This window comes from Pristis pectinata, chromosome 4, assembly GCF_009764475.1.
Source record: "Pristis pectinata isolate sPriPec2 chromosome 4, sPriPec2.1.pri, whole genome shotgun sequence".
NCBI classification, from domain to species: Eukaryota; Metazoa; Chordata; class Chondrichthyes; order Rhinopristiformes; family Pristidae; genus Pristis; species Pristis pectinata.
In genome coordinates this window covers 89,403,332-89,547,510 of record NC_067408.1, presented here as the reverse complement: position 1 = coordinate 89,547,510, position 144,179 = coordinate 89,403,332, and the positions used below count along the sequence as shown (strand labels likewise).

At 39.6% G+C, this 144,179-nt stretch overlaps 4 protein-coding genes across 8 annotated transcripts in view; 1 reads left to right on the top strand and 3 right to left on the bottom strand.

The window, feature by feature from the left end:
• The window catches only part of dcaf6 (ddb1 and cul4 associated factor 6), a 119,788-nt gene extending 84,117 nt beyond the window's left edge, over positions 1 to 35,671 (top strand). For 2 of the 4 annotated variants that reach the window (XM_052013316.1, XM_052013314.1), the window contains 6 exons: positions 17,949 to 17,987; positions 23,537 to 23,675; positions 23,771 to 23,927; positions 31,942 to 32,030; positions 33,410 to 33,515; positions 35,237 to 35,671. In XM_052013316.1, the coding sequence (XP_051869276.1) occupies positions 17,949 to 17,987; positions 23,537 to 23,675; positions 23,771 to 23,927; positions 31,942 to 32,030; positions 33,410 to 33,515; positions 35,237 to 35,295 (589 nt within the window). In that variant the 3' untranslated portion in view covers positions 35,296 to 35,671. Of the gene's footprint in view, positions 1 to 17,948; positions 17,988 to 23,536; positions 23,676 to 23,770; positions 23,928 to 29,490; positions 29,606 to 31,941; positions 32,031 to 33,409; positions 33,516 to 35,236 lie in introns of those variants that run through there. The other 2 variants (XR_007956136.1, XM_052013315.1) reach the window with 2 other exon arrangements.
• Positions 35,672 to 37,706: 2,035 nt separating this feature from the next.
• gpr161a (G protein-coupled receptor 161a) lies at positions 37,707 to 55,768 on the bottom strand. Its single transcript, XM_052013317.1, is given in 7 exon segments — positions 37,707 to 38,284; positions 40,853 to 40,972; positions 41,925 to 42,029; positions 47,120 to 47,618; positions 47,620 to 47,845; positions 53,221 to 53,620; positions 55,659 to 55,768. Coding segments are annotated over 6 exon segments (1,590 nt in total). The 5' UTR covers positions 53,580 to 53,620; positions 55,659 to 55,768; the 3' UTR covers positions 37,707 to 38,003.
• A 4,259-nt stretch (positions 55,769 to 60,027) lies between these two features.
• LOC127569335 (thiamine transporter 1-like) lies at positions 60,028 to 83,050 on the bottom strand. Of its 2 annotated transcripts, none has more exons than XM_052013879.1 (6): positions 82,609 to 83,050; positions 78,430 to 79,047; positions 77,213 to 77,441; positions 72,615 to 72,807; positions 72,373 to 72,514; positions 60,028 to 60,620 (listed from the first exon to the last, which is right to left on the bottom strand). In XM_052013879.1, the coding sequence occupies exons 1-6, from the start codon at positions 82,942 to 82,944 to the stop codon at positions 60,546 to 60,548; spliced, it is 1,593 nt and encodes a 530-aa protein (XP_051869839.1). In that variant the 5' UTR covers positions 82,945 to 83,050; the 3' UTR covers positions 60,028 to 60,545. The 2 variants fall into 2 exon arrangements, with proteins under 2 accessions (XP_051869839.1, XP_051869838.1); XM_052013878.1 differs by lacking the exon at positions 60,028 to 60,620 and adding an exon at positions 67,483 to 70,985.
• Positions 83,051 to 87,303: 4,253 nt separating this feature from the next.
• On the bottom strand, positions 87,304 to 143,264 carry f5 (coagulation factor V). The gene is made up of 25 exons (XM_052013885.1): positions 142,935 to 143,264; positions 142,607 to 142,701; positions 142,330 to 142,452; positions 131,112 to 131,321; positions 129,783 to 129,941; positions 127,745 to 127,966; positions 126,066 to 126,225; positions 123,541 to 123,727; positions 121,188 to 121,290; positions 120,104 to 120,306; positions 116,952 to 117,099; positions 115,053 to 115,265; positions 112,087 to 114,064; positions 110,435 to 110,600; positions 108,610 to 108,846; positions 108,272 to 108,500; positions 107,327 to 107,509; positions 105,846 to 105,962; positions 104,416 to 104,487; positions 100,451 to 100,545; positions 98,851 to 99,006; positions 96,638 to 96,782; positions 94,246 to 94,394; positions 89,540 to 89,722; positions 87,304 to 88,746 (listed from the first exon to the last, which is right to left on the bottom strand). Exons 1-25 carry the CDS (start codon positions 143,204 to 143,206, stop codon positions 88,600 to 88,602), a joined length of 5,952 nt encoding a protein of 1,983 aa, XP_051869845.1. The 5' UTR covers positions 143,207 to 143,264; the 3' UTR covers positions 87,304 to 88,599.
• Between the last annotated feature and the right edge of the window lie 915 nt (positions 143,265 to 144,179).

The window sequence follows — 144,179 nt, the reverse complement described above, 5'->3', positions numbered from 1 at the left end:
GCTGATTTTTTTTTTGTTAGCATTTTTCTCTTCTCTGACCTCATGTCCCACTGTGTTTTACTTTTGCACACACTGTCCTTTCCCATCACGTTCTAGTTATCACTATCCATTTTGCTATCCTGCCCTATTAATTTGTGTACATGTGGCTAAGGTTGTAATCCAGAGATTTTAACCTTTGTCCACGCTTCCTATTTTCTCTCAATTTAACAAATTCACTCAACTTTCTTGAATGCAAAGTAAATAGCTCCCACTTTTCCTGCATTGATGTCCATCTGCTACAATGCCCACTTGCTTATTCTATCATTAGGGAATGAGACTGCTTTTTTGTATTTTGCTTTTTGTACTACTAGTGAAGAACAAAGTGCATTAACTAAGCAGACAGTTCAGCCTCTGCAATTAGCTGGGATGGTGACATAATTGGTTTTGGGAGAGGAGAGTCAAACTGGCTTTCGGATTCATATACAATGAGTTCTCAACGCATGGCCATAGATGAAATGAGGCTCCTAAAACTCATGGTCATAGATTACACAACAGGACATCTTTATGAAATGTATAAAAGTTAGCAATACATATATGATTCTTTAATAAGCTATAATTTAAAATATTTTATATTCTAAAGATAGCTAACATAACAATAATACCATATATATTTGTGTGCTGCAGGAACTGATGCAAATAAACCACTCCAATGGGCAAAATAGAACTGTCTACTCCTATAAACTAAGTAAACCATAGTTTTACACTACCAGTCTTGCACTGGTGGTGTAAAACTATAAATACATTCTAACAATACTATGTATTGTGGTGTAAACTGTTAACAGCCAAACTTCCAAGAACAAGATTAGAAACCATTTCTACATATTGTCCATATGTTGTGGATTCAGAGTCTATACATTATTATATTTGAATAGTACTAATATTTTAATTGTATGTTATCTTAAGTGAATATTGCTCATTTGAATAGCAGCAGTCCTATCTGAAGTATTTTTAATCTTAACAAAATAGTGATCCTTTTTAATTATCAAATAGGTTATTACTAAACGCACATAATTTTGTAGTACAATGTAGTCATTTTGATATTTATTTCTTGGTCCGTAAGCTACGTTTGTTGAATTAAGTGTATGATATAATTACCTTTTAAATTGAGCTTAATTTAAATATAAATGAATCTCATGAATAGGAATAAACATCTAGTTATACTGTAGTTGATCTTAATTTGAGCAGATTGACTTGGCAAGAAAAATTATTTCTTTATACCTGTAATTGTTCTTGATTTGAGTGTCACAAAGGCTTAGTGTCCTGCACTTTGACTGCTTGGAAGTAAGTTCAAATTCATATCCAATGAAGCTAGGATAATAGTCATCTCTGCAGGCAGTAGGTTGTATGGAAAGAGATTCAGTGGTTGGGAGGGGTGGGAGTTCAGCTATATTACTAGTGGAGGTGGGGTCATATTGGTAGAATGTAGTTGTGCATAATTTGTAAAGATGATGGATATGGAAAGAGGGAAACATGACTCTATTTACTAAGGTCATACAGTTCTGAGAGAACTTGATGTTCTTTCAGGAGCTGTTTCACCTTTTTAATAATTGACCACAGAACAATGATTCAGAGGAGTATGTTGTTTCAATCTCCACCACCACCCACAGCACACAGGAACATCCTAATCAGCCTATGTGAAAAATGAGGGAATTGTCTCGTGAAGAAACTTTGTATGTATTTCAAGGTAAGTTGCATGATCCTCCCATTTCCATGACTAGTATGTATTCTCCTTCCCGTTGTGCAATCTTTCTGATGGCCTAAACCAACTTTTTTTTCAGGTAGGTAATTAGTAAGTTCAGAATGGTCATGTTTATAGGCAACTAGTTTTTTTTTTCCCCAGGGCTTGCTCACTTATTATGTTGGAAAAAGAATGTTATATGTGGCTACTAATTTTACTGAATGGTTTTTTAGATCTTAAAGGCATGATGGTTGCTATCACTCCCCTTCAATGCAACATGATCTTCAACAACATTCTATTCAGCTTCTACAAAGTAGGTTCAATTTTGGAATTGTTCTTCAAGAAAGCAAATGGCTTGAATCCTTATTGCACCATAATTATAACATCCAATTCTATGGCACAGTAATGAATAATTTTATTACATTACTAGATTCAGAGCACTGTATATGATGTCCTTTGTAATCTTATCGAACTCTCCAGGGACTTGCTCCATTTTCAATGTATAAGCAGTTTCTGTACTAGCTGATGGTTGTACACAAACTATTAGCATTGATAATGATACCCTGCTATTGTATTAAGTAGTTCACTATCCTTGTGCTATGCAGTACAGCTACCTGCACTTGGGTGAAAAGTGAGTAAAGACAGGAAGGGCAATTATTTAGTTGGTACATAGAATGGGCCATTCTCAGGTTACGACAGGGTTCTGCTCCCGAGAACTGTTTATAATCCAAGCTATTCGTAAGTCAGAAATGAACAAAAACAGTGTGTGGGAGAGGATCACAGAAACAGCTGTGACAGGAGAGCGAGCAGGTGAGGGAAGAGTGGCCGCTAGCTGGCCTCACTGTCTAAGTGAGTGAGCAAGTGAGTCTACTCAGCGTTACCAGCTCTGCTTTGCTCAACCCAGCCCCCAACTGCTGCGTTCTAACCCAGCAGAAGATGCCTGCAGCCTCACAGCGGCTGACAAATCCATCCCCATTCATCCTGCTGGACTCTGAAAAGCTCCTCCGTATGTACAGGGTGTCCCTAAGTCGGGCGTTTGTAACATGGGGAGTACTTAATTGCACTGATTTCTCTTTATTCCACTGTTGTCTATAGTTCCACGATTTGTTTCTACACTTTTACTCCCTGGAGAGTTAACTGGGGGTTTACGGTTTTGATCTGGCGCAACTGAAATTTCACACATCTAATCAAGACAAGTTAGCTAACAGTTTTAAAAATAAGAAACAACATCCAAAAAGATAACAACTTGCAAATGGTCCTGAGATGTAAAAGCAAGTACTTATGTCAGCATTGTAATTTAAGTGACATTCTTTAATTGGAAGAAAATAAAATCAGAGTTCAAAAACCCAAGGTGAATGTCCAATAGTTAAAAAAAAAACTGAAAACAATGCTGCACTTTTATATTTGTTAATTTTTCAGCATGTGGGCTTTGCTGACATGACTAGCATTCATTTCCCTATATCTAATTGCCTTCAAGAAGGTGACAATGAGCCACCTTCCTGAACAGCCGCTGTCCTGGTGAAGGTACTCACGTGATGCTGTTGGGTAGGGAGTTCCAAGATTTAGAACCAGTGACTGACAATAAAATAATGGCAATATATTTCCAAGTCAGAATGCATGACTTGGAGGGAAACCCAAATTGGTAGTGTTCCCAATATGCCTGATGCCTTAGTGGGTCATAGAGAATAGAAACAGGCCCTTTGGCCCATTTGAGTCCACACCAATCATCAAGCATCCATTTTAACAATAATCTGACCCCAACCTATTTTATTCCCCCCACATTCCCATGAAGTACCCCACCCCACTTCCAAATTTTACCACTCATCCCCACATTAGGAGGTTAATTGAGCACCCCTAATCTAAACACTTTTTGGATGTGGGAGGAAATTAGAGCATCTAGAGGAAATGCATGTGGTAACAGGGAGAACATGTAAACTCCACACACAGTACCAGTGGTCAGGATTGAACCTGGGTTGCTGGATTTGCAAGGCAGTAGTTCTACTTGCAACTATGCTGCCCTTGTCCTTCTTGGTGGTAGAGGTTTGATAGATGTTGTTGGAGTAGCTTAGTTGAGTAACTGAATTCCATTTTGTAGATGGTGCACACTGCAGGCACTATGCACCAGTGGTGGAGGAAATGATTGTTTAGGCTGGTGGACTGGGTATGAATCAAGCAAGCTGCTTTGCACTGGATTGTGTCAAGCTTTGTTTATTTGTGAAGTGTATTCCATCATACACTTGACTGATGACTTCCATATGGCGGAAGGACTTTGGAGTGTCAGGAATTTAGTCACCCACTTATAGGATAACCTGACACTGACCTCCTGTTATAACCAATAGTATTTATGTAGCTATTCCAGTTGAGCTTCTGATCCGTGGTAATGCCCAGAATGTTGATTGTGGGGGACTCACAATCACCATTGATTGTTAAAGGTAGTTGGTTAGACTCTCTTGATGGAAATGATCATTGTCTGACACTTTACAGGCACATTCAGTGTTTTGTACATGACTAATTAAATTCAGCTTAGATAAATAATTCCACGCGGTGCCCAAGTCAAAAAATCATTGCTTTTAGGGACATAAAAAATCTTTTTAACTGGATTCAATTGCCTTGAGCCCATGAAACATCTATAAGAACATGAAATTCAGAGCTAGAAACAAAACTCCAATTCTCTCCATTCAGACGTCATCTCTGTTTTTTGACTTGATATCTACTGTCAAGTCAATAATTGGTTTGGCTGGTGTTTTTCTTCCCAAGGTGCACATTCATATTTGTTAATTTCCCATGCTGGATACTTTCAAGATTGGAGTCTACCAGGAGTAAGCAAGATAAAATTGCAGATTGGTCGATTACCTTGTGCAAATTATAATTATTGTGCCTGAGAATGAGGGTGAGGAACCCTGTCTCAAATCTTCTCATTGTGCCCTTCAGATTAGCTTCTGATGCTGCTAACAGAATGTACAATTTCAGGTCAACATTTACATCTCTTCATCAGCTGACCACCAATCAAACTCTTTTTATTTTAAGTGTGGGATTATTTGGTATTCAGGGTACCAACAGCTGTGAATGACATTTCTACAAAGAACTAAAAAGTAGAAATTTCAAATGTATATTTGTAGGTCCTGTATTTTTGGCAGGAAAGATTCATTATTTGCCTATTCCTCTCAATGGAAGGATCTTTCAAAATACTTGAGCAGGGTGGATATAAGTTACACTTCTAGAGAAGACATGGTTCTTAGATCCTGATTTTAGATTGATTTTCCAAAAGCCTAAACCAGTTGAATGTTGTACCCTGCAATTTAAGAGGATCCTGCTTCATTGGTTGAGCTTAATCAGACATCTTGAACCTGCAGTGAAATCATATAATGCTATCTGCAGTAAGGTTGCATTGTGGTGGTGTGAAAACAAATGCTGTGGCTTATGACAGATTACATTTGTTCTAAAATATTTTCAAAATGTCCTAAGTATAAGGTTGACTCCTCAGTTTATAAATTGAAAATGCTTGTGCTTACCACATTGAATGTTTTTTCTTAAAGGTAATGAAGATTTAGAATCTCAGACAATTCAGTTAGAGGTTTCTTTCCATTTTAAACCTGCTTCAGCATATGCTTCATATACCTGTTTGTTTTGTCATGAACCAGCAACAAGAGAAACACACTGAGCATGATTCAGTGTTAAAAACTATTTTATTAATCACTACTTATGATAATACATAAAATAGAAGTAAAAATGTTAGTATGTTAGAATTCAAAAATGTTAAACCTTGAACGTTAACCCCAAAACTAAACTCTTCGTGTGTGTGTGTGACAAAGTCTCAAACTCCAAGTTCAGGAATGGTTCTTAAAGTTCAGTTCTGCAAGCCATAAGGTGAAACATGAGCAAGGGCTTCTTCAACGACCATCGTTGTCTGAAGATAAGACGTAGACATAGAGAAACATAGAGAGAGTAAATACGAAATCCAAATGGTCCACGATGGAACCCAAACGACACTCCAGTTTACTCGGTAGTGACTTCCTCACCCCCGAAAAGCATCCGAATCGTGGTTGTCCACACACAAATACCTGTTTCCTTCTACAGGTCAGCAACAAAGTGAACTCCACCGGATTACTTCCAACTTCCATACATGGATGCCAGTGGCAGACACAGTTATAGTTTCTCATCCATCAATAGAGAAAACTAGCAGGCTGGTGTCTCTCTCCCTTCTCTCTCTCTTCTCTCTTCTTCTTCTGCTTCTTTAACAACGTCATTACGTCCTTTATCTTCTATTGACGTAAACACGCCACACACACACACACACACACACACACACACACACACACACACACACACACACACACACACACACACTCTCTCTCTCTCTATCTAAAAGGGACATTCACTGAGTCCGTAACACCTCCCACCTAAAAAGAATTTTTCCCAAGAAAAATTTAACCGCACATACAGTTAGTAATGTTAATAATTATCATTTTACACAACTACAGACTATCAGATTAGTACAGATACATGTTTCCCATTTAACATCGGAAAGACAATCAGCAATCACATTATCTTTGCCTTTAATGTGAGTTATCATGAGATCAAACTCCTGCAAAATTAAACTCCAGTTTAACAGCCTTCTGTTCTTGTTTTTGACTCGGCTCAGAAACACCAATGGGTTATGATCTGTATACACCGTCAATGGTTTCTGAGCGGTGCAAACATATACATTGAAATGTTGTAAGGCTAAAACAAGCAACAGTAATTCTTTCTCTATAGTGGAATAATTCTTTTGATGCTCATCAAATTTCTTTGAAAAGTAAGCTACAGGATGGTCAATATCATCAAGGTCACCCTTCTGCAACAACACAGCTCCTGCAGCTTCATCACTGGCATCTACTGCTAGTGAAAATGGCTTTTCAAAGTCAGGTGTTTTGAGCACAGGATGGTAGCATAAAATGGCTTTCAGCTTCTCAAATGCTTCTTGACAAGAATCTGTCCAAACAAACTTTACTCCCTTCTTCAGAAGATTAGTTATGGGAAGAGCAATATCAGCAAAATTTTTACAAAATTTTCGATAATATCCAACCATTCCCAAAAATCTTCTAACATTCCTCGTACCTGTGGGAATAGGGAACTCAGATATTGATTGAACTTTTGCCTGAACAGGAGCTTGCTTGCCTTGACCTACAACATAACCAAGATATGTCACAGTGGCATGGCCAAATTCACTTTTAGCCAAGTTAACTGTAAGGTTAGCTTCGGAAAGTCTTTCAAACAACCTTTCTAACGCAGAGATGTGATCTTCCCAAGTATCATTCCCAGTCACTAAGTCATCAGTGTAGGCATCTGTATGTTTTAACCCATGAATCACTGAATTAATCATTCTTTGAAATGTTGCCGGAGCATTTTTCATTCCAAATGGTAAAACATTGTATTCATACAATCCAGAAGGGGTTACAAAGGCAGAAATCTCCCTTCCTCTATCTGTTAATGGAACACACCAGTACCCTTTTAATCGGTCAATCTTTGTAAGAAATTTTGCCTTTCCCACTCTGTGCAATCATCCACCCTAGGAATAGGGTAAGCATCTGACTTTGTTACAGCATTCACTTTCCTGTAATCTGTGCAAAATCTAACAGTTCCATCAGGTTTAGGTACAATAACACAGGGCGAACTCCAATTTGAAGTAGAATGTTTAATAATATCATTTTCCAACATGTATTTTATTTCCTGATCAACAAGTTTACTTTTTTCCACATTCATTCGATATGGGTGTTGTTTGATTGGTTTTGCATCCCCAACATCAACATCATGGGTAATTATCGATGTTCTGTTTGGAACATCTGGGAACAGATTTTTAAATTTTAAAATTAATTCTCTCATCTGTTGTTTTTGTGAAACTCGTAAATGGTCCAACTTCGTTTCAAGGTTCTCCAGGATATTTTGGTTTTTTAGTTTCGATGGAACAATATTTGGTCTAAATTGGCCTTCCTCAACATTAACATCAGGCATTCTAGAAACAACCTTCACATCACCCACTAAGGCCACAACTGAATCCCTCTCATAATAAGGTTTTAGCATGTTTACATGACAGAGTTGTGTTTTCTTGCGTCTATCTGGTGTTTTGATTATATATGTTAAATCAGTCACTTGAGATTCAATAACATAGGGTCCAGAAAAACGAGATTGCAAGGGATTATTTTGGCTAGGGAAAAATACCAACACCTTTTGCCCCACTGCAAATGTCCTAGGCCGAGCACGTCTATCAAAATATGTCTTCATTCTTATCTGGCTAGTTTTCAAATTCTCTCTCGCTAGCTGGCAGACTCTCTCCAACCGAGTTTTAAATTTTTGGACATAGTCCAACAGACTCAAGTGCACTTCTTCATTAACCCATTGCTCTCTTAACAACTCCAAAGGTCCTCTCACCCTATGTCCAAGTACAAGCTCAAACGGACTAAATCCTATTGACTCTTGGATTGAATCTCTAATGGCAAACAAAAGTAAATGAACGCCTTCATCCCAATCCTGTGTGTTTTCAAAGCAATACGTCTTCAGCATATTTTTGAGAATAGAATGAAATATCTCCAGAGCTCCTTGAGATTCTGAGTGATATGCAGATGATACAATCTGCTTTGCTCCCAGCTCATAGACTAGTTGTTGAAAAAAATTTGACATAAAATTACTACCTTGATCAGATTGGATTTCTTTTGGCAAACCAAACAAGGTAAAAAATTTTAAAAGAGCCTTTGACACCATCTTGGCCTTAATATTTCTAAGGGGTATTGCCTCTGGAAATCTAGAAGTGGCACACATGATGGTTAACAAATACTGATTTCCAGTCTTAGACTTTGGTAATGGGCCAACACAGTCCACAATCACCTTCGAAAAGGGTTCACCAAAAGCAGGAATTGGTTTCAATGGAGCCACAGCGGGTTTTTGATTTGGTTTACCTACCATCTGACGTGTGACAGGTTCGACAAAACATCACCACATCTTTTCTCAAACCAGGCCAATAGAATCGTTTCAAGATCTTCCCTATGGTTTTATTCACACCAAAATGACCACCCAAAGGCATACTATGGGCCAGGTTTAAAATCTCCTCCCTATAAACTTTTGGAACAACAACCTGATGAATAACTTCCCATTCCTCATTAACAGGAACATGAGGAGGTCTCCATTTCCTCATTAACACTCCATTTTTGACATAATATCCACTTGGCACTTTCTCAATCTCCTCACATGAGAGAGCTTTTTCTTTCAATTCTGTCAACTCAGGGTCCTTTGTCTGTTCCACCATAAAATCCTTCCTCGACAAAGACAAATCTTTAAATTCAGGCTCACTATAAGGATGTTGATCCTCCAGTGAAGACAGAAAAGTCTCAGATAAGGCATGATAATTTTCTTCCTGTTTAGGACTGTCACGGGGAACCACATCAGACTGCACCGGACTGTCTGTCTTGGCTAATTCTCTAGCTCTAGCTCGAGTCACCGCACATGATGGGTAAACATCTGGATCATTCTCAGACTCATCAATCCTTGGTTTGGTCGTTAACCGTACCACAGGAACAATTTCTCCATCTGCAAGGTCATTTCCCAATAACAAAGAAACTCCTTCCACTGGTAACCTAGGTCTTATCCCTATCTTGACTGGTCCTTCTACAAACTTTGACTTTAAAATCACCCTGTGTAAAGGGACAGATATGGTGTCATCTGTAACGCCTCGCACTAGATTTACCTCACCAGTGTCACTTTCTTCACCAAAATTTAAAACACTGTCCAGCAAGAGAGATTGGCAAGCCCCAGTATCTCTAAGAATTTTCACTGGCACCTGGGGTGACTCATCATTCAGTGAAACAAAACCCTCTAATACATAAGAACGGAATTCCTTTCTCACCTTCTCCAACTTTTCCGCTTTTACCTCTTGCAAGGACTGATCTTTAACAGCATCTCCTAAACCTTTTTGATTTTTAATTGCCTGAAAGCAAGCATTGGGCACAGCTTCCTTCCTTTTCTTCAAAAGGGCACAATTAGATATCACATGGCCAGGTTTCTTACAGTAATAACAAGTACGCTCAACAGGTTTCTCCAGCCCTGGCTTCTCCTCATCCTTTCCTTTTTGATTACCTCCCAATTTAATCTCCGGTTTACCTGGATTGTCCTTGTAACTCTTTTGAAAGGTTTTAGGTTGTCCCCATTTGGATTTATGGGTTAAAGCATAATCATCCGCCAACCTAGCAGTTTCTTGTAAAGTTTCCACTCCCTTTTTATTTAAATATGTTGTTAATTCAGCTGGAACACATCTTTTAAAGTCTTCCACTAATATCAACTCTTTCAATTTATTAAAATCCCCATCTACATTTTTAGCCATGTACCATCGTTCAAAACATATTCTCTTTCCATTAGCAAATTCCATATAAATCTGATCTGCAGATTTCCTCAAGTCTCTAAATTTTTGTCTATAAGCTTCAGGTACCAATTCATAGGCCTTCAATACAACTTGTTTTACCTTGGTATAATCAGCTGCATCCTCAGCAGACAAAGCAGAATAAGCTTTTTGAGCTTTACCTTTAATCACACTCTGTACCATAAGAGCCCATCCTTCCTTTGGCCAGTTTGAACTCACAGCAACCTTTTCAAAATGTTGGAAATACTGATCAACCTGATCTTCCTCAAAAGGAGGGACTAATCGAACCTCCCTGCTGGCTGTAAAACCATCATCAGAATCAGATTCCAAACTCTTACGCTTCATTTTTAACTCATGCTGCCTCTGTTTCTCCTCGCTATCCAGCTCCATCCTCCTCAATTCCATCTGCTTCATTGCTAGATGAGCCTCTATCTTCATCTGAGTTATCTCTCGTTCAGCCTCTAATTTCTTTTGTTCGGCCTCTATCTTTAACTGGGTTTGCTCTCGTTCAGCCTCTATCTTTTTTTGTCCCAACTCGACCTTCAGTCGTGTTTGTTCTAACTCCATCTTTGCTATCTGCACCTGTCCAACAGGAATCTCTGACTCACTCCCAGAAAACTCTTCTAACTGTTCTAATTCTTCCTCCTCCAGATCCTCCAACTCCACTGGTTGAAAAGTCACATCAGAAATCACTGGTTTACTCTCAGGAAACTCAACTACCTCACTCAACTCAAACACTTCCTTCTCCAAATAATAGTCAACTATCATTCTATGAATAACTGCTTTTCTCATAGACTGCTTTACTTCTGTAAGGTTTAGCTTTGTAGCAATCTTTATCAAATCATCCTTTTTCGCCACCTCCAATCCCTTTAGGGTTGGTGACTCCAAAAATGCCTTAATATCCATTGCTGCTGGTTTCCACACATACAAGCTAATTAAAAAGAATTTATCAGACCTCCCTCAACAATCTTTGGATTGAATCCCGAACAAATCTCGTCAATCTGGGGAACAATCCCAGACGACACTCGTTAATCTTTGGGTTGGATCCCGGACGAGCCCCCAATTTTGTCACGAACCAGCAACAAAAGAAACACACTGAGCATGATTCAGTGTTAAAAACTATTTTATTAATCACTACTTATGATAATACGTAAAATAGAAGTAAAAATGTTAGTATGTTAGAATTCAAAAATATTAAACCTTGAACGTTAACCCCAAAACTAAACTCTTCGTGTGTGTGTGTGACAAAGTCTCAAACTCCAAGTTCAGGAATGGTTCTTAAAGTTCAGTTCCACAAGCCATAAGGTGAAACATGAGCAAGGGCTTCTTCAACAACCACCGTTGTCTGAAGATAAGACGTAGACGTAGAGAAACATAGAGAGAGTAAATACGAAATCCAAATGGTCCACGATGGAACCCAAACGACACTCCAGTTTACTCGGTAGTGACTTCCTCACCCCGAAAAGCATCCGATTCGTGGTCGTCCCCACACAAATACCTGTTTCCTTCTACAGGTCAGCAACAAAGTGAACTCCACCGGATTACTTCCAACTTCCATACATGGATGCCAGTGGCAGACACAGTTATAGTTTCTCATCCATCGATAGAGAAAACTAGCAGGCTGGTGTCTCTCTCCCTTCTCTCTCTCTTCTCTCTTCTTCTTCTGCTTCTTTAACAACGTCATTACGTCCTTTATCTTCTATTGACGTAAGCACGCCACACACACACACACACACACACACACACACACACACACTCTATCTAAAAGGGACATTCACTGAGTCCGTAACAGTTTAAAAATATTTCCATCAGCCTCATTTCAGTAAGCAGAGCAATTGCTTCCAATTATATTTAAACAAGTAAAAAATCAAATACAATTTGAAATTATCTTTTCAGATTGCTCTTTCATTATTTTCATTTCCTCACATTTGTGTGGAGACATGGAAATGCCATTGGATATTAAGTTGGCCTTGTCTTGTTTTACCTGAATATCCTGGCACAACATACAAAATGCTGGAGGAACTCAGTGGATCAGGCAACGTTTATGAAGGGAAATAGACTGTCCATTCCCTCCATAGATGTTGCCTGACCTGCTGAGTTCCTCCAGCATTTTGTGTGTTGACCCAGATTTCAGCATCTGCAGTCTCTCGAATATCCTGGCAGATGACCTTCTCCCAAAGATCAAAACTGGGAAATGGCAAAATGAATTTTCCAATGTTGTAGTTGGTAATCCAGTTAAAATTGTTAATAGGCAACCTAGTGTCAGATGGACCTTTTGAGCTAAATTTAAATTAAAATCCATTCTGCTATTTTGTCAGTTTATTAATAATGGACCAATGGATAGGCAGTTTGGTCACTGGTTCTTTTATATTCTTTAATCTAACCATTTTGAATGAAGACCCAACTTTGTTCACACTCAGTAAAATACAATCAAACCCACTCCCATAAATGCATAATGTTGCAGGACATTCTCTCCAAAGAGTTGGGATCGTCCCAGGGAATACCAGCAGATATATGCCAGGACAATCAAGGAGCTGATAATAATTTAATCCATAGATGTTATTGTGACTTTTTTTTCCCCAATGAAATTACTTCAATATTACTAAACCCTCACTGACCCCATGTAACACTTGACACCAACACAGCCCAATTCGTGAACCACTGATTCAGATAATCAAACCAACTCAAAAGTTAGATCCACCGCATGTTATTTCAGAGTGTAACATATACATGAGAAAATAAGGCCCTTTTTTCCCCTACTGACTGATCCTTAACTGCATCCTTGATTTTCTTCATGAGTATTGTTGCTTTAAAATAAAAACAGCTGTTCTGGCCAGTATTTCCCTCTCAACCAACACCTTAAAACAGATTAATTTGTGATCATCATAATGCAAGAAGACAACAGGTGTAGTAGTAGATCAGCTGGTCCCTCAAGTCTGTTGATTTTTGTTCTATATCAGTGCTTGCTTTAGTGTGAAAATTAATTAATTAGTACTATATGTTGCACATGAAAGGCATTTGTGTAGGTTTAAAATCTCTGAGAAGTGCAGTATCTTGCAAGTTCCCTTCAAATCATAATTCATTCTGGCCAGAAATGTAACACCTTTCCTTCCTCAATGCCAAGTCAAAATGCTGGAACTCCCCACCTGGCAACAATGTGGGAACCAGTTTCTAGAAGGATGCCACTTAATGCCAACCTTCCCAACAACACCTGCTTCCTATGTATAAATATTTTAAAATAAATAGCAAGAGATATCCAATTTATTCTACTCTCCTTCTCTTTCTCAATACTTCTAAAGATGTCTCCTGTCTATCCAATTTTCTATTGCAAGTTTTAATGAAACTGCTTCCATCACCCCTTCAGGCTATGCATCCAGATGTGTTGGAATGTAAAATGATTTGATGGTTGTGTGATTTGCATTGTTATAAGATTTAATTTAAAACTAGAGCTTTGATTTTGGTATTCAAATGTTGGGTACCTTCACCAAAAGAATGTCACCACCTTCCTGAGGGCGGGTGGTGAAGAAGCCATATGGGATGCTGGCCTCCATCAATTGAGGCATTGAATACAAGACGGGCAGGGTTATAAAACCTTGGTCAAACCTCCAATAGAATACTGTGTGCATTTTTGGTAACCACATTATAGGACTGATGTGATAATACTGGAGAGGGTGCAGAGGAGATTCACCAGGATATTGCCTTGGACAGAGCGTTTCAGTTATGAGGAGAGATTGGAGAGGCTGGGTCTGTTTTCTCTGGAAAGGAGGAAGTTAAGAGGGGAGATGATTGAAGTATAAAATTTTGAGGGGCATAGAAAGGTCGACTGCAGGCAACCTTCCCCCTTATCGGAGGTGAATAAAACTAGAGGACATAGATTTAGGACAGGGAGTAAGAGATTTAGAGGGGATCTGAAGGGGATCTTTTTGACTCAGAGGGTGGTGAGGATCTGGAGAGTGGTGGAAGCAGAGTTGCTGACTGCATTTAAGAAGTGTCTAAACAAACACTTAAATTGCCTTGGCATAGACACCTACAGGCCAAGTGCTGGAAACTGGGGTGTAATACAGATGGGTGCCCACTAGTCGGCGTGGGCCTAGTGGCCTGTTTCCATGCTGTATAACTCTAAGTAGGGATGGGTAATAAATGCTGGTCTTGCCACTGATGCCCAGATCCTGAAAATAAATAAGGCCTAGTTACCCCTCACCAGCAAGATGAACAAAAAGTTTGCAGTTGTTGCAGACAAGACGGACAAAATTGGAATAGTAAGATTGAATTTTTATTAATTGCAGTACTTTGCAGAAATCAATAGGCATATTTGTTTCGGGGGTTTGAGCTACATAAGTTTTGCAGTTTTTAAGAACATTTTACACCTGCTAATAATGACGCTGTTTTCTGGCTCCTCTGGAGAACCAGCTGCTCTCCTTTCTCAGCTGTCACCCTTCCTCCTTGCCCTGTACTTATCCTGTCCCACCCTTAGGAGTTCTTGGGTGGTCAGTGTACAAGACAGTGAGTTCTGAGTGGACCAAAGGGTCTGTTTCCATCTGTATAAAACCCTAACAAACTCGCACGTTTGCAAAATTGCAGATTCGGGAATATTAGGCTCTGCTGAATCTGCAATTTTGAAAAGGTGCAATTTTAGAATTTTATACAGAATGGAAACAGGCCCTTTAGTTCACTGTGACAGCCATTTTGTTTCATTAAGGTTCCAGTACAAGTAAATACATTTTTTGCTTTTGTCTACTATAATAGTGTCAATCACCTTACATCGACAGATATTCAGCTATTCTCAGGGAAGGAAACTTGGGGCTTGCTTGGACCTGACATAGTTTTGGGCTGAGCAGAGTGACCAGATGCTGCTGCATCACTGGCTCCAGCTGCAGAGCCATAATATGCTGGGATGCCCTAGTATTACACTGGGAAATCCCCTTCCGTGATCTTAGATCAGGCCAGGCTTGCCATGGACTATATGTAGTTATTTAATTTTACATATGTTACCGGAAGATGGTTGGGTTGTGTGGGTCGCAGGCTGAAACCAGTTCGTTTCTGGATAATGTACGTGCACTTTCTAATTTTTTTTAACAACATGATAGGGTGAGAAAGTTCTCTCCCTTGGTGTGCAATGAAGATAGGTTTTGATCTGTGGCCTACATAGGTAATATTTACTGTAATGGAAATGAATTTTGGCAATTGCATTTAGTGGGCAGCTGATGATATCAGCCACTCACTTTGTATTATCAACTGAGAGAAATCTCTAACTCATTATTGCTTTTTATGAATTATGGTCTTAATTTCAACAATTTTAATGACAAATTGAATTTAAGAATATGTGGATTTCACTCTATTTTGTAAACTGTCAACATCCATACTGCTATACAAGTGTTGAAAGTTTTGCTTCTAACACTTGCATTAACTTGTATTCCCAATTCTGCGGTTAATTTGAACAATATTCTTGAGTATTTTTATTTGTATATTCCTTGAGAGGAATTCCTATACTTCATTAACATAACTGGGATTGATGTGATCTCCCAAATCAAAGCTTTACAAAACATTGGTTAGGCTGCACTTGGAGCGTCATACATTTCTGATCACCACACTGCAGGAGGGAAGTGGTAGCATTAGAAAGAGTGCAGAGGAGAATCACCACAATGTGGCTTGCAATGGAGGGCTTTAGTTACAAGGAGAGATTGGATAGACTGGGTTTGTTCTCACTGGAGCGTAGGAAGCTGAAGGGTGAATTAATAGAGGTTTATAAGATTATGAGGGGCATAGACAGGGTAGTTACAATCTTTTTCTAATGGTCAGGGAGTCTAAAGCTAGAGGGCACAGATTTAAGGTGAGAGAAGAAATAAGCAGTGTTAATAATATGGAGGGAAATAAACAGTCAACGTTTCGGGTTGAGACCCTTCATCGGGAAAATTGTTTATTTCCTTCCATAGATGCTGCCTGCCCTGCTGAGTTCCTCCAGCATCTTGTGCGTGTTGCTCCATATTCCAGCATCTGCAGAAACGCTTTGTGTCTACAATATTTAAAAGGCATTTGGACAAGTACTTTGAGAACAAAGTAGAGGGATACAGACCTAATGGAGGCAAATGATTAGCGTGGATTGGCATCCGAGTCAGCGTAGACAATTTTTACCTGAAGGGCCCTTTCTCTGTTGTGCAGCTCTATGACACTGACTCTGTGATGGATTACTAGTTTGCAGATCAGCATTTCTTTGACCCACAGTATTCCACAGAATCTCCATTTCTGTATCCCCTTCCCTGAATTTGTTAATTGTGTGATCTTGTTCAATTTTACAACTCGAAGTTCTTTTGCTCCATTATTGGTAGAAGTGCCTTAAATCCTTGGCTCCTAATTACTTAGATTCTGTCTGTAAACTCCCCTACCTCTCCACATTACTCTATCTTCTAAAAACTCATCTCTTCAATCAAGCTTTCAATTACTTCTCCTACGCCTCTTTGGTTTGTTTTCTATTTTCTTTGCAGTCATCTGTGTTTAACCACATGACGTTGCATATTTACATGAAGGGTTCTATATACAAGTTATGTTTCACATGCTAGAATACAATCTAAGCGACTATTTTCTTTGCAGCAATACACAAATGCTAAGTCAATAAGCTGGAGAAAAGAGGGTGCAGCCAAATTTTAAGCTACTAAAAACATTAAAATTCTTAAGTTTACTTTATTATACAGTATATCAAAACTAAAAGAGTAATGTTTAATCACTTTCATTTAACTTCCAATAATTTTGACATATTAACATTTTCTCACATAAAAATGGATACATTGATATTTTAGGAATGTATTTTAATTTGAAAAATGGATGTTAAACTATACATAATCTCAATGTATATAGAATATTTCTTTCAAACAGTAACTTTAATTGTAGATATAGTGGCCTCACTTTTTCCAATTGCAAGCCATGAATACTTGCACTGAACAATTAGTCCAAGGAGCAGTAGATAATGGAAATACATGTCCACTGCATTGGCTATGCTTTTGATTACTTCAAATATGCGGGATTCAAGTTTTCAAATGGTGCAAAATGCCATTATTTTATGAGTAAAAAAAACCTGTACACATAGAAAATCAGAAAAATTAAGTAATTAATATTAATCTAGCTTTGCTGAAGTTTTTTTGTATACAAAATGATAGATACAAGGGATAAAGTGTATTTTGTCTCCTGCCCTGAACTACAAATGGCTCTGATCAGACAAACCCATTAATATTTCAACTAATATTGCATTAATATTTTATTTAATATTAATGCAGACAATTATTTTAATGCAGACAAATATCTTTTAAAGTCAATATCTTTATGTCTATCAAACAAATAAACCTATTGTTTTAGGAGCTGGCTGATAACCAAAAGCATGGCAGTGTTGCAAGTACAAAGATTTGTTTTAAATTTAATACTGAGTATATAAAATTTATGATTCAAGTAAAATCTTGATTAGTTCACCAAAGCCTCAAATCATAAAAAGACCATTTATTACTTTGTTACAAGAAGTAGTATATTTATGCTGTTTGAGTGGTGTTAACTTAAAAAAAAATGTTACATCCATGTTCATATATTACATTTTAAGAAACAAAGAATTGGGGCTGGTATTGCAGCTTTGGACATGAATCTTTTTGAAATACTTTTATTTGTATAGTAATGTTTGATGATAATGACAATGTACGTTAGACCATTGAAGTTGCCACAACGATTAAACTGTCATTTAAGGAGCATATTTGAAATGTTTCATTCCAATGATGTTGATGGGGTTCTGGAAATATGGCTTCAGATTTATGATACCCCAGGCTGCTTGTGTATAACCTGAGCCCTTATTCTTTTTCTCCTTGATAGATTTACTTTCAGAGGAATGGCAGTGGGTGATAGAATGAGGTAATTCTATCTACTTAACAATACTGAAAATTGGAATTTATCAGTTAAAACCATATTTTTCTCATGTAACCCATGACTACACTTGAAGAGACAGTGCTCCTTTTTCCTACCTGCATTTTAATGAAGGTGAGGAAAGATGGTGCAAGCTAGATAACCTGTTTGAACTAGTATTTTCCGATACATATAATTTATCAAACAATTCAAAGCCAGGTTCTGAAGATTCAGGGAAAGAAATTGCTGTTGACAATGTCAGAAACGGACCATTTAAGGTGTCCATATAACATCTCTTTGTCTGCAATTCTGGCAGTTCAATTGGCCTTGTACAGATTGGTGTCTCTATGTCTCTGGTAAAATTGTAGATGGGGTATAAAATACAAATGCATTAGGCATTTGCTATCATTGCCAATGATATTTCCTATTCTCCATAAGGCAGAATGAATTCTCAATTAGACCTCTGCATGCCAGGGCCAGCATATTCAACAGAACGTTTTCTTTGGCCTGTATATAGATGATTATAGAACTGGATTTGTGGAACTGAATTGTGATGAGGCTAATTGGACTCTTTTCCTGTAAGCTATACATGACCATGGAAAAAAATTAAACATTTAATACCGCTTTTGCGTTGCCAAGGTTTGGATTTAGATCCCGGAATTACAATATTTGTACACTTTCATCCTATTTTTTTTAAATGTTGAAGACTAGTCTTTATAATGTGAGCTAAAAATATAAAGATCAGAATGGAAATAGAAGGGAAAATAATTGTTGAGCTAAAGGAAGTTATGATCACACATGAAACAAAAGGGAGATGATTTTTCCTGAATAATTGCACAATTTGTGTTTACTTGCTCTAATGAACAAGAAACTGCAAAAGTACACATTTATGACGAAGTATATTTATACATGCAGGCTAGTCACAATCACTGCACAGAATTGCTCATCCTTGAAAATTCGCATATAAATTCAACCTGCCCATCTGTCATTTCTGTGTTCTGTGCTTTCCTCGACCCATTTACCTTCCTTTGCATTAGACCAACACCCACATTTTTATCAACACACATTTGGCAATTCCCTGTTTATCTAAACAAATATTTGATAGAGTGATGTAGGTGATCATAGTATTGTTACAAAGCAATGGTTGCTGTTTAGAAAACAATTTTTTAAAATAGCTTCTTGCTGCCTCTGACATCTTTTGAAGCATTCGATCTAATTTAATAATGGCTCCTTTAATGCACTATTGTTCGATTTAAATTTTTGGCTTTACTGAATCTTGTTGTTAGGCTTTATAGAGTTTAACCTACGCATAAGTATGGGCCTTCCTTCTCATTCTCATATTTCGGTTCCCTCCCTCTCTGCTATTGCTCATTTTTCAGGAGATGTTGTTATTCTGTAAAGTCACCTAAATAGCCTCATTTATAAATATAAAACCCTTATCTACAATAAGTTGATAGTAAGCATAACACAAATTTTAGTGATCACCCACCAGATAGTAATTTACGAAATCCTAGTTGGATTCCAGGGCTGGGCTCAACTGTGATATTCTTTTGGTTGGATCAGCTGTGATATCATATCACAGCAGGAGTTGACCATGTGCCTCCTTGAACCTGCTCTGTCATTCAGTAAGTTTATAGCTGAGATGATCTTAGTCTCAGGTCCATGTTCTTATCTGTACCCCACAATCCCTGGACCAAAAATCAGCTCAACTTGACCTTGAATAAATTGAGTAATTCAGCCTCCATATCTCTCTGGGGTTAGTCATTTCCAAAAAATCACAACCCTCTGAGAGAAGAAATTCCTCCTCTTCTTGAGCAACATATTCTCAAACTATAGGCCTAGTTCCCTCATGAGGGGAAACATCCTCCCTTAACATGAAAAGCTTGAAAAATAAAGTCAAATTATTGATCATCTTCAGGACTGAGTCAACCTCTAGAGGTGTGATATAATCATTATTAAACCATTCCTTGGCTGATTTATTTTTCACCTGGATTTGCTTGGGGGTGGTGGGGGAAGGAATACCGTCTCTTCAATCTTAATCGGTCAATTTATGTACCAGTTTGTTCATTTTAACCCCACTGCCTGTTGCATACTTTCATTACCCTAATGGCATGTGCTATGTGTTAGTTATGCTTTGTACTGATCTTTTTGCATATTATTAACATAAAAATTGATCAGAATAAAAGGAAGGTATTAATGCCACATCGGACAAAGTTTGCATGAAATAGTTTAACAGATAAAAGTTTGCAGGCCATTTTGGACTGTTTACTCACAGTACAGTTCTACAGACATGCATTTGGTGACCTTTGATTTTCAGTTGAATACCAGTACCTTGCTGGGACCATGTAGATTGACTTCTTTTCATAAAATAAAACTCAGACACTGCTCTTAGTGAAATTCTAATCTACATTATATCCTGCTTTCATGAACAGGATTAGTTAAATTGAGTAAGGAACAAAGACATAGGAAATTCTGCTCTGTCAAAGTTTGGTTTTATAAGCCTTTCAGTGTAAATTGCATTTATATTTGAGAAAATGCCATATCACCATGGTGTTATCTGTGTTGAATTTGTCACTGCATACATTTGTTATAGCGGGAAGTACAGGTATGGAAACCTTAATAGTTCAGTAACTGTGTTGTAAATACAGTTTCAAATTACAAGCAAATTCATCTTTAACAAGGAAAACAGTTTTAGTCTTATCTAAATAACATTAATTAAAGACAAATGAAGTTATAGAGTTAAGGAACATTTCCTTCAGCTTCCCATTGAGTGTGATGTTGAGATGAGGATCACGTACTGTGTGAAAAGCTACAGGAGTTGGCACTGACACTTCTACTGATACTAATTTACGTCAACAACTTAGATTAAAAATACTCAAAGCAATTTGGTCACAGCCCTGGAAACCAATCATATTTGATATGAAACTTGACAAGCAAGGTAAGCTAGGTAAAATCTACAGGTGGCTATAAGTCACTGAACATTAGGTGAAAAAAAGGGCAACTCTATCATTTTTGAAAAGTGATTAACCAGCTGGAGTGAAATTGAAAGAGATCCTTGGATATTAATCTGTTTATCTAGTAGATGTAGTTCTAGGAATAGAAAGATTGTTCAGTAAGTAAAGTGCAAGTGGTAAAATGTTGTGGGGCTGGAAATTTTAAATGCTTTGTTCATACTGTGAACATGGTGTTAAGTTTCACTGAGATTTGTTGAGGCCCTAGGCCTTGTAGAGAACAGATGTTCTCTGGCAACAAGATTGAGATACGTCTTGGCCCTTGTATGTTGTATCAAATTCCACAAATGCTCCTGAGGAACTTGAACCCAGCCATGTATACTCTCACAATGGCTTAATATAAAGCAGTGTTTGGTTTCATTTCCCATCTTGGTGCCAGTATGATTAATCTCTTCCATTACCAAGTCTTTGAATATTTATCCTCCCAAATCCACATCTAAGAAATTTTGAATAAAGTTTTCATCCATTCCACAGCAATGGTTCAAGAGACATCTCCAGTACTTGGATGATTTAAACTTTAAACTTTTTAAACTTTATTTACAGCACAGTAACAGGCCCTTCCGGCCCACCGCGTCCGCGCCACCCATTTTAAACCCATGTTAACCTACCTGTACGTCTTTGGAACGTGGGAGGAAACCGGAGCACCCAGAGGAAACCCACACAGACACAGGGAGAACGTACAAACTCCTTACAGAAAGCGGGAATTGAACCGCTGGCGCTATAATAGTGTCATGCTAACCGCTATGCTACCGTGCTGATGTTTCCAGTTAAGCTTTGGAAAGACTGAAGCTGTCACCTTCTGACCTCTGCCCCAACTTCCATAACCTTGGTCTAAACACGGTCTCTGTGTTCACTGTTTCTATTCATAACCGTGCCATCTTATTTGACCTTGACTGAAGTTTCGGCACTGGTAACTTTGTCATCGTAAGACACCTATTTTTTTACCTCCATAACTTTGCTAGGTTTTATCCATTCTTCAGCCAATCTGCTGCCCAAGTACACATCAATGTACTTGTTATCGCTAAACCCAACAAATCTATTGTTCTTCTGGCTGCTTTTGTTTCCTATCCTCCATCAATCCAAATCACATGGTGGGTTGGTAATATCGACAACTCTCCCGATCACTGACTACCCATGTACCTACATTGGCTCCCAATTCCACAGTACCTCCAATTAGCATGCTCCTGCTTACTAAATGATGGGGCAAAATGGACATGTACCCAAATATTCATCCTGGATATTATGATGGTGTCAGTGCACTGCACTTTGCCTCCAAGATAGGCAGTGTGCAGCATGCTATAAATCAAGCTGGATTTGGCTCACTGGCCAGACTTGCTGTCCACAATCCCCAACCACCTCCTGTTACCTGGATCAGAGGCAGAGAGGCAATAAAGGTGACCCACTGCACCAACGAAGCATAGTGAGGCCTCAGCAGCAAGTCATCTCGAGTACGGTATACTGAGCCCCTCTCACAAAGCACCCCGAGAGACTTTATATCTTATCAAACCCAAGACCATAATCCTATTGAAAGGCATTTAAAAATCATAATAGATGTAAATGAGTTGTTATGATTAACATTGTAAATAAAATTAACAACACATTATAAGATTAAAAAACTTAGGTATTAATTATTTCCTTAAAAAAAAGAACATTTTTGCTTCTAATCTCCAGGCCAGAATTCCCATTGAAAAAATAGGACCCCATTTTTGAATGATTTATGACAGTTAATTTTAACTTGTTCGATGTGTCCCCCCCCCCCCCCCCACCATTACTTCTGATTTTATGTGCTTTTATTTGTATTAAAGTACTTACTTTGACTACTGAGATGGAAATGTGGATTGTATGTAACAAGCATTTGTCATGTTGTCTCCAATTTCCATCTGCCCTTGATGCAAAATTATGTCACTTTTTACACACTCTGAAGTTGAAACATGCTATATAATCTCTTTTTAACCAATCTGAAGAGATGTTATTTTCAAAACAGGAAAATTTCAGTAGTTTTTCCAAGATGGAAGCAGTAGCTAACATTGCAATGAGAAACTGAACAGAGAATATCTAACAAAAGCACTCCTGCAGTCAGCTGTAACTGATGTATTTGTGAACTTTCATCATCAGGTTTTCAAGCTGCATTTTAGCCATATTATCTAAAGGTATTGAGACTACTAAATATTGTCCGTCAATGTAACTTTATTTTGGATTAGACACTGGGTAAGGCATTACTTTAAAGGCATAACCAAAAATTGCTCTCTATGGACTTCATCAGTAAAACCTGGAAATGAGGTTTCCAGTACTGTGGCATAACGTTAACTAACGATTCTAATTATCTCCTTTTGTAAAGTACCCTAGGACAATTTTGCACTTTAAAGGAATTGTTTTTAATGCAAGAGTTTCTGCAGAGCTTATTTTTGAAATTGCATGACTGCTTTGAATAACAGTGAAAACATGGCAAGAACAGTAATTATCTTCAAGGTTCTTATTTAGTAAACAACTAATTTTTCTCTCCTTTGTTTTAAACTCTTGTATTGAATTACAACACATGATGTTAAGACGCACTGCAGCTGCCCGTATTCAGGAGTTGTTCAGGAGGAGGAAAGAAAAGAAGGAAATGGAAGAATTAGAGACTCAAAACATAAGAAAACCTACAATAAAAATGGTATACAAGGGCCACCGTAACTCAAGAACGATGGTAAACAAATCTTGTAAAACTGTCTTTGTGAGAAATATAAAAAGGCATTTTTGCTGTTGGAATGCACAATGATAATTGACTGTCTTTGGGTTCAGATCAAAGAAGCCAACTTCTGGGGTAGTTATTATGTAATTAGTGGCTCAGACTGTGGTCACATATTCATCTGGGATCGTCAGACAGCTGAGTTGCTGATGTTATTGGAAGCTGACAACCATGTGGTGAACTGCCTGCAGCCTCATCCTTTTGATCCAAGTAAGTAGTCACCTCCTCTGCTAAAGAAGGGATATCCTTCCTACCTTTAGTAGTACTAATAATGAACTGGTGCCAACTCTGCTGTAGTAGTAAGAGGGTAAATCTGAAGGCTGAAGGTAAAATGCACAAGATGTTATGGGGCTAAGCTACAAAGAGTATTTTCAAATCATCTTCTCTGGTTTGAACTGGATTAATGTCACTTGGAGCAGTGAATTTAAGTTAAACATTTAGTGTCTGTGCAAACCAGTTCTATTTGGCAGTGACAGTAAATTTGTATGTTGTAAATTTGGAGTTCAGCCTTTACTTGAGATTCCAAGGAGTCTTCCATAAGGCCCTGATTTTTGATTAAAACTACCTACATGTAGGAAAGAGAGACTACTTTGCATATTCCCTTGTTTGGTCTGAATTTTGACAGATCGATGAGAAGACAAGTACTTAAACTGATACAGTGTTTCAACCTAAAATGTCGACAATTCCTTTCCCCGCCTCACAGATGCTATTCGACCTGCTGAGTTCCTCCAACAGATTGCTTGTTGCTCAGATTCCAGCATCTGCAGTCTCTTGTGTCTCTACCTAAAGTTTACATTTTGGTTGACTGTTCAGTGAACGTAAAATACATGGATGGGCAGGAGGTAAAAGCACAGATGGAATGTGATGGTGCCAATGGTTGAACACCCAGAAAATGACTAACTGTCCAACTCTGCAAAACAGTGGAGACCATTCTTTGGAACCTTACTGGACTGCCTTAGATGGGATAGGGGATGAGAGAAAAATTAAAGAACAAAAGACAATGAGAAATAAGTCCAATTTCTTAAAATATATCTGTATAATTGTCTTACTGCCTTGTGGTTTATACTTTAAAACTGTTTGTTGTACAATCTGTTTATATAGAAGTACATATCTTTCATTGTTTCTGTAAGAAGAAGGGAAATTGTAAACAATACTCCCTTAAGTGATAATAGTAGAAGAAAATATAGCCAATAGGGGCTTTTGTTCTGGATTTGGGTCCAAAGAGATTAGAACCTAATGCAGTAATTTCTCACTTTTGTTTCTTTGAGAGGTTCTTCCCCATTGTTATTAACTTTAGTTAATTGGTAACCCAAATGATGGATGCTAAACCTGCTGTGTTTCATTGCCACATGTATCCTGATAAAAGGCAGCTCTGGCTCACCCCTATTTCTTTCAGACTCTATTACTTTGCTCTCAACTAGTTTGTCCAACATCCATTTCTGAATGATTTACAACTTTAACCACGTCAATATTAAAACACAAAGCCATCAGTTTTGGCTTTTTTTTTTGTCACTTAACTCATCCAACTTCCCTGGCCATTGTATTCTGTTCAATTTTGAATTGAACTTAAGTATTGCTGACCCAGAAATTCAGTTATAAGTACAACTTTTTTGTACCTCAGGACTGATTTATAATGTAAAATCAATTGATACCTTAAATATATATAGAACATAATGTAATGTGCAGTTGCACAAAGTAACTAGGGCTGATGTCACTCCTTCAGAAAACTCAACTGACCCCTCCCACTTTCTCTCTGGTATGGCTCTACTCCCTGCCTTTCAACCACTTCTTACTGTCCAAGAAGTGCCCGGATTTGAGCTAATGAATACAAGGATCACATGCAGTGATAGTGTTGTTGCCTTCTGAATGTGTCGGTTGAGCTGAGTTTTTTTCTGGTGCTCTGAAATGTGTAAAGTCCAGAGATATGTTCAAGTTGAGGGGCCAGAAGACTGGCATACATTTAAACTTATCTGGGTCTTGCAAAGTAGCAGATATTGTTATATGTGAGTATCAGGATTATGTATGAGCATACTGTCATCAGTGATCACCAGTCTTCTGTTTGACTATTAGCTCTGTGGCCCATGATTGCCTGAATCCTGTCCCCAGGTAACTTGCTAAGTTGGCTCCAGTCAGCTGCAAAATCAGCCTGTGTTTGTGCACTACCATCTGCAAAAGGCAGAAATGAATGTTAGCTATTGTGTTTTAATGTGTGTATGATATGGATACCATGGTTAATTATTGGTATTGATTTTTTATTGTCACTTGTACCAAGGTACAGTGAAAAGCTTGTCTTACAAACCGATCGTACAGGTCAATTCATTACACAGTGCAGTTACATTGAGTTAGTAAAGAATGCATTGAGGTATTACAGGTAAAAACAATAACAGTACAGAGTAAAGTGTCACAGCTACAGAGAAAGTGCAGTGCAATAAGGTGCAAGGTCACAACAAGGTAGATCATGAGGTCATAGTCCATCTCATTGTCTAAGGGAACTGTTTGGTAGTTTAGCTGTCTGTCTGTGGCTAAGTTTTGGAAAATGATAGGATTGGAAAATGATAGGATTCTGAATGTAGATGGGATTAAGCTGTTTCAACTGGCCTTAACTAGATGTGTTTTTAAATGAGATACTGAAAGGAGGAAGAGCACATTCAGATTGACTGTTCCTGGGTATCGGTTATCCAAGTATTGTCCAAGATGAACCTGAGGCATGTGATCTGATGGGCAGCAGGAAACCCAGGGACAGAGAGGGAAATGGAATATCTGCAGCTGAGAAATGTAGGGGTCCAATAGCTGAGGCAGAATGCTGGGCTGAATTTGGCCTATGGAAAGTGTAGACTAATATTTTGTTTTAGAGTTCTGGTGCATTTTTCAATTGGCATGTTTTGTATTAATCACTGTGTATTAAGTGCTTAATTGTCAACCTTAAAACTGATTTTGGAGGCGCACTTAAAACACATACCCATAATACATATGCAGAACTGTGTACATCCTTTATGTACTTAATGATTCCGCTGCTGCCTACACCACTTTCTGGTTATGCCTTTGATCTTAAATCATTCCCTTAAAATAACAATAAAACATTGTCCATCTGTCTTCACCATCCCCTAATATTTGATGGCAGGAATCTTCAGGTACCAGGTTCTACCAGCTGAAAATCCCTCAAAACTTCTCCACTCCTCCCTATTTAAAAACCTTTCTCAAATCTATCTTCGTCCAGATTTTGTCACATCCTCTGAACTTATCCCCTCCTGAAGTTGCCAATTTGTGAACAACTTTCTTCACATTAAGTACATTCAAATTCAATGCCTTTAAGGTTGGAGGGGGGAAGCTTAAAGGCAACGTGAAGGATGTGTTTCTTACACAGAGAGTGGTAGGTGCCTGGAACGGGTTACCAGGGTAGTAGCGGAAGCAGGCAGTTTGGTGGAGTTTAAGAAACTTTTAGATAGACACGTGAATATGGAGGGATATGCATGATACACAGGAAGAGACATTTAGTATAAATTGGCATCAAGATTGACACAACATCATGGGCCGAATGGCCTGTCCAGTGCTGTGCTGTACTGTTCTATGTTCTAAATTGCAACTTGTTAATCCTCCTTTTCTCCATCACATTCCTCAAACTTCTATTGTCAGTTGTGGTTCAGTTGGTGGCACTGTGTCTCCATTAGTTGTGGATTTGTCCCACTCTCAAAAGTTGAGCATATAACATAGGCTGGCACAACACTATATACTGAGTGAGTTACACTGTTGGATGTTTTGTCTTTTGTGTGAGGCACAGAACTAAAGCATTGTTTACCCAACAAGTTCAATGTAAAAGACCCCACAATGCCACTTTGGAGTAGAAATGGGAAGTTATTTATCCCCCGTTGTTCATACCAATATTTATCCTTTAACCGATATCACCAACATAAATTGTCTGGTCATCATTGTATTGTGGTGTGTATAACCTTGCTGGGTGCAAATTGGCAGTTGGTGTTTGTACATTGCAACCGTGACCAGGCTTCAAATGTACTTACCTAACTATAAAGCATTGTGGAAGTGCTGTGTAAACACAAGTTCTATCTTGTCCTCCTTGCCATCCACCTAGCTTTTCAAAAAATGTTTAAAATCTTTTCTAGTAGGGAAGGTAGACTATCATTGAAAGTGGGTGACAGTCCAATGGTAGGAGAGGTGTCATGGAGGCAATTTTACAGGTATAATGCTTAAATATTATCTATCTACGTTATAGATCATTTGTATCAGAAAATTACCTTTTCTCATGAAGTAGGGTTCAAACCAGAATGGCAAATTAATTTTCAAGCAACAGATTGCTTTGGGCACAAAAATATTTTAAAATCTAGCAAATAAAAGCAGAAAATTCTGCAAACACACAGGTCAGGTAGGGAATAGAAACATGGGTAGAATTTCAGATTGAAGATTCTTCATCAGATTTGGGAAAGTGAGAAAACAAATGAGATTTAAGTTGCAAAGTGAGTGGGGAGAGGTGGACAGGCAAAGGAAAAATCTCCTGATACAGTAGGGTCAGGGTTCCATTGGTTCCAGAACTGTCTGGTTGACAGATTCATGAAGGCAGTTAGAAAGAAAACAAAAGTAGAAGTAATAGTTGTGAAATGTAGGTCAGAGCTGTTGCTAGATTTAAACCAAAAGGAGAATGCAGGAAATACCCAGCAACTTGGGCTGTGTCTAGAGAGGGGGAGGGGAAAATATCTGAGTTAATATTACGGATGGATGACCTTACTACAGAACTAGTCAGTTCTGATAAAAACATAGGAACCAAATTATCTAAAACTGTTGAATTTGATATTGAGTCCATAGGCTGCATTGTGCCGAGACAGAAGGTGAGGTGCTGTTCTCCAAACTTGTGTTGGAATGGTGCAGGAAGCCACAGGCAGGTCAGTCAGAGTGTGATAGAAAATTAAAGTTTGACTTCCAGTTGTTTGATGAGTGCTTTCCATAAATACTGCCTGCTTGGGTGAGCATTTGCACCATCTTCTGTTTTTAATTCAGATTTCCTGCATCTTAGGATTTTTTGATAAGAAGGGTCTTTGACCTGAAATGTTAACTCTGTTTCTCTTTCCACAAGTGCTACATGATCAGCTGAGTATTTCCAGCGTTTTTCTGTTTTTATTTCAGATTTCCAGTTTCTGTGGTTTTAAAATTTATAGATTTTAGCTATATCAGCAGGTGGGGAATGTACCATTTACACTTTGAAATCCCTCAACTCCTATTCAGTTGAATTTCATGGAAGATCGGTGATACACATGCACTTAACTATCATCGATGCAAAGAAATGTCAGGTGGGAAGAGGGTGAAGATCATTTGGTGGAATTGCCCAAGATGATTGTGTAACATAGACAGACAGCCTTCCTGGTATCTTTTTATTTGTTCCCTAAATGCATATTATAAATTGAGGAACATATATTTGTTAGAGCCTGGATTATGAAGAAATAATCAATGGACAATTTCATTATTCAAGTTATGTTTAATAATTATGATTATATTTGGAATGTAACCTAAGAAAAGTTCTATCAAAGTGTTAACCCAACCTAAGTTTTATTTCATGTATAACAGAAGCAGCAAGTCAAAACAAATACATCCATATATATCCCTCTTATTACATTTAGGACTATTTATCAGGGGACTATTGTTCCTCCTCCTTTGCACTTACAGAAGCACAATGCTGGTAATCAAAAGCAATACTTGGGCCGGATGCACAGTTGCATACCCAGCCTACCTGTCATCCTGATCACTGATGCTTCCCTCCTCTGGATAGGATTTTCACCTGGGGACAGGGAACCGGAACTTCATTTCAGTCCACCTGGCATATCAACAGGCTGGAACTGGGGGCAGTCTTGTTGAAACACAGCACTTCCATCTACAATACAAAGGTAAGCCCATGTCTGCATAAATAACACAGGGATCTTCTGCATCAACCTGTAGGGAAGCATTTGGTCCTGAAGGACCTGAATTCTGTGCAACATTGCTCTGGAATTCAGGTCATCATTCCCATGCCCTGTTCCTTGTAGATAGTACACCAGACAAATTTTGTTTAGCATAAGCATAATCCCAACTGAAAACTATAGCTAGTAATGTCTACAATTTTTAAGTAAACTGGGTCGCCCATTTTCAGTCTTTCTATGCAAATACAGTTGTGGCAGCTTTAATCCAATTTCGAAGTGCTGGGCTGCCCTTTCTCTGACTTGAGACTTTCCTGCCTATTTCGCTGGATGGATGGTCCCTCTGATTTTATTAGCTAATAAAGGCATATTACCATGTTATATGGAACACACATTTGTAGAATGGTTTAACGTTCCAAAATATGAATAATGCAATGTTTTGTAGTGTTGTAATTCACCATTACAGATTCTTCTTTATTTAACTGCTTCCCACATTTATTACGTGAAAAGCACCGTTAAAATTTCTCCTTCACGCTTTGGTGAATCAAATTGCTTAGGGTCTTTCAGTTTGCACAACTTTCTAGTCTGCATTCTGCCTAGCACAATTCTCATTTACTCTGCTGGATTATTTTTCAAAGTTGTTTTGTAAAACTAATGAAATAATTTACAAACCTTTTGTCATTCAATTTCAAATAGATTATACATTCTGGGAAAAGTGTTTTCTATACTGATTTGCTTTTTGCTTTAGTAATATTACTTGTCTTAATAATTAGTTGATAAGCTAGATATGTTGTTCAATACCATCTGGTTACAGACTGCTCTACATCAGTACCCTGCAGTAACTCTTCACTCTCACATAGTAACATCTGTGAATTGTGGCATGTTTGTTGTAAGGGTTCTCATGTCTCATGATTTATCCTCTTTGTTAGCCTGCAACCAGTGATTTTAAAAAAGACAAACATGCTGCCCCTTTAGGTGTAATAATCATTGTTAGCATCTACTCCATTGCCACTCTCACCCTTGCCACACCCCATTAGAGTTTTACACTAAATGAAAGTTAGACACTTAACAGTTAGTAATGGGTACCAATATGAACAGCATATTAATAATGTCACTGCTGTAAAGGTCCTAAATTCATAGGAAATTTGACCACACTTTGTGTCTAACATTTTTAAAAGAATCATTGCTCAGGTTAAGAAGCAGCATTGTGCAAAGCGTGAGGCAATGGAAGAACAGTAGGATTGTATTATGACTTGTGACAAAAGACTGAACAGTTTGGAAAATGTGATGGACTGGAATGTATTTGTGCTTCTATATATTATATGTTTAAGGGGGATGTAACAAAGTATAGCTTGCCTAAAATAACTATAGAACATTTTATTCTGGTCTTAAATGTAAATTGATCAGTGGAATTGTAAATGGTTCTCTTCTATAACAAAGCAGGACTATATCCAGAAGTACTTAATTTTAGATGAGGCTGTGTAAATGCATGTTATAAGCCTAACAAATAACAAAGAGTTATGTCAATGTATGTTCTATTTCAGTGCAATAATTATTCAATGTATGCAAGCCAACCTACTAATTCTTAAGTAGTTTCTGATCAAGAAGGTTAAAACTGTTCTTTTCTGATTAACTTGGGTCAAGGCAAGTTTTGTAAAGAAAGTCGATGAAATTCAAGCAGCTGGTCAGACAAAAATAAAACTAGTACCAGTAGAGGCCTCTTTTTGCCATTCTTGATCCGGTAAGATAGTTAATGATCACAATTTTAGAAACAAGCTTTTCTTAAGGCCCTTGAGATGACTTTCACATTAGAATTCTGTGATCAAAAGAGATTGGCCAGAAAGTTGATGGAATTAAAGGAAAATACATTTCTTTTGAAGATGTAGGTTATATAAAATATAAATCAAGACAGTGCTTCAAAATGTTTGCACTATTTCTGAAAATGTACAAGGAAATTCTATGGCACTTTATATTACCAGATTTTTGCAATGAGTACCCATAATTCTGAGTTGGCATCAGGAAAATGGATATGCTACATTCATTAACATGGTCTTGCTGAAGGAGAACCATGCTATCATTTCTAGAGTGTGAATTAAACCGTTGGATCAACATCGTCCATGTGACAAGGCCCTTGGGTTTATTCACAGAATGACAAGACTATGCAGTGATGTCAATGATTCTGCACTATTGAAGTTATATGGAGAACTAGTGTAGTGATCTTAAAAATGAATTTAGCCTAAAAGATTTTGGCCATTACCCACTTTTATAATGTTGTTAATGATCTAAATATGCATTGATGTACAATTTATTGTTTCTGTTTTATGTAGTTCTGGCATCCTCTGGTATAGATTATGATGTCAAGATTTGGACACCACTGGAAGGAATACCAGCCTTTGACAGAAAACTTGCAGATGAGGTGTGCAATCAGTTCTGTCATTTTTCACGTGTAAATTGATTGAAAAACATTTAAATCTCATAAATATTGTTAAAGCAGGTTTGCCATACTAAAAGGCAGTGGAAGTAGCCTGATAAGATCAAAAGGTAAATAAAAGCATTACACAAAAAAGAATGAAAATTTACACACACCTTAAATTTCAGATTTCCAATCGGTAAACAACATAGAATGATGCATTAGAATAGAACACAACAAAGGACCAATTGTCAGGATCCCACTAAACTACCTTCTCATTGCTAATTATGGACCTAAAAATGTGGAGAAGTGGCTGTGTAGGTAGTTCTGTGATTAAAATATTGAGCCCCATTTTGAAGAAGTCAAAGCTGGTGGAAAAGAGTTGTGCAATATTAGTCTTGTGTCGTGCTTAAGTAATTTGGGTTGGGGTGGGGTCAAATTTGGAAGCTAAAGATTCATGGGTTTCAGACTGTGCTTGGCAGAAGAGGTCAGAATGAAAGTCAGGAGTAGTGGTAACCAGGAGCAATGTTAAATATAGGTCAGAGGTTGCACTTGTGCTTCTCCCAAATCCACATTTAGGTAATGCATCTTCCTTTGTAGACAGTCCCTAGAGAGTGTAACAGTGTGTTCGTTTATATTGTGGCCTTGACATCTATAATTTAGGGGTATGAAGTTTTCTCCATCACATTCCAGTTTGCTGTAGTCAACCTAGAATTTCAACTTACATTGCCATTTTCCAATAAGTTGTACATTCATAATGTGTAAACAATCTATTGCTGCATGGTCAAAATAGCTGGATCTATCAGTCATGAGTCAAGACATTTCTCAGTTGGCTGGGCCAGCTATATCAAAAATGGTGCATCCCACGGTATGGCTAAGAATGGTGTCCTGACTGACAGGTACTTTCATACTAATGCTTGAAGGTAATTCATAGCAGGTTCACTACAGAATTTACAGTTGTCAAATCAGGCCAATTTTAAATAATGCAGTTGTCTCCAGCAGCCTGATCAATGGGGCTGGAATGGAGGATCAAAGTGCATGCATGAAGATTTCTGTAAAAACATCTCACTCCAAGATGCTTTAATCCTTTGAACTTCCATTGTTAAGTCTTTACTATAATTCCAGCACCTTTCCACCTACCAGTCTTGTAGGAAGAAAAATGTGACTTAATTTCTTACTTTTACGACAATTGCATTCTCCAATCTTTGTACTGGTCTTACCATATGATTTAAATAGAAACATTAAAGTTTTACTTTTTGCTCAGAAGAATTTGCTACATTATTGTAAGAGTTTAGTGTGTATTAAATTTATGCAAAAAAAATCCTCACCAGTGGTGCGAGAAGAGTACCCACTATAGACGTTAATAATTGGGTTCTTCCTGGCAGGTGATCAGTCGCAATGAATTGATGTTGGAGGAGACCAGAAACACAATCACAGTTCCAGCTTCATTCATGCTAAGAATGTTGGCTTCACTCAATCATATTAGAACAGGTAAGAATTGCATGCAGCATGGTTTGTTTATAGTGAATCAGTTTAGCTCCTAGAGTAATCCACATACAAATGAAGTAAACCCTGGTGATAGGTTGAATGCCTTATACAACAACATATCTGGATTTTATATTTTTGAAGGAACTATACAGGTATGTACTGAATAAGTAAGGCAGTCTAAGGTCATCCAATCAAGCGTACTAAAATTTCAAAAAACCTTCAGCAGCGTGTACAGCACAAGTTTTGTTTCCAGTGCCGTGGCAATTGTTCTTTACTAGATTCTCAAAGCTGTCTCTATCCTGGTTAGACGAAGGCGAGTTCGCCTGGTCCACACCTTCCACCTCACCATCTTCACATTCAACAAATCATCCTTCATCACTATCAGTGAGATTCCAGCACCAGACATGCCCTCCCCTCTCCTTCCCTTTTTGAGGGGACTATTCCCTTCCCAACTCCCTAAGTCTGTTCTTCCATCTCTACTAACTGTTCCCCCTCTTTAGCAGGCAACCGCAGGAGACATAACACCTGTTCTTTTACCTGTTCCCAGAATCCAGGAACTCAAACGGTCCTCCTAGGTGAAGTAGCAATTCACTTGCACTTCCCCCCCTCCCCCAATCTAATGTACTGTACTTGGTGTTCACAATATGGTTTCCTCTACATTGGAGAAATTAAGTGCAGATCGGATGATGGCTTGGCAGAGCACCTACATTCAATTTGCAGGGGCAACCCTGCAATTCTTGTTGCCTGTCACTCTAATTCTGTTACTCTGACCTTAATGTCTGTGGCCTCCTGCGCTGTTCTAAAAAGGCCCAATTATCACATCATCTGACTAGGCCTGATAGAGAATTCTACAACTTTGTGTATATGCTTTCCCTATCTGAAGCAGAACTAGCCAGTCCAGCTTTTCACTCTCCATTAGCAGCACAGCCTGACCTCTGAGCATGTTCTACAGCTCTGCATTTCACAGCTTTTATGTTCCTTTGTTCAGATTTTCTCTCTCTTGCGCACACACACCAGATGACTGTTTTAACAAATGAACCAAAAGACTCCCCTTGTCCTATCTATCCCTCCCCACGCTCTCTGCAACAAAATACAAATTTATTTGCTTTATTTCCCAGTTCTGATGAAGGGTATTCAACCTAAAACATTGTTCTCGTTCCACAAATGCTGCCTGACCTGCTACCTATTTCCCACATTACATATTTTTATTTCACATTTCCAGTATCTGCAATTTTTGTTTTGATTTCCATGAAACCTATTTCTTGACATCATTGAGATACACGAAACACACTAAATTTAAAATTCAGGAAAGGTAGTTACATTCCCCAAGTGGTAATCTCTTCTCTTTCAACGTGCAGAGTAAATTCTGAAGTAAGTATGTCAATCTTCCATGTTGTTTTTTGCCTCAAGCTGGCTTCTGTCATTCAGAGGTTCCCAAAATGGAAAACAGTCATTTATTAGGTTTCTAGGCAACATGCTGTAGCACTAAGTCTGTGTAACAACTCTAAATTGAAAAGTTGGTCCAAAATGGTAGATTCAAGATGATTAAAAATGATTTTTAAAAAATATTGTGGCAGACAGCTTGTTCAAAAGCTAGATGAGTATTAATTGTGTGAACATTGTTAAAACAATCTGCCTCAGTTTTATTACATCTTCCTGAATAGATTCTGAACAAGTAAGATTTTAAACACTGAGACTAATATTTAATGTCTTGTATTACACAGATCGGTTGGAAGGTGACCGTTCAGAAGGCTCTGGTCAAGAGAATGAAGATGATGAATAATTAATTATCCAGATTCAAAAAAGAGCATCAAGAAATTTGTATTACAGAAAATTTAGTATATTTTCCCTACAAAGCCTTAGTGTTATTTTAGTTCCTTTTCTGGAAAAAAAGGGTACATTTAATATGAATATTTCTTTGTGCAAAATGTGTGCATGAATTAGGATGAGAAAGGTGGGAAAGAATAAGTAAGTTGCTTTTAATTATTATGTTCTGTGGATGAGATGCTTGGAGGTTTCAAGTGCAATATTCTCTAATGTGCAACTGTATGTGCTTGGATCAGTGCTTTGAGTGTGAAGATTAAAAAAACACTAGTAAGAGGGTTAAGATGAAACCTTTCTAAACCTGCTGTTATGCATGTACACTGAGGGGTGGGGGGGGGCGGAATTCATTAAAGTTTTTGGTTGTTTAAAAAAATCTACTGGTTTAATTGTCAGTTGGTGCACCAAAAATCAGAATTGCATTTGTTTTTCTTGTGACCCACTAAAAAGGATGAAAGTTCTGACATAGAATATAAGAAATTGGAGCAACAAACCACTCAAGCCTAAATCTTCATTCAAATAAGGTCATGACTGATACTGATCTTGACTGAAGTTCCACTTTACTGCCATTTTCTGTAACACAGTTCAAAAATCTGTTTACCTCAGCCTGAATATTTACTGATTCAACCTTCATAGCTCTCCAGGAGAAAGAATGTCACAGTTCACAACAGTCAGAAGAAATTTCTCCTCATCTGACTTAACCCCGTTAGTCTGAAATTATACTCCATGGTTTTTGTTTCCCTTTTGTGGGGAATTCTTTTACCTTGTCAAACTCCCTCAGAATCTTCAGTTTCAATAAGACCACCTCTCATTCTTCTATTCTCCATAGACTCTAGGGCCAACCTGCTCAATTTTTCCTCATTAGCCAACCCTTTCATTCAAGGGAACAACCAAATGAACCTTCACTAAACTTCCCGAATGCAAGTATATTCCTCCTTACACAAAGTCAACTGAACTGCAAGTGGGGCTTCAAAAGTACCGTGTCCTAACCTGTGTTTCATGGTCAGAGAGACTGTAACATGCTGTGTATAAAGTCAATATTTTCACATTGCCCCTTGTAAAATGACAGCTCAAAAAAGATAACTCTTGTGCAATTCACCTCAAGATGACTTAAATAAACACCTATGTTTACTAACTCTCCTGAAGAGTTAGTAAATATGTTAACTATTCTCTCCTGAAGAGTTAAGTAATACAATACCGCCAAATGACTAATTTCTTTCTTGCCAGTTCTAACATGCATTTTTGCTTTAAACACTTGGGTCCAACAAGAGAAGTAATTATTGATAATACTTTTCTAAAGTTGAAAAGTTAACATAGCAGAGATGAATATACCAAATACAATATGCCATTTAATAGCCATGTTGATAAGTATTCCTAACATATACTGCATCTCCATCTTATTTACTTATCCAATCTAATAATATTGTCCAGGAACTCTAATGCTCATAAAACATTATAGCAAATATTAAAACCATATTTATACTTATCTAGGTTTCATTTATTCTTGATACCTCCCAGCAGCCAAACACGCAACTCTACCTTTCCTCTGGTGTCCTCATATCTTACCCCACTTCAGTGCACTTGACACCAAGTACAAGCATAGGAAGATATTTAAAATCAGTCAAACCTATTGAAGGATAGATGTTAATAATAACTTGTTCAGGTTTATTTTAATATAAAACATGGCAAAAATTTGTCATTTGTTTTAACTTACAAATCTTCAATGCACTTTAGTTTGACATACACAATTCAGACATCAGTTGTCCAAATTTAAAAAAAATTAACTAGTACATGGCTTAGAAACGTGAACACTTGACAGTGAGTATTTGCTAAATAGTACAAGTACACTTACTATCATTTGAAGGCAGAACCATAATGCTCAGCAATGTGTAGTATTGGCTTATGTTCTATTCCTGTTGGGTCTTGCACATTTCCACAGGCATCCAAAAACCTTGGTGACATTAAAACAATCAATACCTAACAAAACATTTAAAAGGGAAATGAAGCAGCGCCTCTAGTTCATTAACTTTATAAACATCTCAGAACAGGCATAAAAAAACTATATAATCCATGGGTTTGTTAAACTAGAACTAACTCTTAAACTGAAACTTAAGAGTAACTTCTTGCCCATATGAAAGAACTATTAATTGACATATTCTTTGCATTCTTTCTTTGCCCCTTTCTAGCACCCCAAACACCTTCAGCATAATTTTTGTTTGGAACACAGACTGAGGCTCAAGACATGGAATTACGTAGTTTTTAATTACTTGATTTACCTTCATGAAAAACCTGCTGCTGAAGCCAGCCGACTAAATGCCCATTCTCATCCCCAATAAAGCAGACATTGACACCGCTATCAACTGAAGTCACTAATGGAAGGCAAAAATATTTATTTTCTAGAATTAGCACAATCGCAGCAAACCTAGAGGAAAGGAGCATTTCATTCTCTGTAAGCCAAGTTATTAGCAATAAGATGGTGCAGATGTCAACCTCTTTGGCTTCTTCCACTTGATATCTTTCTACTGCTTGAATTCTTTGCCTATAATTTTAAATATCAATACTTGAATAATTGTACAACAAATGAAGGCATACTAATAGATATTTTTTAAGCCTCAGCCATGTAATGCACCAGAAATATATGTAATGTCTTTTCTACATTGAATGTTTGCTTTAATCCTCCAGAGCATTCTCTTCCTCTGTGCCATCATTAACAATTCCTTCATCTATACTCTCCAGCCTCAATCTCTGATCTGCTGAGATTTTGTTTCCTTTGCTGGTACCTCCAGGTACAGTTTTAATAACAGTAAACAAATCTCCAGGCAAACAATTCTCCCCAAATAGGCTCATTTTGGCATCCATCTCAATAGCTTTGGCCAAACTGGCAGCAAAATTGTCCAGAGTTTTGTGAACATCTGCCTTGATTTGTAGGACTGAAGAATGGTCAACCTCCTCTGCAAAAGGAATAAAATAAGATATTTATTTTTTTTTTAAAAACCAAAGTGCAATCTAGAATTTTTTTTTACTAATAATTTTCTCCTCCCTTCCTGAAGGCCTTGCTGTAATATTATTCCAATATACAGTGATTTTTTTTATGTTTCCCAGACTTACCCAGCATAGAAAATGGACTAACCACTGGGAGAAAGAGAAGGTATGCTGTAAATGCTCTCCACATCTGAAATCTAAAAAGATAATCTGATAATTCACAGCAGGTCCTGATGAATGCTAAGCTATGCACAGACAGAGGTTCTTCAGGTTTGTCGCGAGAAGGGACTAAAGATTCTTAAGTCTTTGCATGTCACCAAATCTCTCCATCACTCTGACCACCCTAATCAATGATAGCAATGTACCAGTGCAGTTACTGTTGTGTACCTGGCACATTGCAAGCTATCCAAGCAAAACTACTTCATGTTGTGTAGCTGATAGAAAACATTAACTGAAAGCAGGTATAAAGTGAATATACACACACTAAACATACACTGCATTTGGTACTCATCAGGAAGAAGGTCCAAACAAAAGTGGTGATATAGCTGAAGCTCTACATATAACTGTAAATGATGAGAGAAATAAAGGATAGCATCCCACATAGTCCTTGAAAATATATCAGAGAAAAGTTCTCATCAAAATTAATGTAAGCAAAGTAAGAATGAAGAAAATAATGATTCCAAGATGCAACATATTTGTCCTAACTGTAATGTTCCTTATTCTCTCCTTCAGACTAGAAACTGCACACTTCACTGACTAAGTGCTATGAGAGGGGGAGCCATATTATTAACCCATTGGCCATACATATGATGCCAGGATATAATTACGGACAAGTACAATCATGAACAGATTGAACACTGAAAATTTTCAATTGATCTGAGAGAGCCAGCACACATTTGTAATTGGGAGGGAATGTTTGATGAACAAGCTGTACTTTTGTTTTAAAGAGATAATTAAAGTGGTGGATAGGGAGATAACAAGGGATTTGTTCAGTTGAGCTTCCAGAAGACATTTGAAAAAGTCCCTCTTAAGAAACAGATGGCTAAAATTGAAGATCATGGAATTAATCATTAAGTATTGACCTGACTAGGAAATTGGCCGTGGCAGAAAATAGAGAATTATATATGTCAATAATATAAATATATTAGAAGGTTTCTTTTCTTTAGCCTGGAGGAGGCTCAGAGGGTACCTAATAGAGGGGCATAGATAAGGGTAGATGCTGAGAAACCTTTCCCCCTATCAGGGAGGTGTCTAAAGCTGAAGGGCATGGGTTTAGAGTAAGGAGTAAGCAGTTTAGAGGAGATCTGAGGAAGAACTTTTTTGTCCAGAGGGTGGTTAGGATCTGAGTGGGGGTTGGAGGCAGGTACTCTCACAACATTTAGTTAAGTATCCAGACGACCACTTGAATTGCCAAGGTATAAAAGGCTATGGAGCAAGTGTTAGTAAATGGGAGGTAGAGAGGTTCTTGATGGCTAGCATGGACATTGTGGGCCAAAAGGGCCAGTTTCTGTGTTGTACGACTCCGAGAGATTACTGAAACTAAAGCAATACACAGTAGAATCTGAGTTTAAGGGGTAATCTGATTGAAGTTTTCAAGATACCATGAAGAAGTTATGGCATGGATAGAAACCACTTGTCAGTATGGAAGTCAAGGACAAGACAATGTTGTCTATGACCTAAACGGGACCTTTCAGAAATGATTGAAAATACTTCTACGTGGAAATTCAGAACTCTTCCACAAAGGGCAAATAATGCAAGGTCAATTGTTAATTTTAAATGCAAGATTGATAACCAGTATTAAGAAGAAAATGACAGTTGCATGGAGCTAGTTCACAGGTCAGCCATGGTCTCAGTCATTGGCAGAAGAAGTCTGAAGGTTAATTGGTCTACTTCTGTTCCTGGTTTCCCAAATGTTGGAACCAACATAGACTGGGTATGGTATATGTCCACACTATGCTCTTCAGGTGGCAGAACTATAATGAACTATCCTGTGCACTGTGCCACTTTACTGGTACTGGTTGCTTAGCATGCAAGGGCCCAAACCCACTACCTTGGCTTCGCTGGTTCAAACAGTCTCTTAAGAAAACTTGCTAATACCTAAAGCAAGGTATTGGCCACTGTTGAAAATCAATCAACCAGCTTCCTAGCTCACTAATGAAATCCAGAGGGTTGTGTCTGGCATTGCTAACTGGAACTGTTTCCACCAAGCTACAGCTGACGTTGCTAAGTGTTATGTGTCTAGCTGGATAAGAAAAGAACTATTACAGTACTTTGTGGTGGCAAGTTAGATGGTTTCAGCTGTTTAAACTCCACAGTGTTTCTGCCTAGTTAAAGCCCCTAACCATGAACCCTAAACACTGGTGACTAGTATATGTCCATTGGGAAAGAATACACATTCCATCACTGGCAGACATAAATGATGTATTTCTTAATTATCTGAGATGGAGACTCGTATGTTTTGACGAGGTTTGCATGCCAATGCACAAAAAAGTCATTAAAGGAAAAAGCTCAGAAATAGAAACCACATCTATAAATACCTTGTGATTCTGGGAGCTCACCAACTGTCACAGAACTTCGTCTTCTGTTTGGATAGTTATTGTGGTATGAATAATGAGTTCCATCTGAACTGAAATCTTCCAATAGCATGACATCAGTGCCTAAAATATGGTTTGCGAAAAGATATGAATTGGGACAATACAATACCAGAACAAAGGTTTTTGTGAATTACATATTAGAATGGATCTAAAACATGCACAATAAATCTCAGTTCCTCAGAAATATTCCAACGCCTTTTAAGAATTTACTAGCTGTGAAAGGAATGTTGGCTAGGACTTCTTGTGGTACAACAGCACTCTTCAGCTGGAACTGAAGTAGGTCCTACATTTAGAATAGAATTATAAGATTGCACTTCTGAAAGTGTAACACTCTCTTAGTGCTGGACTGGACTGCCAAAGTAGATTAAAATCTGTTGGTTCTGGAGAAGGACTGTGCCTACTATTGTATAGATTATAATTTGAACCATTAATTGTGGGCTGCTTATTAATGTGAGTTCTTCAGGAACTGGGGTGACAATGGCATCAGATTAGACCAAGCCTTGGAAGTGAAAACACAACATATTAACCTGCTTAAAAGAAAAGGCTAAAGAAAAATATTTAATGGAACTCTATGATCACTATCTTTCCCTCAGGAAATTATGAGGCCAAGGAACTGAATAAACTAAAGAACAAAACTTGCACATTTCAAAAGTCAGGTTCAAGCTACTTCAGAAACAAAGCAATTGTTAGTTGTTGTGTGCCCTGACACACCAGCAGGCACTTGAGTATGACACTGCATATTCCTGAAGTATTTCCTCTCAAGTCTTCCAGAGAGTGCATGCAGAAGTCACAAATTGTTAGTTATAAATCATACAGCTAAGTCAATGTGAGCAAAATCACATTCTGGGGATGATTTTGTCTAACAGAAGTCTAATGACAAACCTTACGATTTTAATAAATGTAACGTAACACTTAAAAATGCTTTGGGAGATTGTCAATTTTTAATACATGCAATCTTTACATCAAGTGACCTTCATCTTGTCAAGTGCCAGCTTTAAATATTAGGAACAATTACCTGAGTCCTGAGAGAAGCTAAATCCGGTGTCCCCAGTACTACTGCTATGACCTAGTGATTGTCCACCAGCCATCAGGGCTGTTAGATGGGGGGACAATCCCAAATCTGTCCAAAGAACAAACAGAACGAACAAATTAAATTTATTCTTTCCATTTTCATAGAAAATTTTAAAAACAAATCTTTGACGTGTGCACTCAATTCACTTAATAATAATTCCTACAACTATTTATATCATATTTGTTCAGAAATTCATTACAGAGCTTGAAAGTGACATCAGCAATGGTGTAACACTTTTGCAAAGCCATTGAGACTAGGATCTTAACAACACACCATAGCAACTGCATTTTACCAAGATAGATAACTGGCAGCATTCTGCCTCCATAGAATCCAATATCCCTTCCACTTGCAACATTTATTCCAAAACAAAATTCCAGAAATTATTAGTTATTGACTTGGTTTGTTTCTCTTAGCACTTTAGTGTTCTTAAACAGAAGAAAAATTGATTCCAGTTTATAATCCAGTTTTGCTGTTGTTAAAGTGTGCTTCCCATTATAAAATTCATGGACTACCCAAATGGCTGGAAGAGTAAATATTACTGGTCATCAGCTGTTAAGGGGGTCAAGATGACAGCTGATGCACAAGTGAGATCCTGCACCAAAAACTGGGAAATAACTCAGCCAACATTCTGTTGATCACTATCCAGTGACTCTTGGATAGCGAAAGTTCACTCAAAGGCCAATGTGCTTACTACACCACAGTTGCTCATCATTTTTACAAAGGTAAACAGGCACCAGCACTTAATTACAGAAATTGGGAGGTGGGAGCAGAGGAATTGTTAAACAGCTATTGATAATCTTACAATTTCTTTAAATTCTATAATAATTCTTTGCAGTCTTATTCAACTATTCTGCTCGAAATAAATCTATTGTATCTACCATTTCATTATTAAATCAAAAGGAAGGAAATGAACATAAAAATCCTGCTAACATAAGCATGTACAAAACACCCACCACCACTTGCAAGTTTCCCTAAAGATCTATTCCTTTAGCAATTAGCTCATCCTAAACTCTACTGCCCATGTTCTAATTTGCACCAGATCCTGTGCTCACCTACTAATAGCTTCCAATTTAAGTGGTGGTAAAATTTTAAAATACGTATCATTTTCAAATCCCTCCCCATTACTGTAAACTCCTTCAGCACTGAGGTAATCTCGCTCCTGCAATTATGCCAGTGTCAAATTTTCTTAAATGATGTTCCTCTGAAGAACTCTAGATGTTTTACTATGTTAAATGTACAAGGGTTGCTGCTCATTTAAAACCAACAGGAGGGATTGTTTGAAATGTGATGTCGATTTGGAGAGCACAGCTGGGTTTACAGAATACTAAGCCTCAATATTCTATTTTAGGATTTTGTTTATTTTCATTTCACAGTAAGGGTCCTATTCATTAATTCTTGAAAGCTTCAATTTTCAAATGTTTTATTTCATTATTTCTTTTTAGTACTTTTCCCTAAATGTACTTTTTTTCCCAAATGCAACATTAAAATGTAACTGAAAAATATACTGTTTTAGTTTAGTTTTTCCTTCGTCTCTGGGTTTCACCCTCCTCAAGAAACTGAACTGAACCAGCTACATAAATACTGTGGCTGCAAGTTCAGATCAAAGGCTTGATGTCCTGGAACAAGTGACTCACCTTCTAACACCCCAAGGCTTTCCAATATATTTTATAAATATATTGGAAAGTGCTTAATGGGACTGTTATTATATTTCATGGAAAATAACTGAAAAATATATTTCATATTAAAAAAAGTTATTGAATCACAAGATAAGGTGGCACAGTGGGTTATCACACGAGGACTGGGATATGTATTTAGCATAGTTTAATAAGGAGGGGCTTGATTAAACAAATCTTGCTTGTGGGACTGCAACATTCTTTTAGATTTAAAGTTGGTTTTATCCAGTAGGTACCTCTCTGCACTAACCTATAATTGTATATAAACATACAATCAATGGCTGCTGCTCAGAGTCCTATGAAAACAGCTTGAATGGAAAATGGTGAAGGTTATATTTAATACTGTGATGGAGACACAGGAGACTGCAGATGCTGGAATCTGGAGCAACACACAAGATGCCTCAGGAACTCAGCGGGTCAGACAGCGTCTATGGAGGGAAATGGACAGTTGACGTTTCAGGTGGAGACCCTTCAGCTGGACTGAAAGATAGAGGGAAGAAAGCCACTAAATTAAAAGGTGGAGGGAAGGGGTAGAGCAAGAGCTGGCAAGTGATAGATGGATCCAGGTGAGGAGGGATATAGGCAGATGGAGGAGAGGAGAGTGGGCATAGCGACAGAAGCTGGGAGGTGATAGGCGGAGGTGACAAAAGGGCTGAAGATGGTGGAATCTGATAGGAGAGGAAGGTGGAGCATGGAATCGAGGGAGGGAGGTGGGGAGGGCCGGGAACCAGTGGGAGGAGTGTGTGGGTAATGAGCAGATGGATTAGGGATAGAAACAGGGTGATGGGGGCTGGGATGAGTGTAGATCATCCCTTCCGCTCTCCAGGCACGTTCCCCTGTTAGGAGTAGGAGTAACACCTGTCCCTACACTGACACTTGGTGTAGTTGTAACACCTACACCTCCTCCCTCACCACCATGCACTACCCGAAACAGACCTTCCAGATGAGGCAAACATTCACATGCAGATCCTCCAGCCTTGTTTATTGCATCCGGTGCTCCCGATGTGGCCTCCCCTGCATCGGGGAGACCATGCGCAAACTGGGCGACCGCTTCGCCGAGCACCTGCACTCAGTCCGCCATGGCCGTCTGAAGCTCCCACTTGCCAGCCAGTTTAACTCTCCCCCAGATTCCCACACTGACATGCCTGTCCTCAGCCTCCTCCACTGCCAGGGTGAGGCTAAAGACAAATTAGAGGAACAGCACCTCACATTCCGCCTGGGTAGTCTACAACCCGGCGGCATGAACATTGAATTATTCTCCAACTTCCGATAAGCTGCTTCTCCCTGTCCCTTTTCTCTCTCCTCCCAGTTTTTTCCTGCACACCCCAGCCTCCCATCACCATGTCTCTTTCCCCTCTTCCGCCCACTCCACCTGCCCATTACCGACACTCTCCTCTCACTGTTCCCCTCTGCCCTCCCCACCTCCCTCCCTCGATTCCATGCCCCACCTCCCTCTCCTATCAGATTCCATCATCTTCAGCACTTTGTCACCTCCATCTCTCACCTCCCAGTCTGTCTCTCTGGCCACCCCCTCTCCTCCATCTGCCTATATCCCTCCTCACCTGGATCCGCCTATCACTTGCCAGCTCTTGCTCTACCCCTTCCCTCCACCTTTTTATACCGGCTGTCTCCCTTCTATCTTTCAGTCCAGTTGAAGAGTCTCAGTCCAAAACATCAACTGTCCACTTCCCTCCATAAATACTGTCTGACCCACTAGGTTCCTCCAGCATCTTTAATACAGTGATATTTGCTTCCAGCTAATCACATGAGCTGGGGCACATTTGGGGCAAAGCAGAACACAATTTATTCCATACTCCACTGTGGAAAAACCCAAACTTAGTATGTCTAACAACAGCAGCAGATAATCAATGAACTCCATTTATTGGCATGGGTGACATTCAAAAGAATTAAAATGTGACTTTAAAAAAAACAGAATCCAGTGCAGAGCAGGGGCTGAGAAAGTAAAAACAAACTTTGTTCAGGATCTCAAAATGAGAGATGCAGGAATCTGCTTACAACATTTATCTCTTTACATAATTCTTTAACACAATCCTTTAGAAGCAATCTGTCGGATGCTAGTTTTAACATCCTCACTGAAGTCCTGTTTATTCTATTGCTAATGCCACTCTATAATTTGCCCTCGTTTTGAACAGCTGAGTGATGTGCACCCTCAGATTTCACCACCAAGTCCCTCCATACCATCAATCCATGCTACCTGGACAGCTGGTGGATCATCTATTCCCACAAATGCAGTGGTCTCTTTTCAGGATATAATTCCTGACCCCAGTGCCCACCTGTCCCATGCAAAATAGATTAGAATGAGGAGCAAACAAAGAGCATGTATCAATTCACTGACTCACTAAAGCTGTGCACTGAGACTAATGCATTCAGTGTAGCACTGTCTGATTCATGGTGTTTACAGCAGGACATCTGCCACCAAAACAGGTAAAACACAAGATAGCCACATGACATCTCACTGAGAATAAGTGAGAATAAAAACAGCTACTCATTATGGCACACACTCTGCTTAACTTTCCAAAGGGAGGAAGCTGAAAACCACTGGGCCCATCCTGTGTAAAGCATATTGTTGAATACGAATAGTAAATAAACTGAATATTTCATTCACAATCTCCTAAACATTAACCCAAATAAAGAAATCTTATCTTTGCTGCTTTAAAAGGTTTCTGTAATTCCCAAAAGGGCTAACAAAAGGATCCATATTCAGAAGCAATGAGCCTCATGAATTCTGCATTATTTTATAAAGTGATGCAGCTGAAATATGCCCCAGGACCTCCCTGCAAAGCTATTCTGTCAAAGCCTTGTTTTAGTATCACAGCATCAACGGCCTGCGGGAAACTAAAAATCATACACATCACTGAACAGTAATCCTTACTTGTACCACCTCACAGTATAAGTAGTTGCCTAAGCTCATTCCCTCTCAATCCTTTCCGAGTGGCATCAACATTCCTCCTCACCATAAATCTGGATGTCACAACATACTGCAGCAGAATTTCTCTGTAATAATCACCTTTGAGGCATTTTATGCTTCTACTCTGAATTTAAAAGGACTCTAATAAACTGGAAACAGCAATAACTCTAAGATAGATCTACATGATTAAAATGTCAACATGTTTTCAATAAAGCACATCTTATATAAAATCAAGGTAAACAAGTGGCTGGTCAATTGCAACTGCAAGAAAATCCAAGTGAAATTGACTCATGTATAAAGCTGGAAGAGCCTTAACCACAAGGTGAACATTTTCTAGGAAATAATATCTTATTTACATAAGAGGTACACAGTATATTACACTCTTCAAATATGTGACAGCCCCAGTTATATTTTTCAGCACCAATGTCCAAAAAAAATTTAACACAACAAATGTGAGAAAGCAAAAGGCGATAACAATATTTTCATAATGCAGTCATCAGTGAAAATGCTTTACCCACTCCCTTTTCCTAGGTTACCTGTGATGCGATTGGAGATGCTGAATAACCTGGAAGTCCTCTGACGTTGAACAAATGAATCCCTGTAGTATCTGTCACCAAAGCACATCCCTAGCAGCTCTTTGCGTACCGTTTTGTTCCACAGGCCATAGATAAGTGGATGACATATAGCACTAGTAAAGGACAGCCATGTTACCAGTGTCTCCAGTCCTGGAGACACAGTGCCTTTACCATAAAGTGCCTCAGTGCTAATCACTATCATGTAAGGTCCCCATGTGACAACAAAAGCTCCAATCACAATCACAATAGTTGTCAGGGCTTTGCATTGATTGGCTGAATAAACAATATTATTGCTGGTGTTCCTTCTGCTTCCTGATGAAGAGGTAGAGGAGTTTGAATTTTTTCTTCCATCCTTATTGGATTCTTCTTGCACAACAATGATAGTTCCACAGTGAATCTTCCGCGCTTTGAGCCTGGCCACACGAAATATAAATCCATAGCAAATGACCATGGCTAAAAAATGGCAACAGTCCACACCATATCTGCCAAAAGACAGTGTAACTTACTCCTTTGTACCATGCAGCTGTACAGATCCACTTGAATTGGTCAAACTCAAATGCCGACCAGCCAAAGAGAGGAGGAAGACATCCAATTAGAGAGTGCAGCCAAACGTATACAATCACAACAACAGCACGGTTTCCAGTTATTTTCATAGGATATACCATTGGGTAGACAACAGCATAGTACCTGCAGAAATCAAAAACATCTCAGCCACATATAACAGCTCACATTTCAATACTACCTTCTTTGTTACCTGCACAAAAAGTTTTGTTAATGCAATAAATCTAACCACATTGCAAAACATTTTAAAAGCAAGAAATGAAATGTAATTATCATAATTTCAATTTGGAGTGAGTTTTTAATTTTATCCAGTTTATTTTGTACAATGAACATGAATCTGGCGGACTAGAATCTGATAAACTTACAGATATGGACAATTGTATTTAAAAAAGCAAAATGAAGATGGAATAAAACTACCGAAATACACAGCATTGCCCCAGTAATGAGGGAAACGTTTTGCAATATTTTATGGGAAGCCAAGTGTGAATAAAAAAATAAAACCCTTGTTTCACATGATACTCTGTGTGATATTGCACTTTGATGCATATGTGAAAGAAGGTCAGTTCCCTTCAGGCCACAGATAGTTGGAGCAAAAACATACTGACCAGGAACCTGACAACTTTCATGATGCTGGGGAGAAGCAGCAGAGAGGCAATAACTAACCTGTCCTTGCTATAGCCTCATAGGGACCGATGACAGTGTTAATGTGCAGGAAATCTGATGCCTGTGTTGCCATTCAGCCATATTTCAGCCTGTACCCTTCCTTAACACTGCACAGCTAGATGCACATTTAGCAGAGAGAAGGACCCCTTTGCCCAACACCACCCTGCTGAACAACTACTATTAGAAAGGGATCATTAACTACATACAGGCCCTCCCTGGGTTACAAACGCCCGACTTGTGGACACCTCATACATACAATAAGAGATAAGATTTCTTTATTAGTCTCATGTACGTCGAAACACACAGTGAAATGCACCTTTTGCGAAGAGTGTTCTGGGGGCAGCCCGCAAGTGTCACCATGCTTCCAGCACCAACATAGCACACCCACAACTTCCTTACCCGTACATCTTTGGAATGTGGAAGGAAACCGGAACACCCGGAGGAAACCCACGCAGACACCGGGAGAACATACAAACTCCTTACAGACAAGAGCCGGAATTGAACCCGGGTCGCTGGCGCTGTAAAGCGTTACGCTAACTGCTACACTACTGTACAAATAAGCACGGATAAATATTATTAAATTCAAACGAGAATAAGTCTTGAAATAAAACCTGTTTACATGCAACCTCCCCACAGTGACCACATACCATTGTCTCTTAAGGACTGTAGGCTGCCATTTCACTGCAGGAGGCCACTTAAGAGAGTTGCTTTGGAAATTGATAAGCAGTTGCTTCTATTGATACTTGGGTAACGATACTCTATTAAACAATGTAAGGAAAGGTACCCTGATTCTGTACCATTGTAACTAGGCAGGGAAGACAATAAATAAATGTTCATGTTAATTGGCCCTCACCATTCATTACAATACCGTGGAGGTATGGTTACCATATCGAGTGATTTTGTGTATTTTCCAACTTACGGAGAAAATTGACTTGTGCACATCTGTAACAACGGAACCTGTTGCTAACCCGGGGATGGCCTGTACTGCTTTGCACATGCTCAGAGGCCAAGTCACCTTCAACTCATTCACTGATGCAGAGGAGAAGATGAGCCTAACACTCAATATCTGAAAGACAATGGCCCTCTATCAATCTATCCCACTGTAAAACACCACCCTCCAACAATGAAGGTCTACAGCAAGACCCTAGAAAATGTGATCAGCTTCCCACATTTCAGGAACAACCTCTCGGCAAGACATAGATGATGAAATTCACCAGCACATTCAATATGCCAGCAGAGCCTTTGGCCAACTGAGGAAAAGGGTGTTTGAAGATCAAGCCCTCATACCTGACTCAAAACTCATGAGGCTGCACCTCAAGGCACTGGACAGACAGCATGAATGCTGTCTCCACAAATTCTTCCAAATCAGCCAGAAGGACAAACAAACCAACATCAATACCCACTCTCGGGCTGGCGTTCCCAGCTTTGAGACCCTGGTTACACTCAGCTCCATTCGTTAGGCCAAGTCATTCGCACGCTTGATACCAGACTCCTGAAACAGTACAGAACAGTGTGCCTGTCACAGAAGAAATTAACAGGCACACAGTGGAAATTTTTCAAGGATTTTCTCAAACCTCTTTGAAAAAAAAAATTGCTCCAAAAAAATTGGTCCATGACGACTCAAAGTGGTGAACAGCATTTGGGAGCATACAGAAGTCTAGCGTAAACAGCAAAAGAAGCACATCACGTCACAAATCACACATCCCATCAGGCACCACCTACCCATTTGAGGAAGAGTCTGTTGTTCTCAGGTTGGCCTCATCAAGCACTTCAGAACCCACAGAACTGGAGCAGAAGCAAGTCATCCTTAATCTGAAAGGACTGTCTAGGAAGTGTTGCTGATTGATTTCTACTGCTTATTGATATAACAACACCTCTCTGGTGTTTTCCTTATTGCTTCAGGTTGCAAATGTCTACAACTTGAAACAATTATTGAAAGTTGTGTGACAAGTGCTATCTTTTTCCAACTTCCAGATTTCTGCACCAAGCATTTCCTCCGAGACATGGGTGCATTGGTCAGTAATCTCCTTGGAATATGGCATCTTTGACACAACAAGTGGAGGATAGGCAAAGCAGAATGCTGGAAGAGCAGCTTCAGTGGGAGGTCACATACTGTGAACAGTAATGAAATCTGCTACTCACTGCAACCTCGGGGCAGTGTGGAGATCCCATTCCCAATGGCTGAACACAGCAACAGCCTCTTATCCATCGTGCTTCCTGGAGCGGACGTACTTGGAAATATTTTGTAGTTTTTTCTTGCACTATTATGAAAGGTCACTGAAGCCTCATGTTTGAAGAAACTTAATAACGTTTCATTCTCCCTTGCCAGAGACCATCAGGCAGAGACAACATGGAAAGTTAGCAGGATGCCCAAGGTGCAATGTGCTATTGACAGGAGGCAGATCAGCCTACAAGATATCTTATCTTAAACCCTGAAAGTCAACTCTGGCTCTACCAAAACAAACTCCACCTTCTCAGAACACAGTCAGCATGCAATCTAGACAGCAGATCATACAGGTCCTTACTGAGTATCCTAGCAGCAGTCATGTCTTCATTCTATGACAGCTTCCCACACTATTTGCTCACAAGCCACAGCAAAAAATCAAAAAGTTAGTCACTGGGCACTAAGGGCTTTTTACTATTCCTGCCATTCATACCACTGAAAGCTATGCAGGCACACATCTTCTAATAGAACAGACTGGAACAGCACTTCCACAGGCGGGACCCTTCTGGAGAAGTCTGAGGTACTTGACAGAGGGAGCCTCAGTGTCCGCAGTAATCCCCTGCACACTGCACTATACAAATGTTAATCCATATCTGATGGAAGTGTGAAAATTATTTTTTAAAAATGCCATACCCTAAAAATAAGATGAAGTGTAATTTCCTTACACTCGCTTGGCTGATCAAATATAAATTGAGGATTAAAAATACTGAGGATCTTTCTGATTCTTGAAGGTGATCAAACATGTTCCAGGAATACGTTTGTCTGGGAAATGCCTGCTCCAGTATCCCACCTATTTTCAGATTTATCTCCCATACTCTCAGGGCAGAAATCTTCTCAGGTATAAAATTAAAACCCGACCCAACCCCAACCATTCTGAACTGCCCCCAACCTCAGATTATTTTGATATCTGGCCTGCCTGATGTAGTTAGGTCCTGTTGGTCGCAGGACAGGGAGCTGGATTCTACTCAGAAAAGTTGCAAGGAACAGCTAGAAACAAAGAAACAACAAGCAAATTCTAGGGCAGTGTGGACATATACTGTTCTAGCCTCCTGTTAAATCTTAGATTTATATAATGTGTTTGCTCTCTTTGCCCTCTGCGGGCCTTACTTTCTGTTCATTTTGTGACTACTCTAACCTACTTGACCGTAGCCATTCAAATCCAGTTTCTCCTCCAATCCCTGCACTTCAATTTTTGGAATCTCTCTAGAATGAATCAACAATCCCTATGCTACAGAGTTCACACACATTCTAATACCACCCAGACGACCTCACCAGCACCTTGCTCAGCCTCTTCACTACAGAACTGCTCATCTGATGCCCTGTAATGAACAAGCAATAATTTCCATCAGCTCCGCACTGGAAAAACTGAATCATCTCTGGCTCCTAGCACAAATTCCCTACCCATACCCTAACTCCACCCAAATATTTTAGTCTGAACCAGACAGTTCACAACTTTAACAAGCTGGGATCTCCTTGTTGAGTTTCAGACCTTAAATCATTCTATCCACAAATAATTATTTGCTTCTAACTTTCTGGCATCACACACCTCCAGCAGTGTCATAGCCCACCTACAGCTGAACCCCTTATCCAAGCTATTCCTCCAATTCTCCTCTGGGTGGTTGGCCAGCTCCCTCTAAACTCTCCTGTCCACATTCTACATGCAACTACATTTTTCCCCCTTTGCTGCTCAGGTGGCCAATATCTCACATTTAAAACTCTCATCCACGTGTTTAAAATCTAACATAGCTTCGCCCTTCTCTGTTTCTAATTTGACCAGCTCTATCTTCCCACTCCACCCCAACAATCTACCAAAACCTCTCATTCCCTATTTTTTTGACTCAATTTCTCACAACAGACATGGAGGCCATTCAACCCATTAAATCTATGCCAGCTCTTTAAGTAGTCCCCCCTGCTGTGCCTTCAGTCATGGACCACATTATGGACTTCTAAAACTCCCTGCCTTTTCACCTCTTTTTCTCCACTTTTAGAACCTCTTTAAATCCAAATCTTTGACCAAACTCTCAGTCACCCTCTCGAAACTTGCCCATCACTCTCTATTTTTCCTTAAAGCATTGTAGAGCACTTGAAGGTATTGACCTATAAAGGTATTCAAAGATTTTCTTCCCCTCATTTTACTCAAGTTGCCCCTGGTCTCTCCACTTCTTTTATTCTTTTAGAAAATCACTTAAGACTAGGCCTGTAATGGCAGCAATAAATGTCACTTGTAGTTTGCAAATATTTTTGTTTCAAAGACTTCAAAGAAGGTGGGATTCAGTACCTGTGATATCCTGACAATTTAGAAATATGTGATAATCCAACTATCATTTTCAGAAATTGCAATTTCTGTTCCATATCTGAGGGTAATTTTCTTTAAAATATTGTAACCTCCATTTAGTTAGAAGCAATGCAATTGAAGTATTAAAATGTGTTCTGTATTTAATGGTCAAATACAATACATACAGACTAGTCATGAAAGTTCCTTGGGGTTTTTTCACTTAACAAGATTTTGATTCAAGAGACTGCCAATATGAAAATATTTACTATTTTTGCAAAAATCTAGCCACAATGTAACTTTATTACAGAATATGCAATTCTCTAAAGAAACATGTCTTACCGATCTATTGCAATGACTCCAAGGGTCATCATACTGGCAGAGTTGATAAGCATGCAGAGCAGTGCTGTAAAGTTGCACCACACCACCCCAAAGATCCATTCTCGCTTGATTGAGCTTGCGATAATAAAAGGCAGCACCAGAACAGACAGCAGAAAATTAGAAAGTGTCAGACTGAAGACAAACTTGTTGCTCGGTGTCAAGAGGTAAGATTTCTTGTATAAAGTTACAACAATCACCAGGTTTCCCAGAAAGATCAACACAGCAATAACAATGATGGCAACTGATGCAATGACGAATCCACCATCTTCATGGGTAGTGCTGTTTCCCCCACTTCTATTGACACTGGTGTTACAGTTCATTGTGCAGTCATGGAATTGATTGGTAATAGCATGCTTGAGTCCTGAACCAGAAATATAAAAATTAATTGTATGAAATAGAAGACACATATACATTAAGACTATCTTGTCAAAATATTTTAGCGAATAACATGGCAGATACACAATTTCCCCATCTTGATCGACCACAATGCCTGTGCAACGTTGTCCAGGTGGAAGGGGCCACAACCATCTGGTTCCATTCTTATCTAGAGAATAACCTTTGATGGCTTCTGGTCATACCCTCCACCATCATCACTGATGTCTCCCAAGGATCTATACTTGACCCCCTCCTACTTAACATCTACCTCTTGGGGATGTCATTCAAAAACTTAACATCAATGTCTATGTGTAAGCTGACAACACCCAAAACTTCACCATCACTGCTCTTAACCCCTTCTCGATCTCTAAATTTTGAGGGTGCTTATCCCACATCCACAATGGGAAGAGCAAAGCTACTGATTGCATTCCTTGTCACCACCTCTGTTCCTTCATCATCATCTCCTTGCCCCACTCTGGCAATGCTCTGAATCTATGCCCGACCACTTACAAAGTTGGTATCTCATTACTAAGCCTGCATATTTCCACCTCTTTCGCACTATGTGCAGTTGTCCCTCCTCAGTTTACTCAGTGCTGAAATCCTTATCCTCACGCTCATTGTTATTACCTCTGGACTTGACCTTCCAGCAAGCTCCTCACCAACTTCCCTGTGTACGCGAGCTATCCAAAGCTCTGGCACAAATCTCCCAATGTGTACCAAGCCGATCGCCCTTGCTAATCTACACTAGGTTCCAGTTAAAAAAACTTGATTTTAAAATTCTGATCCTAGTTTGTCAATCCCTCAAACGCCCCGCCCCGACAAATCCCATCTTTTCTCTGTGATCTCCTCCAGTTCTGTAAGCTTCCATTTCTGAACCAATTAAATCACCAGTCAATGCAGACAAATTTCATCTGCCAATTGTAAAACTCTGGAAATCCCTCCCTAACCCTGCCTCCCACTCCTTCAAACCGGCCCATTGAAACCTAACACTATGAACGAGCTTCATCGCCTGTATTTGAGTGTAAACGTCTGTCGGATAAAGTTCCTACTAGATTATTGGGACGCTATTACATTCTAAAAAATGCTATATAAATGTGGCGGGTACAAATACTCCAAACGCCTTCAGATTTGTGAGTTTTAACGACTACACGGGGTCGAGGAAGGTTTTTCTTTGCAAGGAACCAAACCCATTTTACTAATGCGCTGTCATGCAATCTCCATTGTTCACATTTACTCTGGCATTGTTGCAACACCCCTCAAGCCATCTTCCAGTTAATGAGCTGTGTGGGATTTTCAAAGGCGGCAATCCTGTTCCCTGGCCACTAGGGTGAGTGGACGGTTCAGATCAGGTTGGATAAAGGGATGGGGAAATGGCAAGAAAGTGGGGGAAAAAATAGATGCAGCTTTATAACTATGTGGTTTTTTTTAATTGTAAGGCGAATGGCACGATTCGTTCGAATGCACCCCCCCCCCCCCCCCCAAGTTACATTTGATTTGCAAGGAGAGCTGCTTTCCACGTCTGCAGCGTGTCCGGGGATGCAGCCGCCTGCCAGCCACCTTTCCCGGAGGGGCGGCCGGTTGGCCGGCCGGCCTCGCCCCTTCTCGCCAGAAACCACCCGAATCCATCCAGTTCCCTCAAACAAAGTTTTGGTTTTGTTCGCCAGTCATCGCCGGGGCCGGGCTGTTCCCGATGGGAAGGAGGTCGGTGGCCGTGAGCCAGGGGAGGGGTGGGGGGGGGGGGGTGACGGGACCCCGGCGGCTCCGCACAAAGCCCGGGCCAGGCGGCGCCCTGCCGGGGGGAATCGGCAGAGTCAACCCCCCCCCAACCCCGGGAAAGCTCCCACACCACCCCCCCCCAAACTGAGGGTCATGAGGCGCCGGAGCATTTGGCCCGCACGCCCCCGTCCTGTGCAGTGACTGAACCCGACCACCAGCTCCCTTTGTCTGCTCAGCTCCCAACAACTTTCCCGCTTTCACTCCCCTCTCCCCGCACTGTGAACCCTCCAACGCACGGCACGCCTCACCTTCCCTGCGCCGAGCCCCCTCCTCCGCATATTTCCCGCAACCGGCCTCGAGTCTTGAGCCCAGGGTTCTCCCTCCGCTCGCCCAGCCACTTCGTGCAATGGCGCCGGGCTGCGAGGCGGCTCTCCCTGCCTGCACCCTGGGTGGTCCCGGCGCTCCGGGCACAGCAAGAGCCCAGAGCACCGCTCACCTCACGTCCCTGCCCCAGAAGGGGCGCGCCGCCCTTTTCGATTGAAAGACATTTCAAACCGTGCACTTTTGTTTTTTTATTAAAAGTTGCTAACTACCGAAACTTTTTGGGGGAAAGCGGTGGGGTGGAAGAGGATGCTTGGCAAGGAATTTCTGCAGCGCCAGAGGCTTTGGTTCGCTGCTGTAGCGCCGGGCTTCACCATATCCCTTTGTCCACTTTGCTCATAAAGAGCGTCCACTAATTCAGCACCAACAGATCAAACGTTGCCGCGGGTTCCCACCTCCCTTCCCGAGTTTGCACACACACCAATCACACCGCACCGAGTCTGCACTGTATCCGCTTTGGCGCCCGAGACACGTTTGCCCTCCTCTCCCTTTTTACTCCGCATTATAACGTCCTCCCCATTCGCTGTAAAGCCTTCAGGTCGTGCACCTGAAGCATTAGTTCCGTTCCTCCTGCTCCCTCAGTTGATTTCCGAATGCCTCTCCGGATTATCTGCTCCAGTTAGAGCAGACTCCATCGCAGTCTACAAACTGCGGAATCTATACAGCTCCTGTGAGTGAGGAGTTGTCGGTGGGACGCTGCCTTTGTGAGGTCCTTGAGAACTCCGCTTCTGTTGACGGTGATGTTTTGGCGCTAGGCTGCTGGAGGTTAGGCAATGACCAGTCCAGTAGTCAGTGCATGTTGTGGCGCAGGTAGTGCAAACAACTCTGCAATCCTTCACTCAGATCATTATATCCTCTAACAGGTGTCAGGGGAGTTGACATGATATCTTGTGCTCGTCCCTCTGACAAAACCTTATGATGAGGCTATGCTCCAAGCATTTTGTCAAGAGAAGGACCTCACTGGATCCTGAAGGACTCCTACTCTGCCGATCATGCCTTACCAGAGGGTTGAAATTGACCAGGAGGATCAGTTTGTCTCTCTTTGGGATGCAGACCACGACTTGTTTCAAGCTTGGAAATAGAAGTCTTCCTTGGCTTTGTCTGAAGCTACCAGGGTTGGGGCCTATGCACTGTGACACTTTAGTTCTCTTTTAAAGTGAGCCAAAGGCTTGTAAAGTTTTTGCAAATTCTGCTGAGTGAGTCACAGAGAAGCTGGACTAGTTTGTTCTTGACAGCAAAGCTCACTGTTTGGATGTTGTTTGGATGAGAAATGGAGGGCTATGTGGGAGGGAAGGACTAGATAGATCTTAGAGCAGGATAAAATGTCGGCACAACATTGTGGGCCGAAGGGCTTGAACTGTGCTGTAGTGTTCTATGTTCCTCTTCAGTTTATTCCTCCAGAAGATGTACCCATCACCTTATTCTTTAAAATGACCATTTCCTGTCAAATCTAATTTTCTCACTGCAACCATGTCAATGCTAAAGCACCTGAGTTTGCAAGCTACGACAGTAAAGTGGCATTCGAGTCAGTTACCGCAGGAGGGTCCCAACATTTCAGGTTCCAAACTTCATTGTGCAGTGGTAGCTGGCTGTGTGTGGTTCCATTTAACACAGGGTAGCTGTTGCACACCAACTACCACAGTCTTCGCAGAGCAAGGTCTTGATCCATTGGCAAGGGGACGAAGACACCTGGAGCCCAGGCTCTGCTGCATCAGTATTAATGTTCACAAATAAAGGTGGGCACTCATTTTCATAGATACATAATGCCCAATCCCCCTACCCCCCCCCCACACACAGACAGAACCCCTTGCCCACTGCCTCCCTCCTCACCACATGTAGTCAATGGCTCCCCAATCGGTCCATGTTCTCAACCCCACCAGCCCATTTTCCTGCCCCTGGCTCCAACTGCACACACCTCCCACATTCCTGCAGGCTCCACCTGCACACCGAGCCTATGTTCTCAACCCTTGGCTACGGCCGTGGACCCTACTCAAATTCAGCTGCCCACAGAAATTCTGCTAATTCATGTTTGCTACATGGCACTGTGCAAGCCATCTTCCTAACCAGCAAGTCTATGGCTGAATGAATCTCATTGAAGATGAGCGTCAAACAAGGCTCCGCCATTGCTCCAACACTTTTTCTCGATCTTTCTTGCTGCATTGTTGCTCCTCACCTCCAACAAACTTGCCAAGGGAGTGAAGCTAATCTTCAGAACCAATGGGAAACTGTTCAACATACGACAACTATCTCCAAAACCAAGGTCGCTCAAACTTAGTCAAGTTGTGGTATGCAGATACTGCTTGTGATTGCCACACTTGGAAGCCAAGCTCCAAGCCAAAATTCATTCACTGAAGCATATAGTTCATATGTTCAGTACCAGATACCCAAAACAGACACTCTATTCAGAGCTCTGTTGTGGGAGGAGATTGTTAGGCAGACATAGAAAAGGATTTAAGGATGTACTCAAAATTTCCTTGAGTCCTGAACCAGAAATATAAAAATTATGTATAAAATTATGTTACAATAGTGTAACATCCCCACCAAGTCCTGAAAGCCTTAGTTTAAAGTGGAGAAGCAATATTAGGTAGGGTATTGAGAACAGAGACCATGCAAGGGAAGCACACAGGGGCCCTGCAATAACCCACTTAAGGAGTGCACCCCCTCACAAACTACCCACTCACCTGTCCGGATTGTGGAAGTTTGTAGTTCCCACGTTAGTCTCATCAGCCACCTCAGAACACTCAAAACTGGAGTTATAGCAAATCTCTTGCTTATGATGGCACAGTGGCATACCTGGTAGAACTGCTGCCTCACAGCTCCTACAACCTGGGTTCAATCCTTACCACAGGTACTGTCTGTGTGAAGACTGCAGTCTCTTTGTGACTGTGTGGGGTTTTCTCCCCAGATGATCTAGTTTACCTCCAAATCCCAATGACATGCAGATTGATAGGTAATGTAAATTGCCCTTAATGTGTTGGTGAATAGTAGAATGGCAGGGGGGGGGGGTGGTGGTGGAGGGACAAAATGGGATCAGTATAGGATTAATGTAAATGGGAGCTTGATGGTCAGTGAGCCAAAGGGCCTGTTTCCATGATGTGTGACCACAATTCAACTCCTTCATGATGCTGAAGGACCGTCTAAGTATTTGCTGCAGCGCGCAGCAGGTTACTGAATTCTGTACTGGCTTGCAGATTGATGTACATGAGAGTAGATGGCACACAGGTAGATTATAGGCAAAAAAAAAATTAGCCCTAAGAAACAGTATTCTTAGATATTACTCCCCATACACATTCAAAATTCAAAAGAGCGGCACGGTAGCGTAGCTGTTAGCGCGACACTATTACGGCACCAGCGATTGGGGTTCGATTCCCGTCGCTGTCTGTAAGGAGTTTGTACATTCTCCCGTGTCTGCATGGGTTTCCTCCGGGTGCTCTGGTTTCCTCCCACATTCCAAAGACGTACAGGTAGGTTAATTTGGGTTTAAAATGGGCAGTGTGGACTCGTTGGGCTGGAAGGGCCTGTTACCACGCTGTAAGTAAAACTTTAAAAAAAATTTTACTCTTATAGCTCTAACCTGTTGCTTCAGCACCACTTCCTAATTTTATTTCAGATTTCCAGCATCTGCAGTTTTCCTGACTTTTATTTGTTATCAGGGAGAACAATTTGCCTAAGACAGTAAGAAGCCTCAGCCTTTCATGCAGGTAGATCCAACAGCCAATGCTTTTGCAAATAGACAAAGGAATAAAAAGAGTCTTTGTGCTAACATATCAAATAAAATGCAAAGGGCTTGAAATTATGTAAAACTGAAAAGCTAGTGTTAAATGTTATATCTCAATATCATCTCGATGCTCCTTCTCCACTTTGAGTGGTCATGGGCCAGGGAATTCCAGAACTAAGTGGTTTGAGCACATCTTTGAATCTTTTTCTCTGCGCACCTGGCAATCACTTCCCATGTCAGAGCTTGGAATATAGTGTCTATTTTGAGAGTGCGGTGTACATTTTTATTTTATCCCTATAAATCCCTTAACCACCAACTCCCCCATTCAAATCAGTTAAAAAGCACAGACGGAATTTGTACATTTTACTTCAATTGACAACTGCATTTTTTTTTTAAAAAAAGGAAATTTTGCATTAAAATACTGTTACAAACCAGCAACAAAAGAAACACACCGAGTCATGATTCGGTGTTAAAAACTATTTTATTAATCACTACTTATGATAATACGTAAAATAAAAGTAAAAATGTTAGTATGTTAGAATTCAAAAATGTTAAACCTTGAACATTAACCCCAAAAACTAAACTCTTCGTGTGTGTGTGTGTGTGTGTGTGTGTGTGTGTGTGTGTGTGTGTGTGTGTGTGGCAAAGTCCCAAACTCCAAGTTCAGGAATGGTTCTTAAAGTTCAGTTCTGCAAGCCATAAGGTGAAACATGAGCAAGGGCTTCTTCAACAACCACCGTTGTCTGAAGATAAGACGTAGATGTAGAGAAACATAGAGAGAGTAATTACGAAGTCCAGATATTCCACGATGGAACCCAAACGACACTTCAGTGTTTACTCGGTAGTGACTTCCTCACCCCGAAAAGCATCCGAATAGTGGTCGTCCACACACAAATACCTGTTTCCTTCTACAGGTCAACAACAAAGTGAACTCCACTGGATTACTTCCAATTTCCATACATGGATTTCAGTGGCAGACACAGTTATTGTTTCTCATCCATCGATAGAGAAACTAGCAGGCTGGTGTCTCTCTCCCTTCTCTCTCTCTCTCTCTCCCTCCCTTCGACTGACCTCTTCAACAAAATCATTATGTCCTTTATCTTCTGTTGACGTAAGCACGCCACACACACCATCTTAAAGGGACTTTCACCGAGTCCGTAACACCTCCCACCTAAAAAGAATTTTTCCCAAGAAAAATTTTAACCGCGCATACAGTTAGTAATGTTAATAATTATCATGCTACACAACTACAGAATATCAGATTAGTACAGATACATGCTTCCCATATAACATCAGGAAAGACAATCAGCAATCACATTATCTTTGCCTTTAATGTGAGTTATCATGAGATCAAACTCTTGCAGAATTAAACTCCAGTTTAACAGCCTTCTGTTCTTGTTTTTGACTCGGCTCAGAAACACCAATGGGTTATGATCTGTATACACAGTCAATGGTTTCTGAGCGGTGCAAACATATACAATGAAATGTTGCAAGGCTAAAACAAGCGACAGTAATTCTTTCTCTATGGTGGAATAATTCTTTTGTTGCTGGTTCGTGACACTACCTACTCAGAATTAGATGAACCTTTAGGCACCATTACTTTCCCAAAGAAAAGTAAATCCACATTTGCCTTAAATAAAACATAATGCACAATTTTTGATGACTCATTTTAATATTTACATCACAGATATTATAAGGTCAAAGTGCATTTCTATCAAAAAAAGAAATACAAACCCAATTTAAATAGTTTCTAACTGAGCCATTGAATGCATGTTAGTACAATCGCAGATACAGGCATACAGATAAAGTCTCAGTGCAATTATAACGTTCAGTAATACATTTTATTCAAAAATATACAAGACACATGTTGTGCGTAATAAAAATAAGTTACATTAGATCGGCAAAAGCAAACCACATTCAAAATAAATTTAGAGCAAAACAATTAATAAAATTACTTTGAAATGAGTTCATAAATGTAATAAAGATACTTCCCTGCACCTTGTTCATAATATGTGAAGTTCTAATATGCTTTTAAATTTAAAGTGAATTGAATTACCTGCTTAAATCCTAATTTATTGGAACCTTTTGGCCTCTACATCCATATACACACCTCAGTGCCTTTCCATCGAATGCATGTTCCTATTGCTTGATTTGATTCATACAAAATTGAATGTTAATCGAAGTTTAAGAAAAGGAAGGTGCAGCATTTCACCACTCCTTGCATTTTCCCCTCTGGGACAAACAATGGCCTTAAATCATAAAACAACTATGGGAATCTACTACCCATACAAAAGTATTCTCGTTATTGCAAAACAAGTTTTAAGAGAGCCTTCTTCTCTATAACTTAGTGCATCTGTGTTACTGCCTGAATTTTGATGAAAAACTTAACATTCCCCTGGACTTAAGCTTTTTTCCACAACACATTAATCTTGCAACAACATAAATCATACTATATGCAGGAAAATACTCAAGTTTGAAACACTGTCCACACTTCTTAGTCCCAATATAACACTTGAATTCAAAATTCACAATGAATAGTGCGCTAATGCAGGTTATTATCAATATTTGAGGGTACCACCATGAAAAAATTGTCTCACTGTACTAATCAATTTCATTCACTTATTCTCACCTGAATGTTGCGCATACCTCTAATACCTCAGTACTAATGCAATTAAAATGTAAATTCAGATAGTTGTCCAAAACCTATTAGATTTAACATGAGAACTTCAAATACTAAAAATATTTTTCCTGATGTTAATACAATATTCAATACTAATCAAGAAATCTATTACTTCATTTACCTTGACAAACCTAGCAGAGAAGTGACAAAACAATAAGGTATGTACCATTACAATATATTAGTTAACTGTTCAGTTTATGTCTAGTGTTATGCTTCCATTATTGAGAATGATGTGAATTTTGTTAAGAACTGTTAGACATCAAGAATTGTGGACAGCAGCCATTAATACAAATGAGAACCAGGTTTTCCAAAAAAAAAATTCACTTGCAACTTACAAGCAATAATCAAATAGACATCATTGTCTGTTTGATCACAGGTTACCAACTTACAGCAGGAGATCACTTAAGAGATGTACTTTGGAAACTGACATTTTTTTCTATTGACACTTGCACATAGATACTTAATTAAATTATATAACATCCATTCATACTTTAAGGACTTTGAAACCAGCCATGGGACTTTCTGGTTTTGCACCATTATAATTTGCACAGGGCAAAACAACAGATGAGTGTTCCTGTTAAATCGGGCCACATTGAAACTCCCAGGGTGAGATCAGGGAAGAGATCAAGTGGGAACCCTGTCACTTAAAAAGTATAGTTAAATTTCTGCAACTTAACTCATAGTTAAGACATACTTGTTCTGTCATAGTTAAGGTATACTTGTTTGTATCTAGGGAGCCATCCCTCTATACTTTGATAGAAGAACTACATTTTTGGAGTGTCTGAGGTTTTATGCTCAGAACCCTTTAGACCATCCACAGATGTATGAATATTCAAAAGGTGTCTCATCAGTTGAGATGGGCTTCCATTGTAAATATATAATTCTACAAAGCTACTTGTGTGCACCCAAATTGTTGACATAAGCCATGTAATTATAACTATTGAAACAACATTTAATCACCTGCTGTTATCTTTGTGCTTAAAGAGTACAAGATCTCTGTAAGAGGGCTGTATTGCTTAAATGGAAGGAAACTATTCCCCCTACTCATGCTCAATGGTTACAGGATGTTATGTCATATCTAAATTTAGAGAAGATCCATTGCTCTATTTTTGGATCTATTCTGAACTTTCAAATATTATGGGGACCTTTTTTTGAACTACTTTCAAAACCACTGATTTGGTGCTAAATGTACAGATATTGGACAATACTACTATGTCTTTAGGATGTTACTAAACAGCTTTGGTTTTGGTAGTGGGGTTAGATTATTTTTACAATAAAATTATTCCAACTTATCAATATCAATTGATATTTTTTGTTTATCAATATGAAGCATTGTGATCTGTGTGACTCAATATAATCTATTTTGTAACATTTTCTTTTTTTTCCTTTTTCATGCATTTTGTACTTCTTATTTGAAATTAATAAAAAAAATTGACAAAGAAGAGTACAAGATCTCAATATACTTTTGAGAGTGATATTCTCCATTGAATCTTCAAGGAAGGTTCTTCCCAAATATCTGCTTGACATGCTGAATAAAGACCTTTTACATTTACAGCTCCAGTCTCCATGTGGCTCAAAGTCACAACAAGTACAAGATTAATTTTTATTAAGAGAAGCACTGAGGGAAATTGTTCCTTTAGATTACAACTCAGATTTCCAATATCTGCTCAAAATGCAACAAAATTTACATAAGACCTTAAACTGAATAAAACACCAGAAAGCACTTCACAGGACCAAGCAAAATTTAAAACTGAATCAGATGGAGATATTAGAGTAGATGATCAAAGCTCAGTCAAAGAGGAACGTCTTGGAGGAGAAAATGGGTAGAGAAGTGGAGCAGTTTAGAAATCAAAAATCAGAGATTAGGGCTTTGGCAGGTAAAGGCACAGGCACCAATGATGGACCAATTAAATCTGGGGATGAGTAAGAGAACAGAATTGGAGGCATCTGGGTATCTGAGAAACTTTAAAGCTGGAGAATACAGAGTTAGGGTAGGAGAGGCCATGGAGGGAACTGAAAAGAAAGGTGAGAATTTTAAAACTCTACCTAATTGGGAGCAAATAAAGGTCTGGAAACATGGGGATGTTGTGTGACCGGACTTTTCAGCCTGTGATGCAACTTGCACTGTTTTTTTTTTTAAAATGACCTTAAGTGTAAGGAAGTAAAAGAAGAGGGAAGCTGGCCAGCAGTGCATTGAAAGTAAAGGCTTAGTGTGAGGAGAGTTTCAGCAGCATGAACTGAAGCAAGGGCAAAAGTTGCCAATATGTGGTTTAAGTAATGATGTAGATCAACATTATCAGCCTACATTGAAAGATGGGCTGGGGTGAGGAGAGGAAAGGTTGAGGGGAAGACAGAAAATGATTAGGTGGAGGAGGAAAAAAAGAGTCAAGGGGATAAAGGGGACCAGATAGTGGGTTTCCTTGACAAGGTAAGCACAGCAAGGGCATTTTAGGTGATAGAAGCTGGAGAAAAACCCCAGTTTGGTGCTAAAAGAATTCTGTGAAACTTAGTGACGTGTGCCGAGGCAAGGAGGGTCTTGATAAAAACCATCGGGGACAGCTGTTAGAATGGTCTCAAACACAGTAACAAAGAATCTCATAAGTTCCTCCCATTTATTGAAGATGGAGGGGGAGGGAGAAGGAAGCTGGGGCATAGATTTTGAGGCAGCTTGCAATGGAGAAAAGCCTTCATATTCCCAGATGATCCTGAAGCAATGAGCAGTTTGGCAAATGCAAATGGAATTCAAAATGGCTTTATGTAGTCTTATCAAATCTAGTAACGTGGCCAAACCAGTTGCTGCCAAGTCTCTCCAACTTTGTATCTCTTAAGTGAATGGGGACAAGGGTCTGGCAGGCAAAGGGTGGTAGACGTGAGGGGAGGGGAAATAGTCTTATGGGGCCAAGGCATTAAAGGCGGAGGACAGAATATGGTTGTGCAAATAAATGTTATGTTGGAAAGAAGACCAATGACAAAACATTTGAGATGTTCCCAGGAGCAGACACAGGAGGAAGTGGAATTGGGAGGATATAGGAAGGCATTGCCAGAGAGCAATATAGATAAATACTTAAATGTATTAATCTGACCTAGATGCAAGATAAACAACAATTAAAAATACACAAATTCAATTGTTTTTCTCCTCCTCTTTCCAAATCCCTCTACCACAGCCAGTCCAAAGTTAAAAATAAAACTCTGCTCGAGGCTGAGGCTACTGGAATCAATGTGGGAAAGAAGCATACAATGGCAGGGTGAATCCTTTGAATTTGCTTCAAACCAAGGAAAGATTAGGTCTGATACTAATTGTGCACTGGCACTAAAAAGTATTGAAATTACATTTAAAATCTCATAGAAAATTTGTAACATCTACATTGGGAGACAATGACCATTTCAGTTGACCTAGTTGCTTCATTACAAAGCATATATCCGTTACACATACCAGAATAATACTTGATACATCATTATATCAAGTCAATTATAAACCATGATAGCACTTTTTAAAAATACCCTGGACAAGCTGGTACAGACTGACTAACAAAATATTTTAATTCATTCCTTGTTCTTCCCTGAGTCAGCCTCAAGAGGTACTTGCAAACCAAGGATAGAAGGACTGTGGCAGATCAATGATGGGAGGGTGAAAGTCAGATCTGCAGTCAAGAGGAGGTACAGGAGGCAGCAAGGATGAGGTAGTCGGTAGCCCCCGGTTAACCCGCAAAAAAAGTTTCTGGCCCTTTTGGCAAGAGTGGAAAAGGCAAAGGTTGATGGTATTCCCACGGGAACAATGTATGCCTTATGGAAATATCACTGTGCCAGTAAGAAAGTTGAGCCTAGTGCCCCTCCCATGGAAGAACAATCCATGCCTTGGACTGAGGTGGAGAGAATGATTGACAACAGGATCACAGGGACCGATTTGGCGTGGCCCAGTGCTCCTCAACCTCTTGCATCGGGGCCTGGTCAGGGTCCTCAGGCAGTTAGAATGATGAAGCCTCTCCACCAGGGGGACCCAAGGAAGACAAGGGAGAAACAAAGGGTTAACGCTCCGCTGGACATGGGCGCTGAACACTCAGTTACAAGTGGAAACCCAGACCAGCATTAGGGGCCCTTGGTGCAGGTACAGTGGTTATGGGAATCTCACCTTGGGCTGGGTGAGAGCTAACCGGTCACAACCCCAGCCTAAGGGACAGACTGACAAGGCAGAGAGAAGGCTACAGAAGAGGCTGCTTCAGATTAATTGATAAGTTTTTCTTTTCCTTCTCTATTTTATTGAAATGGTTAATGAGTAGTCATTACATACTTCTAATAAAGTAGTTTCTATAACCTTTAACACATGTACAGTGCCTCCTTTGTTTGCAAGTAATACTTGCTGCTGAATCAGGACCGAATATTTCGTTGCACTTACTGAAGCACTAACAAAGATAAATATTAACAGAAATAAATTCTTAATTTGCTTCTCAATGACTAGTTCTATTCACTCAAATTCTACTTCTCCGGTCTACAATACCATCCATGGCTCTAAATCAATGGAATTATGGAGGCGATCACTCCTCCCCTGTGCTTGTTCCGTTTTCTTTGACAAACCTGTCCAATTAATCCCATTCCCCTGCTTTTCAAACTATTTCTTTTTATAAGGCTTCAGTAGAAAGAACCTAGAGCTAGGCAGGTTGTGGCAGCATTAAAAAGACTACAGGTATTACATGAATAGCTGCTTAAAATGCAAATGTAATTGAATATTCCTTTCAATTCCACTACATTTCCATTATAAATCAGTAAATATATTATACTATATTATAAAATAGTTCAAAGGTTATTTCTCCATAACTGGCATGTTTTTAAAAAAGTCTGTATCCAATTAAGATGCTGAGGTTTATCGGTAATCAATCACAAAGAGATGAGTAGCCAAAATGAACATTTTGCTACAGATCAAAATACAAGCTTCAGTTATTTTTTTAATCTCTCCCCACCCCCAAACCCCTTCCTCCAACCCTCATACAAGTGCACTGGAACTCAGTGTACCAATAGCTGATATAAATTTACTCATTCATGTAATTGAAAAGAGTGCAACAATTTACTTGCAAATGATGTATATGATTTGTGAAATGCACGAGTATTACTAGCTAACAGATATTCTTAACTCATATCAAGTCGAGCAAGTAAAGGCTGGAAGGTATGAACATATATAACTGGAGAGAGTTCAAAATTAATGGAGGGGCTGAGACAATCTGATTAATGTCAACAGGTGATATACACCATCACTCAGACTTTGAACATGCTTTAGAAGAGGGTGCCGAGATCCCTAAACCTGCAGATTTGCAGAAAACCTAACCATTTCAAAATCCCATCCTTTGCATAAACACCAAAGTGCAGCACTTTGCTGAAGTTGTGATTAAGGAGCAAGAGTAGCTTCAAGGAAATTCCTGTTTAATGACACTGCAGAAGTGAAGAAATAATCTAACTAGCACTCTAGCTAGTGCTAGTCAGAGTAGGAAGAGTAGCATAGTTGGGATGAATACGTGGCTTGAGCAGTGGTGCAGGAGGGAGGGTTTCAGATTCCTGGGGCATCAGAACCAGTTCTGGAGGAAGGTAGGACCCGTACAAGCCAGATGGTCTACACCTGGGCAGGACTGGGATCAATGTCCCAAGGGGATTGTTTGCTAGTGCTGTTGGGGAGGGTTTAAACTAATATTACAGAGGGATAGGAATCCATGCAGAAAGATTGAGGGAAGCAATACAGAGACCAAAGCAAAAGTTAGAAAAGAGAAAAGTAAGAGAGGAGTGCAGAGAAGTCAAATGCAAAGGACACAAAAGGTTACTATATTCTAAAAAGGACAAAAGGGCACTTTATCTGAATGCCCCTAGTATTTGAAACAAGGTCAGTGAACTTGCAGCACAAATCAGTACAAAGGGGTGTGATTTAGTGGCCATTACAGAAGCATGCTTGCAGGGTGGAGATGATTGGGAATTAAATATCCAAGGGTATCCAGGTAAATTGGAAGAATACACACGAAGGCAAGGGAGGTGGGGTAGCGCTCTTAACTAAGGATGAGATCAGAGTGATAGTGAGACGATACAAGATCCAAGGAGCAGAATATTGAGTCCATCTGGGTAGAGATTAGGAACAGTAAAGGAAAAAAAAAATCACTGGTGGGAGTTGTCTATAGGCCACTGAATAATAACATTACAGTTGCTCAGGCAATAAACCAAGAAATATCTGGTGCATGTAAGAATGGAACGGCAGTTGTCATGGCAGACTTTAACTTCCACACAGATTGGGTGAATCAAGTTGGTCAAGGCAGTCTTGAGGAGGGCTTCATAGAATGCATCAGTGATAGCTTTCTTGAACAGCATGTTAGTGAACCTACAAGCTACATACCATCTTAGATCTGGTCCTGTGCAATGAGACAGGCAAAATTAACGATCTTGTGGTTAGGGATCCTGTTCGAAAGAGTGATCACAGTATGATTGAATTTCTCATGCAAATGGAGGGTGCAATAGTTTGATCTAAAACCAGTGTATTATGCATAAACAAGGGAGACTACAACAGGATGAGGGAGAAGTTGGCTAGTGTAAACTGGGAACACAGTTTGTGGTGGGACAGTTGAGGAACAGTGTAGGACTTTCAAAGATTTTTCACAGTGCTCAACAAAAGTATATTCTAATTAAAAGCAAGGGTGGAGAGAGCCAGCCTTGAATAACTAAGGAAATACATGAAGGCATCAAACTAAAAGCTCATGCATACAAAGTTGCCAAGAGAATCTGGAAACTGGAAGATTGGGAAAACTTTAAAGCACTGATCACTCTTTCCAAGAACCACTAAGCAAGCAATAAGAGAAGATAAATTATGAAAGTAAACTAGCACAAAATATAAAATGGATATTGGAAGTTTTGATAATTATATAAAGCAGAAAAGGGTGGCTAAAGTGAACGTAGGTCCTTTGGAAGATGGAGGAATTAATATTGGGTAATGTGGAAATGGCCGAGGCATTGAATACATCTAACATGCCAAATAGATGTTATTAATGTGATGGAAGGTGAGGACCTCAATACAATCACTAAAGAGATAGTGATGAGCAAACTAGTGGGCCTAAAGGTAGACAAGTCCCCTGGTCCTGATGGGGTGCATCCTAGGGTACTGAAAGAAATGGCAAAAGTTATAGTAGATCCGTTTGTGAATTTACAAAATTCTCTGGTCTCTGGGCAGGTCCCAGCAGATTGGAAGACAGTGAATGTCACACCATTGTTTAAAAAAGGATGTAGGCAAAAGGCAGGTAACTGTAGGCCAGTTAGCTTAATGTCTATAGTCGGAAAATTGCTTGAAACTATCATTAAAGGAAGAAATAGCAGGATATCTGGATAAGTGGTTGCATCAGGCAGACACAGCATTGATTCAGGAAAGGCATTTCCTGTTTGACTAACTTACTGGAGTTCTTTGAGGAAATAACAAGCGCAGTGGATAGAGGGGAAGAGGTTGATGTTGTATACTTGGATTTCAAGGTGGTGTTTGACAAGGTGCCACAAAACACATCCATAAGATAAGGATACATGTTGGGGGTAATTATTAGCATGGATAGATGATTGGTTAACCAATAGAAGGCAGAGAGATGGGATAAATGGGTGTTTCTCTGGTTAGCAACCAGTGGAGAGTGAAATGCTGCAGGGGTCTGTGCTGGGCCCACAACCGTTCATGATATACATTAATAATTTGGAAGAGGGGACTGACTGTAGAGTATCCAGGTTGGTGATGACACTAAATTAAATGGAAAAGGAAATTGTTCAGAGGATGCAGAGAGTCTGAAGAGATATAGATAGGTTAAGTGAGTGGGCAAGGGCCTGGCAGATGGAGTTCAATGTTGGCAAATGTGAGGTCATCCACTTTGGAAGGAAAAATAGATCAGATTATTATTTTGATGGTGAAAGACTGCAGCATACTGTTGTGCAGAGGGACTTGAGAGTTCTTGTGCATTAATTGCGAAGGGTTGGTTTGCAGGTACAACAGGTTATCAAGGCGGCAAATGGAATGTTGCCCTTCATTGCTAGAGGGATTGAATTTAAGAGCAGGGAGGGTATGCTGCAACTGTACAGGGTACTGGTGAGGCTGCACCTTGGAGTACTGCATGCAGTTCTGGTCTCCTTACTTGAAGGATATACTGGTTTTGGAGGCGGTGCAGAGGAGGTTCACCAGGTTGATTCCAGAGATGAGGGGGTTAGCCTATGAGGAGAGTGAGTCATCTGGGATGATATTTGCTGGAATTCAGAAGAATGAGAGGGGTTCTTGTAGAAACGTATAAAATTATGAAAGGAATAGATAAGAGAGGCAGGAAAGTTGTTTCCACTGATAGTGAGACTAGAACTAGGGGAGATAGCCTCAAGATTGGGGGGAGTAAATTTATTATGGAGATGAGGAGGAACTGCTTTTCCCAGAGAGTAGTGAATCTCTGCCCAGGGAAGCAGAAGAAGCTACCTCATTAAGACACAGATTATTGCATAGTAGGGGAATTAAGGGTTATGGGGAAAAGGCAGGTGGGTGGATCCGAGTCCACGGCCAGATCAGCCATGGTATTATTGAATGGCAGAGCAGGCTCAACAGGCCAGATGGCCTACTCCTGCTCCTATTTCTTATGTTCTTATGTCACCACTAATCATCTACAGCACTGAAATTTGTAGTGTGGATAACTGAAGATAACATTGCAAGTGTTATTTCTGCTCCCAAGTCAGCTTGGATGACACTTCATCCCTGCAGTCCGAGGAATCAGAGCTGTTTTCATCTACTCGTACCCCTTCTCTGGGTTTCTTTATAATGCGGTATACACCAAAGATCAGAAAGAGTATTGCAATCGCTGCGAAGTAAATGGTGTAAGCCAGAAACTGGAAAAAGAAACATCACATTCAATAAACAACTCATTTAGTCTTAATGGAAAATAAATTTCAAATAAAGAAAATACTATATAGTATCCCTTATTAATGAGTAGCCAGAATTCTACCATCCTATGTTTTAGCATATATTAATACTGCAGGGGATATTTTACAGAGCACTAAGATATTTAACTAGCAATGCCTCACATTTAATCTTGAATTTGTTTTATCAGACCAGTAGAAACATTGTGCCCTTCACTGACTCACTAAAACAGTGAGCCATGATCTAGCTGTTACTGATGAAAGGGAAAGACAGAGTTTCCCTGGTTGTTCCTATTGAATGGAAGGGGAATAAGGAGGAAGTGCAAAAAGAGAGATCTTTCAGCAATAGAGCCAGAATATTGGCAGCATCAAATCAGTCACAGAAAAGAAAAAAAAAAATCACACAAGCAGCCATAAATGGCAATAAAGATATCAGCATTTTCCTCTGCTGCCAAAGCTGAAGGCTACCCCACAGCCTAAGAAACAATTATAGAAGGTACCTCAAACTACAGCCTCACTTTAAAAAGGGTGCACAGAAAATTTTGTATACTATAATCAATAAAAATTATACTTGCTGACAAGAGCTTCTAGTCAATATATTCAATTTAAAATGGCAAAAACTAACTTCTTGAGTACTGCATGCAATTAAGTTGGATCATGAAACCCACGAGACTAAAAAGGGAAATGTTAACATTATTAGGAAATCAGCTGTGGGATTACTGTTTCAGGGTGAGACTGGAGGAACCAGAGCCTCATCAGGGGCTTGACAAAGATGTTCAAAGTCATGAAGGGTTTAGATAGAGTAATTAAGAATAAAGAGAAATTGTTTCCAGTAGCAGTGGGGTCAGCAACTGAAGCTCATGCTTAAACATAATTGGTGACATGAGGAAAAACAAATTACACAATTACAATGATCAAGGTGGCGTGAAATGGTGGTGGAAGTGGATTCAACAGCCATCCTTGAAAGTGGACTGGACAAATAATTGAAGGGCAGCATTTGCAGAAAAGAACAAGGGTGTGAAACTAACCAAAGTTCTCTTTCAAATGACAGGCAAAGGCATGAAGAACAAAATGTTCACTGTCATTCTGTGTGGTATCTGCTTATTGCAGGTGTCCCATCTTCTTAATGTTCAAGAAGAAAATGCCTTCAGGTGTTTGAACTATAATAGTAAATCTCAGTCAAAAGATGATAGGGATAATTATAAAGACTATTCCCATTGTTTTTAAAAAGGACAGATCAAATGACTGCTTTGGGCACATTAGTGATTTACCAATGAATATTGAACTTCAGCTGTCCTCTTCCCCTCTAGTTAAAATACAGTGATAATTTTATAGCAGTACCAAATTAAATACTTACCTGTCCAAATATGTTTAAGTTCAGCAGGTTGGATTCCACTACAGTCAGAGTCAAGACAGTCTGAAGGACTAAGGCAACAAAAGTGTTTACACCAAACACCAAAGCATATAGTTCCACACTTAGATTTGCAGCAATTTTGTACCTTTGAAAATAAAGAGAGGTAATTACTTTTGAATGTCTCACCCCCACCCCAAAATTAAAGTTAGATTTAATTACACTTCTGAACAAAAAGTTCCACTCACGTTGCAATGGTTATAAGCATCATGTAAATAATTCTGAAAGCTACGTAACAGCTGTAGCACACCCAGATGTTTCGGACAGTGTCCATCACATACAGGACAACAACAATAACAAAGGAAAAGGTGAGAAGTGCAACCTCACTCCACATGGACCATGATATTTTTACATAACCCACGATAAATGCTCCTACTGCACCTACATTTTGACCAAAACAAGAGAGAAAGGGTTAGAAAGGATATAAATGCTTCATATCTTTAGTTAGTTAAAAAATAAAGTATTGGAACTGTATATGTATTGAATTTGTGGGGGGAAAATATGAGCATATATACCAGAATTCTCAAAATAAATGACACAGACTGCAATAAGACAGTTGTACCAGCATCTTGTCATTCAGAAAGGCAAGACTTGGGATTATGAAGCCAGTATTTTACTCATGATAATAGATTTAGTCAAAACTGATCAGATTTCCACAAGGCACTGTACATATAAGTAAAGAGAACATCTGTTTTAACTAACAGCACTGTTTAATTTTGTTTTTCTTTAAAATCAAATACAATCCACTGCGTTCAGATAAAAGGGCCTCAAAAAGAATATTGTGGGGGCAATGAGAAGAATGAAAATAAATAAATTCAATACAGGAATTCTGTGTATTGCAATCTGTGATAAAAGGTCATTTTGAACCAGAGGAAGCAGCCTATATTTAGGGTCAAAGAAAGAAAATCAGCAATCTCTCTTTCATTGTTTGAATTCCTCCAACCAGGTATTTGGTCTTCCACTGTACCAAAATGGCTCTCATCAGAGTCACTAATTACATTTGATGTGATAATAATTTCCTCCTAATATACTTTCCCCCACCCCTCACAGCTGAATCCCTCCTCCTCCAATGTCTCTACACCACTGCCCAGCTGATCAGGGCCACATTTGCCCGACTCCAGTCTTATCTATCCGGATGTGACCAATGAATCATCTCCAATGATTTCTCTTCCCATTTTACACTGTTATTTGGGACAAATAGGAATTATCTTTACAACCTCATCCTATCACTGCAATTTTTGGTTTACCAAGGATAGAATCTGGCCATCTATCTGCCTCCGCTAACCATATGATTGCCTTTGTTACATTAATGGCCAAATGATCCATTTTGCTTAAATGGACGGATCCAATACCCCCTACTACTTTTCAATGGTTCTCCCAAACTATATCATGTTTAAACTTGGAAAATATTAGGAGTGGTACTGTTGATCCTTTACTTAAATTTGAGGAAGTTTGGAGTCCATATATTCAATATTTTCACATGATATAGATCCCCTTATAATAACCTTTCAATTTAGAGGAACGGAGCTGATGACATAATATTGCTGTTCCTATTGAGAAATTTTAGTCCAGTTTTTATTTCTGTTTTTTTTTAAATTTTTTTTTCTTTAGCTTAGTTTGGTTTGATATATTGTTTATAATTTTTCTTATTGTTTTGGGGATTTTTTTCTTTCTTTTATATTTTATAATAAATCTTTTTCTTTTATATTATATTCATTCACTAACAGATCGTTGGATCTACAGATTTTTTTTTATACTTTATTGTTCTTTATAATTATCCATGTCATGATTGTAATACAAAGAGATCAGGAGAACATGTATAAACATTGATATATTAATCTGTATTAATTTGAAAACTAGTAAAAAGATTGAAAAAGAAAGGAATTATCTTTAACTTCAATTGCTTGTCTATACAAAAGCTTTATTTTCCAGACTTTTATTGACAATATGCAGCTCTATTTCACCATCATTGTGTCTATATTGACAGGCTGATTATTCAACATGGGTCACTAGATGAACAAAAATTTCCACAAACTAAATATTGGATGAAGTGAAGCCTTTTTATTCCTTTACCCATATTCAATACCTCAGCTATTGATTCATTCTTCTCCCTGGTTGAAATTCATCCATCCTTCCTGTTACTTTTCACCTCACAGCAAGTGTTAAATCACAAATCCACATCATCACTAAGATTACCTAATCACACTCTGCCTCATTTCATCTGCTGCTGAAACCCTCAGTCATGCTATTGTTCTCTCTAGATTTGACATTCTCAGTGCATTCCTGGCAGGTTTTCCTTTGTCACAAAGGGTAGAACAAGGCATGCACTGGTTACATTCAACTTGCATTAAGTCTTTTTCAACCATCTCTGCTGTGCCTGCTGACCAATCCTGTTCAGCAATGCTTTAAATTTTAAAATTTGCACCCATGTTTTCAAATCACTTAGTGGTCTCATCTCTTCAATTAATATTGGTATTCTAATTTCACCTTAGCCATCTAATTTCTCCAACATTGATGGCTAGGCTTTGTTGCCAAGCCCATGATCTCTGAAAATTGCATTCTTAAACACTTCTCCATATCTCTTTCTCTCCTTTAAGATGCACAATTAAAGCGTCCTCTGACCACCCTTCACTGCTCTGACATCCCACGTGGCTCCAGATCTTTTTTTTGATAATATTGTTCAGTGCGCCCAGCATTTATGCTACCTACATAAATGAGCTGCTGTTCCTATCCATTTGTAAAAATTTTGAGTACATGAACACCTCCTCCCCCCTGCCCCTCCCACCCACCACAAAGAACACTTCAATTTTTAAAATCGCTATACATTTCACTTCTTCCTCCATTGAATATTCTACAACTTGCTTTTCTACAAATTAAGTTTTCATCTTAATCTTAATCTACCAACGAGTCTAATTCCTCCCCAAATTGCAAACAGTCCTCTGTGAATAAAAACAACAGAAGATTAACCATATTAATAGATAGAGTGGACAGTCAATACCTCTTTCCCAGGGCACCAATGCTCAAAACAAGAGGACATGGCTTTAAGGTATTGGGTGGGAAGTTCAAGGGAGATGTCAGAGGGAGGTTTTTCACCCAGAGAGTGGTTGGTGCATGGAATGTGCTGCCTGGGGTGGTGGTGGAGGCTGATACGTTGGTCAAGTTCAAGAGATTGTTAGATAAGCATATGGAGGAATTTAAAATAGAGGGATATGTGGGAGGAAGAGGTTAGATAGTCTTAGGTGTGGTTTGAAGGTCGGCACAACATGGTGGGCCGAAGGGCCTGTATTGTTCTATTACAAACATTAGGCTGGCTGGTCCATGATTGTCCAATTGCTGGTACAACTGGTTTATCTGTTTGAACGTGGGTGATGCTTTGTTCTAAGAATTGTTACAGTGTGAAAGGCAACCTATTAACCAGTTGAACAATTTGCTGGCTCCCTATGTGAGCAATCCAGTTAGTTCCATTTTCTGTCTCTTTCTCCATAGTTTCCAATTTATTTTTAAATTCTGCTTTGTGTGTTTCTAGTTCCCTTCTGAAAGTGGCAATCAAATCTACTTCCATCATTCTTTCAGGCAGTGAATCATAGATTATGATGCAAGATAAGCACAAGTTTCTTCCTGATGTGAACACATGGCACTCCAGTATCAAATTTTCATCTGCCACATATTCACCCATTTTACCAGCCTTTTGAAGTCTATCGTTACCCTCCTCACTATTTACTAAACTTGGAAGCTTATAATATTTGCATACAACGGAAATGATACCCAGTACATCCAAGTCCAAGACAGTAATGCAGAGGAGAAGGAATGGTGGAGAAGAGCAGCATGAAACTTGGGGGACTCCACAGCATACCTCTCCCAGCCTGAAAGGTAGTCATTCCTCTTACCGTTTCCCATCCATCAACTAATCTTGTATCCATTCTATTACTGTCCCTTTAATTCCATGGGTTATTTTGCTGACAAGCTTATAACATGGCACGTATCAAAATGTTTTAAAAGTCTACATACACAAAGTGCTTTACCCTATCCAATCTTGCTAATTCAGTTTAAGAACTCTCAGCCTTTCCAGTACTTCCGCTTTATTTTATATTGAATCTATCAGCATTCATTTGCTCTTTTTCATAGTTTTTAATTAGGACACAACATTCTTCATTAGTTCCTCAGGTCACTGCATCCACCAAAGTGAGGTAATCCAACCAGAGGAGCCATAGAAATACATGGCAGCAATAGATGCTGTTTGGAATTTGCACTGTTTGAATGATACTGGCTGGTTAGACCAGCCGATCGTTCTTGTCTCTTTGTTCCACCTTCAGTAAGATGTCACCTTTCCAATGTGTAGCAAACTGAATGCCAACAGGGTTCAACAGCTTTTAGGTCAATGTTCTACCAAATTTTTCCTATCTAATCCATGCAATATCTACCTTGAACCTTTTCATTCCTACCGAACTTCCATCTTAAAAAGCAAGGCACATTACTCATTGTTCCTCTACCATCCCTTCATTACCTGTTGGAATAATAAACTAATTTAATGTTTCTCTTTATACCTTTGTCCTTTCTGTCCCTTTTGCTGATTCACTTTTAGTTTTCTTTTGCGGTACAAACCATAGAGATGCCTATTTTAGATGAAATTTCTCTTCTAAAGAGGAACTACAGTTTTTCCTGCATTATCCACCTTTTTCAAAAATTGGATCAACAAGGAAGTGAACACAAGTATCAATGGCTTGCAGGAATTTGTGCAGAGAACAAACTCAAATGGCTCATTGAATTAAAAGACACATGAACATACCCAACAGTGCAGATGCAGCTTCCACCATCCCATTGTAAATCTGGGAATTCTGCGAAGGATAAATTTTCTCCCATAATATTTGAACATAGTTCAATATTTGAAAATAGCCACAGGTAGACAATGCCCACCATACTGACCAGCAGAGCAGTGGCCCAGAAGAATAGCACTGCATTAAAGTCTTCCATAGCAATGCAAGGACAATGCAAATACGTTTGAATGGCTTTTTATTCTGAAAAAAAAATGAAAATATATTATTCTCAGATCTTTACCTGTCAAATAACTGTAAGCACTATACTTAACATTTTGAGTCAGGAACAACATCATGTATTTTTGTAGAGAGTGTACAATGCAGCCATTTTTTCATCAAAACTGTGACAAACCAACACTGACATCATGGTATTAAAAGTCAAAGTCATACAGCACAGAAACAGGCCCTTCGGCCTGACTCATCCATGCTGACTGAGATGCCATGTATGCCAATCCCATTTTCCCCACATATACCCACATTCTGTGTGAAAAACCTGCCCCTCAGATCTCCTTTAAATATGTTCCTTCTCACCTTAAACCTACGTCCTCTAGTTTTAGACTCCCCTACTCTTGGAAAAAGATTGTCTATCCATGTCCCCCACAATCTTAAAAGCCTCTACAAGGTCACCCTTCAGCCTCCTATGCTCCAGTGAGAACAACTGCAGCCTATCTGATCGCTCCTTGTAACTAAAGCCCTCCATTCCCAATGTGGGTGACAATATTCTTGAGGCAGCACAAACTCAATCTTTAGCTCAAAAACACATATTTAGCAAGAAGTTCAACTTCCTAAAAAGGTGGAATATCGCTCTGTGTGCCACAGCTCTCTCACCAGCATTCAAGCCCTGGGAATTACAATGAAGTTGGTGAAATCTGCTCTTTACAGTTTTAAATATAATGTAGTCAACACAGAAAAGCAAAGTAAAAAGGTCTCTTGGAATACACAGTGCCAAAAACTTTAGATGAGTAAAAGGTATTCTTACTTACTCTGGATACTTAAATCCTACACGACTTAGCATCCAAGAATAGGTTTAGATTTATTGAAATAGATTTGCTCGTGGAAGCAACTATTTTGATTGGTTCAAGGGAGAGCAAATTCACACAAGATGCACAACCCAAAAAAAATGCACTGCTTCTGATTTCAGCTGCAAGAGTGCAAGAAATAATATAAATAAAAGAATGTGACACATTACCGTAATTTTATGGGTGTACAAGGCGGTATCCATTGGTTCTAAAAGATGGCGAACAACCAAATGTTCAACATCACCATTGTCACAGTTTAGTGGTGATGATTCAAGTCCTTTTGAAGATGATATTGTACCTTCAACTTTGATTTCTTTAGCATTACAGTCTCTTACCACTCTGTGAAAGAACATGCTTTTCTGTGGCATTGGAAGAAGTGTCGATGTAAAAAAGGCAACTGCTGCACAAACTAAGGAAATGACGTTGAGGTGGAAGAGCGATACCTCAGTAAATGAGACCAGTATCTGTCCAGCAATAGATCCCACTGTGTACCCAACCAATGTGGCACATCGACAATATCCAGTTACTTTCTGGTACTTGTTGAAGTCCACTACTGTGTAGATATAGGAGTAATAAGCCACCTCTGATGCAGTCGTCATCCCATAGAATAATTCCACAAACTGCATTGCCAGCAGTCCTTGGGCATACAATAGCATGAACAAGGTCACGACCAAAGCTGCACATTGTATTATGATGACAGGCTTGTAGCGAAGGTAGTCAGTTGCAAGGAAGATGGGAAACAAAAGAACCAGGTAGGAGTAAGTCCACACTGGAAAAACCTGCTTCACCTATTTGGAAACAAAAAAGTCCAAGAGAATTAAATCAAAAGATCAATTTATAACTTTCAATTACTGATTTCCCAATTCAAAGTTATGCTTTTGTTATTAGAAACTTAAATTATTTTCAAAATATAAGATAGTATACCCTAAATCAAATGTTAACCGATGAGAAGCCTAAAAGATTAAAGCTAGTCAGCATTTTATTTTCTTCTGAATCCAAGTTATTCTGAGGAAAAAGCACAGTTGTGAAAGTAATGATTATTCTGTCCTTCTACCTTCCTTACAGGTGCTAACTCATGCTGTAATAGTCCCACAGAAACCTACAAACATCAGGGTCTCACTTCTATGAGCACAGACAGAGAGAAATCAGGCCAACTACTACAAAAGGAGTCACATCTAAAATCTAGATTTATCCAAGTCCTACACAGTTGCCAAGTGAGGGTCATGAGTGCCAATCAAGAGCAAAAGAAGCAGGGCAATTCCTCCTCATCTGCTCCTTCCTGCAAGAGATTAAACTAAACATAGAACCTAGAGTACTGTCCTGGGTGACTAGCTAGCAGCAGAAGGATTGGCACAGAACAGGAACAGTTCTAATGCAAGATAACCGACCTGATGTGTTAACTGTTTCTCTCTCCACAAATTCTGCCTTACTTTTTGGGCAGTTCCAACGCTTCCTGTTTAATTCCATCCGCAATATTTTGCTTTGCATACTCAAGGGTTAAGCATGGCACTTTATTTCGGGTCTATTGGCCTTGATGTTCACATGTACTCTTGTATGGCAATAATTGTTTTCCCTTCATTATCGTGGCTGATTTGCTCTCGAGATTCCATCAATATTAACCTCAAAGTTGAGCCCAGAGTTTTTCAGAAACAACTGAAGCCCCAGAGCAACTCAGTCTCAAAGGAAGGACACCTTCATTTAGGATATTTCATGAATCTGGAGAAGAGGTCGAAAATTCAGCACGAATCAGACTCAAACCTTCAACTACAAAGTCTGTGATGTACTATTGTGTGTGAAGTGGTCTCTTAGAATGAATAGCACTTCATCACAAAGTAGTTCATTGTAAGATTAAAGGGTAAGAAAATGACTATTTTGCCGTGATTGTTACCAATTTCCCACTCTGACATTACACAATCATTTCTGTAATCAGCCCTGCAAACCTGAATTGAAACCTTTTTTCCCCAAAGTGACCATTAAATATTTCAAACAAAAAGGACAAATTTGGTTTATTGGGAAGGAAAGCTAAATCGCATATGTTAAATTTTCTACAGCATTGTGAAAGTATGTTCCACCTGCATCTGAGAAACAAAGGCACAGGGAGGCAGCATGTCCATCATGTCTGTGCCAATTCTTTAGTAGAGCTAGTCCTATAATCTCACTACCTAGTTCCTCCCCCATGATGGTGCGCTTTTTCTTTCTGTGACCAGGAATGGGCTACATGCTGCCTTGCAACAATTAGAAGAACATTTCTGTAAAAGGAAAATACTGGCTAGTATATCAAATGGGTTGTGATCTACTCAATGGAACTTTACAACTGATGCCTGTTGTACTCTTCCTTGGGGCAATGGTGAAGATTCATTTAAATAAGTGGGTCACAGAAAGAAAAATATACCGAGTCATGGGGGAGGAGCTAGGTTGTGAGATTATAGGAATAGTTCTACTAACGAGTTGGCACTGCCTCCTTGGGTCATTATGTTTTCCTCATTATACAAGATTACACAAGTACAGTCCTTGGGCAACATACCATGCCCCATTCATTTGAATGCACCTCAAACAGCTGATCTCAATAAATCTGTTTTATTGACCAGCGAGACAAACAAAAAGTGTCTTTCAGTTCTACAAGCTTTAAATAATTTGAAAGCAGCAAAATCAAATCCAAGCAACTTTCCTATATTACAGCATTTGTTTTCAATTTTTAATTTCCACTATCCAACTCCTCATAGTAGCTTTTGAACAAGAAGTCACATTCTTCAAAATTAAGTACATAAAAGTAAAAGCTTTAAATAATGTAAAATAATTAAATTTCAAAGTTGCATGTCATCTTTTAAAACATATGGAATTATTAATCCAAAACCAAATAATGTGTGCCCCAAGGAGGGGAAATATGGAGAAGTTCGCTGCCTCCCAAATTCACCCATAAAAATATAGGGGCTTAAGTTTTTGGACAAAGGAAAGATCTTAAACAAATAAGGGGACAGATTATGTGGCACGATTAACATCGAGGAAATGAAAATCCAACATTGTTTTCTTAAGTGGGTATATCTGCAGTTAACTTGAAAGTACATAAATTCCTATACTGCCAAAGATACCCTCTTAACTCTTTAGGGTAACCTTTTCATTCTCCAGAGAGAGATAGCCCTGAAAATTGACGTAAGTAAATTTTGGGGCAGTTACTAAATTGATTGCATTCAAAAAAATGGAAAAAAGTTAGGGATAGTTCATTTAAAACATGCAAGTTTTTTTTTAAAAAAGTATTTTGGTTATTTATCATACTTCAAAAATATTTTAACTATAGAGTTTCATTCCTTCAAGAAAAATAAATAATTTGGAGATCGAGATGTTTACTTTTTCTGTTTTATCTCTCCCCCTTAATCCCGCGATTATCCAAATCTTTATTACTCCAAATCTTTATTTAATTATATCACTTATCTAAGTTATTATTTCTACGCTTTAGACCAACAGTGAGTGAGGATTCTTCAAACTGATTAGTGGAAGAACCTTGATGTCCTTTCCTGCTCAGACACCACTGATCCTCTGTAAAGGCCCTTCAAAGACACTGGGCATTTCTCAGCAAGGCGAGACCATTTTGTAACCAACATTAGCGCCCAGGTGTCACTCAGCCTGCGGCTTTTCAAGGATGCAACTCACTGCCACCTTCTCAAGAATAAATGGATTTGGCGATAACTGCTGACATTACGGGATTTGTCGCCGGCAAAGGAAAAAGTGGTAGAGCCCATTCTAATTCCAGTGTAAGGAATGCAAAGAACAACATACTGAAAATATCTTGTTGGGGCTGTCTACATTGCTAAATATCGCCATCATTTTCTGCATTTCAGTATTGTAACATCTGCGGTATTTTGGCTTTAGTTCAGTTTACATAATTCGCATCATTTTGTCGAATCTGCTCTGACTTTTTCTCCTCAGTTATTTTCACGATGCACGGGAGAACTTGAACGTGGGCGCGGGATGTTCCCGGGACGTTTAAAGTGGCGTAACAGTTTGTCTTGTTCATGTCTCACACTTATGACCTTGATGGAGCTAATCCATCAGCGCGACCTTGGATAGTGCAGGGAAGGTCCTTCGTGGCCTTAACAAGGCATCACACCATAGTATCTAAACATGCATCCTCAACGGTTACAGCAAACCCCTGGACTCACGATGACCCGCATAATTCATCATCACACGCGTTTGGCGAGTGCAGCTCTGAACCCAGGACTCAAGAGAACCCCCCAAGTTCAATGAGGACGAATAACGATGCAACCCAACAGTAACCAAAGAACAGTGATGCACAGCATCGCTGGGCGGCTGGACACCACACAGCGACCGGGCGCGCCTCCCCTCTCACTCACCTGTTGCTCCGTCAGGTTTTTGTCCGGTCCCAGCAGGTACGGGGTGAAGAAAGGCTCGAAGGGCCGCACGTTGGAAAAGAAGCCGCAGATGCAGAGGAGGGCAGTGGGGTAGAGCCAGCTGCCGCGGGCGCGCCGCAAGGCTATGCTCTTCACCCTGCCGCTGCTGTCCGTCAGCCTCGGGCCGGCGGGCGCGCTCACTCCCACCCCCGGTCCCGGGCCGGCGGGCGCGCTCACCCCCACCCCCGGTCCCGGGCCGGCCGGCGCGCTCACCCCCACCCCCGGTCCCGGGCCGGCGTTCCATTCAGCCAATCGGCAACTCCTGCAAGAACGCTCCATCAAGGCGCCCGCCTGTCAGGCAAACATGCACCGTGCAAGCTGCCAACACTTGAACAAGCAAAGAGATTGCCCGCACACAACTCTGCAACCCAGTCATTGAACCCGGCTCAAGGACCCCCCCCCCCCCCCCCAACTGCCGGCTTGTTACCAAACGACAAATCGCAAGGAAGAGTTGAGGAGGTGTAGCCGAACGTCATCTGACAGCGACGTGAATCGGAGCAGAAGGTATGACTATCAAGCGAGCTCCTGGTTGTGGCCGCCCTCAGAATTTAATATCTCTTTCACCTCAGTGCAAGCCATTCGAACACTAAACCTACCCGGTTTTACCATCAAGTTGCTGGCACGAACTTGCACCGATTCATTGGTGCGTTTTAGTATTGTAAAGCATATTTAATTGACTGCAAAAGGTAGTCTGATTGCCTTTCCTAATTACAGCAAAGTACACAAAGGCGTTTAAAACAAATGTGAGCGTTGCCACACTTTGCACTTAAACTTTTACTCTTGGCATGTAAAGCAACGAACGATTGTGCTCAATTTAGCAACTCGGACCTCGAATTTAAAAAAAATCCAGAGGGAGTTTAGTGTAGTCACTGTTAGCAGCTAATGAAACGCGGGTGAACGTGATTAAATTTGGTAGGAAGAATAAGGGCAGATAGTATAGAAAAAAAGATACTATTCTGAAAGGAATGCAGAAGCAGAGGGACCTGGGGGTATGTGCGTACAAATCATTGAAAGTGGCAGGGCAGGTTGAGAAAGCATGTTAAAAAGGCATACATAATTTCAGGCTTTATCAATCAAGGCTTGAAATATAGAAGCAAGGAAGTCATGCTGAACCTTTGTAAAACACAGATCCAGCCTCAAATAACGATCAATTCTGGTCACTGCATTACAGGAAGGATCTGAGGGTTTAGGGCTTAGAAAAGATTTAATGGTTCCTGCAATGAGGAACTACAGATACGAGGATAGATTAGAGAGGCTAGGCTTGCTTTCTTTATAGAAGGTTGAAGGGAGTTTTGATAAATATATAAAATAATGAGAGATCTGGACAGAGAAGATAGTGGGAAACTGTCCTCTTTAGTGTGTGTGTGTTGGGGGGGGGGGGGGGAGAAGAGATTTAAGGATCAGAGGTCAAAGATATAAAGGGGAAGACAATTAAGACTGGTATGAGGAAACACATGGTGTTTTCGAAATGTGAAAACCTTGCTTGCAGATGTAGTGGGGGTGGGTTCCATTGTGGCTATATAGTGAGAAAATATTTGGAAGGTTATAGAGAAGGAGCCCGTGGATGGAACTAGTGAGTTCCTCTGGTAGAGAGACACGAAGAACACAGTGGACTGAACAGCATCCAGTGCTGTAACCACTGAATGAATGTACAAGCAATAATGTACCATAATTGGGTAGGTACAGGAGAGGAGAGTAAAGGCTGAACTCCCCTATAATCATTACAAATCAAAAATTGGCAGGTGCTGGAAAGCTGAAATAAAAGCAGAAAATATTAGAAACACTTACTAGTCAGACAGCATCTGGAAAGAGAATTAACATTTAGATGAATGGTTTTTGAGGTGAAATGTTAACTCTTCCCATAAAATGTTATCTTTCCATTGATGTTGTCTTACCTTCTGAGTGTTTCCAGCATTTTCTGTTTTGAACCACATAATCTTTAAGCATGTTAAGCTTGGGCAAAGATGTGCTTTTGTGAATGTTAGATTTAAATTCCTGGGCAGGCCTGACAACAATGAAGTATTTATTAAAGGTATTGGCTGTGAGGTAATGTTGTCTAGGATCCTTCAATAGCACCGTGGAATAGTTTACATCCATCCAAGTCTCAGTTTTAAAAAAAACACTTTACAGAAATATAATATTGTGCATAAGCAGCAGAGCAGATCATTTGGTCTGGAGAGGAACTAATGCCTTTGACTCAGGTGAGAATGCCACCCTGAGTTGAGACTAAACCGAACTCTTCATCACCAGGGAAAGGGCAATGTTTCCATCCTTCTGGTGCCTACTGCCCGATGGGCAGCAAAATGATGCTTTCTCACTGCTTCAGCAACCCAATGACCCAACTTCCATTCTGTCTGTGTAGAGTGTGTATGTTCTCCCTGTGAATGGATAGTTTACCACAAGTGCTCCAGTTTCCTCCTACATCCCAAAGGCAAGGTGATAATAAAAGCTTTTTCAAGTATATAAAGAGTAAAAGACAGACAAGAGTAGATATAGGACCGATAGAAAATGACACTGGAGAAATTGTAATGGGAGACAAGGAGATAGCAGAGGAACTGAATGAGGGTGTTAGTCTTCACTTAGGAAGACATCAACAGTATACTGGACAGTCAAGGGTGTCAGGGAAGAGAAGTATGTGCAGTCACAATTACAACAGGGAAGGTACTCAGGAAGCTGAATGGTCTAAGGGTAGGTAAATCTCCCAGACCAGATGGAATGCACCCTCGTGTTCTGAAGGAAGTAGCTGTAGAGATTGCGGAGCCTTTAGTAATGATCTTTCAAGAATCAATAGATTCCGGCATGGTTCTGGAGTACTGGAAAATTGCAAATGTCACTCTGCTATTTAAGAAGGGTGCAAGGCAGCAAAAAGGAAATTACAGACCTGTTAGCCTGACATCAGTGGTTGGGAAGTTGTTGGAGTCGATTGTCAAGGATGAGGTTACGGAGTACCTGGAGGCACATGACAAGATAGGCTGAACTCAGCATGGTTTCCTTAAAGGAAAATCCTGCCTGACAAACCTATTGCAATCTTTTGAGGAAACTACAAGCAGGCTAGACAAAGGAGATGCAGTGGATGTTGTGTATTTGGATTTTCAGAAGGCCTTTGACAAGGTGCCACACACGAGGCTGCTAAACAAGATAAGAGCCCATGGAATTACAGGAAAGTTACGAGCATGGATAGAGCATTGGCTGATTGGCAGGAAACAGAGAGTGGGAATAAAGAGATCTCATTCTGGTTGGCTGCCGGCTACCAGTGGTGTTCCGCAGGGGTCCATGTTGGGGCTGCTTCTTTTTACGTTGTATATCAACGATTTGGATTATGGAATAAATGGCTTTGTGACTAAGTTTGCCAATGATACAAAGGTAGGTGGAGGGGCGGGTAGTGTTGAGGAAACGGAGAGTTTGTAGAGAGACTTGGATAGACTAGGAGAATGGACAAAGAAGTGGTAAATGAAATACAATGTTGGAAAATGTATGGTCATGCACTTTGGTAGAAGAAATAACAGACTATTATTTAAATGGGGAGAAAATTCAAAATTCAGAGATGCAAAGGGACTTGGGAGTCCTCGTACAGGATACCCTAAAAGTTAACCTCCAGGTTGAGTCGGTGGTGAAGAAGGCGAATGCAATGTTGGCATTCATTTCCAGAGGAATAGAATATAAGAGCAGGGATGTGATGTTGAGGCTCCATAAGGCATTGGCCAGACCTCACCTGGAGTACTGTGTGCAGTTTTGGGCTCCTTATTTAAGAAAGGATGTGCTGACGTTGGAGAAGGTTCAAAGAAGATTCACTAGAATGATTCCAGGAATGAGAGGGTTAACCTATGAGGAACGTTTGACGGCTCTTGGGCTGTACTCCTTGGAGTTCAAAGAATGAGGGGGGACCTCTAGAAACATTCGAATGTTAAAGGCCTGGACAGAGTAGATGTGGCGAAGTTGTTTCTCATGGTAGGGAGTCTAATAACAAGAGGGCACGACTTCAGGATTGAAGGGCACCCATTCAGAACAGAGATGCGGAGAAATTTCTTTAGCCAGAGAGTGCTGAATCTGTGGAATTTATTGCCATGGGCGGCTGTGGGGGCAAAGTCGTTGTGCGTATTTAAGGCAGAGATTGATAAGATATCTGAGTAGCCAGGCATCAAAGGTTATGGTGAGAAGGCGGGGGAGTGGGCTAAATGGGAGAATGGATCAGCTCATGACAGAATGGTGGAGCAGACTCGATGGGCTGAATGGCTGACTTCTGCTCCTTTGTCTTATGATAGGATAATTGGCTACTGTAAATTAGCCCGAGTGTAAGTCGGTAATAGGAGAATGAGGGTGGAATTGACGTGCGTGTGAGAGAGGGTATGTTGCAGGAAAATAAGTGTGGGGGAAGGAGGAATGAGGGTGATCTAAGAGCCAGTACAAACTCAATGGGCTGAATGGCCTCCCACGTCATAAGAAAACATGAGAAATATCTGGTATCTTGAAGATGGGGCATGTAAGTTTAATTGCCCAGTTACTTGCTCCATGCTTTTGTGGGAGAAGGAAAACTGTAAGACAGATCCCAGGAGCTGTCATTCTCCTCGAAGCACTTCATTGAGGACTAAGTTCAACCAATTTTTGTTTTTATTACATTGAGAAAAGCTTGGGAGCAGATAATGCATCCACTCTCTCAACTTCCAATGGCTTGGAAAATGGGGAGAAAATACAGGAATTAAATAAATGTGAAATTAAATATTGAGTATAAACTAGCAAAACATTAAGGAAAATATTTATAATTTTAATCTAATTTTTACTTTGTAATTCAGAACAGTAGCTGTTCAAAAGTTAAGAAAATTTAGTGGTAAGGAGTAGGTCAAAAGGGAGCGTGTTAAAATTCATTGCTGGTGCAATTGTGATAGATCCATTGACATTGTGAGATACCCTTTCATTCTTTATTTTTCATAAATATCTGCTAAGCTCTGAAAAGAGGAGCTGCAGGTTAAGGGTCAATGTTGGCAAAGTTTTTGCAAAAAATGTTAGGAATTATCACAGAGAAAGTACCAGCTCTAATGGAGGCAATACAATGTGGCCTCAGGATCGCTAATAATGCTCTAATGATTGAATTCGTCAAGGAGGTTACATTCACTAGATGAAGGGAATTTGCTGGAATTTATGTCCTTGGATTTCTGGGAGTTTTCACTAAAGTTTTAATGAAAAATAATAAACATTTAACTAAGAAAATAACAAAATGGAATACATTGACATTGTAAATTGAAAGCAGTTATTAACAGTGGGACACAGTTGTGATCTAACTTCTCCACAGATGTATTTGGGGTGGTTTTACTTTTAGTTTCATTAAAGAATTTGAGGTATTAATCTTAGCTTTATAGATTTAGGATCTTGATTCAGATATTATCTGAGGTGCAGTAGTGCTTGTCCCTTCTCTTATGCACATTTAGTTCATATCTATATTTACAAAATGATAACATTGAAATGTAACAGTCATATTCTTCTCTGATGAAAAAATGAATAGTAATATCTTCCTTATATTCTTCGTAACAATTCACCAAATATTTACCCTTTAAGCTTATTTTGTTCACAGCATGTGTACTTATATAATATATATAAAATAAGACAAATAATTTGATTAATATAATTTACCTTTATACAAACATAATCAAATACACTTTACTCCCTCTGATATGATATTATCAATCATTCCCCCACATTCTCCCTCTTCTGTGTTTCATTCTTCTCATCCCAAACTAATCCTATTTGTTCTTTCTTGCATTATTTACAATCAGCATAGGTTAATTCCAAACAAATGAAAATTTACCATAATTTTTCAGATCAAAATTAATTTATCCACAGTGAATGATGAATTCCCCGAAAAAGGCACCGATAGTTTTAATTAGAAAACTCTCTTTATTTTTGCAAATGGTTCTTCCCTGAATACCCTTGAAAAAATATTCATTTAAGGGCACATCCCAAGAACTCTACTCGAAGTGCAATGCTGTTATACCAAGTTTTTGGAATTATGCGGATATATGTGGCAGAAATAGGTGGATTAATGTAGTTTTTCCTGTGTCCATGATGATCAGTATTTCCAATGAATATCTGTGAAATAAAGACAATATCTATTAGAAATAATTTTAATTGGAAGATCCTCAGACTTACACTTTGCATAGAGAAGATACTCTTCTCCCATAAATTTTCATAGTCAACACTTTTGGAGAAATACTGAACTGGGTGCTTCCCTTTTCCTTGAATGAGGATCAAATGAAACAGTAAGATGTTCTTAAAGGTCACTAGCCTTGGACTCAGCCAACAGCTATAATGTAATGAATATCACCTTCCTCCAGGGAGAATAGTGACGATGGGGAATTGTATCTGGGTGAAATCAAAGCAAAAATGAAAAGTGCACTGATCCTCTTCTAGTCCTTAAGTGCACCTCAGGTCCTCCACCAACATGAGATGCCAGTACTTGAATGTAATGCAATGATCGAGTTTGGGATTCCTACTACTAACTGAACTAGAAATCAGTGTATTTTTTAGTAAAATATTTAAAAATAGTATTACTAATATAGTTTTGTTTAATTCATTTACTTCCTCCATTTTTTGATGACTCTATTTATCTCTTAAATATACTAATTCATAACCAGATTTGTCTTTACTGCCCACTCCTGCATCTCTTCATGACTTTATTCTTCCTCTGTGAATCTAAGCAGACTATTTCATCATGAATAATTTTACAGCTGTATCTGATCTGGTTATTAGCAATCATGTCTACTTACATGCTGAATGTAATTTACCTTTAAATATAAAAATAATTTGCACACAACATGGAAAAGTGCTACCAATGTCACACCAGCACCAACAAAGCACTAAGTTTGACGAGTTACAAACCTACCTTTTCATTTCCATTTGACTGATCTGTATATGGTATCCATATTTTTCCATTATCGCTAAAATGGACTGCATAACTTTGCACAAACATTGTGATGGGGAAGGATTTGGCACCTTGTGTAATAATGCCAGTTATCTTCATTTTCTTACGGAAGTTAACCTGAAGCCATTGATTTTCATTCAGTTCCTGGATCAAAAAATAAGATATTGAAATTCGACAGTGTCATTTGTCTATTTATATCTCTTTGTAATTTAATCCTAGAGAGACAAAGGACCGCAGATGCTGGAATCTAGATCAGCAAAGGCCTCACCTTCATACCTCCACGTCCCACCTCAACGAATTCTGAGCCTGGCACGGTGCTGAGCTCTTTTTCCGCTGCCTCCATGCCTTCTTCTTCAGTAAGAAGTCCTCTCCCCTTCTAATGACCAGTTCTCCTGCCTCCAGCCCTCTTCTTCCACCTGGACTCCCCCACTGGGCCTGTTACCTTCCCTAGACCTATTCATAGCCACTGTCAGCGCGACATCAGCCGTCTTGACTTTTCTGCTCCCTTCACCTACTTCAACCTTACCTCTTCTGAACGCTGTGCTCTCCACTCCCTCCGCACCAACCCTGACATTGTCGTCAAACCAGCCGACAAAGGTGGTGGGCCATGGTAGTCTGGCGTACTGACCTCTACCCTGCAGAGGCCAGATACCAACTCTCAGACACTTCCTCCTACCTACCCCTGAGCCATGACCCCACCAAGGAACCCTGCCAGGACATTATCTCCCCCACCATCACTGACCTCATCACTTCGGGAGATCTCTCCCCTCCGCCCCCCACAGCTTCCAATGTGATAGTCCCGCAACATAGGACTGCCTGTTTCTATCTCCCCCCCAAAATCCACAAGATGAACTGTCCCACCAGACCTATTGTCTCCACATGCTCTTTCCCCGCTGTGCTTGTATCCTCGTACCTGGACACTATCCCCCGGTCCAATCCCTTCCCAACTATGTCCGTGACACATCACATGCTCTCCAACTCTTCCATAGCTTTAAGTTCTTCAAGCATGCACAACCTCATCTTCACCATGGATGTCCAGTCCTTATATACCTCCGTTCCCCATGACTGCCCCCCACTTCTGTCTTGACCAGAGACAGAACCAGTCCCCTTCCACTAACACTCTCCTCCGCCTGGCTGAACTTGTCCTCACCCTAAGCAACTTCACTTTCAATTCCTCTCACTTTCTACAGACCAAGGGCGTAGCCATGGGCACTCGCATGGGCCCCAACTATGCCTGCCTTTTCATTGGCTACATTGAACAGTCTCTGTTCCAAGTCTACTCCGGCCCCATTCCTCAACTCTTTCTCCGCTGTATCGACGACTGCATGAGTGCCACCTCTTGCACTCATGCGGAACTCGACAGTTTCATAAATTTCGCCACAAATTTTCACCCTGCTCTCCAATTCACTTGGACTATCTCTCACACCTCCCTCTCCTTCCTCGACCTTTCCATTTCCATCTCAGGAGATTCTTTATCCACTGACATCTTTGACAAACCCACTGACACCCACAGCTACCTCCCACCCTGTCTCTTGCAAGGATGCGATCCCTTTTTCTCAATTTCTCTGCCTCCGCTGCATCTGCTCCCATGATGAGGCTTTCCATTCCAGGACATCCGAGATGTCCAACTTCTTTACTAACTGTGGCTTCCCCCCTATTGTGGTCGAGAGAGCTCGCACCCGCATCTCTGCCATTTCCTGCACCTCCACTCTCACCCCCATCCCTCACAGACCCAACAGGGATAGGGTCCCCCTCGTCCTCACATTTCATCCCACCAGCCTACATATCCAACACATCATTCTCCACCACTTCCGCCATCTCCAATGGGACCCCACCACCAAGCATATCTTCCCCTCCCCACCCCTTTCTGTCTTTCGTAGGGACCGCTCTTTCTGCAACTCCTCGTTCACTTCCTCTCCAACCCCCGCCCCACCCATCCCCCTCCCACCCCGGGGACTATCCACTGCCCCTGCCATAGGTGCAACACCTGCCCGTACCCCACCTCCATCGCCTCCATCCAGGGACCCAAATAGTCCTTTCAGGTGTGTCAGATATTTATCTGCACATCCCCAAATATCATCAACTGTATTCGGTGCTTCAAGTGTGGCTTCATTTATATTGGCCAGACTAAACACGGACTAGGTGACCGTTTCACAGAATGCCTGTGCTCCGGCCATAACCACGATCTGCATCTCCTCATTGCCAGTCACTTCAACTCCCCCTCCCACTCCATCACAGCTATCAGTCCTCGGCCTCCTCCACTCCCAGGAGAAGTCCAAGCACAAACTGGAGGAACAGCGCCTCATTTTCCGACTTGGAACCTTGCAGCCTAACGGCATGAACATTGAATTTTCCACTTTAAATAATACCCACAACCCCCCGCCCCCAACCATGCCTCTTTTCTTCCCTTTCCTAGCCTCTCTCCTTTTTCTATGACACTCCCACCCTTTTTATCCTCCTTACCTCTGACCCATCCCCCGGTGGATCTGCTCTCCCCTCCTCCCTCGCACCTGCCTTTCACTATCTCTTACCTTCATCTACCTATTACTTCCTTGTGCCCACCCCACCTGCCCTCTTTTGTCTGCCTATCACTGCTCTGCTTTTCCCTCCTATATATTGAGCTTCCCCTTTTCCTACCTTCGGTCCTGAAGAAGGGTCCTGACCCGAAACGTTGACTGCCTGCTTTTTTCCACGGATGCTGCCTGTTCTGCTGAGTTCCTCCAGCATCATCGTGTTTTTCATGTAATTTAATCCTGCCATGTACAACTTTTATACCTCACTTTGTATCAAATTTCATAAGGGATGAGAAAGTTCAGACTTTGGGTGGAATTAGAGCTTACAATTATTAAATTCCATCCTGCCACTTCCTCTTCAGAACTGAGATAGGATACAGAGTCATAGAGCAATACAGCATGCAAACAGGCCCTTCGGCCCAACTTGCCCATGCTGACCATGGTGCCCATCTAAGCTAGTCCCAGTTTCCCCTGTTTGGCCCATATCCCTTTTATCCTTTCCTATCGTATGTACCTGTCCAAATGTCTTTTAAATGTTTTTACTGTATCTGCCTCAACTCTAGCAGCTCCTTCCATATATGCATCACCCTCTGTGTGAAAAAGTTGTCCCTCGGGTTCCTTTTAAATATTTCCCCTCTCACCTTAAACCAATGCCCTCTAGTTTTGATTCCCTTTCCCTGGAAAAAGACTGGTGCATCCATTCTATCTATGCCCCTCATGATGTTGTACACCTATCAGGTCACCTCTCATTCTCCTACGCTCCAAGCCCTTATTCAAGTCCTAACCTGTCCAACCTCTCCCAATAAATCAGGCCCTTGAGTTCTGGCAACATTCTTGTAGATCTTCTTTGTACTCTTTCCAACTTAATTACATCTTTCCTTTAACAGGGTAATCAAAACTGTACACAATACTCCAGAGACACAAGAAATTCTGCAGATGTTGGAATCTGGAGCAATACACAAAAAGTGCTGGAGGAACTCAGCAGGTCAGGCAGCATCTCTGGAAGGAAATAAACAGTCAACGTTTCAGGCCGAGACCCTTCATCAGGACTGGAAAGGAAGAGGACAGAAGCCAGAATAAGAAGATGCAGTCTCACCAACGTCTTGTACAACTGCAGTACAATGTCCCAACTCCTGTACTCAGTGCCCTGACTGATGAAGGCCAGCATGCCACAAACCCTCTTCACCACCCTGTGACACCACTTTCAGAGAACTATATATTTGCACTCCTGGGTCCCTCTGTTCTATAACACTCGCCAGGGGCCTACCAGTCACTGTGAATGTCCTACCCTAGTTTGACTTCCCAAAATGCAACACCTCACACTTATCTGAATTGAATGCCATTTGCCATTCCTTGCTCCATTTACCTAGCTGATGAAGATCCCCCTGTAATTTTTGATAACCTTCACTGTGTACAATACCAGCGTGTCGTCTGCAAACTTACTAACCATGCCTTGTACATTCTCATCCAAATCTTCTATATAAATGACTAACAACAATGGGCTCCACACCAATCCCTGCGGCACACCACTAATCACTGGCCTCCAGTCCGAGAAACAACCTTCCACCATCATCCTCTGCCTTCTACCATCAAGCCAATTATGTATCCACTTGACCTAGCCCTTACAAATTCATGGTGGCTCTCTCTCATAAGTTGAAACATTTCAGGGTGTTCAGTCACTCTGATCTAATTATAGCCACAAGTATTTCCCTGACAATGATGTTAGGCTAATTGGTCTATAAGTCCCTGATTTCTCCCCCTCTCCCATCCTAAAAGTAGAGTTATAATTTTTAAATCTAAATAAAATGTTTCTTTCAATTAACTTCAGGCTTCATTTAGAACTAGGAGCTAAAAAGACAGTTACTGCTGAAGCTTAGCAGACCCAAAATATAAAACAACAATCTCTAATTCATTAAGGGCAATAAGTCAAACAATCTACTTCACCAATGAAATATAAAACTTGTGCTCACCTTCACAAAGCGTTTTAGTATTAGATTTAACAATTTTAATTAACAAACATATCTAAAAATCTACACATCTAAAGGCAAATATTACTAATGTATGTTAACTTATCAAGTAAATAGGACCATTTTGATTAAATTGAACATTTATATATTTGGCAGCAAGAGAATGCAAGTTAATTTTCCTACATACATAAGGTCGCCATGCATTAAATCTGCCGTCTAGGTCCAGACGTGCCAGGGCTGGTGACCAAGAACCCCACCATGAAGCCCAGAAGGATGAAGCAGTTATCTGATCATCTGAAATATTTTTTTTCCCCATTCCCAAGGGTTGTGAGCAGTCTGAAAAACAATATGCATGTGTAAATAATAAATAGATAAATAAAATTAAATATTTTGAATCTACATTCCACTAATTTGAATGAAAAAATACATTGAATTACATTACACTTGTTATCTAAATGAAATTCAAGAAGAGTGGTGAAATTAGTTTCCATGCTGTCTGACTCTATGAATCTAAGAGATGAATTGTATTCTCCTATTCCATGATCGCATAAACCAGGATTTGTTGAAGACAACCAAACTGAGTTCTTTATTGAGTGTTTTAAAAAAAGCATGTTTATGTAGATAAGGACTTTTTAAAGTTTTCAAGCACCTTGTAATAGACATTAGCAAAATTGAAGCCCTTGTGATTAAAGGACGATGGTTATGCAGATTTGAAGTTGGTTAATCACAAAAAACAAGGGAGAAGTGATAAACGAGTCTGCCAGAGTGATGGGGAATATACAGTGTTTTTTTCCCCAGGTATCCTTATTAGAATCATTATCCTTTTCGATAGATATTATGACCTGGACTTGAATATATTTTCAAAGTTTGTAAAAAAAAATTGTAAACTCAGAAATTTGGTAAACAGTGAGATCGAGTCTTCAGGAGGGCAGATGAAGTGGACTGGCATATGACAGTTGAAGCAATGCATTTTGATAGAAACAACGAGTAGACAAAATATAACTGAATGTGAGATCTTAGATGGTGTGCTGAAATAGACAGACCGGGCCTGTACCTATGCATAGTATTGAAGGTGGCAGGAAAAGCTGAGAAAACCATAAAAATATTTGGTTCCTTTGCTTTATAAACACATCAGATGGTTATATAAGCAAGGAAGATATGCTAAACATGGTTAGGCACCAGGAGGAGCAATATATCTACTCCTGGGCACCACACATCAGTAAGTAGGATATTGAAAAGATTTACTGGAATAACACAGGGGATGTGAGACTTCATTTTACATGGAGAGATTAGAGAAGTTGGAGATTTCTCTTGAGACCAAAGATGATTCAGGAATGATTTGATACAGACTTAAGGTAATTGGAAAAAGAATCAAAAGTGTGTTGCAATATTTTGATGCAATTAACTGTTTTGATGTAGAATGCTATTTTAGTAATAGTAGAAGAAGTGGATTTATTACGGCTTTCAGAATGGAATTGGATGATACATGAAGGGGAAATCCTACACAGAAATATTGAAAAAGCTGAGAAATGAATGTAAAGAAACAACACTGGATGTTGGCCAAATAATTTCCTTTTGCGTTGGATCATTGTATGATTCTGCAATTAGATACAATCCTAGCCCTCTACCAATAATACTGAACTGCCTGCACAGAAGGAGATCTTAACACACAGAAGAAATACCCAGATTGTGCTTCCAAATTCCTCTATCTCTAAACAAACTGCCTGGCTTCCACTATTAGCAAAACAATGGCACTGTGGATTGACGAATCCCCAGACCTGATGGTCTCTATCATGGTAGTATGTGAAGAAACTGCATCTGGTTTACAAAAACCTCTTGAAATTTTACAACACAGGAATTTTCCTTTTAGATTGTCAATGTAACTCAATTATTCAAGAAAGGTGAGAAAAAATAAAACCTACTAAATTTAGCAGGGAAAAGTTAATGGAATCAATAATTACAGTTGGAGTGACTGAAGACTTAGGAAAAATTGGACTGTTTAGACAAAGTCAATGTGGATTTCTAAAGGCTTGATCACGTCCATGATGTCTAACAAAGACCTTTGCAGGGCTTTAACTATATATCATACTTAACACTACTGATCACACTATAGAGAGCCATATATCTGAGCTTTTGGATGACTCTAAGAATGGTGCATAGCAAGAACATAAAATTATCAAGAGAAACTGCTGAGTAAATGTGTAAAGTTGTAACTGATGAATTTGAATGCATATAACTGTGAGGTCATCATTTTGAACAAAGAAAGAAATATTTAAAAATTATTGAAATAATGAAAATTAGGAACAATGACGTCCTAAGAAATTAGAGGTTGGTTATTAGATTACATAGATTAGGCTCGTGTTCCTTGGAATTCAGAAGATTAAGGGTGATCTGATTAAAAAATTTCGGATTATGAAAAGAAATGACAGGGTAGACAAAGAAAGTCTTTCTTCATTGCTGTATTCTTTAATGTACATTTCAGGTACTTTTCAAATCAGTTCATTACTTCCCTGACACAAATCAATTCTGACCTGGTACAAACTCATAAAATAGCAAACTTTTCCTACAATTATACTCACAGTCAATTTCACAACCATACAATTCCATGCGAAGAGTTGGTCTGACTTTGAAGGATGTTGGATACAATTTTAAATATCTTGCGATAATAGGAGGGTTGAACTTGTTAAACTTTAGTCCTGAACTGTCAGAATTTCCATTAAAAATCTTCAGGTGGATCACAGAAAAGGAACAACTTGAGAACACATATCAATTCAGAAATTAAACAAGTCAAGCAAGCTATTTTTGTGAACTCCACTTTTACTTGACTTACAACGTTAAGTACACTTTCATACACTCTCAATTACTCCTTTGGCACTGAAGTCCTTTGGGACAACAGGAAGCATGATAATGCTAGAGAAGATGCAGGGGACATTAACAGGACTGTTGCCTGGGGTGGAGAATTACAGTTATGAGGAGATCCTATCTAGATTGGGATTAAAAACAGAAAATGCTGGAGACATTCAGCAGGTCAGGCAGTATACAGTATGCAGAAAGAACAGAGTAAATGTTTCAGGTCTATGGCTCTTTGTCAGAATGAATACTGCCCAACCTGCTGAGTGTTTCCATCATTACTGTTCAGATTTTCAACATCTGTAGTCTTAAATTTTTATTTGTCGCCTTTGGGGTTTGGGGTTGTTTTCTTTGGAACAACGGAGACTAAGATTTAACTGGGGTGTGTAAAATTATGAGAGGCCTAGAAAGGGCAAACAGGAAGAACCCATTTCCCTTAGCAGAGAGGCCAGTACCTAGGCCACATAGAATAGGTTACCTAGCAGAAAGATTAGAGCGAAGTTGGGAGAAATATCATAATCATCGAGTGATGGGCTCTGGAACTCACTGCCCGAAAGGGTGATGGATGCAGAAACCCTCACTACTTCAAAAAAATGCTGTAACCTATAGGACTGTGCATCAAAAACCAAAGTGGGATCAACCTGAAATCCATTTTTGGCTGGTGTAGGTATGATTAGCCAAATGGCCTCCCTTCTGTACAATAAATTTCTAAGATTCGATAATAAATTCTTCGCTGAATGGCACCAAATCTAAAAGTTGAAGAACATTAAATCTCAAAGTTGAGCAGCAGATGGATCTCAGGAACCCCAAGAACCACTGGATAAATACCCAGAGAGGTCCTATGTGGTGAGGGGCTTACCTGGGCTTAGCAGAATCTTGACCCCGTCATCCCCACCATGAATCTCATTCCAGAGAGATTCCAAAATAATCAGTTCACTTCTGTGTAAAATCTCCATAGAAGTTCAAAGCACAGGCAATACCTGGGCCCAAGCTGCCCCTTCAACTCTTCAATGTCCATGTCTTGGACTGCATAAGGTTGTTTTAATGATACCATAAGGGTCTGGACTTTGCAGAGTAGGGCCCATCGTCTGCATTTGTGGCCAAAATCTCTCTATCGTGTACTTACCTTGTCCCCATCTGGAAAAGCAATTTTGCTGGTCAAGGCTCCTGTGACATAATCGTGAGTGGACTAGGAGAAGCATCACCCACAAAACTCCCCTGTTGTTCCTTAAAAGACGCACAAGACCTATTAGGTACACCTGAGAAGCCAAAATACCTCTGAAAGTGCAGCATTTCCTCAGTACTTGAACTGGAGTGCAATGGAATGGGGCTTGAACCCACATTCTCTGCACTCCAGGGTAAGAGTTCTATCAATAAGAAAGAGATGAACCCAGTAAATATTAACAATGTCCCACAATTTCTCTAAGCCATTAGGAAATATCTAACTTTTTGCTGTAGAAGTGATGAAATGCAGTTTTGGTATATTCATATGCCATAGGCTTGATATTCGGGCTGCTGTCAATCTTTTATTGGTATTGGTTTATTATTGTCACTTGTACCAAGGTACAGTGAAAAACTTGTCTTGCCTTTTGGTAGCTTTTCTCAGGCTGACATAAAAGGATAAACATCCAGTTCCCTCAAGCCTATGACTTTCCTGGTATTCTGCAATAGGTCCATGGGATCTTTTATGTTTATCTGCAAGAATGATGGGGGTTTAGTTAAAGGCCTCATCCAAAAGACCTCATCTCCAGCAGTGTAGCACACCCTCAGCATTGCACCGAAACATCAACTCAGATTTTTGCACTCAAGCCTCCAGAGTGGGACCCGCAAACTTTGGTAAGGTAAGAATATGACCAATTGAGTCACAGCTGTCACTAGAAGTAGAACTTTGTACATGCCTACTCTTGTGATACACTATTCAGACTTTCTAATTTACACTCACTTGTTTGTAGCTCCTGCTGTTTCCATTGTAATACTTCCAATTGCTTCCATCCACACTGTATTTAATGTAAAAGGCTGTAATATAATATTGCACAAAGTATACGCTCGCTCCTTGGGTGGAAATCTCAGTGAGCACCATTGGCCTTTCCAGGTCAACCTGTGATACCACAATAATGCACATGCATTAACTAAGTAATAGAGGATAAATGACACCAAATATCAATAAACTACTGAACCCAGTTGATCCAAACAATATCTTCCTTCATGCTTTGATATTGGGCATAGACTGGGAATGATCAAAGAAAGGTTTTCAGGAACTTTTACTAATTGCAGATGGATATTAAAACAACCTGCACACCATAATCATGCCCAGGAGGTATATCCATTAATTTTTAAGCAATTCACATCATTTGCCTGAATCACAGACTTGAGCACAAGTACCCTTAGTAATTAAAAAAAAAGAACAAGAAAATTGTAATACGATATAAATGTTTTCCAAGGGGTGAAATTAGTTTTACAAATTAGTGTTCCAGAACACTTGGGGCGGCACGTAGCATAGCAGTTAGCGCAACGCTATTACAGCGCCAGCGATCAGGGTTTGATTCCCGTCGCTGCCTGTAAGGAGTTTGTACGTTCTCCCGTGTATGTGTGGGTTTCCTCCGGGAGCTCCGGTTTCCTCCCACATTGCAAAGACGTACGGGTAGGTTAATTTGGGTTTAAAATGAGCGGCGCGGACTCGTTGGGCCGGAAGGACCAGTTACCATGCTATAAATAAAATTTTAAAAAAAACTGAGCACAGGGTTTTGAGATCATGTCTGGAGTGTTCAGCCCTAAGGTGCAGAAAATCATATTGGATTTCCAGATCTCAAATCTCACAATAAAGTTACTTGAAGTTTAGAAACTGGCATGTAACTTATAAAATCTATTATAAGTCTAAAAATAAAGTTTCACTAAATCGGTATTTTCCCACATCCATTAATGTTGAACTGGACATGAATAATCACTGAATGCGAAGCACTAGATTGTGCAATTGCTTGTTAGTGACCCGCTTGTTACTAATTTTTGAGATTGGTTCTATAGGAATAAGTATTTTTCCAAGTTGATATTGCTCTCCAGAGAGTATGTTTCTGTGGAGCTGGAGAGCAATAGTTTTATTTTAAAGGGGGCATCTACCATTTGCTCATTGGTTGGTGGCCTGTGACTAAAGGCAAGTTTAGGATGAAAGTGCAATGTGCAATTATAGAATGATCAGCATCCACTGCTTGACCAGGCAATCAATGGAATTCCAGAGGTGATTGTTTATTGAATGAAATCAAGGAAAAACATAGATGGCTGGAATAAATAGAGTTTGCCTTTTTGTCATTATGGCATAGGAATCATGCAGAGTCTCAATCAGATTAAGTGGTAGGTTGGAAACGTGAAAGAATAGTTTGTACAAGGCTTTTGGAATCAAATCTTCTCATTCATAATTTACTTACGTTTTTATATAATGACCAGTCACTCCTAAATGTGCATTAAGGTTTATGAGCATAAATATCGCACCCCTAATGATTTAAAAAAAGTTGATGTCAATATATTCATTTGTAGGAATTTGGACATACTTGGATCCAAGGTATTTCGTGTCTGTGCATTTCAGCACTCCAGGCATTGATCCTGTTACTGTTATGCAATCTCGCCAACTTTGGCTCCCAGTCATCTAATAAAGAATAACACGATGCAAATGAAAACATGCAAATGTCAGTAAAATAGAGATAAAATACACAGAAGATCAGTCAGGACTTTTAAAGACAAAAGAGGCTCTGATGTCTTGAGTGTGCGATCCTCATCGGAAAGAGTGAGAACGACCAATTTTTCATACACTTAAATTAAAAGATGGACAATTAGGGGCACTGGGCCGTCTCTGCTAAGTTTCCGGCATTTGCTCCAACCAAGCAATCCAACAAATTAAAGTACAGCGCAGGAGTGTCATTCACCCTATGATGCTGAGTCGCTGCAGCCCCTGATGCAGAGTTTATTAAAATCATGGTGCCTTATTTATCAGAGAAAACACATTTTCCATCACTTCAAATTGGTCACACCACTCAACAGGTTAAATTTCTGTATTATAAGGCCATAAGACATAGGAGCAGAATTAGGCCATTCAGCCCATCGAATCTGCTCCGCCATTTGATCATGGCTGATTTATTTTTCCCTCTCAACCCCATTCTCCTGCCTTCTCCCAGTAACCTTTGTTGCCCTTACTAATCTAGAACCTATCAACCTCCGCTTTAAATATACCCAATGACTTGGCCTCCACAGCCGTCTGTGACAATGAATTCCACAGACTCACCACCTTCTGGCTGAAGAAATTCCTCCTCATCTCTGTTCTAAAGGGCATCCTTCTATTCTGAGGCTGTGCCCTCTGGTCCTAGACTCTCCCACTACTGGAAACATCCTCTCCACTTCCACTCTATCCAGGCCTTTCAATATTCGGTAGGTTTCTATGAAATCCCCCCTCATCCTTCTAAACTCCAGAGAGTACAGGCCCAGAGCCATCAAACATGCCTCATACATTAACCCTTTCATTCCTGGGATCATTCTTGTAAACCCCCTCTGGACCCTCTCCAACGCCAGCACATCCTTCCTTAGATAAGGGGCCCAAAATTATGTTTTATTTATAACTACAGTGATTCTTAAACATAAAAGGTTGTTTCTATGCAGGGCCACAGACAGCTATATAATATAAAATGGATGTTATTGTTTATTCTATTTTTTCTGCGTGAATTTTTAATATGCTTGGGTGGTACATATACAAGAGCTATCTACAGAGACACTCTTGTATGCATAGTGAAAAACACAAATGGTAGAGTGAAGAACAGACACTTAGCAATTATTCTTTGAAATAACAATTTAAATCTTTGGTAGACTATGAGGCAATGAGTTGGATCTCATTGATGGCTTGCTGGTCATTACATCTACCCGAGAGAACAGTGCACTAGCTGCAGTGCACGTTGCAGTTGTTTCCAGACATCTGCACTATGCACCAGAGCAGAATTATGGAATGTGCTGGAGATGACTGATCTCCTGCTTCACCCATTGGTCAAGTGGTAGATCACTCAGAGAAAATGTTAGAAGCAATAGCACACAGTTTATATATTACATAGCTGCCTGTGGATGAAGGCCAGGGTTGTTTCATAATGTAGTGGGGCTGTCTGCCTCCACACCTTAACACCAGTCATAGCTGATGCATTAGGCATGGCCTTATTCATTTGCGTGGCGTTACCGACCCTTCCTAAAAAGGTTAATTAAGAGGTTTGAATATTTTAACTTGCATAAGCTGGATATTGAAAAATATTACTTTTATTGATTTATTAATGAGTTTTGATAATTTAATTATTTAAATGTTTTTCAAGCTGTTTCTAAATGTTTCTGAAGAACAGAAATTTAGAAAGAGTGGAGCAGGCCTCTGACAGCTCAACAGTAAAAAGGCCATCAAGGCGATTCACAGGCTGGGTCTTGGTTTTCACTGCCTGAAGGCCAGTTGTTGCTGGCAATTTGCTCCGTTCCATGAATCACCTGCCACACGGAGGCCACATAAGCATTAGAAACTACGTAGTTACAACAGCTCTCTGTACACACAGGCATTCTCAAGAGGTGACTGTAAGGTTCAAGTCAGGGTCTGCCAAGATTCCACCCAATAACCTGAACCAAGTTATCCATCTCATTCTGGAATTTTCCACCACACTGTTTTCCATATAAATTACTTCCATACTAATTAATCCTACAATTATCAATTTATAATGCTTCTCCAATATCGATAGTTTTATCAACTGATTTATGGAGAGTTATAGTCAGAACATTCCCCAATGTGTTCTCAACCAAAACAGCAGCTTCTATTGGTATTGGTTTATTATTGTCACTTGTACCGAGGTACAGTGAAAAACTTGTCTTGCATACCGTTCGTACAGATCAATTCATTACACAGTGCATTGAGGTAGTACAGGGTAAAAACAATAACAGAATACAGAGTAAAGTGTCACAGCCACAGGAAAGTGCATTGCAGATAGACAAAAAGGTGTAAGGTCAAACAAGGTAGATTGTGAGGTCAAGAGTCCATTTCATCGTATAAGGGAACCATTCAATAGTCTTATCGCAGTGGGATACAGGCTGCCCTTGAGCCTGGTGGTATGTGCCCTCAGGCTCCTGTATCTTCTGCCTGATGGGAGAGGGGAGAAGAGTGAATGACCCGGGTGGGTAGGGTCTTTGATTATGCTGGCTGCTTCACCAAGGCAGCGAGAGGTATAGACAGAGTCCATAGAGGGGAGGCTGGTTTTCGTGATGTGCCAAGCTGTGTCCACAACTCTCTGCAGTTTCTTGTGGTCCTGGACAGAGCAGTTGCCATACCAAGCCATGATGCATCCAGATAGGATGCTTCTATGGTGCATCGATAAAAGTTGGCGAGTGTCGAAGGGGACATGCCAAATTTCTTTAGCCTCCTGAGGAAGGAGAGGCGCTGGTGAGTTTTCTTGGCCGTGGCGTCTATGTGGTTGGATCAGGACAGGCTATTTGTGATGTTCACTCCTAGGAACTTGAAGCTCTCAACCCTCTCGACCTCAGCACCATTGATGTAGACAGGTGCATGTACACTGCCCCCTTTCCTGAAGTCAATGACCAGCTCTTTTGTTTTGAGGGAAAGGTTGCTGTCATGACACCATGTCACTAAGGTCTCTATCTCTTTCCTGTACTCCAACTTGTTGTTATTTTTATTCTTCTAGCTGATTTGTACAATAGAAGATTAAAGATTTACTTACTTACTCTCGTCACAATAGGATTGATTCTGCTGATCAGTATAATGGCATAATAATTCTATAATTATAGGTAGAAGCATGAATTTCCTTTGCACCCAGGTATTCTGCATAATAGATTCACAGGCTGAACAGGGAACATTGTGGGGAGTCTCCAGAAAGATGAGTTGGGACCAAGGGGAGAGCTGTGGGTGGCAGTAATGTGTTGGATAAGTTGAGTATATACACTTTTAAGTAAGCTTGTTAGGTCAGGGGTAAACACTCATACTCTTCCTACTCCTAATCCCAAGCATGCTAGGGAGATACTTAGCTGATGAATCAACTGTCAGGCTGGATGCTTAAGGCTACAGAGCTTCTAATATTGGTATTGGTATTGGTTTATTATTATTGTCACTTGTACCGAGGTACAGTGAAAAACTTGTCTTGCATACCGATCGTACAGGTCCAATTCATTACACAGTGCAGTTACATTGAGTTAGTACAGAGTCCATTGATGTAGTACAGGTAAAAACAATAACAGTACAGAGTAAAGTGTCACAGCTACAGAGAAAGTGCAGTGCAATAAGGTGCAAGGTCACAATAACATTCAGCTGATAATGTGGCTGAGAAAATTATGTGAAAATTGAAAGGCCTGTCTATCAGGTGAAGAGTCCACCATGCCCAATGCATTGAATAGTCCATAAACTATTTCCCTGTGGCGTCAGGATTGCACTGTCATGCATTTCCCTTCAAGGATTATAAGTAAGTTGCACTGCTGAAACCAACAGAGCCAAACCACTTACCTACATGGTCTGATGCAGTGATCTGAGGATCAGTTATACTTCCAGATACCATACCCAGTGGGCGATCACAATCTGGAAAGGAAGCAGAGTGTATTATACTAGATATGAGTTGGAACCATTCCACTTTCTGAACCCACTTATTTAGTCTATATCAATCACTCCTGTAACTGTCAGCACTGTGTAAAAAGGCCAAACTTTCACCAGTCATAAGTTATAAGATGCTTTCTATGGTGCATCGATAAAAGTTGGTGAGTGTCAAAGGGGACATGCCAAATTTCCTTAGCCTCCTGAGAAAGTAGAGCCGCTGGTGAGCTTTCTTGGCTGTGGCGTCTATGTGGTTGGATCAGGACAGGCTACACCCAGAGTACTATGGTTACATCCTCTATAGCTTTAAGGCCCACATCCTTAATAATCACTGTTGGATTCAAATTATTTCTGTTTTCTGTGTTCCAGAGTGTCAACTTTTAATTTCTCTCCCTTACCTCTCAATCGCTCCATGGTTTTGCTCTAACACCTATGTTCATTAAGCACTATCCTTGTGACTTGACTCCCTAAACAACAACATCGAAGATGCTACTAAAGCCACATTGGTGATAGATATTACTTCCAAGGAAGCAGTGAGGCAGTAATCAAATATGAGATAACAGAGAATGTGATTTTCTAGATAGAGCAGTGGTGATGGCAGATGGTGCATGTAGCAGATTCATTAATAAGCTTTGTTTGAGTTCGAGTCTGAGAGTTTGAGGGCCACAAACATTTGCGCCGAAATTGTGAAGACATTTCTGAAAGCAAATGACATTGCTGAGGCCCTGGGAGATGACAGAAAATAGTTCAATACAGCCATATGTGAAAAAAGAAAGCAATTAGTTTAGTAAACCAATAAAAGAAATGGGACCAAGGACATATGAAATGCTAGTGAGATCTTACAATGATTCTGTAAGATCTCTGAATTGACATTTTAGTCCAGCACCTTCAGGAATTTTTGTCAGGTGGGGACAACAAGGGGCCAGCAGAGACAGTGAGCAATTATGTTGTCAGACTGAATACACAGGCTAAAGTTACAACCTAGGTTTTTGTGCTCAGGTCAGGAGTAGGGTTGAACCCATCACCTTCTAACTCAGAGAGAAGAATGCAAACACAGCCCACTAAACTGCAAGAGCAGTTACAATATTTTAACAATTTTTTTCAACATGACGAGCCTTCAGATGCCACAGACTAATTTAACTGTGTTTAGATTTCTGCCCCTCTTTAGTTTGCATTTACCTTTGGAAACTGTAGGTAGTATGGATTGTGATACAATTTTGAAGTGTTATTTTAGTTTAAGTGCCGTATATTAACCCTGATTTCACAGGCTCTTCTGTACATTGTATGTTACACAATATGAGATGTGAAATATATTATTACAATATAATAATAATATTTGTTCATACCTTTTGATAGAACCAGCAAGTGTGCCTGCATGCCTCCTTTGTAATGCTCTCCATTTTCACAGTCTAATAGCCATATGCCCGGTTTTGATGAATGCAGCTCCACTGTTCTAAAGGCACCTACAAATGTTTGATTAGAAAAAAAGTAGGACGTCTGATAGTTTATCTCATTGAATATTGTACAGTAGATATAATTCTGTTCTCATTTCTATTTAAAGTTCAGTCAACTTACAGATGTAGAAGCAATTGAAAAAATTGTACTTGATCAAACCAAATAAATTAGTAAATTTCTAAACCTTGGGCCAGACTGACTGACCTGCTGGCCAGCAATTTTTGCTGTTACCTTCTGACCTTAAGATATTTATTTATTAGTCACATGTACATCGAAACACACAGTGAAATGCTTCTTTTTGCGTTACTGAGAATGTACTGGGGGCAGCCTGCAAGTGTCGCCACGCTTCCGGCACCAACATGGCATGCCCACAACTCCTAACCCTTACGTCTTTGGAATGTGGAAGGAAACCAGAGCACCTGGAGGAAACTCATGCAGTCGCACAGGGAGAATGTACAAACTCCTTTCAGACAGCGGCAGGAATTGAACCCAGGCCGCTGGTGCTGTAATAGCATTATGCTAACTGCTACACTACCGTGCTGCCCAGTATACTACCGTACCTTCCTAACTCCTCTTACTAGCAAAGCTGGTTCTTCACTGTGCCACCAGGAACTTGTCCTGGTCTTTGTGTAGGCAGGCAGCCTCCTGTCCCAGTGATCCAGGCTCTGCCGACAATTCGCAGCCTATGTGGACTGCTGAATGATGAGGCTCTCTGGCTGAGTGAGGGCCTCAGGAAGGAACAGGGTTTCTGCCATGGTCTATGCCCTGGTGGGGTGGGTGGCAGGCAATGCTCATTATTTTTAATTCAAATTTTATTCCAAATGTTTCAAGCACGATGAATGCTTTGCATTTTTTTTCTCCTAAGTCTGTCTCCTTTTGATATGTTGCCATCAGCCAGGATGAGGAGCAGAAACCAACAAGGGGTCAGGCCTCCTACATCCCCCTGAAGTAACCCTTGAGTCTGCGCTGCTGACAGCCTGCAGTTTATCAGGGATTGGGGAGCAAATTAATTGTTTTATTAAAGGAATAGATCATCCTTAATGATAATGACATACCTTAATTCAGCTGTTAGGCATCACCTGCAAAGCTGTGAAGCGATTTGTTTTGGGTGGCACTTTTAATGTTGGCATCTTCAGACTATCCATGAGTGCTGGCTACATGCTTGCTGATGAGACAAGCACAATGTGGGGCTGCTTAATTCCATGGGGTCTATAACAGAGCTAGTGAGGGTTTGATGAACAGTGCATGGTGCAGTTGTAACTCTAAGGTGTGCACCAAGTGAATGACACGTCAGATGTTCCATTCCACTCCAATAAGGAACTGTTCTTTAAATGTCATGTTACACATAAAATGAAGTAGGAAACACCCTTACCTGGGTACAAGCTGTAAATGCCCAGACGATGTGTGTTCTCCCTTCTTTCAATGAATGTATGACCATCTAAATGTATAGAGTGTGCATCTTCCGAGCTCCCCATGTTAATCAAGTAAAAATGAACCAGTTCCTTCTCAAACATCACCAGACCTCTTAAAGAACCATCGACAAATCCATTTATGGCTAGAAATGCAAAGTAGTGAATCAAGTAAGAAATTGTGGAAATATTCATTGGTGGACTGAAAGTTGTGATCTCTTCAAAAAACTGTCTGGAATTGTATTCACAATCTAAGTGGATGAACAATCAATTTCAGTGGCACGTCACTTGAACTATGTTGCTGGCTTAAGGTTGAGATAGGCAACTGTCCAGGAGTAATCTCCTGTAGACAACAATACAGGAGAAAAGTAATACACCAAATAAATTATGCAGGTTTAGATTTGATTTAAATGTTTTAATTGATTATAAAAGTATTTTTATGCAATTCTAAAGGCTTTTTAACTGTGAGGCAGTTGGAAGTGAGGGAAGATGGAAAATCATCCAGATGTAACACCTAACCAGAGTTTACAACACTATTATGAGCAAGAATTCCTCTGGCAGTGATAATTAAATATACTGCTAAAATACCCGAGGAAGTTGCTCACCTCATGAAGGCAAGTGATTCAGGGGATAAGGGTGGGGTTCAGGTTAACAGTTAGGTATGGTGAAGTCCGTTTATGCATTCTGGTTCAAGGAAGATGGTTTAATGGAAAGAAAGTAAGAGGGGCAACACATAGAAGGAAAGTGTTTAAAAGGAAACACTCATGAGCATTCACCTGCTTAACTAATTGTCAATTATTAATGCTGACTTTCGTTCTCCTGAACTGCAAAATTGGCAATGGTGACATTGTGGCAACTGAAAGGATTTTAAAGTTAAAGGCCTCCGAAACAGAAAAAGGAATAAGTACCATGAAATGTATTCCGCTCTATAAAATCTGAATTATTATCACTCATCTCACAGTCTTCATCACAACTTTGTTTTTTGTTGTCATTGAAGTACCAACTTTTAGTTTCATCGAAAGTGTTGAACAGCAAAATGAATTCGTGAGCATCTTTGGGGATATCATTAATGGATGTCAATGTTCCATTCTTACAGATTAGAAGAGGTCCAATCAAACCTGAGTGAATATCCTTCTCCTATAAAGAAAGCAACAGGTCTTTAAGCATTCATAAAATAAAAGATTTTTCATCCTGTAATTCAAATTGCTAAGATTCCCTAATGTCATTCTTATTGTAGAACACTCACAAAGTCCACACTGGAATAATAGACCCAGGGCTTGCAAATGGAACCAGTGGCTGTTGGTCCAGATCGAGGCGGCACATTCCATACATAAGTGTACGTGGTGTTTGGCAGAACAGCATCATCTGATTTAAACCAATCAGTAGAGAAGTCTTCATAGCTCATTCCTTCAGATGATTTTTCATATGTTACTCCATGTGCATGAATGGAGTATGGTCTGGAAGCAAGGTTTTTGAATGTAACCTGATGAACAAGCACATGTATAGATTATTAATCAAGATTATTAATTAAAACCATTTTTAAAGCTAGCACTGTGGCCTAAAGTACTCAATGAATGTGACACATTAAAGATAGTCACTTCCAGGAAGAATTCAGCAACATAGAAGTGTTTTCTCTATTTCCTTATTCTAATCACCTGATCACAGGACAATGACAATACTTCTCTGGAAATGACAATGAGTAAATGTTCAAGATCCACCCAGGAGGATTCACCTTTCAATTCCATCTTGTAGGAAAATTGCCTTCAATCTAACACAGGGCATGAGGTATATTCAAATGCTCACCATTGAGAATAGATTATGTAGGATTGCAAAATTAGTGAGATTAACACAGAAAACAGTAAATCAGAATCAGGTTTATTATCACTGACGTATGTCGCGAAATTTGTTGTTTTGTGGCAGCAGTACAGTGCAAGACATAAAGACATAAAAATTACTATATGTTACAAAAATAAATAAATAGTGCAAAAGAGGAATAATGAGGTAGTGTTCATGGACCGTTCAGAAATAACAACGGAAAACAGATTGCAATAACAACAGAAAATATAGGACATATATATAACAGGTTGGGCAGCATTGGCAGAGAGAGAAAAACAGAGCTGATGTTTCATGCCAATGACCTGCCATCAAAATTGGGTCAAGGGAATATGGGAGGATTGGGGTGAAGGGGTGCGTGGGGGGAGAATAAAAGGGAATACTTGTGATAGGTTGAATGACACAAATGATGACGGTGCAGGCTTAATGATAATGGTGAAAGCTAGTGAAAAACAAAAAGTATGCCCGGGGAGGCGTAAATTGGAAGCAATGCATGAAATTTAAACATAGCAGACGATGATAAAAAGCAGAATGATGGAAATGTGTGATTCAAGGTTTATGTCTCTCCTGGTGATACAAGCAGTTTCATGACAATGAATTAAGATTTATTGATTGTGTCTCATCACCTGTCTCAGAAATGCCTCGAAGCTTAACACTTCATATATAATCAAAAAACTGCAGATCAGTGGAGAGAGAAACTAAATTAATGTTGCTGGTCAATGGCCTTGCACCTGTCCTGTTCATTGACCTGAACCGCTAACTCTATTTTTCTCTCCACAGATTCTGCCTCATCTGTTGCGTATGTCTGGCATTTATTTATGTTATATATAATGATCTATTTTGCTCTGTACTATTATATTAGCTATTATATCATGGAATAAATTGTTGTGGTGGAAGGAGGTCATTTCACTGATCAGAACACCCTATCCTTTTTGAATAATTACTTGCTAAGCTCATCAACTAGTTAGATGGGCAAATGGAACTTTGGGTTAACATTTCACCCAGTATTTCAGGAATAATGGGCTGACAGTCTAGGTTAGACGCCAAAGATTTGCAATGGAAACTGAACCCTTAACTTTCTGATACAGAAGCAATAGTACTGCATCGAACAAATGAAATGCAACCACAACCAATTAAAGCACTGTTTAAATTTAACTTGAAAGCAGAAACTTACTAATTTGCACTGAGTTATTATATATTGAGCATGCAATGTAAATTATTAAAATATTACAGTACACCTTGATGACATCATTAACTTCTGCTCTGATGACAGGTCCAAGTATTCCCAAGTGGTCATCCCGTTCTCCGTGATCATAACGATTCCTAAAAAGTGCATCTGTATATCTCCGAAAAATGACCTTTTTGTACTGAGTATTTCTTTGCTTTGCTGATCTTCCAAGATCTCTGCCAGCATATTACAAAGACATTATATAAAGAACCAGAATCAAAATCAGATTTATTATTATCATGCTCTTATGATGTGAGATTTGTTGTTTTCGGCAGCAGTATACTGCAAAGACATAAAATTACTATAAATTACATAAGAAATAACTAGTGCAAAAAAAAGAAATAATGAGGTTGTGTTTATGGGTTCATGGACCGTTCAGATATCCGATGGTGGAGGGGAAGAAGCTGTTTCTGAAATGTACATTCTTATGTTCTGAAACATAAATAGAACACCATTAAATTCAATATTTCATGCAAAATCTGGATTTGTGTGTAAGCTGGACCAGTAAATATAACATTTTCTACACATATCGTGGCAATTAATTTTCTTCAAGATTCTATATTAAGAAGATATTGTACATGTCATTTTACATAATACTTAAGCCATCTTTTAATCACAAAGACTTGCTGGCTGCTGACATCTTGCAGAATTTGGCATTTTAAGGTTAACTTGCCTTTCTGGTGGGTTTTAAGATAATGGTAACAGTACTTTGACTAGCAGCTTAGTATGACTGAAACGCCCCTGCAGGAATAATGCACCTCCCATGGGCGTGCAAATGATCTTGAGATTTAGGATGCAGTTTCTCAACTATTGCGATTAAGACATCCTGAATTCCATAGAACTTCAGGGGCTTCAGCGTTCAATGGAGAAAAACTGCGTTAGACTACCACAAACTGAGAAGGCAATTTGCAAATACACTGATGTACGATCTATCAACAGTGTCTCAGTTTACTTTATTGTTATTTTACTCTTTATATTTTATATAAATCACATAATTTGACTGCTATATTAATTGACAGAAGTCTGATACTTCCTTGTATTTGGTAGGCTCATTTGGCACTTTGGACTGGACCATAAAACATTTAATTTAGAGATTCCATTCAGGAGCTAAGTTTTTGATTCACGTGTGATTTTTGTTTCTAATATCTTAATGAGAATATGTGTACATAAAACTATTTACATCAAATAACAGTACTGTACTGTTTATTGTACTGTACCTCACTGTACTTGTGCATATGACAATAAACTCAACTTGATTTGATTTGATATTTCTTTTAGAATCATCCCTTGGCTGAGCTACAACACTGCAATTAATTCTGACAAAGCCATAATGAAAAACACAGACAACTAAAAAAAATTAGAAATTCAGAATATTGAATCTTAATCTGTCTTACCAAAGAGATGCTAACCATTTGATCAAATGATTCCAAAAGAAGACAACATCCTATTACCCTATCTTTGTAGCACCTTTAATGTAGCAAAAGGAAGTGGAAAAGAGGGAGATAACTTGAGATTGCTAGCAAATTTTAGAGAGGTCTGTGAGTAGGATGTCCACATGCTCCCATAACCACAAATAATTTACAACACAAAGAAATAAAAATAGACGAAGAGGAAGAAAAAGCTTAAAAGAAAATTAAAAATGGTGACACATTCCAAACTTACATTGCATTTCTGGTATAATCCCAATGAACTTCTTCTGCAGCAATAAAATACCGCCTCACATTCCCACTGTGGCTGCGTAAATAATGCTCGACAATCATTTCTGGATCCCGGGACATATCTGAATGAGATCGGCTGTCTTGGGAATAAGGGCTTACAAAATCTAAATCTGTCTCCTCTTCATCCTTTTCTAAGGCAGCTCTAAGAGGGTTTACTTCCACATTTGCAATATATTCATCATAATCAAGAGTTACTCCATTACTACGTTTGGGAATTCCGACAATGATACTGTGTGAAGCATCATCTTGATAAATTACAGAGTCTTTATGTTTAGGTTTAAAACCTTTTGATGGCTTTTGTTTTTTTCCTGAAAAAATATTTGTTCTTTGTTTAATACCATGCTTCAACCCTCTTGGTGACATCTTCTTCTTCAGTTTTTTTCTGTGTTTCAGCATCATTTCAGCTGCAGCTTGCCTTCTTGTGGTTTCTGCAGTTTTGTGCTGTTTTTTAGAATTATTTTTCTTTTTGCCTTTTATGTACCTTTTCAAACTTTTTATCTTGGACACAGTAGTGCCTTTATCTTCCACTTGGTAGGTCAAATGATGCCCTTTTGGTTTTAAAGGTGCTCCCTGAAATCGAACTCTGTGCTTACTTTTTAAATGTTTCTTCAAAAAAATAAACACCTTTTCAGGATCTTCACTGCTCTCCATACTTGATTCTTTTAAGGTACTTGTGAAGTGTTCTGGAGCCTCACTGGACGCTTGCCTGAATGAATTATTCTTTTCACTATCAGTTGTCGCTTCAATTGTGCTGTCATTATTTGTAATAGTTTTATTTTCAGCATGTTGGATTAAGTCGGGGCTGTGTTCAGGTTCAATTGCCTGATTGTCTCCAAGTGACAAAGATTCATCAATCAATCCTAACTCTGTACCTGCACCAGTTTTGTCTGTACCCCCTTTCTCTTTTTCTGTTTCCTGTTTTCCACCTGTTTCACTGTCAGTATGTACTTCTGCAGCATCTTCATTGCCTTGTTTGATAAAATCTTCAGCTTTGCCTTGATTATTTATTTCTGAGCTCTTTCCTCGTGTGACTAAAGCATATTCCTCTTCTCCCTTGCCATTGGTATTGTTGATGTAACTTGTGCTCTCCGCAGTTATTTGAAAATTATTGCTTTGTTTTAATGTTGATACAGGAATATCTGCTAAACTCCCCTTGTTCTTCACCACGAGATTAACCAAAATATCCATATTACTTATGAAAGTAGTATCATTGGCAGCTGTTCTTAGTGCAGCATCTTGAAGTACACTACTGTCATTCCTTGCATTATAGTCCTTGGCAGAAATCTCCAAGCTAGTATCTTCTTTAATCACACCTTGCATATTGTGGTTTAAATGAGTACTTGTCGATGTGAAATTCAGTGGCTGTGAATCAAATACTGATGTTTCAGTTATTTGTGCCATTTCATTGAGTGTTTCTTCCTTTGTTGGCTCTACTGTTGACCTTTCATTTAACTTGACAGATTCTTCAAATTTGTCTGCTTCATGTATGTAATAATCTAAGTCATCTGTTTCACCTTCATTTGGTGAATTGATTGGTTTATTTGCATTAATGGATGTTTTACTCTGATTGCCATTTGAATTCAGGTGACTGACATTTAATGGATTTTCATCCTTGAGTGTAACAGTGTTGCCCTCTGCACCATCATCTTCAATATATTGGAGAATATCTTCCTCTGTCGGTTCCTGTGGTTTTCTGAATGACCGTAGTCCAAGTTCTTTCAGAATTTCAAGAGTTTCCTCATCAATACTTTCATCGCCCACTTCCTCACTTACTTCCACCAGTACTTTGTCTCCTTCATATTCAATTTTATAAACAACTAGTGGGTATGCAACTGCTTCATCTGCACATTGGTAAACTTTAATTCTCATCCTCATACCATAGGTCCTCTGCTGTGTACTTAAAGATCTGAGAAGCCACTCACCTACAAAACCAAACACTGGATCACAAGATCAGCAGTAAACCAAAACACTTTAGCAGAATAATTGGAATAAATAATGGCGGTAAAACAATGTTCACTATCACAAGAACAGCATAAAACATTGAGTATGGCAGTTGGTGACAGAGAATATTCTGTAATCAAATCACCTGATTTAGCTTGCATCAATGTTTGGATAGGGATGATCATTAGAGCAGTATTAAATAATTATTAATAGTAACAACTCCTGTTTTTACTCACCTTATTTAATGCCGCAAAATAGTAACCGACTACTAAAATGTCTTGTTTAAGTGCCTGGCAAGGTATTAAGGCATTGACACTGAAGGTAGCAGTGATGGGTGCCAGTCCTTGGAAGGTCATTTCTTATTAATTATCCCCCAATATTTCTAATGGGTGAATTCGTAAAACAAGCAAGGACTATACTTCTGTCCCAAGTATGCTTGTTTTACAATAAGTCTTGCTTGTCTACCACTTGCTAATTTACAAAGGATCCACACCTCCCGAAACCTTGTTTAAGTCTTTCATCCTTAACCTTAAACCCCTCCATGGTCTTGCACACTCTACCTTTGCAATACCCTCTAATTTTACATCTCCTCTGGCCCTGGTTCTTTCACCTTTGCTGATTCTCACTTATCAGGGGAATTTACTCCCTTGTCGATAGTTTTCCTCTCACATTTAAAATTCTTCTGAAACCTGAGTGTTTAGTCACCTCTCCTAACTCCCCTCCCCCCCTTTACACTTTAGTTGTACCCTGTTTTCCATGCTGTGGCCAACCCATTAACTTACATTGTGTTTAATTTTTCTGCTGAAAAGCTTTCAGACTTTTTTTCTGCAGGCTGACACTGCTTTCATTGTAAGCACAATGAACCACTTCATTGTTACAGGTCAGAACAGCTTGGCTGTTAAGTTTTCAATTGCAAGTGATCCGATAAAAATATTCACTCTGTACAGTCAACAGCAAAAATGAACTCACCGGAATTGTCCATCTGCATGGTCAGAGTTTCACCAGATAAGGGGAAGAGATGTATTATATCCTCATTTGTCTTTCTGTGGCTGAAGGTGTGTCCATGGAAATTAATTGACAGAATGCGATCTTGGGAACCAATGCTAAAAACATGCCAGTATGTAACATCACCTTCGCAGAATGGTAAAGCCTCTTTGCTTTCATACACAAAGCCATTTATTGCTGAAAATATGCAAACACATTTGTATATATTAAACAATAAATGCTGATGTTAAAACATGGTTATAATTACTGTTAATGAACAGACTGTCAGTACAATAGTTAGAAGCAAAACAACATAAATATTCAAAAATTAAAATACAGTGGTTGCTGGAAACCTGAAAAACCGAAAAAGCCAGTAAATGCTCAGCAGTTCAGGCAGCATCTATGGAGAGAGAAAAGGACTTCAAGTTTGATGAAAGGTCATTGATCTGAATTGTTACCCTGTTTCTCTTTGCACAGATGCTGCCTGATCTGCTGAGTATTTCCAATATTTTCTGCCTAAACACTCAAGACTAATAGGACTGGGGTGGTTCAATGGATGACTGCTGTTTTTGATTTTCAGGGTCTTGGATTTGATAGGTGATGGCATTAAAATCCATGTTCTCTAAATTTGCTTTTTAACAGCCCTCAGGATTATAACCAAAACAAGTCAGTCACATCCAAGATCTTTAAAGATGGACTTTCATACTGATACTTTAAGGTGGTCGTCATTGATTGGTAATTCTCTGTGTTGATACTACATGAATGTGGGCACATCTTTTAAGTGGACTGTTAGACCATTACAGGAGGCTATTTCAATTATTAATCTCATTGGTGTGTCCAGAGTCATAAACATGTCGGTTCAGGAAAGGTGTTAGATTTCCCTCCTGATGAACATCAGTGAACCGTATGGGGTTTTACGAGAATTATCGATTACCATTGACAATACAACCTTTTATTTCTGGATGTTTATTTGACTCATGCTATCTAGACTTTTACCTGGAATATTTGACATTGCTGTGATCATCAAAGTAAAGGAAATTTATGGGGGCACAAGAGACTGCAGATGCTGGAACCTGGAGCAACATGCAAAAAACTGGAGGAACTCAGCGGGTCAGGCAGATGATGAAGGGCCTCGACCCGAAATGTCGACTGTCCATCTGCCTGCATAGAAGCTGCCTGACCCACTGACTTCCTCCATCTTTTTGTGCGTTGTTAAAGGAAATATACATTCTGTCATTGACACCTGGTCACAAATGTGCCATTATAACCTCCTGGTCAGTTTTTAGATAAACACTAAGACCTGAATAATTTCTTTGCTTCTGATTTTGGAAAAGGGGATGGGTAATAGGAACAAAGTGTAGAGAGGTAATTGTTTATTAGAGAGGATGATGATCTAACCAGGAATTACTGAAGTTCCAAAAACTTCAATGGAATCCATTACAAAGTATATTCCATAGATGTTTGATTTCACACAGCAGGTTATTTGATATCAATTATCTTGTGGGTATTTTGGAATTGAACAAACCCAAAAACCTATTGCGCAAAAATTCAAAGGGACCAATGACATATAATGAGATCGGTTCTATCACCAGCAGCCCACTCAGAATCACCTCAAAAACATGCAACTCCTGTGTAACATAAGAGGCCTGCACTGAAAAGAACCAAGGGTTTTAGCTGCCTCCTTTTTAAAGTGCCTCTTTTGACTGTATAATTTAACGTTCTATTGGCTTTGCTGTTAATTACTGCATAGCATTTGGACACGTTGATTGCTGACTAAAGCACTCAGAACTTGGATTCTAAAACTAGTTGCAGATTTAATCATTTAAAAATTTTAAATTATCTGTTAACGAGAGATGGAATAGTAACCCATGCACCTGTACTCACTGTACATGATGTTTGATTCATAAAATTCAGGGTCTGTGGGGTCAACACTGGATGGATCCAGACACGACTGAATGTTCTCATCAATATACCAGCTTTGGTTCTCATCAAGCGCTGCAAATATGATGCGTTGCTCCTCATCTACTCTTATCTAAATCAGAGAGAAGGAAAATGTCAGATCTTCAAAGGTTCCAAAAAGACAATTTTAATTGGATTTTCTTCTTGGCAGGTTCAATGTGGGAAGAAGATCAGAGCAAGACTTAATGTCTGTCAAACTAGCTTTTCAGGACTTTTCTTGTTGAAGCATCATTTTATATAAACAAGGTTTATCCAATTGCTACAAGGAAAAAGTCACAGTGTGAAGTTTCCTGAATTTAGAGCAAGAGGAGGCAGGGATCTTTTTGGAAACATTGATTGGCTCTCAGTGAGCTGAATGGCACATAAAATAAGAATTAAAGGAGAAAATGGGGCCCCTCATGAAGATCTTTCTCTCCAATTTTCTCCTTTGGGGCCATCCCTCTTCAGGTGGCAATTGTGAATGCAAACCTTTGCCTTCCTTTCTTGCCATTATCTTTTTATTTGCAGTCATCTGCATTCACATAATCTAATCCCCAGGGGTGAGAGGTGGAGGGATGACATGTTAGCCTCTGCTACCCCACTTACCTTGGATAAATAATAAAGGAAAATCCAATATCTTATCCTTCTTATCAGCAGCATTTCTACCATACAGTAAAAAATGGAGGATAATAATTAGTGATACTTCCAATGTACTATCCATAAAGAAGAGCAGGAATGCCATGGAACAATTATGAAATTGGTCAGGGCCTGGATATACCAGACTTTCCTTTTCTTTGGCAGATTTCACAAGTCCTTGTTTGGCATGGAGTCTCTGCCAGAGTGAACAAAAAGAATGGCGTAATTGTGTGAGACTGAAGAGATGGACTCCCTGATTGGGAATTAACTCTTCCCAGCCCAGTGTAACATTTAATATTCTTGGGCAATATGCTGATTGAAAGGAGGCCAAATAGTAAATACAAAATCCATTTAAAGTCAGAATTTGTCCTCGATTGTGGAAGATTTTTGAAAAGGTAAGACTTTTCAGTCCTCTAAAATTAGTGACTAAATATGTGCCCTAATGTCTTGGACACTGTTCACTAATATTCAAGGAATAGGGCGGGAAGGTAATCTCACTCTGACTGTGTCCACAATTGAAGTGAGTGCATTCTGGTAATCCAGATACATTAAACAAGTTTTTGGACTTGCTATTTTATAACCTCATGTGTTTCTTTCTTGTGAATTCAAGAATGCCACAAATCAAAATGGTTTGTTTTGGACATTGTAATGTTCATCACTAAATTGCACAGTAAATATGAAAAGATTTTTGTTTAAAATAATTTTAAAAAGCTATTTTACAGACTTAGGATAAATAATGTATCTGGTCTAATACTGCAGACATACACACATGCATACACAGAGCCATTGATCCTGCAGTCATTCGTGTTACCCAGGTCTGAACCTCTCCTGTGGAAGGAAAGTGATGTAGGGCGATGCCCAGCGTCCCAACGCATGATTAAAGATTCACTTAGGTCAGTATTTCCTGCATCACAACCCACAGGGCTGGTCAATGCCAGGAAGACTCCCAGTGTCCCTACTCTCTCCCACCCCACTCCCCTCCCAAGACTGGATGCTGTCAGGATACCTCTCCCTTTCTCAGATGCCAAGAATCTTTCCACTGGCCATATTAACCCATGCCCCAACTGCCCCAACAACCTGTGTTCAACTGAGCTGTGGGACCTACCCAAGCCTGATCTGACCAACAAGGAGCAGCCCTCAGTTCCAGCACCTGCTGCATGTGAAGCAAGAGGACCAGAGAGGAGGTGGGGGATGAAAGGGGGAAGAGTGAGAGAAAAGAAGAAATCAGGCAGGCAGAGATCTGCAGTGGAAGGGGGAGGTACAGCAGCCTGACCTCTCCAGTCACAAGGTCTAGGGTTGGCTTGGCTGATTTACTGTCCATTCCCCTGAATTGATATTAGAATCTATGTCCTCTTAGTTAATAGCACAGAGGATTATTTAGTCCATTATTACTTAATTAGTTATGCCACTGTGCTTAATGAGATAGCAGCCTTAAAGCAATAGTCACTTGTTTTCACAGCCAATACTAAATGAGCTGCAATATTAACCCTACAGATTCTAAGAATCAGGTTAAATGTAATCAAATCTACATCTGTATATGGGTCGTTTCTGAAGAAGAATCACCAACATCTTTGGGGTACATTTTTACTGCCCAGTGCTAGAGAAATTCCAACCTAATCCCATTGTATCTGCTGTGGCTTTCTCATCACTGGAGTGTCTGCTTTAAGATTTTTCCAAAGCAAATTTTTCCAAAGAAATGCTTTGGCAGCCTGTGCTCCATGTTTTGGAGATTTTTTCTAGAGCTTCTGGAGATATTGAGGCTGCTCATCTCCCTCAACTGATCCAAACCATCTCTGTCTGCATCCCATCTCTCCAGCTCTGCCAGATCGTGTTTCAACACAATCCACTTTGCAGTTCACTGGGGAGGAACAGCTTATTCTGTGAAATCAATTCTAACGTGCATAAACCATTTAAGTATCACTATCAGTGCATGCTATATATCAGACTGATACTTGGTCATGTACAATCTCGCACTGATATTAGTGTTCAGTGCCCAGTGTCTACACTGTTTATGTGCAGAGTCCAGTATGTATTAGTGCCAGCAGGTACATTGCCCAATAAATACAGTGCTAGCTAATACACTGTCTAGAATTAAATGTATAAAACACCAAAGTGTAAAGTATGTGGAAATGCTAAATGTTAAAAGTTTATGAATTTCAGGAAACATGTGGTGCATTACAAATCAACATGTATGTCTATTTCCTGTTGTTCATTTATTGAACTAGGGGTTATATACACTTTGGCTGTGAAGATGTTATATTTCTGAATGAAAAACAGCCCAGTTTGGATGGTTGATCCTGATCTGGCAGAGACACCAAAGTGCTGTTAGAACACACCAAACTGTTCTCTTAAATTATAAAATGGCAGATACTACTACTTACCATGAGCAACAACACAGCAAATGAGTTAGTATTTATAAAATAAAAGCTTTTTTACTGCCTGGCAGATTAATGCTACTTCACCTGTAAATTCCGGGCATCCAAGGATTGACCCTTGCAGATAAGAAGTGGTCCAAAAAGTCCTGATGCAATGTCTCGTGTGATATCCACAGCACTGTGATACATTCTTGTTAGACACCTGGGGTCCAAAGATGTTGGTCCATCTTCTTCAGAAATGACCCATGTATATATGAAAGTTTGATCAGGTTCAACCTGATTCTTGGAATCTGTAGGGTTAATATTGTAGTACATCTAGTATTGGCTGTAAAAAAAGTGACTGTTGCATTAAAGCTGCTATCTCATTAAGCACAGTGGCATGTGATTAACCGTTCTCTTGGTTGCAACACCTGTCTAGAGAAGTCTGCACAGTCAGTCTAGAGAGGCCCTCAGAATAAATAGCTGTGCTGTGGCTGTGGCTCCTGAGTGGGTTCAGCAAAGAGGACCTTATTTAAGAGGGTAAAATGGAAGGCCAAACACAAGCTGCAAACATCAGGAGGCTCAGAGAGTACTTGGAGACTTGGGAATTGTTTGGTTTCCCCCTTGGAATATATGGAACTGTTCTTCCATGCCAACATTATTACAGAGGTAACAGAAGTTTACCTCTATAATAATATCTCCTATTATTAGCCTTGGTAAGCTGCAGCACTAAAGACCCTATGGACACAGCAATCAACATCATGCTGATAAATCATCAACAAGAAATAACTGAATTAACCACATTAAATAATGTCGTAGTAAAAACATATTAAAAGGCAGGCCAGTGACTATCTAGGAATTAATTGATAATTTGATGGTGAACCTCAAAAATGAACCTTGTTAAAGGTAAGTGTGTATTGTTATATAGTTGTTTTTTTCTTAAATACTTAAGTCCCTCATTCATTGTCGAGTTTCAGCAATGTTCAAATTAAAAACAAATTTCTCCGAATTTACCTGAGTTCTTTAGAAACTACACCCCAGATCTTCTCCATATTTTATATTAAAATAAAACTCAAAGGTTGAAAAGAGTGTTTTTATTTTAAATGGTGAAAAAACAACTTTCAAGGCACTTTAGAGTAGACTTTAGTTAGCAGTCCTAATATAGGACATACATCAACTTCAATTGTTTTACCTGAGGAATTCCCAGGGTATTTAACCCCTTCATTCATTTTACTGATTGTAATGCCATGAGGATAGATGCTGTAAGGTCGACTAGCCTTATTCTTAAAATGAATCTGCAAATGGGTAAGAGAGGCAATAGTTAAAATAAATTATTAAAATAGTTTTAAAATAAACTCTTTCAAGATATCTTGGTACACTGGGGTATGTCCTGGGCCAACATCTGCAACAAACTGAAATCTTTATTTTACTTATTATATCTGCCCTCACTTCATAAAGATCACCTGATGTGTGATGCCAATACCAGGACTTTGAAATCAGCTCCAAATACTTGCTATTTTCAACAACCCTGTAAATCTGTCCTTTTTAAATACACACCCGATTTTATTTTGGAAGTTACTGTTGTATTTGCTTGCATTAATCCCTCGGGTGATGCGTTTCACATAATATTAACAAAATGCAAAAATAACAGAATTCTCCCCAGATCCCCTTGTTCTTTTCCCTTCACCAAATAGCTTAGATTTGTGTCATAGAGTCATACAGCACAGTAAAGGGGCCTTCAGCCGACCACATCCACACCAACCTTATGGCCCATCTACATTAATCCCATTTGCCTGCATTAGGTCCACATCCTTCTATGCTTTACCTATTCAAGTGACCTGCTTCCATAATGAATTCAATATTGATCTGCTCCAGATTATCCACGTACCCCTCACTCTTTTGTATCCTTGAACTCATAGAAAACATCCTATCTGGATGCATCACAGCTTGGTATGGCAACTGCTCTGCCCAGGACTGCAAGAAACTGCAGAGAGTTGTGGACACAGCCCAGCACATCACGGAAACCAGCCTTTCCTCCATGGACTCTGTCTATACCCCTCACTGCCTTGGTGAAGCAGCCAGCATAATCAAAGACCCCACCCACCTGGGTCATTCTCTTTTCTCTCCTCTCCCATCAGGCAGAAGATACAGGAGCCTGAGGGCACATACCACCAGGCTCAAGCAGCTTCTATCCCACGGTGATAAGACTATTGAATGGTTCCCTTATATGATGAGATGGACTCTTGACCTCACAATCTACCTTGTTTGACCTTGCACCTTATTGTCACCTGCAATGCACTTCCCTGTAGCTGTGATACTTTACTCTGTATTCTGTTATTGTTTTTACCTGTACTACCTCAATGCACTCTGTACTAACTCAATGTAACTGCACTGTGTAATGAATTGACCCGTACAATTGGTATGCAAGACAAGTTTTTCACTGTACCTCAGTACAAGTGACAATAATAAACCAATACCAATTCTCCTTATCAATACAGACGAAAAGTATTCATTCAGGGCCTCACCTACATCTCCTGGCTTCATATATATATTACCCCTGATCCCTAAGGGGATTCACTCTTTTCCTGGCCACCTGGGTATCTGATGGTTATCAATCCTGCTCCAAGCATTGTATCAGTTCTCAAATGTTAATACATTACTTCACATACTATATGGAGCAGCCTGTCCCAATGGCCAGCATGTTATCAGCCTGGCTTAGTTTTCCACCACCTCAAGGGTGAATGATCAGCTAACACTCAGAAATATATGTGCATGATCTAGGCAGATATTTCAATACTATTTTTCTTTACCGGGGATTGGTATGCCAATGGAGGTACTGACTTTAGAATGAAATATTAAAACCAGGCCTTGTCTGTCCTTTGGTGTTCAATACAGATGTAGTAGCTGTAGCTGAGAGCTTACACAAACTTTCAAGATTTTGTGAAAGCAAAGCATCTGAAATGCTGTCCACAAACATTGGTATAGTTTGTATCAATCTATTAACTATTATAAACTGAAAAAGTTGCAAAAGGGGAGTGAATCCAAAACAAAGAATTCAAAATGGAGCACTAAATTCCACCATTGATTGCTCACGATGTTTGGGAAAGTATCAGTTGCTAGAAATATTTGTCTCCTGAATTGAAATCAAAAGAATAAATGTCAGCAGATGAGAGTCACACTCAGGGCTTTTAGTTCTACCAACCCAAGAAGAATTTCTTCCCAAAGTTTTTATTGCTTCAGTGACTGTTGTTTACCATCAATTTAAAATTACAGCTATATGTGTGAGGGAGAACTGTGAATCTTTGAACTAGAGGAATGGTAGAGCAGATTGATTCTCTTAAGCTTACATCATTCTCCCAAGGATTGTGTAGTTAAATTGGATATTCTGTACTATGATCTGTCTATGATGTGTGGACATATATGGATATGTCTTTTGCCTTCCTTTTACAGGTAGTATTTCCATAAATAATCAAAGGATATCATACAATAAAGCTGATCTCTGTTAACAATGAAGCCAATAGTTAAATGATCCTGCAGAGGCATACCTTAATTAAATCTTTGACTTCACCTCTAATAACAGGTACCCCAATTCCATCTTGTAGAACAGATACAGCTTCATCTGATGTTTTACGCTGAGTGAACGTTCCATCTGTATATTCCACATATTTTGCCTTTTTATATATTTTGCCAATACGGTTTGGTCCTTGCATCAAATACTTAGTTCTGAAATCACTAAGGGCAATGAAAGAAGTATTAAAAAAAAACCAATACATAGGGGGAATAGTGCTTCACTGGTGAATTATAGAATTGATCACACTGGGTACTAATTCCAAGAATATTTAAAAAAATTAGAAGGAGAAGCAAAAAACAATCTGCTGGCAGAACTCAGCAGGTTGAGCAGCATGTGTATGTGTGTGTTGGGGGGGTGGTGGGGAGGTGGTAGAAATTGCTCACATTTCCGGTTGAGATCCTGCAACAGGACAGAAAGTGGAGAGAGAAGATACCGAGTAAAGAGAGGAGAGGGGGAGGAGTGAGAATAAAGGCTGGTAGGTGATTGGTGTACCGAGCAGGTTTCCCATCATCCCTCATCTCACCTTGGTCTACCAATCACTGACCAGCCACTGTCTCGCCACTTCTCTCAGCACCCTTTATCAGCCAAAAATTCATCCTGGAATAAAGTCAGCTACTGAGTCTCCACAGCCCTGCCCTCTTGGATAAAGAATTGCACAGATCAGCTAACTCTCAGAAATTTACATGCATGATCTAGGCAGATATTTCAATACCATTGCTGATCTCCTCATCATAGTCCTGAATGGCCAGCCCCTTATTTTGATGCTCTAATCCCAACCAGGGAATCATCATCCCTGTAGTTATTCTGTAGAACCTTTTGTGAATTTTCTGTTTCATTGAGATTCTTTTTCATTCTTTGGAACTCTACAGAGTACGGGTCCGGTCTGTTTAATCTTTTCAACAGGACACAATCATTGTTCCAGGGATCAACATAGTGAATATTCAGCTGCACTCCTGGACCATAGATATATCCTTCCCTGGGCAATGAGACCAGACATACACACAATATTCCAAAGCAGACTTACCAGGGTCCTATACAAGTGCAGTAAGACACCTTTACCCTTGTACTTATAAATCAAGGTATCACTGTTCAATAACACTACCCAGGGCCCTGCCATTCACTGTGTAAGTCCTGGCCTGGTTTAACTTCCCAAGATGCATCGCTTTGCACTTGTCTAAGTTAAATTCCATCAGCCATTCCCTTGCCCACTTTTCCAGTTGATCTGGATCCCGTTATAGCCCTAGACAACGTTCCTCACTGTCCACTGCATCATCACTTTTGGTGTCTTACTAATCACGCCACCTACATTCTCTTCCAAATTATTAATATATATGCTGAACAATAAAGGACCCAGCACTGAACCCTGCGACACACCACTGGTCGCTAGCTCCAATCAGAAAAACAATCCTCCTCTACTACCGTCTGCCTCCAAGTCAGTTTTTTATCTATACTACCACCCCTTAATCACTTGACCAATCATGTTTGTGTCTTAAGGGACAAAGAAATAGGTATAGATGGGAGACTTGGCAAGGGCATAAGAAGAGAGGAGGTGGGGAATGAAGCAAGGAAGCAATTTGGGATGAAAGGGTCAGAGGATGAGAGGGAGAAAGGTGAGACACAGGGAGTGTTATTGATGAGAGAGGCAGTTTAGAGGAAAGGATGGAGCAAGATGGGCATAGGTAGATGGACAGAAGAACAGGCAACTGATCTGGAGGAGTGTAATATTTCAAACAGGTCTGGAGACTCGGGTTTGATCCTGAGCTCAGTTGCTGTTTGTGTGGATTTTGTTTGGGCTCTGCCTCCAGAAGCTCCAGTTTCCTGCCACATCCCAAAGATGGGAGGTTTATTGGCTACTGTAAGTTATCCGTCGTGTATGTGGGTAGCAAGACAATCAGGTGAAGTTGGTGAGCATGTGGCAGAGAAAATAGGTTATAGAAAAAAAGTGGTAGAATGGGATTGATCAGATTGCACTAAGATCTCACCTAATGTGACAAGCCAAATGGCCTCCATCTACATCACAAGCATATATGAGTGTGGAGGTTGAAAGGCCTGACCAGGGGAGCATTTTCTGGTTTCCACACACAGTAGAGAATACTCCCCCCGCCCCCCCCCCCCCCCCCACACTGTATGACCCCATCTTTGAACTCCTCCCACTACTTCAACCTAATGGTTCAATCTCCTCCAAACCCTGCCTCCTATTCCCCCAAGTCTGGAAGTTTCAGCAGCAATAGATTTAGATAGAAGTAGAGATGAAAAATATAATGTAATTGAAAAGAGAGGGTGCTTTTATTCTTTTCCATAGTGAATTGAGGCTAAAAGGCTAGAAAAGACAAGAATGACATTTTGCTCTTCTCTTCCTTGCTAATTACATTTGCACACTAAAATGCACAAAAAAATTACAAAATATTAAACAAACCAATATTATCTCATCTCAGGGGCAAATGCAGATTTGCCATTTCAATGTTTCAACTGATTAACCTTCAGACCAAATTGAGCTACCTGTCAATATAGCTTGGAATTTCAGAAGCATAATTCCAATCCATTTCTTCTGCTGCAATAAAGTACTCTCGAAGCTTTCCTGTTAGTCTCCTTGAATGATATCCCATGGAAGGTTTCTTAAATTTGCCATTTTTAATGTTGAGATATCCATATAATTCAGCTGTTTCATAAAAGATCACAAGATGGTAAGATGTTTATGAGAATGCTATATTGTTGGCAGGTCACATTTCATACTAGAACAGGAGAGACAGATATCAGTGGTCTTGTGCTGTATAAAGTTCAGCAATTAGTATAAAAAGTGCTTTAGTTCTTCCTTACTCATCCTGCCACCTTAACTGAATAGGAGGAAGGAAGATCACTAGGTAGAGTACCCTATTCCAGGTTGGGTCTGTGCATTACCTGTTCAAATGATCTTATATCTACAGAAGGTGGCATTTTGTTCCTGCTGGATTTTATCTGTATGTTACAATTAATATCTACCAATGTAACTGCACATGCCAACAGATTTCTCTCAGCAACCACCACATTGATTCAGAAAACATGATGTTTTATCTTACACATAATGCATTGTTAGGGAAATGGATCAACAGTGATCAATTTTGTTAACTACATTTTTACGACATCATATTATGAGAGTACTAACAACATTTTTGGTTAGGTTATAACTATGCCAATTTTAGTGTAGAAATTAAAATCTCGGTTGTTATTATATGCCCATTTAATTTGATTCTTTGTTTGTTTGCAGTGCAGGGGGAGGCTCCTAAGAAGGCCACTCATGCCATTATTCACATCTCCTCACCAACTTCATAACAGGATCCAGCTGACCAGAAGCTTAAATGGACTAACATATTTACATTGTTACGATGAGAGTAGAACAAAGATGAAGAAAGTACTATCAATTTGCACTACAGCAACTGGTTCAGATTACTGCAACAGTCCCCCTAAGCTTTGTGACTTCTTTTTGGGAAGATCAACGTTATCCTGAGAACTTTATCATCTTGTAATGCCGTTCCAAGTTGCAAACTACTCTGACTTCACTACATGTCACTGCCCTTTTCATATTGCTGAGGCATGATCTAAGAACTTGCTACCTGATGTTTTATGGAAGTGCTACTACCACAGAGACAGCAGCAGTTCATGATGGTGAGAGAGAACAGGTCACAGGGAAATAAGCGAGGGAATAGGATTGATGAAGCAACAAACAATCTGCAGGAGGAGCTCAGCAGATCAGGCAGCATCTGCGGAGGGAAAGGAATTGTTGACATTTTGGGCCCGAAACGTCAACAAATCCTTTCCACCTACAAATGCTGTTTGACCCACTGAGTTCCTCCAATAGATTGCTTGCTGCTCCAGATTCCAATATCTGCAGTCTCTTGTGTCTCCAATGGGATTGCTCTGACAGCCAGCATATACTTGATGGGCCAAATAGTCTCCTTCATTGGAAAATATATAAATAACAATGTGGTCTATTATCCTCTTTCCTGTGCAACCAGAGATGGGCAATTATGGTGGGTTTATAACCTTCTATTTGATATTAATTGATATTGGCACCTGGTTCATATTTCACCTACAAATGAAAGCATGTTCTCCACTTAAAGACCTCAAACAGTGGTCCTAAAGTTTGTACGAATTTCAATAAAGGATATACTTCAAATCATTGAGCATGTCCTTGTTCTTACCCTGGCGATGATGCTGTACTTGAGAAGAAACCAGCCATTTTCCAACTTCAGAGGGAAACATCTCAGCAGTGATGGAAGTGCCTGGAGTCAGGCCAATGGATGAAACTTTATGGTTATTTTGCAAGAGGACTTGGCCATTAAAATGTACAGAGAAAATTTCAGGACCGTAGCTCATGCCAATCAGATGCCAACTAATCATTCCATAAACATCGGCGCTAAGTTCTATAACATGAACAAAAAGAGGCATTAGTTGACCAGTACAGATAATAAAATAAAAATACCACAATACCTGTCAATTCTTTAAAGTTAAAAATTATTTTTCCTGTATTACATTTTCATAGAAGCACTGAAAATCTATAGATATTGAATAGTTTATCTTGAATTAGTTGTTTTCCTTTAATGGCACCACTTAGATTAGTGTTGAAACACAACACCATCAGATGTGTCAGCATATCTTTCTTCAACCAATTCACACTAATTCCTGCTACAATGAATATTTATCTAAACGATGATTCCTGCCTGGTTATGGATACGGTATTTCTTTTCAAAATGCTTATCGGTAGATCCCCAGAGGCATGCTCATGATGAAATTGAGGGTTGCTGATCTTGACCTGGTCCAGAACATGCTGAAAGGAAGGTCCCTCCTGCTTGCCACAGTGGCACCAAAGAGCATTAGTAATACTGGGAGAAATTCTTTGCAAAAATAGCTGATCCATTAGTTGGAAATAAAGTGTTATTGGTCTTCTCAGCAAGGGTGTCCATGCCAACTATGACTCCCTTCTTCCACAAGTGCTGCTTTACCTATCTTGTTGTGAATAATAGATAGGGTATTGAAAAATAACCTCTTGAATTCTGGTTACCCATTGTAACAGGCAAAAAAACTAACTTGTATAGTACCATTGTGTAACACAAACAGTGGCCAGGTCACTGAACAGAAAGGAGCCAGTAATTTCCAACACGGGCTCTAATCAGCTCTGTATCCATTGATATCAGGGATCATGTTTGGGAAGAGTGGAAGCCCTAGGTACACCAGGCTTTATTAAAGAGGGAAAATGTTTAGTGTTTCAGAATGCTTCCAATTTTCCTCCACTTCCACAATACTGAAAGTGCACTTTAGAAATCTGGAGTCATTCACTTATTTGTGATCTAATTTGCAATAAATTTAAGAAACTTAAAAATGCTTGCCACAATTTCTTTCTGGAAAAAAATATTCTCTTGTCCTTGTGAAGCTGAGAATTGTGAACACGTAATCAGCCTGTGGGTGGTTACCTGGACACCTCAGACCTGCGATGTATTGCAAAACCATCAAAAGTAAGTTTTGATTTTGGAAAGCTAGCCAAGTATACTGGGGAGAACGTTTTCACCTTCATCTGTCGGGTGAAATCACCCCTCCCCTCCCTCACCATCTGTTCTCCCGCCATTTTGGAGACTAACAGGTTTTTATTCCATTGCTGCTCTGTTTGGGTTGTATTGCCACCTATTACTACTGCTAGCTTCTCCCATCTTAGTCTAGCACAGAGGATTCCATTGGATTTTACTGGTGTTACCTCATGTTTCTCCAGCACCTCACACAAATAGATATTCTCCACCCGCAAGACTTGAAAGTAAGTTGGTGATACTGCAAAATGGCTAGAAGCTACGCAACAACAAATAATCTGCTGGAGGAACTGGTGAGTCCTGATGCAGGGTTTCGACCCAAAATATCAACAATTCCATTCCTCCCACAGATGCCGCTCGACCTGCTGAGTTCCTCCAGCAGATTGTTTTTTGCTCCAGATTCCAGCATCTGTAGTCTCTTGTGTCTTCATAGAACGTATGCAGCCTGAATTTCTTTTACACTGAAACTGGTGAACCAGCAATGGTGGCCTATTTTGCATCAGAATCCATCTTCCTTAACATTAGAAAGATATGAGTAGTTGCCCACTCCACCACCACACTAATACTGGAGCAGAACTAACAAAATTATAGTAGCTTCAACTAAGAATTTGAGATCTACAGCAACTGCATCATGGTTAGTTCTAAAATAATATCCTTGTACCTGGTAAAGTGCCATTAGTAAATCCATTGATAGAATACATTTTGATTGGAGTCTTCTTTTCATTCTCATAATACCAACTCTCACTTTCATCAAATACAGAAAACAGTAAAACAAACTCTGCATGAAATCCACTTTGCTCTCCGCTTTCGTCTAAACTATCTGCAAAGAAAGAATGAGAAATAATAGCATTAGTGGCATTGATTAAATGTTAGGTGCAGTTTGAACCTGATCTATTTTTTTCTTCACAGTGATCAGTAGCTCTCACTTCCAATAATTTGACATTAATTTTAACTCACAGCTTGGGTCAGGAGAATGGGTGAAAGCAGGGCAAACAAGAAAGTACCCCAGCATTACCAGTATAAGATGCAGTACTTTTAATTTTCAAACTACATCTCAATATAATTAATGAAGTATCCACCCAACTGTATGAGGAAACAAGGCAACTTACCCACCTTCATAGTGTTTAAGTTACTGGCCAGGTAATCCCTCTCTGTCTTGAGACTCTTAAGCATTCTCTTTTACCAACTACAGCCAGTAGTGCTCCAAGCTCTGAAAAATCTTTACTATAGCACTTCATCTTCCTTTACTCATTTTAGAACTGTCATAAAATGGAGCTCCTTGATAAAGCTTCTGGTCGTTTTTTTATTCTTTCTCTTGGTAATTCCTGTGAAACTTTGCTACATTAAAGATACTATCTAAACCCAGCTTCTAGCTTTCAAGCACAAGAACCAATATTCGATTAGCATTCTGACTTGGATTTCTTCTCCAAGTAAATTTTCTCTTTAACATTATCTTGTCCAGTGCTGAAAATTACTTAGCTTCTCATTATGGCATAAAGGAGGCCATTTGGTCCATCGAGTTTATGCTAGCTTCTAGCAGGGTAATCCTCTCAGTCCCATCCACGCTTCCCTGATAGCCTTACAGTTTATTCTCTCTCACATGCCCATCCATTCCCCTTTGGTCTTTTATCACCTATCTGTACCTAGAGGTACTTTGCAACAGCCAATGAACCTACCAGCACATCTTTAGGATATGGGAGAAAATTGAAGGAAAAACACACATTCACAGGGAGAGCATCCAAATGCCACACAGAGAGCACCTCAGGTCAGGATTGAATCTGGGTCCCTAGTGCTATCAGACATCAACATTAATTGGTGCAACACCCTGCTTTTTTTCTGATAATCAGTGTTTGCTGATCAGTTGACTTGCTCCTTCATCTTCAATTCTCATCCAATTGAACCGAATAGAATGGTTCCAGAATTGGACATCAAGCAGAAAATAGTTAAAGATTTCAATATAATTACAATAAAATGCCTAGAAATGAATTACCAGGTTTACAGATGAGTAGGGTTCCAATCAATCCTGCATGCCTATCTTTTACAACATCAATGTCAGAAGAATAAGTATAGGTTAGGCACTGAGGATCAAATGAGGTTGGCCCTACTTCTTTTGTGATCTTCCATTCATAAGTATGTTCTTGGAGTGGCATAATACGTTCTTCATGGCTTTTAAAGTATAATCTGCCTCCATGAATGAATCCTAAATTTACACAAAAAAAAATGTTAATATTTCCTAAACTTCAGAATACAAAATTATTGCAGCTATTTCACTTGCATTTTTGTCTCAAAAGGTTATATAAATTGGATGATACTAAAAACAGAGGTATTTTATCATGACAACTATTTGTTGATTTTGTACCATGAACAACTTTCTCGCTTTATTTCCTTCTGGTATCTGTAGCAGGTACCCCAATTGGAAGATTTCATAGAGTTCCACATGAAGTTCTTTATTCGACTCGCCAGTATTCTGTGGGTTTACTGCTGACTCATCCATCCAGCTCTTGTGTGTGGGTTTCTAGGACTACTGGGAACACCTTGGAGTTTGGAAATTAGCTTTTAGTTCAATACTGCCTTAAGCTTACGTGAAGATTTCACAATTTTTTGTCTGTTTCCTTTTATTCTTAACTGATTGTTAGAATATTTCTATGCATCTGTTGGGCCAGTATTATTTTCCTCCAGGTACAGAAATGGCACTGTCATGAATTTCCCTGGGAGAATTTCCTTGCAGTTGCGTTTAGGTAATGAATGAATAATGCATGGATACACTGTGTATCCCGCAAGATCACCTGCTTATGTGTCCTGCAACAGGCGTGCTTCCAATTACAAGCATTCTTCCAACATTACCCAAACTTCAATCATGTTTAAAATCAATAGAAAATAAAACATATTGTAAAAGACACGAGATATCAGGATTTTAAAATTTTCTGAATACCATTCTTAACCTTTGAACCAATAATGTGGGGCGCTACTATTCTTGAGACCACATTAATAAAGATATTAATTAAGTGGATATCTAAGTTCTATTCTATCCTGAAATATTTGTGCTTTTCTACAACAACCGCAAAGTAGTTAAAGGCGTAAAATGTGGTCATATATTCCAAATCACTTCATGGGGCCATTATCAAATGAAATTTGACATCTAATTAGTTACAAGAGGAGATACAAGGGTGCATGACAAAAGACTTGGTCAAATAAGTTTATTGAAGTACAATAGAAGAGGGAAGAGAGGTAAAACAGAGGTGGGGGGGGAGGGGGAGGAATTCCAGAGTTTATGGACAAGCCAGCTGAAGGCATGGCTGCAACTGAGAGGTTGAAAAGTCAGGGATGTGCATGAAGCCAGAATGAGAAGAGAATCCTCCACCTTGCCTGTATGTCCATTCTGCATGATTGTGTCTTGACAGTGATTTTCAGCAAGCTTTTCACTGCCCAATATTGTCCTGAACTAAAGGTCACTGTCCTTCAGGGAAGAAAATCTGCCATCCTTACCTGGTGTACACTATATGTGACTCTAGGCTCACCAGTGTGGTTGACTTTTAGTTGAAATGGTGAAGCAAGACATTCAGTTCAAATGCAATTAGGGATGGGCAATGCATCTGTTGTTGCCAGAGATGTCCAGATCCCAAATACATGAAACAAAAAAAGGATTCCATCAGATGCAATGCCAGCAGGATGTTGCCAGATAGACTGCAGTTGGAACCCAGAATGCTTTTCCTCTCGCTTCCCCCAAGTACACAGAGGCCAATTGGTATGCTGCCGCTTTGGGCAAGGTGAGCCAACTCAGCAGACATTAAGGATCCTAGGGTTAATCTGGTTTGTTTGAACAGGTTACTTACTTAATTTACTCACCATGCTATCAAGTGTACTGCCTATAAAGCCATTAAAAAAAACATTGTTATGCTTTTTTTTAATGTGTGACAAACCAGTATAACAGAAGACAACATGCCCTAGAAACTTGGACCTGCTCATTTTGGGCTGTGGCAGGATGCAGGGATCCACCCCATGCCAGAATGGAAAGCCAAGGCACATCTAATTCAGGGCCTTGCATGTCATATCCATCGGGACAATGAGCAGAGGACACCAAGACAGCTCTCAAGCAAAATGGGTTTGAACATGTTATGATCCCTGCAGCAGCCTTTAAGCACATGGTGGAGATGGGAGACAGGTCAAGTTAGATGTCGATCGGCTAGTGCACCACACAGAATTGTTCCTGTTCCTTCCTGTTGTACATCCGGAACGTTACAACATAAATTTCCAAATGCAAAATACTGCAGGTGCTGGAAAATTGGACTGAAAACAGAAAATGCTGCAAATGCCTTTTAAATCATACCTTATTAGTTGTGTCTAAAGTATATTGGTGAATAGTTCTTTTGAAGTTTAATGAGAACCACATGCTGTTAATCAAATATAAAAGGCAGAAAGTGTAATAGGATTAAGTTATTAAGGCATTTCAAATAAAACAGCCAGCAGGAAAGCACTCTTCAACCATTCCAAAGGTTAGTTGTTTGGCAAACAACTTCTAAAGGAGACAAAATTCCATACATCATAATTGTCAGTAAAGGCATCAACCTTCAGCAATCGGAAAAGGTGACTTCAAAATGTTATTGAAAAGATCATTTCTAAATAAGTTTATTTTGATGGGAAAGATATTAACTAATTAATTTATTAAACTAGATTAGAAATGAAGGAAGACTCATAGATTCTGAGGCTACCTTATAGATCCAGAGAAACCATTCTGTGCCACTGGCTCACTCCTGGGAGTCACTGAGGCTTTATACTATATCAGTAAATTTTCTTAGAGTGACCAATGACTTCACAACTTGGACATCTCAGTTTAAAAAGCCAATTCTACTCACCGACTGATCATCGAGAGGGACAATCAGATTTTTCAGAAACTGCAAATTTCTCTAGTTCCTGTAACAGCCCAATTATTTTCGAACAATATTTTCTGCAGTACATTTTTAACTAGGGTTACATAGATAATTTACTTGCATAAGAATACAAAGAAGCAAAAACTGGTCTTGTCTCTTATAAATCATTACTTTTGGTATGAGTTTTGACTTTTCTGACATGCCCCTTTCCAATACATACAGTTGTGTTAAACATTAAGCAGGTTATCAAAAAAAAATTAGCAGCTTGCCCTTCTTAGTATTTACAAAGATTAGAAAACTATCACAGTGGATAAGCAAGGGATTGTACATGCTTTGTGTCTCTGCAAAGATTTTACAAATATTTAATTGATATAACAACTTGTGTTAAAGTTTGTAATTTAAATACAGACAGGAGCATGAGACTAGCTGATAAAAAAAATCCATTGCAGCTAATGCAACTGAAGTAAAAAAAGTTCCTCAAGTTCAATGATTGGTAGCAGAGTAGCAATGTTTATATCAATGCTAGCAGAAAACAGGATTTAGCTCCAGTGTTTAATATTGATAGGAGAAGAATAAAATATGGGATTAGTGTAGGATTAATGTGGATGGGTGCTTGACTGTTAGTGCAGTCTTGGTGGACTGAAGAACCTATTTTTGTACTCTATGATCCATGTTAGTACAGCAACTGCTCTGCCCATGACCGCAAGAAACTGCAGAGAGTTGTGGACACAGCTCAGGACATCACAGAAGCTCCTCCATAGACTCTGACTACACTTCTTGCTGCCTCGGTAAAGCAGCCAGCATAATCAAAGACACCACCCACCCTGGACATTCTCTCTTCTCCTCCCCTTCCATCAGGCAGAGGGTACAAAAGCCTGTAAGCACGTACCACCAAGCTTAAGGACAGCTTCTATCCCGCTGTTATAAGACAATCGAGCAGTCCCCTAGTACGATAAAATGAACTCTTGACCTCACAATCTACCTCGTTATGGCCTTACACCTTACTGTCTGCCTGCACTGCACTTTCCCTGTATCTGTAACACTTTATTCTGCATTCTGTTATTGTTTTCTCTTGTACTACCTCAATGCACTGTGTAATGAAATGACCTGTATGGATGGCATGCAAAAGTTTTTCACTGTACTTTGGTACGTGACAATAAACCAATTTACCAATTTAATACATAATATGCAGTAGATGCACTGTGTCTAGACACTCAAAAGATTCATGTAAGACAAGTTACATAGACTTTTGACTTACCTCTTTGACAAGCAAAGTCTCTCAGAATCTCCATATTCCTCACATGCACAAATGAAGCATAACATGTCCGGAGTGGAAATTGAGGAATGGATGATGCATCCTTAGTAATTGTAGCACTGAGCAAACTACAGTCATTTGTAATGTTTTCAGTATAAGGTGTTATCTAGGTCATCTAATACTGGCAGTTCATATACAGTAAACAGCAGGGAACTTGGAAGTGTTGATGTACAGACAGATCTTGAGCTGCAAGCTAATAGCTCCCTGAAGATGACAACACAGGTGGTTAGGGTAGTGAGGAAGGTGTTTAGCTTGCTTGCCTTTATGGGCAGAGGTATTAAGTATAAGAGTTGGGATATCATGTTGCACGTATACAAGACATTGGTTAGGCCACACTTGGAATACTATGTGTAGTTCTGGTCACCACACTATAGTAAGGATATGATAGCACTAGAAAGTATGCAAAAGAGATTCACCAGGATGGTACCTGGAATGGAGGACATTAGTTACTAGGAGCGATTGGATAGGCTGTGAATGTTCTCACTGGAGCACAAAAGGCTGAGGGTAACCTTATAGAAGTTTATAAAATTATGAGGGGCATAGATAGGGTAGATAGTTACAGTCTTTTTCTAAGGGTAGGGGAGTCTAAAACTAGAGGACATGGTTAAAGGTGAGAGGGGAAACATTTAAAGGAGATCTGAGGGGCAAGTGTTTCAAATGGAACTTGGTGAGTATATGGGACAAGCTGCCAGAGGAGGTGGTAGAGGCAGGTAAAAATCACAGCATGGTACAGGTACACAGATAGGAAAGGAATAGAGAGATATGGACCAAATGCTGGAAAATGGGATTAGTGTAGGTAAGTCAGAATGGAAAAGTGCTGTATGACTCTCTGACTCCATGACTCTATGTGGGAAGTGATAGAAACCACAGGGATCCACAGTGTCCATATCTGCAGTAAATGTCTGCAGCTCAAGGAACTTCAGTTCAGAATTGATGAGCTGCAATCCAAGACTCAAACATGGCGATACATCAGGGAGTGGGAAGTTACCTGCACACTCTGTTCCCAGAAGAAGTCACATCCGTTAGAATAAGCACTTCAGAACTGGTCAATGTCGAGGGCCTGACGACGAGTGAAGCGGGTATGGGGATCCAGAAGGTAGCTTTGGAGGTACCACAGCCCTAGCATTTGTCCAATATATGTAAATATTTTCAGCCTTTATGAAAGGGAACAGAGTTTGCAGGAAGGATGAGCAAACTGACCACAACATTGTGTACAGGAGGCTATTCAAGCTGGGGAAATAAAAATGAAGGGAGTAATAATAGAGGAGAGCATAGTTAGGTTGATAGATACACTTATTTGCAGCTGTGGGGCATCAGTACCAAAGGCTCAATAAACAGGTCTCCAATAGCCATGGTGAGTACATACATGCAAAGTGACCAAGATTAGGAATTAACTATTCCAGGTGTTTAACTTTTAGAAGAGGGGAAAAAAAAGGAGGCTGATAGTTCTGAGTATAAAATATGGGATAAGAACCGTAGAGAGGAAGAATCAGCTTGGAAAATCCAGAAGTAGAATCAGCTGGGTGCGCCAAGAGTCAACAAGGGGCAGAACACATTGATGTGAATTGTCTAATGGCCCACACACAGCAATGGCAATGTCAGGCACAGTACAAATCAGGAAACTAGAGGTGCATCAACAAGGATGATAGGATACCCATGGGGAAGTTTAATCAGCAGATAGATTGGGCAAAAATCAAATTCACCGTAATAGTATGGAGGACAAATTAATGGAGTGCCTACAAGAAGGTTTTTGAGATCATTATGCTGAGGAATCAACTAGGGAATGGGTTGTTGTAGATCTTGCATTGTGCAATGAAAAATAGCCTTTAGAAGAGTGATCATAATATGATAGAAAGCGATTTTATTCAATCCAAAAGCATAGTTTCATAGTTAGGCTGAGATGAGGAGGACATCCTTCTCTCAAAAAGTTGTTAACTTTCTCTGTAACTGCAACACTATATTCTACATTCTGTTTTCTTTTTGCTACCTCAATGTAATCACGTATGGCATTATCTGTCTGGTTAGCTCACAAAACAACATGTGACAATAATAAACCAATACCACCACCAATATCGAATTTTCTACCCTGGAGAGCTGTGAAGTGGAGTCATTGAATATATTCAAGGTGGAGACCAACAGACAATTAAGTTACAAGGCACCGAGGGGTACAGTAAAACTCTAATAATCCTCTGTTGGACTGTTTGGAAATCCCAATGATTTGGCTTCTGGCTTACCAGATGATAATTCTGGTGTTCCCTTTAACCCACTGGGGCCCTGGCTCCTGTGCTCATTTAGCACATCCGGAGCCCTGTTCCCGCGCTCCCTATAATACACCAGGGCACCATTCTTGCTCTTTTTTTTAAACTCACTAGGGCTCTGAAGAATATAATGAATTTTATATGATATAATAGATTTTATATGGTAGATTATGGTAGATATAATAGATTTTAAGGGGATAAAATAAATTTTCCAATAAAACTTACCAGATTCACTGGAAAATTTATTATATCACCGTGTAACATCTAAGAAAGTGAATTAAAAGTGCGCTGGAGTACAAATTGGAATAACATCCAATAGTCCAGAAAATAGCAGCTGGTCACCGAGTGTGTCGGATTATCAGAGTTTTACTGTATGGGGACGAGAGTGGGAAAGTTGTGCTAAGTACGTCATCATACTGAATGGCAGAGGAGACTCGAGGAAGTGATTGGCCAACTCCTACTCCTGTTTCTTATGTCTTAAGAGTAAATATGCCCTGGTGAGATCACCCCTGGAATGTTGTGTACAGGTCTGGTTTCCCTACTAAAGGAAGGATTTATTTGCAATTCAGTGAAGGTTCACCAGATTGATTCCCAGTATGAGAGAATTACTCTAAGATTGGTCCTACACTCTCCAGAGTTTAGAAGAATGAGAGGAGAGCTCACTGAAACATTAAAAGAAATGTTAAGGGGCTTCCCATGGTACATGGAGGGATGATGCTTCCCTGGTTGGAGTGTCTAGAACTGGATGTCACAGTCTCAAAAGGGGTCAGCCATTCAGGAATGAATTTTCTTTAATTAGAGGGTAGTGAATCTTTGGAATTATCTGCACAAGGCTCAGTCATTGCATGTATTCAGAACAGAGACCAATAAGATTTTTGAAATTGTGGGAATCAAGGAATATGAGGTTAGTAGATGTTCTTAAGGTAGTAGATCAACCATGCTTTTATTAAATGGTAGAGCAGGTGCATAGGGCCAAATGGCCTGCTCCTCCATTTCTTCTGATCTCTGCATAGCAGATATTCCTGGATCATTTGTAATATCACTTAAAGAACAGTGGAAACCAACTTAGTGGCGTTGTCTAGAATTCCTGTACAGTGGTGGTTAACTCATTGGGAACAACTATACAGTGTGTGGTAGAAGTAAATAAGTCCAATCAGATTTTTGCAATGCCAAGTCAAAGAGATAAAACACAAATTCCAAGAGATGATAATATATTTGTACAAGCCTCTTGGTCTAACGTTTTGATAGCAATTAAAGTTTCTAAACTATAATAAGCCAACACAGCAAAGAGTGTCCCTAGTGAAAGTAATCAATCTTATTTTTCTGACTGCAGTTTTATTGCCCTTACATAAGTAATTTACAGTCATGAAAATTGCTGGTAATTCTTATGTTATCTGTCGCACTGAGAACACCACATCATCAACCACTGTGGTAATTGTTTTATTTTGTTTGTCCACTGAATGCCTTTTATTGCTGCCATTGACTTATGATCTGAACAAAGAGAGTTTGGCACCATACCAAACTTTTAAGTATCATTCTCATTTAGTTAAAAAAGATCAAAAGTTTGAAACTATTTCAAATGGTCTCAAATCATTGTGTTGTTGTCAATGCTCCTCATCTGACTCTTCCTCTGCAAACTCAGGGTAACTGTGAACTTTGTCCCTGTCTCTCATTTAATCTTAACCAAATTTGCTGATGTTTTCACTCTACATTAAACATTTGTATTTTGTGGGTGAATCATTGATTGCATCTTGGTCTACTTCATTAACCTTCAATAAAAATCTTGTTTCTTTCAATGGCATAGTTTATTCTTCAAGGTTTAGCTGAGTCCCTCAAGATGCATTAACAACTATCGATTCCATAACTCCACCACCAGTCTTATCTGTCAACATGCGTGCTGTTATCCAATTACTACTTCCCAATCCAAATGGATTTGGGATAAATGGATTTATGGTGTGGATCAGCCATGACCTGATTGAACAGCTCCTCCTGCTCCTACATTCCAATTTATTTTCTATTTGCGTATTTCAATAAGTAAGTTAGCCCATTCCATAGTGATCTCAATAAAAATTCAAAAATTAAGTTGTAGAAAGTGATTAGAATCATTAGAAATTATTCTACTTGACAAGCTCCTTTTTTTTATTACGTTTAAATAGTTAAGCTGCATCAGCTATGAGAAAGTTCTACTTTGATCGAAATGTTGCATTTCGATTTTATGTTTACATGAAATAAAGACAGTAATGTACAATTGCACAATTCTGTTGGCAATGTTTACTGGTTCGTGGTTCAACAGCCTTTTTTGATAACCTTGTGCGTGGGCCTCTGTATGCTTTCTTTATTAATTAACTGTCAGTCCACATGATGAACTGAAATGTTTCAACAATTTGACATGTTTTAACCGAGCATATGCCATTGTAAGATTCTAGCCAAGGTGAATAAGAAATTTACAAAGACAAAAGAATTTATAACTGAATGACTTCTATTTTCTTCCAACTCTATTTCTTTTTTTTAAAGTTAATGACATATGATCAATGCCATATAATATCTGATACCTCATTCAAGAGACAACTTTTCCTGTTAACCCAGAGAACACTTTGTCAAGCGACTACTGAACCATGATGTAGGAAAACCAAATCTGGTTCTTTCCTCATCAGTTATCATGGAGCAGAAACTTTACAGCAATAAAGAGCAGGAACCACGAATGATGTTTTCCATCCCAGGATACTAAGCTCCTTTTCCAGAAGGAACCCAATTGTTAACCCAGAGTAGATTATAAACCACTGCGATTAAAAAAAAAGTTATCAAAATCATTAATTAAAAACGTTCAGAGAGTTACAAACATCTACCTGTAGAAAGTCAATTTCTAATGAGGTAGAAATCAGATGTAGCTCTAGTTTTGGTGGATTTGGTTTGCACATCACAAGGACAATACACCCTTGAAAGCCGAGACCATATTGTGGTTGTTGTTGGATTTTAACAAAAGAAGATTAAAGTCATGGTCACATGAGCAATCTGTAGTCAAGTTTCAGAATGAATCAATTCTCTTATGCTATATACTGGTCACTTTTTCTCTTCCTCACCAGCACCACCACCCCCCCCCCCCAACCCCCAAGTCCTGATGCAGATCCCAGATCCCAGCATCCACAGTTGCTTGTGTCTCCAATTCTCTTATGCTTCTGGTTTCTCCTGCTGGTAATTTGTGGGAAGGACAACATAAGGACTCACATTGTTTAGATCACTAAGAAGGAGGCCTTGATTAATGCTCCTTCCAAACATAAAGTATTAAGATTAAAGGAGGAACGGTATCCTTCAGTGTTTTTGGCAGGAATGTCAGTAAAATTGGAGTTAGGTTTGGCTGTGTGCTGTAGGTATAGAGCAAAGGGGCAGTTGATAGACCTAGAAGATGTCAAACCAAATGCGAAAGCATAGTTAGGGTGCATGGTGGTTTTTCCAACCTCCTGGATGGCAGCTCAGCAGAGAGGGTATATAGGAACCTGTCAGTAATAAGCCATTCTGAGTGCAGGTATAAAAGGTATATAAAAGTTGCAAAGTGTGAGCAAGTCCAGTGACCTTTGGATTGTGTGCCCACACTTTTATTTTTGAAGAATGAAGTGAAAAGTAGAATATGCGTGAAAGTGACTACTGTCTAATTTTCTCTTTCTATAATACTCCCCTTTTGGTTTTCTTTTGGGAACTCACTATGAGAATGCAGGAGTATGTTAGGAAGGAAATTAAGGGCATTAACCTGGGGATAATTAGATGATTGCACTGCATACAACCACATTATTCCCATGTCAATCCTTCAGAAAAGTTAGATGCACCCAATATGGCCTGGATCCTGTTCAATCCGGTTCGTTACCCAAACTTTTCTCTCTGCTACCCTAAGACTCATGGATCTGAATGTTCTCCAGGCCTCACAGTGGGAGGGGTCCCATGAAACAGAAGACAGGGTGGGAGGAGGTGTAGTCCAGGTAGCTATGGGAGTCTGTAGGTTTACAGTAGACCTCAGTGCTTAGTTTGTCTCCTGAGATGGAGACAGAGGGATCCAGAAACGTGAGAGAAGTGTCAGAGTTGGTGAATTTGAGGGTAGGGTGGAAGTTACCAGCTTCTGCAGGAAGACAGCAAGTCAGGCAGCATCAGTAAAGGGGAATGGACAGTCCATTTTTCAGATGGATAGCCTTCATCTGTATCTGCAATCTCTTGTGTCTTCACTGTAGGGGGGAAGTTGGTGGGAAAGCTAATAAAATTGACGAGATATTTTAAACGTTTTGACAGAGTCTGATAATCAGAGACCTCTAACAACAGAAACAAACTCCTGTAAGTATTAAGAAGTTTCAAAAATAACAAGTAAACTTCAAAACACGGTGAAGTGATAGAAATTGATTGAAAACATTAAGATCAAGTAAGGTAAATGAAGCAAGCCAGCCATTGACCTGCACTCAGCTATTGGGTGCAAGTCGGCGCGGTACATTCGGCCCGTCGGTTCAGAGGGTCTGGGCTCCGCGGGACACAGGAACTTGCAGTTAGCGGTGCATGTTCCTGCAGTTTTAATACCAAAGGAGAGGTTCTCGTGAGATGTACGATCTGGCACTACCTTAAAACAATTAGAACTGTGCGCACCCATAGAAGCAGGTTGCTCCCAATGAAATCTGTACATAAAACACCTTAAGTTCAACATAAATCACTGATTTGTCATTAGCAGGACCTCGGCGGGAGATGTGGTTATACATCTCGACTCACTGAACAGAAACTTAAACCCAACCTTACCGTCAGCGGATTTCCCGTCGGAGATTCCTTGCGGGCGAATATTGAAAGGATAAGCAGCCTTATTCTTGAAATGGATTTTTAAAGTATCTCCTACCTCAGCTCGCAACGTGGGTCCCAGCAGACCTGCAATGACCCCACAAAGTAAAGCGAACAATTATGAAAATGAATCGTGGAAACGTAACTATACTTCGTTCCCGTTTTAACCATAAGAACTATTCGTGGTACGGATACTTCAACTCGATTTTGACATTTGATTTTACATTACAATAGTAGTTACCTCTCCACTCGGGGCCAACCTTTTCTCTGGTGAAATCAGAGTCATGATATTCCTTGTAAACGACTTTTTGAAACGTTTCTGTTTCTGCTAACGAGCTGAAAACAGACCGTTCAGAAAATGCATTAGTTCATCCCCCTAAAGGCCAAATAATTAATGTCATCACAATCAAGAAGACTGACATGATTCTCAGCAGAACCACTAGTTGATCTATTTCGATGTTTACAGGAGACATAAGAAGTTGTGATTTTAATTAGTTAAATGTGGATAGCATTTACAAAAATATGTAATGAGAAAAAAAACTTGAGGGGAACAGAAAGTAAATTCTAACCTCTGCCTTCCACGCTTGGAATAAACCCACTCAATTTCAACAGCAGCTATATGGTGCAGCCTCACTGATGCCAAGCCTCCGTGTATTAGACATGAAATCAGCAGCAAGAGTGAGGAGCAGGGCTTCATGGTCTTCACCCGCCCCTCGCAAACTTCTGTCCTAAAAATCCACGAAGCTGCCCCGTTTTTTCTGGAGCCCGAAGCGCGCCGTGCTCGCCGACCTGGTGAGTTGCACGCTGTAATTTTATCTCCTCCACATCGGCAACAGGACATCAAATAACAAAGCGTGTCATCGTCAACAGGCACACACAGCTGTCACACGCCTCTAGGTAAACACAGGTGCAGCGAGTGACCTCCTGTGGGCTTAGAATTTCCGCTGGGCTTCTCCTGTAGCTTTTCCCGGAACCTTGTTACAACATCAGCCACACAGCCTTGTGAAATAGCACGAACACAGATCGACAGAACCAGCGCGGAAAAATTTAAAGAACTTTTTATCCTCAGGTGTGTCTGTCAGAAGCACGTTTAATAAATGGCTGGTTACATTTTTATTTGGATACTTATTTTAGTTTCGATGAAGCTACAGATTTTAGAGCTTAGATGAAAAACTATAGATTGTTAGCTCTTCAAATGCTGAGCAATCTGCTGCGTGTTTATCAACATTTACTACTTAGTGCTTACCCATGCTTGTTCTGGAATTCACCTGACTCCACATCCCACTACAATCTGGGCCAAACATGGGCAAAATAATTGAATTCGGGAGCCAGGTAAGAATGATTGCCTTGACATAAAGGCGGCATTTGACAAATTAAATGGTGTCAAAGAGCCTGGGTAAAACTGAATTCAATGGAAGTCAAGAGGAAACGTTTCCTTTGGCTGGAAGGAAGAGATTTGATTTGTCCCTCTAGATCCTGAACAGCGTGGTCGATTCTTATAGCGTCTGCAGAGAGAGAAACAGAGTTAATTATTTGGTTCTGAAATGTTAATTCCGTTTTGCTCTCCACTTGTACCATCTGGCTTGTTGAATATTTCCTGCAATTTGTGTTTTTTTTTGCATATTGCCAGCATCAACCGTTATTTTGCCAATGGAATAGAAGTTGATTCCACTTATGACAGAAGCTACTCTATGAGGAACGGCGGTCTTATGCTTGGTGCAGTTTTAAATAATGAGGTGATATCGAAACAGAGGATCTAATAGACGCAGGATTGATGTTGGTAGGATTTTTCATGAGCGGGGAGGGGGGGGGGT

Coding starts and splice junctions, on each gene's coding strand:
- LOC127569335 (XM_052013878.1), bottom strand. CDS start 82,944: ATGGAGCGTTCTTGCAGGAGTTGCCGATTGGCTGAATGGAACGCCGGC. Junction 77,442..78,429: donor TGTACACCCATAAAATTACG/GTAATGTGTCAC, acceptor TTTTTTTTTCAG/AATAAAAAGCCATTCAAACG. Junction 72,808..77,212: donor AGCTGCATCTGCACTGTTGG/GTATGTTCATGT, acceptor GTCAAAATGTAG/GTGCAGTAGGAGCATTTATC.
- f5 (XM_052013885.1), bottom strand. CDS start 143,206: ATGTCCTGTTGCCGATGTGGAGGAGATAAAATTACAGCGTGCAACTCA. Junction 110,601..112,086: donor GATTATACCAGAAATGCAAT/GTAAGTTTGGAA, acceptor ATATGCTGGCAG/AGATCTTGGAAGATCAGCAA. Junction 104,488..105,845: donor CTTGCTGGTTCTATCAAAAG/GTATGAACAAAT, acceptor CTTCCTTTCCAG/ATTGTGATCGCCCACTGGGT.